General features: G+C 43.7%; 4 protein-coding genes across 8 annotated transcripts; 3 read left to right on the plus strand and 1 right to left on the minus strand.

Annotated features, from left to right (window-relative positions):
* The first annotated feature begins 4782 nt into the window (after positions 1–4782).
* Positions 4783–15426, plus strand: CBX2 (chromobox 2). The gene is made up of 5 exons (XM_069952449.1): positions 4783–5002; positions 5085–5128; positions 6624–6689; positions 6785–6854; positions 9545–15426. Exons 1-5 carry the CDS (start codon positions 4931–4933, stop codon positions 10754–10756), a joined length of 1464 nt encoding a protein of 487 aa, XP_069808550.1. The 5' UTR covers positions 4783–4930; the 3' UTR covers positions 10757–15426.
* A 17448-nt stretch (positions 15427–32874) lies between these two features.
* LOC138772518 (interleukin-27 subunit beta-like) lies at positions 32875–49915 on the plus strand. The gene is made up of 7 exons (XM_069952965.1): positions 32875–32949; positions 33059–33132; positions 38599–38844; positions 41522–41639; positions 43155–43327; positions 45533–45696; positions 48998–49915. The coding sequence occupies exons 2-7, from the start codon at positions 33066–33068 to the stop codon at positions 49184–49186; spliced, it is 957 nt and encodes a 318-aa protein (XP_069809066.1). The 5' UTR covers positions 32875–32949; positions 33059–33065; the 3' UTR covers positions 49187–49915.
* Positions 49916–53233: 3318 nt separating this feature from the next.
* On the minus strand, positions 53234–74024 carry DGKE (diacylglycerol kinase epsilon). Its single transcript, XM_069952002.1, has 11 exons — positions 73349–74024; positions 72362–72521; positions 70070–70189; positions 69258–69401; positions 67629–67786; positions 65718–65766; positions 65478–65591; positions 60741–60812; positions 60262–60389; positions 58842–58953; positions 53234–56843 (listed from the first exon to the last, which is right to left on the minus strand). Exons 1-11 carry the CDS (start codon positions 73759–73761, stop codon positions 56640–56642), a joined length of 1674 nt encoding a protein of 557 aa, XP_069808103.1. The 5' UTR covers positions 73762–74024; the 3' UTR covers positions 53234–56639.
* A 45-nt stretch (positions 74025–74069) lies between these two features.
* On the plus strand, positions 74070–99094 carry C14H17orf67 (chromosome 14 C17orf67 homolog). Of its 5 annotated transcripts, none has more exons than XM_069952003.1 (5): positions 74070–74370; positions 90122–90190; positions 93463–93563; positions 95169–95313; positions 98656–99094. In XM_069952003.1, the coding sequence occupies exons 2-4, from the start codon at positions 90136–90138 to the stop codon at positions 95283–95285; spliced, it is 273 nt and encodes a 90-aa protein (XP_069808104.1). In that variant the 5' UTR covers positions 74070–74370; positions 90122–90135; the 3' UTR covers positions 95286–95313; positions 98656–99094. The 5 variants fall into 5 exon arrangements, with proteins under 5 accessions (XP_069808104.1, XP_069808106.1, XP_069808108.1 ...); XM_069952005.1 differs by having other exon boundaries at positions 74070–74208; XM_069952006.1 differs by having other exon boundaries at positions 74257–74326.
* The last annotated feature ends 45085 nt before the right edge of the window (positions 99095–144179 follow it).

Below are 144179 nucleotides of genomic sequence, written 5' to 3' on the forward strand. Positions count from 1 at the left end.
TGAAGTGGATGCAGTGATTGGCTGTTGAGTGTCCCCTCCCTACAGTACAGTGTGATACTAAATGTCCTGTGCTTCTCTTTACCTGGCCCAGGGTGAGTTGCACTTTTGGGCCCCAGGTGAGGGCGGCTTTATTTTATTTTTCTGGAACCCTGCGTGACCTTTATGGGACCTGAAAACGCTCCAGTTCTCTACATAGAAAGTAATTCAGAGTCTCTTGTAGCTCTATCTGACTGTTCTGGGTAAGGACCTGCTGTAACCATATTAGTTATCTGCTTATTTTCCTTTAAATTTTCCTTTTTTCTCATTTTGGTGGATTTAGAGAGTTTTGGTCTCAACATACAAAGGTCGTCCTGGAACCAATTAACATTGTATGTTGAGGGACCACTGTATTACCACATGTGAAATGAAGCCCCCTAATAAATAGTGGCCTATATGTTTCTTATTAAAACACTTTCCTTCAGAACCTTATTTAGTTCTTTAAGGGCTATGTTCACACGTTTTTTCAGCTCTGTTTAAAATTACGTCCATTATTTTGAGCCTAAAATAACGGACGTCATTTAGCAGTCTGGCCTCCCCTTAGTGCAATGACGGCTGTTGGCAGGGGCGTAGTTAATGTCTCTTGGGCCCTGGTGCAAGAGGTCAACTTGGGCCCCCCTTACCACATACTGACTAATAACACCACATACTGACTAATAACACCACATACTGACTAACACCACCGCTGCTACTGACTAATAACACCACATACTGACTAATAACACCACATACTGACTAACACCACCGCTGCTACTGAATATAATCCTCTGTACATAGCCCAATATCACTTCATACGGTCATATAGAGGTGGACGCACTCTACACAGGCTCTATACACCATATACATTACAGTGCAGTTATATCAGGTGTCTCACAGGGGACATCTTCTCTGATCAGAGTTCTTCCCTTTCATCTTCTCCATCTGCCCTGGGCCATTATGAGAACTTCTCCGAACCACGAATCCACAGAACCTGCCAGACATATTAGGCTCCTCGCTCCTCACCATCCTCATCTCTATACACACTGCACATCTGTACTGTCCCGTTTACACTCTCATTTAGTAGGTAGCCCTGACACTATGTGATCACCCTTATAGTACATATCCCCCTATTGTATACACCCCCCGTGTAGTCCACCTTATAGATGGCCCCCCCCAATGTTTCCCCCTTATAGATGGCCCCCTGTGTTGTCCCTATTATAGATGGCCCCCATGTTATCAACCATATAGATGGCCCCCCATTTAATCCCCCTTATAGTTGCCCCCCCATGTTGTCCCCTCCTACTGCCCCTCCATCATCATACTACTACCCCTTTCATCCTCCTGCCCCTCCATCATCATACTACAACCACCTCCATCATAATACTACTACCCCTTCATCCTCCTGCCCTTTCATCATCATACCACTACACCCCTCATCATTCTCTTGTTCCTTCATCATCATAACACTACACCCCACATCATACTCTTGTTCCTTCATCATCATACCACTATACCCCTCATCATCCTCTTGTTCCTTCATAATCCTCTTGTTCCATCATCATAGCACTACACCCCCATCATCCTCTTGTTCCATCATTATACCACTACATCCTCATCATCCTCTTGTTCCTTCATCATACCACTACACCCCCATCATCCTCTTGTTCCATCATCATACCACTACATCCCCATCATCCTCTTGTTCCTTCATCATCATACCACTACACCCCCATCATCCTCTTGTTCCATCATCATACCACTACACCCCTCATCATCCTATTGTTCCATCATCATACCACTACATCCCCATCATCCTCTTGTTCCATCATCATACCACTACATCCCCATCATCCTCTTGTTCCTTCATCATCATACCACTACACCCCCATCATCCTCTTGTCCCATCATCATAAAACTACACCCCCATCATCCTCTTGTTCCATCATCATACTACTACATCCCCATCATCCTCTTGTCCCATCATCATCATCATACCACTACATCCCCATCATCCTCTTGTTCCATCATCATCATACCACTACACCCCTATCATCCTCTTGTTCCATCATCATCATCATACCACTACATCCCCATCATCCTCTTGTTCCATCATCATCATACCACTACACCCCTCATGATCCTCTTGTTCCATCATTATACCACTACATCCTCATCATCCTCTTGTTCCATCATCATACCACTACATCCCCATCATCCTCTTGTTCCATCATCATACCACTACACCCCCATCATCCTCTTGTCCCATCATCATACCACTACACCCCCATCATCTTCTTGTTCCATCATCATACCACTACATCCCCATCATCCTCTTGTCCCATCATCATACCACTACACCCCCCATCATCCTCTTGTTCCATCACCATCATACCACTACACCCCCATCACCCTCTTGTCCCATCATCATACCACTACATCCCCATCATCCTCTTGTTCCATCATCATACCACTACATCCCCATCATCCTCTTGTTCCATCATCATACCACTACACCCCCATCATCCTCTTGTTCCATCATCATCATCATCATACCACTACATCCCCATCATCCTCTTGTTTCATCATCATCATACCACTACATCCCCATCATCCTCTTGTTCCATCATCATACCACTACATCCCCATCATCCTCTTGTTTCATCATCATACCACTATATCCCCATCATCCTCTTGTTCCATCATCATACCACTACACCCCTATCATCCTCTTGTTCCATCATCATCATCATACCACTACATCCCCATCATCCTCTTGTTTCATCATCATCATCATACCACTACATCCCCATCATCCTCTTGTTCCATCATCATACCACTACATCCCCATCATCCTCTTGTTCCATCATCATACCACTATATCCCCATCATCCTCTTGTTCCATCATCATACCACTACACCCCTATCATCCTCTTGTTCCATCATCATCATCATACCACTACATCCCCATCATCCTCTTGTTCCATCATCATCATACCACTACACCCCTATCATCCTCTTGTTCCATCATCATACCACTACATCCCCATCATCCTCTTGTTCCATCATCATACCACTAAATCCCCATCATCCTCTTGTTCCATCATCATCATACCACTACATCCCCATCATCCTCTTGTTTCATCATCATCATACCACTACATCCCCATCATCCTCTTGTTCCATCATCATACCACTACACCCCCCATCATCCTCTTGTTCCATCATCATACCACTACATCCTCATCATCCTCTTGTTCCATCATCATCATACCACTACATCCCCATCATCCTCTTGTTCCATCATCATACCACTACATCCTCATCATCCTCTTGTTCCATCATCATACCACTACACCCCCCATCATCCCCTTTAAAACAAAAAAAATCTATACTCACCCGAATGATTTCTCTTGTCCCCTTGTCACACGCGCTGGCGGGCTTCCCGCGGAGGGGGCGGGGCTTCATGCGGAGGGGCGGAGCTATGCTGGACCAGTTTTTTTTCAATACCGGCGCACACAGAGCTCCCTAGGAAGCCGCAAGGCAGCCGGGGCCCGTCCCAGCCTGCCTCTTGTGATCGCAAGCAAAACATTGCTTGCGGTCACGAGAGGGAGTGGGAGGCAGTGGGAGGGCAGTGCAGTGGCAAGGGGGGGCCTCGCGGGCCCCCCCTTGGTAGCGGCCCGGTCGCGGCGGCGACCGCGGTCGCTACGCCACTGGCTGTTGGTACATTATTCTAGTTTGGGGTTACTAATTGGCCTTTGGATGCGGCTTAATTGAAAAGTCCATTTAATTTAAAGTGACTGTCCCACCAGGCCCAGGCTGAAGCACTGGAGGCGGGCCGACCCTTAGTTGGAAGAAACTCCAGCCCCTCCATGACGTGACTCCATTAGAATCAATGGAACCCTATCATAGAGTGTGAACAACTAATAAAAAACATCCGCTCTTTGCAAAAGACATTAGAAAATAATGATCACGTTAATTATTTTGACGTCAACGGTAAAAACGCCTGTTATTCAATACATTGTATGCATTGGACGTCAGTCTTCCATTGACTTCAATGCATTGACACTGCAGTTAAATCGTGGCAAAAACGGATGTGCAATCGACCGTCTTTTCTCTTTTTTTGACGTGTTAAAATAGCCTGAGATAAGTAAACTGCACTGCGTCTCCCGCAACACTGGCAGCAGTAATTTGTACTTTATGCCAGACGACTCCTTCACAGCAGTATTGTCTGGTACCAATGCATATGAACATTGTGGGGGAGATTTATGAAAGGGTGTAAGTATACACCTGGTGTAAACTGCCAACAGCTACCAATCACAGCTCAGCTTTCAGCTCTGGTAGAATATAAGGTGAGCTGTGATTGGTTGCTGTGGGCAGTTTACACCAGGTGTATATTTACACTCTTTCATAAATCTCGCCCTTTGTGTTCATGTGTGGGCTTGTGCTCCTGATCTTTTCAGACCCAAGTAACCCCCCCTGTCAGACCACCTTCTGACTGAACTGTATGTTGTGGTACTTGGGGCCCCACTTTTAGTGGGACACTGTCAGCTGTGGGATGCCTACTCTTCACCAGAGAACCTTCCAGGTTTCCGCACCAATATAATAACACCCTCGGAGAGTGCCTGCCGCTTTTCTCTCCTCCCACAGTCACTCTAGCTGGCGCCTCACTTGTTGCCATCGTCTCAGAAGCCACGCCCACACCCTGGAATGTGGACGGTGTTATGTAAATGAGGGCCGCCACCCACGGCCGCCCCGGATGCCCTGCTCTGTCGCACGCTCCTATTGGACGTCGCGGAAGAAGAGGCGCGCACCTCCGCTCGCTCCCGCGCTGGCTTTGTGTGTTGATCGTGGTGACTCGTGCGGACGGAGATAGAACAGCTGAACCGAGAGTCCGCCGTGCCCGGCCGCGGGAGCCATGGAGGAGCTGAGCGCTGTCGGGGAGCAGGTGTTCGCGGCCGAGTGCATCCTGAGCAAGAGGCTGCGGAAGGTAAGGAGCCGTGTGCTGCCCGTTACCCGCGCCCCGCCCCCCGCACTCTATCAACTAGTGACCCGCGTCTGTTTCTCCGCAGGGAACCGCAGAATACCTGGTGAAGTGGAGGGGCTGGTCCTCCAAGTGAGTAGGCGCTGTGCGACCCCCGGAGCCCGCTGCTGTGTGCGAGTATTGTGCGGCCACGCCCCTCGGCCTATATGTATCCACTGTAATTCTATGTACACCCTGCTATACACTGCTCATTGTGTCACTGTACTATTAGGAATGGCAGGGTGAGGGGCTGCCTGGCTGCTCCTCATAAGTCAGGGCTGATGCTACCAATAATATAAAGATGGAGGTAAACAAGGAGGAGGATTAACCCTTCATGCTGCAGCCCCTTCCCACAGCTGATGGGTTGGGAGTGGGACCCCCACCGTTCCAGTATCAATGACTGTAAAATCCTTTGCGTACAACCAAATAACAATCACTGCACATGAAAACTGTAAAAGAAAAAAAGTTTAACTAATTTCCCCCATTGTGTGACATCTAGGTGGATTTAAAGGACAAGTCCCATGAAGTGAAGGGAAAAAAAAAAACAGGGGGAACATAATAAACTAAGTATACTTACCTGTCCTCGTGCCCTGTAGCTGCCGGCCTCCTGCAGTTAATTTAGCGGCAATGTCAACTACCCAGATAATCAATTGCGCGTTCAGCCAATCAGTGACTGGAGCGTGGCACCGTCTCAGTCACTGACTGGCTGAGAAGGCAATCAATCAGCCAGGCTGTGTGGTTGCAGCTGGAGGATTCCAGGTGAAAATGACGGCTGTCGGCAAGACCCGGGAGCAGCACTACGGAGGCATTAGGACTGATAAGTATACTGTAGTTTCCAGCGTATTAGACAACCCCCAACTTTTCCAGAGTTTGGGATATACTCGCCATATAACACTACCCCTCTTCCAACACACACACTTCCAGCAGCGAGATCTGAGAGGCAGAGAAGAAGGTACAGTAATAGGGTACAAGAGAGCTCAAAAGCGGACGCATCCCTGTATCTCTGTATGAGACAACTGTATGAAGGGTGGAGCAAGCTGCAGGCGTCCAGGGTATGGGGGGTAAAAAAAGATACATGTACACCTGCACCGCTTCACTGCCATCCTCAGCAGTGAGATCTGAGAGGCAGAGAAGTAGGTACAGTAATACAGGTAGGATACAAGGGTGGGCCTGACTGGTGAAAGAGGTGTGTTTTTCTGGGCACAGCGCCGCTGTATCATACCCCCGATGCCTACAGCTTGCTCTGCCCTCTATACGCCAGGGATACAGCTGTTGAGCCCCCTCCACCGTATGCGGCGACTGCAGATTCTTCAGTCCGGTTCCAAAGTTTTTCAGCACCCACCCTATAAGATGACCCCTGACTTTTAGAATATTTTCTGGGTTAAAAAGTAGTCTTATATGCAGGAAAACACAGTACTTTGTTTATTAAGTTCTCGCACCCCTGTCTACCTTTTTTTTTTTTTTTTTTTTTTTTTTTATTTCATGGGACTTATTGCTTAGGCTTAGTAGTATCATTGAGGTTTACCCCCTCAATTCCATTTATGTACCATGTAATTATCACAGCTTTATGTTCATTTATTTTGCACAGACACAATAGTTGGGAGCCAGAGGAGAACATTCTAGATCCTCGACTACTTATGGCATTCCAGAAAAGGTAAGAGACCTGTGCACGTTGGCCCATTCCCCTTTTTGGCTCATTCTTGTATGTATTTTTTGTCACAATCTCGTGTCAATATTTTTGCTTATTAGAGAACAAGAGAAAGAGTTGCGAAACAGGAGAAGAGGAAAAAGACCTCGGGGAAGACCACGTAAAAATGTGGTGAGTATCTGAATAGATTTTTACCTGCTGTAGGACTGGAAATCTAAGATGATGGAAGGTTAGTGTTGTTTGAAAAACTTTTGACGTAAAGCACATGATCACATGCTTCATCTGACTATGACGCTAATGATCAGAGTGGGTCTTGGTTCTGCAGGATGTGTCAGAAGTTGACACTTTACTGTTATTTGTAATAACTTTTGACAGGTCCAAAGTTATTGCTCCCGAGATACATCTGGGGAGAGAGTGTGTTGGTCTGCTCCAATTCTGAAGATCTAACTCTTTTGCTATATATACTGTCCCTATCTGTATCTCCAGATAACAGCAGGTATTAGTGAGAACCCAATGTGATAAATTACTTTTGACATGCCATAAGTTATTACAAATGGCAGTACCAGGTTAACACTTTGAGCTCATTTCACATTATTGGTGAACAAATGTGTAAGAATGACTTTTGCCTCATGTAATTGGCTAGGAATTATAGCTCATTCACTATCTGATCAGGTACATTGAGCAGGCCTAGTTTTTTAGTAGCGCACCCCCCTATTTTAACAGAATATGCTGCAGACAATAGAAGTAATCTAGCAGTTGTTAGTTGACTCCTAATCATTGGGCTGTCTAAATGGTCCTTTAAACAAGTACTGATTTTATATAGTATAATAATCTGAAGGGGTCTAAAGCTTGCCATATACATTAAAATCAGCTGACTACATAATGACCCAGATTTATCAATTGGCCCTCTCATGTTAGTGTCTTTTTACACAACGTAACATGGAGCTGTGCAAGGACGCGCCCATCAGCGAGATTGTCACTCGTTTGCAGTCCCTTTACACTGGACGAATTGCCGGGCTGCACAAATGATCCTTGTATCACTTGTGCAGCCATGGAAACTGACTGCACAGATATGCACATATACATGTTCTCAGTTTCCGGATAATCAGCAGTGCAGACATACCTAGTGCGCTGTTTCCCCGATCCTCAGCTGTCACTTTTACACAGGCCGACTATCGGCCAAAGGAGTATTTCTGGCAACACTCCTGGCCAGTAATCGGGCTGTGTAATAGGCCCCTCAGACAGACTGATATATCTGTACCAATGTATATGTCTTGATCTAATGTGTCTGATATGACCTGATCTGTCTAAAACAGCTTAGCAAACCCAACTATGTATGAGGCTCTGACAGACCGTCACTGCACATCTACTGTTGAACTTTCATCAGCAGAAATCAGGGCTGCTGACTGGCACAAGGTTGCCTTCTCAGCCGAGTTGCGTCTTTAATCGGATGGATGTTCGCATGTCAGATGAGTAATGTCAGAACTAACGCCTTACAGCCATTTCTGGAAGAATACAAGCTAATGGTGGTAGTGTTTTGGTCTGGGGGGTGGTTTTGTGGCAGTCTCTAGTCAATTTGAGCCTCAGTCCATCCATGCAGATCATGTACATCCATACATGCTGATTATCCTCCCAGGGGTTGATAGGATCTTCCAGCAAGACATTGCAGCATATCTCATGGCTAGAAATGTCTAGCATTGGTTGGAAGATTATGACCATGAAGTATAATCTGCCCCTAACTCGCCAGGCTTGAACCCAATTTAGTATCTGTGTATGCTACAGCAGCTTCGGGGTGCATTACAGTCATCATGGCTCCTGATACCTGTGACAGCCTATCAGGCCCTTACTAAGTCACTCCCAGCCTGTCTAGCTGCTGTCCGTGCTGTACTTGGCGTTGCTCTGGATATTAGCCAGTAGTGGTCATGATAATGTGACTTGCCGCCGCTCCAGCTTCCTGGTCTGAGCTGGGACCTGGGTCGTTATGTGTGAGGTCTGCCCACCCAGTCAGCAGAGGCGGACCCCACTACGGTCCCTGACTGGCTGAGTGTACCTCACATGTACAAATCTGGTTTCCGATCAGACAAGGAAGCAGATGGAGACCTGGGACCGGCAGGATGTGGCAACCAAAAATGGAGCGGGGAGGTAAGAGCACTTTATTTTTTTTTTATCCTCCCCCCTCCCCAGCACTTGCTAAAAAGAAAAAAAAAGGGGTCTGGCTGGACTCCTTTAAATACATATTTCAACCTGTCTCTCCATATCGGCTCTCGGCTTATCTTTAGGTATGGTCATTCACAATGTGAGGGTCAGGGTTAGGCTGTTGGCAAAGATTTTCTTTGTTACGCTGGATGATCATGTTAGGACTAATAATACCATTGGTGTTCAGCTCTAAAGGGGTCATGGAGCCAGTTGCTTCACTTACTGTTAATGCCTGTTAATTCCATTTCAGTACATCACAGTGCTTACAGTGCAACTTTTTAGCAACCATTTTTTCATGGCTGTAGACATATGTTAAACAGCTGCAGTACCCCAGAGGACTAACTATTCACTTTATTAATGTCTATAAAAACTGTATATGTGTTGTATAATGGTCCCTTTGACTGATAAAACCAAATGTAATGGGAGCCCCACAGGTGTAATACAGATGTCTATGGATCAGTAATATGGCACCCGATATCTGTGAAGCCTTACTGTGCCTCTGTGTATGTGATGTGATGTACCTCTTCACACGGCTTTGTAAATTATACAAGGAGAAGCTGCACCCAATAGTTGTGTTAATAACGTGTTTGTCTCTTTCAGAAATCTTTTGATTTTTTTTTTTTATGTCATTTAGACTTAATTTTTTTTTTCTGTGTTTATAATAGGAGTCAGAAGTGCCACCAAAACCCAAATCGAGCAGTTCTTCTTCCTCATCCTCCTCTTCCAATTCATCCTCCTCATCATCATCGTCTTCATCATCTTCCTCCTCATCAGATGATAGCGATGCAGAAACTCTGCCCTGTCCCAGACCACGGGATTCCCACCCAGTCCCCCAAAAGAAAGCACAGGCTGTGGTGGTAAGGCCAGAGTTGAAAGAGCAACTGCGCAAGAAGAGGGGAAGAAAGCCAATGCTTCCTGACCAGAAGATTCCTAGAAGGACCAAGGGAGGAAAACCTGGACCTAAAAGTGCAGCAGAAAAATTACAGTCTGCTCATAACGCTCAAGCATTCGCCACGCTGAAATCCCACTCCAAAGATCTGCCTGTTCCTGGGAATAACAGACAAGGCAATTTGTCTGCAGAATTACTCTCCAACATTGCGAAAAACTCCCCTAGCCATCCAAATGGTAATTCTACCCGAAACCTAAGCTGGCAGAGCTCAATTGTGCATTATATGAACCGAATAGCCCAAAACAACCCTCAGGCAGGCAGGAGGATGGTAAATTCTGCATTGCATTCCAAGCGAAGTTGTCAGACTCCAGAATCCAAACTGCAGATGGATCATGGCCCATCTGCTCTGAAAACTGTAAAACTTAATGATGCGGAAGAGCACGCCAGTCCACAGATAAACCAGCCAACACCAAGGGCTGGCATTTCTAACCGAGAGACCACCCAAACTCTTAATCTTCAGAACAAAACTCAAAGTGGGCAGAGTACAGGAACACTAAGTGTCACATCTTCTGTACACGCTCCTCTGAAAAATAACAATGCCCCTCAGAAAAATAGCAATCCTCCTCCACACGGGATGCTTGCAAATTGTAAGACTGATAAAGTGGGTAGAAAAAGTGGTGGGATAAGCCAAGTTAGGACTGGGTTTTCAGGATCTACAAGAGAAGTCTCAACTGCCGAAAGAGGACAGCAGGCAGATCCTCGCAAAGATCTAGCAGAGTTGAGCACTGGAGATGATAGTAGTTTGGACTCGGACCATGATTCATCATTGTCCAGCCAGGACATGTCTGTCCAAGCTAGCCAAGACTGGAAGCCTGCTCGCAGTCTGCTTGAGCATGTTTTTGTGACAGATGTCACTGCCAATCTTATTACAGTCACTGTAAAGGAGTCTCCCACCAGTGTTGGCTTCTTTAACATGCGGCCTTACTAAGAGGAGAAAATACAGGCAGTATGCAACCAAAGTGTATGAGCTCTGCCTAGAAAACTTCACATGTGAAAGGTTTTGCAGTTTCTTGGTGAGGTTTGATATCTAGTTTGTCAATTATAGTATTTCTATGACCTAAGCTGTGTACTAAATACTAGACATCCCCTCTATAATGGCGCATGTTTATATTGAGTCAGGGTTGTTAGACGTGGACAACATCTTTGGGGATTAAAGTAACTGAAAGAGTTGAATTAGAAAGAGTAGAAGGTTTTAACTTTGAGGGATTGTATACTCAACTATTAGTACTTTCCTTAGGAATAGATTTCTTTTTAGATTGCTAGAAGAGTTGTGCAAACTTGCTGTATAAAGAACCCTAAAGGTTAAGCTCAAGTAATAAGAGCTCCGTAGGTGCTTTATCTACTTTATCCCAGCTGTTCTTTCCAGTCTTGCCTTATTCATTTAGCACTTTTGTGTTTAAAATGCAAACCAGAGCAATAGACGAAAGTAGTAATTAATACAGGTTGAGCCTGAATACTATATATAATAGAAAAATAGGTTTTCTTTTATATTTGAACATTCTAAAGCAAACGGAATTTGCCAAAAATATAGGTAATCATGAGTTTGTGAATAGGTTACACTAGCATATCTGTCCTTCTAGCATTTAGTTGTCTTGGTGTTGAAGGTGCATGCCGAGTACTAGAGATACATTCACAAACGCACAAGTGATCCACAGACTACTACAAGGAATCTGTCACAATCACTTCTGCATTGGCCTTAGCAGTAGATTGCCTTGTTTTTCTGAAGGAGTACTTGGTTCTCTTTTCCCCCTCCCCTAAAGGGATACAGAACCTGTACTATACAAATTGCTACGCATATGAAAACCAGTAGCTGATTTAGTAGAATGCAGTTATATATGAAGTTCATATTTAAGGGGATATTTTTTGTTAAAAATCTGCTCAGGTAGGTGGTAAATTAAAAAATGATCTTCCTTGCTCCACCACTGCCGCTTGTATTGTGGAGGTCTGGTCCTGCTGCACAGTGCCCCAGAGTTTTGGGTTGACATGTTAAATTGCCTGCTTACCCCAGAAGGGCTGCACAGTGGGACAAGAACTCCCCTGGATACATGATTTCTAGATTACTCCCCTGGATATATGGTACCTTTTTTCTAGATACTTTTGTGTCTGTTTGTGCCTATTGTCTAAGGTGCTGTAAATCTTCAATAGCTTTTGGTCAAGTACTTGTTGGGTCAGCGGTCTCAATACACATGGAAGCTTGGCTCAGCTGACCATGTATGTTTTTAATAGGGGGAGTTAAATAAGCCGCTGTCGGACTCCTCCAGGAAGAAGAAAAGGATTGGGTGTTCATTCTCTCCCCTGACCTAACCTTTTAAAAGAGTTGGGCAGCCTCTATATAAATGCTCAGTCGCACCATCTGTTCTGTGTGTGTATGTGGTGGGGGGGCTTTAGATCTGAAGTGATCTTATGTTTACATGAAAAACCACTGGCCTTAACAGTGTATGATTTCTGCAGCATCAGTTGATCGTAGAAAGTCAACATAGATATGGTGTAATTTATAGGATATTGTAGCACATAAATTTCCAAATCTCAAATGTGCCTTTCTGTTTCGGTCTGAACCCAGGTGTCCGGCTCCTTATGAGAATATATTGAGGGTTTTGTGCTTGGTGGAAGGCAGGGTTATTTTTAAAGCACATTTGATGGATTACAGTGTTTGTGCGGAATCAAGTGAAATTAGCTTATGTGTGTGCAGACTAAAAGGAGGTATCAGGAGTTGTTTTTTATAGCACTTGTTTGGTTTTTGTTTTTTATATTCTTTTTTGGGCGCTTATTTAAAAGGTATCTACCACTTCATGTGCAAGGCAAAATCACTGTTCAAAACTCCCATGGCTCTGCACTTCCACCTAAAGCAGGTGTAGTACGGACCTGTGGAAAGCTCCATAGGCTGACTTGTAAGTGTATTACTGTGAAGCCTATGGAGCTTCAGCACGGCCATAGTACACTCTTTAGGATGGAATGCAGAGCCATGGGAGTTTGAAACCGGGATCCTGCCGTGCACACAGTGGTAGGTAACTTTTAAACATGTCAAGTTGCATCTGTTTAATAGTGACATATTTGTTTTCAGATGTATGTTCACAGCTAGTGAAGCCATGAGCCCTAGATATTCTAGCCAGGCATTATGCCATCTTGCCTGAGCTGCTTTAAATGGTGTTTAAAGATGTGCTTCATTGCAAGCCCCAGGGACATGTTAAAGGGGTTATCCAGTGCTACAAAAACATGGCCACTTTTTCCCCTCTCTTGTCTCCAGATTGGGTGGGGTTTGGAACTCTGTTCTATTGAAGTAAATAGAGCTTAATTGCAAACTACACCTGAACTGGAGACGAGAGGGGGCCTGTTATGTTATCTACAAAAAAATGTAATAAAAAAAACTTTATTTGAACGGTAGGCCGTTTACTGACACATTCCCGTTGATTTGGTGTTATATTTCTAATCTCTGATCAGAAAAAAACAGACTTCTGTATCAAACAATATATATCTACCTCTATGGAAGAAGTTAGAACTAAGAATTTGTGTTAGATATGCAAAAACTTACCAGCTGGTCATTAGAGATGAGAGGACCATCGCACTTTTGGTCCGACGGCATCAGCGCTTTCTCATCCTGCCTTTGATCCCGGCTGCATACTTGCGCTCCCGCGAATATGCGGCCAGGATATTGCAGGGAATTCAACAGTGATTCCCTGGAATATCCTGGCCGCATGATGAGAGAGCGAATTGCTTTCAGACCAAAAGTCCGAGCAGTTCGCTCATCTCTACTGGGCATATGTTGGCAGCCATACTTTGTTCTAATAACTAAAAAGGCTGGAACTTATAGAACCGTCTGGTCTGTTGACCGAACAACTGTTATGCCTCTGGGGGGGGGGTGTATCTTTTAATACAGCTGGAGGCCTGAATGCCTAAAAAATTGTGCTCTTTCTGCATCTTCCTGTGGCGGTTCTTACGCCTCTCCACTTGTGAATAGTATTGAGTGAACCTGTCAAAATGTTCTGGTTCGGCAACGTTCCTCAAATGGTCTGAATTTGACTCTCTGTGGCTACAGCTTTGATGTCGCACTAGGGAGTCCTTTGACACAGTCACAGACTGTATCCATGTTTCCATGTTTTCCAGGACTCCCTAGGGTGGCATTCAACTTGTGCAGCTGCATAGAATCAAACGCAGAGCGTCCAGGTTTGGCTAATGTTGAACCCGAGCATTTTGACCGTTTCGATCGACACTAGTAAATTAATTGGTTGGGGAGCTGATGCACCTAATGTAGAGAGAGGGTGGCCAGTGTAATCACAGCATCCTGTGACACCAGGACCACCACATCCGAAAAATAGTTTCGTATATCATGTGTTTGTGGTCAGTTTAGTATTTGAATAGGAACAGTTATTGGCATCCTGCTTGGTTAGTGCGTTGTCTGTGGAGTAAAGTGCCTTCCTAGACCAGATCTGTGAGTGGTTTGTAGGTTTGCTGTGAACTCCATTTTGATTGAGGTGTGTGTGTGTCAAGGGTAGCTACAAAATGGACATTTTATTCATTAGAGAAAGCATTAACCAAAAATGTTTTTTAAAGTGCTTACAATCATAACTACTTCCTGTCCGTGTTGTGGGATCTCGTATATGGGTCTGTCTTCATTTATAAGTTGGGACCAACATCGCACTTTTGGTGTTTCAGCAGAATGCAAGCTGACACCTCTGACAACCTGTATTCTGTAATTTTAGCAGCAGTCTGCTAATAGCTTACAGGGAAAGAAGCAGGTGATGGGATTTCCCTGCAGCTTCCTTGCTCATCAGGTTGCTTTTATAATGACAGCAGTTGTGATAATAGAAGTGCATTAGGATGATGATGTGTATGCAATTCCTTTACATAAAATTGTGAATTCCCCATTGGCAAACATCTCCTTTTAAGAAGGCAACAATCACGTGCCAATAGGATTTTTTATTATTATTCCTTATATTTCTGCCTGCATGTTCAGGTACTCTGAAATGCAAGTCAATACTGTATGCTAATACAGTTTTTTTATTTATTTTTTTCTAACAGGGTTAAACAAGTATAGCTTTAATCTCACTTCAGACTTTAACTTGCAGCCTATGTTAAAAAAACATACCATTGTAAAGCTATTGCATGGCAATCTGTTACCGTACACTCTAAGTGGATAATGGTAATAAACCATCATCATATTAAGGAGGTTTTGTGTCTAGTCATAAGAGTCCCCCTTAAATTGCCTCTTTTTTTCATAGGCTATCTGGTATTGCCAGACAGTTGTTGCATATGGATGGTGCTATATATTCTGAGGGTGGGGGGGATGCAGGCCCTTCTAGTCCCATACTATACATTTTATCAGTTTTTACCTCCTTACCACTGTAACACATACTAAGCACACATTTTCCATGAATATTTAGGAAAATGTGCCTTTTTTAAATACAATATCATTTCTTTTTACTGTCCAATACTTTTTGGCACTATACTGTGCAAAATATCTAACTAGGATGGTCTTCTTTCCTCATCCTATGCCTAATAGCCACCTGCAAGTAATATTTTTGAAGATCTATACTTTACCTAATTTGTAAGTGTTAGGGATAGATTTATCTCGGTTACATAGAAGGAATCTCTATTTTTTTTTTAAACTACTTTTGTAAATGAATGCTTCTGTGCTGATCAAATAAACAATACCATTTCTATGATGTTAATAATTTTTTTTTATTTTCTCTGTTTGTGTTCATTCTTCCCTTTTTTTTGCTTTGTAGCTATTTAGGTGCCTGTTAATTTATTTGCTGAAAACACTAGAACAGTGGTATTTAACCAATTTTTCTACACAGGTTTGCATTTTTGTAACGTGTTGCATATCAATAAAGTATTTTTGTAACCTTTTAATGCCTATTTTGTAATTCATCCTGACTATATTATTGCATTAGATATATTCTATGTTTTTAAATTCATTATTTTCACAGCGTCCTCATGACAGCACCACAATGGAGGACGTCACCCTTGACCCTATCAGGAACAGGAAATCAGAGGTTAAAAGGGCACTTCCCACCACTCCCCCTCAGTGTTTTTCCTGTTCCTGACAGGATTAAGGAACACGGAGGTTACCTGTGATCCTGTGCGGTCATGGGTCCTGGGGCGAGGCATGGAACGGCCCGTTGGTCCTTCTGGAATACATCTGCCTGTCGGTCGCAATCCTTTTTGAGGTGCCTCCGGTCCCCCTGCTCCCCTGCGGCGCTCCCAGAGTTAATGCAGGGGAGCTTAAAAGTCGCCGCGGCCCTCGGGATCCATGGCGGGTCTCCTGCGGCATTTCCTCAGAGTAAGGAGCGTCTGCGCATGCGCGCGCTCCTCGCATAACGTACGCGCTGACGTAGGCGCGTGCGTGCGTGGCGTGCGTTGCTGCGTCATGTACGCAGTGACGTCATGCGCTCATGGGGGAGTCCACATGACCGGAAGAGCGGCGCGGCGCGGAAATGGCGCCAAATTTGATTTCCTGCGGCCTCTCAACTATATAAACTGGTGAGTAACCACTACATGTCTCTTGAGTCCTGTATGTGTATACCATGGATTTGCCTGAGACCGAATGTGGGGAGGCTGCAGAAAGATCGCCTACTGCTGGCTTTGTGAGTTAACCTAAAGGTTTTTTCTTACCTTCTGTGATAGCTACTCCTTTTTAAGTGATTCCCTATCATATTTTATTGGTGTCTCTCTATCCTTAGGTAGAGAAAGAGAAACCAAAAAGGAGTATGGATAAGAAGTGTGTAGGATGTAATGCCAGTCTGCCGGATATTTACAACAGGATGCTGTGTACAAATTGCCTAGAAAAACTTAATCCTCCGACTCGGGTGTCTGTTTCTGAGGAATTACGTACCCTTATACGTCAGGAAATTCAAGCATCTATATCTGGGATAATTCCCGTGGCTCCTACACAAAGTACTACCATGTTGGTTCCTACACCCACTCCAGGGTCCTCCAGTTCTATTGTGCATTCTCCCCCTTCGAAAAAGCGTAAAGCTTGGGTGATATCTGACTCTGAATCAGAACATGACCAAGGGGATAATGCTGAACCTGAAGATAAGTTGGAGGATGGCACAATAGAAACTCCTATAATTGCTACCAATAAAGAACCAACTAAATTTTGTTTTTCCTCAGAAAATTCAGAGACTCTAATTAGAGCTGTTCGAGCAGTAATGGAGTTAGATGACACTGAGGAAACATTGTCGGCACAAGATGCCATGTTTGCAGGTCTTAAACAAAAAAAGAAAAAGGTCTTTCCTATTCATGAAAATATCAGAGATTTGATACTTTCAGAATGGAGGGAACCTGAAAAAAGACTGCAAATTCCTAAAGAATTTAAATCTAGATTTGTGTTTGATGAGACAGAATCTGAATGTTGGTCTACAACCCCTAAAGTAGATATTTCAGTTACTAGAATAATCAAAAAAACATCATTGCCTTTTGAAGATGCCTCACAATTAAAAGACTCCATGGATAGGAAAATGGAGGGACTCCTAAGAAAATCTTGGGAAGCGTCCACTGCGATCTTAAATCCCAACATAGCAGCCACAAGTGTAGCAAGATCCCTACATATTTGGCTAGAACAATTGGAGGCTCACATTGGTGGTAAAACATCTAGAGAGGACTTACTTTCCACCATACCAATGCTTAAAATGGCAGCTGGGTTTTTGGCTGACGCCTCAGCGGAATCCATTCGTATGGCCGCTAAATCCGCAGCGTTATCTAATGCTACTAGAAGAGCTCTCTGGGTTAAGCATTGGCAAGGGGATGTATCTTCAAAGAATAAAGTCTGTCAATTACCTTTCCAGGGCAAGCTCCTGTTCGGTCAAGACTTGGAGGAATTCCTGGAGAAAGCTGCAGACAGGAAAAAGGGGTTTCCCGAGTCAAAACAGCAGAAAGGTAAAAAACCTTTTCGTCCCTATACTCAAAAAAGACAGGACTTCAAAGGTAAAGGCAAGACGGGCCGTTGGTCCTATCCCAAAGGTGGTAAGGGAAGAGGATTTCTCCTCAACCCTTCCTCCGAAGGGAAAGATAAATGACTCTATCAAGGTGGGGGGAAGACTTTCTTATTTCATAACACAGTGGGAGAAAGTCACACAAAACAAATTTATTCTAAACATCCTGAGAGAAGGGTACCTCTTGGATTTCTCCTCTCTCCCCCCCCCCCCAAATTTCAGGTTACCCAATATCAGTCAGACAAAATGAGAGACCAACTGATGGACGGTGTGAAAGAGCTGCTAAATCTTGGAGCAGTAGTTCCAGTTCCCCTAGAGGAAAAAAGATTAGGACATTACTCCAGTCTATTTCTGGTTCCCAAACCCAACGGGACATTCAGAACTATAATAAACTTGAAATTTCTGAACAAATACTTGAAGTACAAAAAATTCAAGATGGAAACCATAAAAACCATCATTCCTCTAATTTACCAAGATGCAGCCCTAGCTACGATCGATCTAAAAGATGCATATTTTCACATTCCCATACACCCGTCACATCAAAAATATCTCCGGTTTGCAATTCAGACATCACAAACAATCCTTCACTTCCAATTTACAGCACTCCCATTCGGGATATCCTCAGCCCCTTGGCTATTCACAAAAGTGATGCTGGAACCAGTAGCAGACCTGAGACTGAAGGACATTACATTAGTCCCCTACCTAGACGACCTTCTACTTATTGCTCCATCCCCATCCATCCTTTTAAGCCACATACAGCTGGTCCTGGATTACCTTCAGAACTTAGGATGGATAATAAACTACTCCAAGTCAGATCTTGTCCCCTCTCACAGGAAAAAGTTTCTTGGCATGATACTGGATTCCAGAATCCAGATGACATCCCTCCCGGAAGAGAAGGTCTCGGCGATAATATCGAAGGTAGAGGACTTCAGAAGGAGGTCAGTAATATCAATAAGAAAAGCTATGTCCCTCCTAGGTCTGATGACCTCGTGCATTCCGGCAGTGCCATGGTGTCAGCATCACTCCCGGACTCTTCAGGCCAGTATCCTTCGAGTATGGGACAGATCTCATTTGTCCATAGACAAAAAGATAATTATTCCTTTAAGGGTCAAGTCCTCCCTAGTATGGTGGAAGACGAGGCAGAACTTGACCAAAGGAATTCAGTGGAATCCGGAATCACCAATACAAATTACCACGGATGCCAGTCTTTGGGGATGGGGTGCGCATGTTCAGGGTCTTCACCTTCAGGGTCAATGGCAGGAAGTTTACAGAAAACAATCCTCAAACTACAGAGAGTTGAGGGCAGTATGGGAAGCCCTGAAGGCAGCCGAATTCCTTCTGACCCACAAGGATATCAAAATACTCTCGGACAATTCAACAGTGGTGGCGTATCTCAGACACCAGGGAGGCACAAGATCCTCTCAACTTCAAAATCTGTCAGCAAGAATATTCTGCTGGGCAGAACAAAGAGTGTCGTCTGTTTCCGCAATCCACCTAAAGGGTACGGACAACATACTTGCAGACTACTTAAGTCGCCACCATGTCTATCCGGGAGAGTGGGAGTTAAATACCCAGATATTCTACAGCTTAGCAGAAAAATGGGGTCATCCAGAGATCGACCTATTTGCCTCAAGGTCCAACAGGAAGGCGCAGAAGTTCTTCTCCCTGAATCCCCGGGACCACCCAGAGGCGCTAGATGCCCTTCAACAAAATTGGGATTTCAAACTGGCCTATGCGTTTCCCCCCTTTCCATTGATCGCGAGAGCTCTCCAGAAAATTTGTCGGAATCAAACCTTGGTGATATTCATAGCTCCGGTGTGGCCCAAGAGGGCATGGTTCAGTCTCCTCAAATCCCTAGTCATCCAGGGCCCAGTGGTGCTTCCTCTGCAGGAGGACCTGTTGGTCCAAGGTCCTCTACGCCATCCAAATCTAGCCAGTTTACACTTAGCGGCATGGCTTTTGAAAAGTCCCTCCTTTCAGCTAGAGGGTTATCTGACAAGGTAATAGAGACTTTGCTAAAAAACAAAGAAGTCACCTCTTCTATCTATTTGAAACAATGGAAGAAGTTCTATTCCTGGTGTGGTGACTCTCCACCGGATATGCTGTATCCCAACATCCCCAGAATCCTGGACTTCTTGCAAGATGGTCTGGATAAAGGATTATCCATTAGCACTCTCAAAGTGCAAGTATCAGCCTTGGGTTGTATATACGATACACAGATAGCAGATCATAGGTGGATAAGACGTTTCTTCAAGGCAGTAGCCAGGATGAAGCCTAAGATCAAAAACCTGGCTCCTCCATGGGATTTAAATTTAGTTTTGGCTGGTCTCTCCAAGGGGCCTTTTGAACCAATAAAAGAAATTTCCCTAAAACTCCTCACGGTTAAAACCGCTTTTTTAATAGCCATTACTACGGCCCGAAGAGTTGGAGAACTTCAGGCATTGTCTATTATGGATCCTTTCTGTACTATTTTAGACGATAGGATAATATTCAAACTTAATCCCTCATTTCTTCCTAAAGTCGTCACAGACTTCCATAGATCTCAAGACATTGTGGTCCCATCCTTCTATAATAACCCGAAGAATGAAGAAGAAAGACTTTTTCATAACCTGGATGTAAGAAGAGCTATTATCCAGTACCTGGAAACTACTAAAGATCATAGGAAGGACGAAAACCTACTACAATTTCAAGGCCCCAACAAGGGCAAAAAAGCGACAAAAAGCTCCATCGCAAGATGGATCAAGACTGCTATTTGCGAAGCCTATACTGCCATGGGGAAGGATCCCCCTTCAGGCTTAAAAGCGCACTCTACTAGAGCCACAGCAGCTTCATGGGCAGCTAGATCAGCCTCCCTCGAACAGATTTGCAAGACAGCCACATGGTCTTCACCCCACACGTTCTTCAGGCACTATCGTATGCATATTGGCACTTCTCAAGATTTGGCTTTTGGTAGAAAAGTGCTCCAAGCGGTGGTCCCTCCCTGAAAGTCTAAGTTGGTATGTCTCCATTGTGGTGCTGTCATGAGGACGCTGTGAAAAGCAAGAATTATTACTCACCGATAATTCACTTTTCATAAGTTCCTCATGACAGCACCCTTAGATTCCCGCCCTAGTTAGTGTATGATCCTGTATGGTTTCGTTATAATTACACTGAGGGGGAGTGGTGGGAAGTGCCCTTTTAACCTCTGTGATTTCCTGTTCCTGATAGGGTCAAGGGTGACGTCCTCCATTGTGGTGCTGTCATGAGGGACTTATGAAAAGTGAATTATCGGTGAGTAATAATTCTTGCTTTACAGCTCATCCACCCTGACAGTCCATGTTAGAGAGAACCCCTCTTAGACCTAATATAAACAGGAACACATCCCTCCCTGTGTAGTGTCCCCATGATTGTGGGGGTTGTTCTCTGGTGATGTGCTGTACTATCCAGGAGGGAGGAAGACGAGGGTTTATGGCTTTTGGATGCCATGCCTGTACGGATACCCGTATGAGAGCAGGCGGTGGGGTGGAAGTGATGTCACCAGGGCACAAAAGTAAAAATAAAGGTCCTAGAACACTATTTAAAGTAGAAGATTCCGTCTATTTCTCCCCCTTATGTGTTAATGACTTAAAGGGGTATTCCAGGGAAAATCAATAATTTAGCAAAGGAAAGGGTTAACCAAAGTTAACCCTTTCCTAATATACTTACCTGTTGTTTATTGGCCCCCCAAGGAGATCTCCGGTCCGGTCACGTGATCTTCCAGCTTGTGGCTCGGATCCTCTTCTCCTTCCGGTTTGGTGACGTCACCCGGCCGGCGTCGCTCTCCGTCTCATTAGCAGCAGAGCACTGAACCCTGACTGGCTTGGTAGCGTGTAGCCAATCAGGGCTCAGTGCTCTGCATCCCCACCACGCTTCAGAGTGGGGGTCCCCGAGGCTGCAGTAAATTATCAGGGGTCGTCGGGCTCAGTGCCGGTCACCAGTTACATGGGCTGGCACTGCACTACAGCAAGTGAATGCGGGGTCTGGCGTCAATCATCACTCCGCAGAACCCCCCCCCCCCCCCCACCTTGTCAGCGATGCCGACCGAGTCCCGGGAGGGGATGCGGCGGGCGGCATTACTTCATTCATAGCTACCAGACACCCGTCTGCCCGCCGCATCCCTTCCCCCCAGGGACTCAGGGTCGGCATCGGTGGGGAAGTAATGTTTATCGGCTGCTGATCACCCCCCCGGCCCCCCCTTACTGTGTCCCTGTCAGAGATCACTCACCCCCCGGAGCGTGCTGCTGGCCCCGATCTTTGCACTGGTCTCAAGCACCTGTACTCAGCTGACAGGCTCTGTGTACGGGGCAAGACAGAAATCTCTCCTGCCTCACTCACACAGAGCCTGTCAGCTGAGTACAGGTGCCTGAGACCAGTGCAGAGATCGGGGCCAGCAGCACGCTCCGGGGGTGGGGGTGAGTGATCTCTGACAGGGACACAGGGAGGGGGGGAAAGTCCTACAAAGTAATGTGTATCGGCTGCTGATCCCCCCCCCCCCCCGGGCCCTCCCTCACTGTGTCCCTGTCAGAGATCGCTCACCCCCCCCCCCCCCCCCCCGGAGCGTGCTGCTGGCCCCGATCTCGGCACTGGTCTCAGGCACCTGTACTCAGCTGACAGGCTCAGTGTGAGTGAGGCAGGAGAGATTTCTATCTTGCTCCGTACACAGCGCCTGTCAGCTGAGTACAGGTGCTTCAGACCAGTGCCGAGATCGGGGCCAGCAGCACGCTCCGGGGGTGGGGGTGAGCGATCTCTGACAGGGACACAGTGAGGGGGGGCTGGGGGGATCAGCAGCCGATACACATTACTTCCCCACCGATGCCGACCCTGAGTCCCTGGGGGGAGGAGATGCGGCGGGCAGCCGGGTGTCTGGTAGCTATGAATGAAGTAATGCCGCCCGCTGCATCCTTTCCGGGAACTCGGTCGGCATTGCTGACACAGGGGACCGGGGGCGGGGGTTCTGCGGAGTGATGATGGATGCTAGACCCCGCATTCACCTGCTGTTGTGCAGTGTCGGCCCATGTAACTGGTGACCGGCACTGAGCCCGACGACCCCTGATAATTTACTGCAGCCTCAGGGGACCCCCACTCTGAAGCGTGGTGGGGGATGTAGAGCACTGAGCCCTGATTGGCTACACGCTACCAAGCCAGTCAGGGTTCAGTGCTCTGCTGCTAATGAGACGGAGAGCGACGCCGGCCGGGTGACGTCACTGAACCGGAAGGAGAAGAGGATCTGAGCCACAAGCTGGAAGATCATGTGACCGGACCGGAGATCTCCTTGGGGGGCCAATAAGCAACAGGTAAGTATATTAGGTAAGGGTTAACCCTTTCCTTTGCTAAATTATTGATTTTCCCTGGAATACCCCTTTAAGCCATGGATTCCTGTAAGGGTGACTGTGGAGCAGCCTGTTACTCAGCTTTTGTAAGTGCATTAACAACTGGGCGTTTTTTTCTACTACTTTTACTGGCATCCTTCTGCAATTGACTAGATGGTTTATTTCCCTCCCCCCCCCACTTGAAAAAATAGGGAACACTCAAATACCACATCATAGATCAGTATGAATGAAATATTCTCATTGAATATTTTGTTCTGTACAAGGTTGAATGTGCTGACAACAAAATCACACAAAAATCAATGGAAATCACATTTATTAATCAAAGAAGGCATGGATTTGGAGTCACACACAAAATTGAAGTGGAAAAACACTACAGGCTGATCCAACTTTCATGTAATGTCCTTAAAACAAGTCAAAATGAGTCTCAGTATTGTGTGTGTGTGGCCTCCAGGTGCCTGTATGACCTCCCTACAATGCCTGGGCATGCTCCTGATGAGGTTGCAGATGGTCTCCTGAGGGATCTCCTCCCAGACCTGGACTGAAGCATCCGCCAACCCCTGGACTCCATAGCTTCAATGCCTTCATCTTGCAGGAACTGCTGACACACTCCAACCACATGAGGTCTAGCATTGTCCTGCATTAGGAGGAACCCTGGGTTAACCACACCAGCATATGGTCATCTTGGTATCTAATGGCAGTCAGCCAACACATGGAGGGCTGTGCGGTCTTCCAAAGAAATGCCACCCACACCGTTACTGACCCACTGCCAAACCAATCATGCTAAAGGTTGTTGCAGGCAGCAGATCGCCCTCCACAGCGTCTCCAGATTCTGTCACATGTCCTCAGTGTTAACCTGCTCTCAACTGTGAAGAGCGCAGGGTGCTGTGAATTTGCCAATCCTGGTGTTCTCTTGCAAATGCCAGTGTCCTGCATGGTGTTGGGCTGTGAGCACAACCCCCATTTGTGGATGTCAGGCCCTCATACCATTCTCATGGAGTCGGTTTTTAACCACTTGTGCAGTCACATGCACATTTGTGGCCTGCTGGAGGTCGTTTGCAGGGCTCTGGCAGTGCTCCTCCTGTTCCGCAATAATAATAATATTAAGAAAGAAGCATATGCCCCTTAGTAAAGTTGGTGGGACCTGCATCTGTTGTGGGGTTGCACAGAAATGTACACAAATCCTTTCCATTGCATACACCAGGGATGTGTTTTAATACATGTGCCTATAAGGGTCCATTTACACAGAAAGATTATGTGACAGCTTATCTGCCAAAGATTTGAAGCCAAAGCCAGGAATGGATTTGTAGAGAGCAGAAATCTCAGGCTTTCCTTTATGACCTGATCCCTGTTTATTGTCTGTTCTTGGCTTTGGCTTCAAATCTTTGGCAGATAATATGTCAGATAATCTTTCTGTGTAAATGGACCCTAAGTGGCAGTCAATAAAGGGGTTATCCAGCGCTACAAAAACATGGCCACTTTTCCCCTCTCTTGTCTCCAGTTCAGGTGTGGTTTGCAATTAAGCTCCATTTACTTCAATGGAACTGAGTTTGGAACGCCACCCAATCTGGAGACAAGAGAGGGGGAAAAGTGCCCATGTTTTTAGGACCAAATAGGCTCTTAAACCAAAAAATATTAACCACATTAACATGTACCCTCTAGGACAGGAATGGGGAACCTTCGGCTCTCCAGCTGTTTCAAAATTACAATTCCCATCATGCCCACACAGCCAATGCTAAACTTTGGCTGTCCGGGTATGATGGGAATTGTAGTTTTGCAACAGCTGGAGGGCCGAAGGTTCCCTATTTCTGCTGTTGGACAGTGAAAGTAAGGGGACAAGGTATGGGGTACATTAACCAGTATTGGCGTCATCTATTTATGTGTGTGCCTAGCAACATGAGGGTTGTTCAGGCACGTAGGCCAAATAGCATCTTATTTATCCAGAATATCTAAATGTATATGTGTATGGGAAAAACAATATGGAATTTAGATGATGTCAAATGGCAAAGCAGAGGTGCACAGACGAAGCAAGGCAGACCCAATGAAGCATGCTAGAAAACAGAGCCCGGCACTCAGCAAGCCTAGCTGGAAACTTTATTGCAGACATCAAGGGCAGAAGCAGGGAAGGGGGGTGGATGGTGAGATTTGGCTCCTGGGATGTGCTCCCTGCTTCTGCCCTTGATATCTGCAATAATGTGACTGGTTTTCTGCAAGACTTACTGAGTGCCAGACTCTGTTCCCTACCTTGCTTTATCTAAATATATATGTTTATAAATGCATGAGCAAAATGGCTTCATAATAATCCAGGATACCTCGGTGTAAGGCCCTGTTCCCACTGAGCAAAACTAGCTGAATTCTGCGGCGGAATTGTCCATGTTCATGTTCATTCTTCAGCGCGGACAGAGCAGGAGCGCACGCCTCTCATAGACTCCCATTATGAGCGGGAGGCTAACGGCATTCCGCGGCGGACAATTCCGCCGTGGAATTCCGCTAGTTTTTCTGTGGTACCCAAACACCTCTACTTTTCCAGTAATACCAGTCACAGTTTGATTGTGGAAGATCTAGGAAAGAAGAAATTTCAAGAACTAACTTGTAGCAGCTGTGGCACGCACTTGTAATACTACGCTGAACTTCACTGACCTCTTTAGAATGACTCATTTACAAGTGTTCTGCATTAGTATTTTATTTTGTGTGGCAGTGAGACTGAGTGAAACACTGGAGAACCCTACAACATGCCCTCCAGTAGGCTCCTTTGTGAATGTTTTTGAGCATATTGTCGAAAAACAAAGGTCCTTGAAGGTGACATGAGGGCCGACATCTTTTATTGGAACTTTTGTCCACAGCCCAGCATTGTGCAGCCCAAATGGCATTCAAAGACCAGACTTGGCTATTGGTATAGTGTATAGGCAGTTCCTAAAGACATTGATGCCATTAATGGTGCTTTTACATAGAGCGATAATCGAACGATTAACGATTTCGTAGTAACAATGTCTTTTTATAACGATCATCGTTTACACGGAACGATATATCGTTTGAAAAATAGTTATTGCGATCATTTTAAGATCGCTTAAGCCCATCTAACACATAGGGCCCTATTCCACTGGATGATTATCGTTCAGATTATCGTTAAATCGTTCGAATCTAAACGATAATCGCTCGGTTGAAATGCAGTTAACAATTAAGGACAGAACGAGAAATCGTTGATCGCTTTATAAGACCTGGACCTATTTTTATCGTTGCTCGTTCGCAAAACGTTCGCAAATCGTTCGCATTGAATAAGACGTTCGGTCGTTCGCAGTAGATACGAACGCAATAGCGAAGAAATAGCGAAGAAAAAACGATCGCAAATACTATCATAAGTAACGAATATTGTTCCATGGAAATAAGTGAACGTTTTCAGGTCTTTCGCAATAGCGGTCGTTTGAGATCGTTAATCGTTAACGATTATGCGAACGATAATCGTCCGGTGGAATAGGGCCCATAGGGTAAATCGGTGAAAGACTGTTTAGTCTCTGTATTTTCAGTAAACGACCAACGTTGATTTGATTTGAGAAAATGTTGAAAGACCAAAATGAACGATTTCTTGCTCGTCGCTTGATTGTTCACTATGTTTACACGAGCCAATTATTGCTCAAATGCCAATGTTATCACGAAAATTCGAATGATAATGGCTCAGTGTAATAGGATCATAACTGGCCCTAATGTTCACCAAATCAAAAGCAAATTGAGAAGCTCTTGCTCTTAATGTCTCAGTGCCCTCTCTTGCCGGCGACCAGTCCAGGAGCTCACTGATGCCCTAACCCCCAGGATACCATCTGCTGTTAGATCAGGAACATGCCCAGACAATGTGAGAATATTTTGCAGAAACCTTGGGGCCAGGGGCGTAGCTAATGTCTCCTGGGCCCTGGTGCGAGAGGTCAACTTGGGCCCCCCCCCCCCTTTTCACGACCAAGACCGATATTACCAATAACACCAGCCTATAGGAAGAGAACATTTTATCACCATACATATTACTGCCATACTGTTATTGACCAAATCCTGTACACTGAGACCAATATTACCAGTATATAGGAAGGAAATATTACCGCTACACCACACCCACTACCATCACCACCATATTGTTACTGACCAAATCCATACTGAGACCAATAAAACACAGCACCAGATAAAAGTAACAAATATTACCACCACATACTGACTAATACCACTGCATATTGACTAATACCACTGCAAACTGAATAACACCACCACATACTGACTAATACCACCGCTGCTACTGAATAATCCACTGTACACAGATCACTATCACCTCATCCAGTCATATAGAGGCTGACCCAGCCCTACACAGGCTCTGTACACCATATACATTATAGTGCAGTTATGTCAGGTGACTCACAAGGGGCGTCTTCTCTGATCAGAGTCGTTTTAATTTTCTCCTCCATCCGTCCTGGGCCGTTATGAGAACTTCTCCGAGCCACGAATCCACAGAATCTGCCAGACAAACATATTAGGCTCCTCACTCCATTAGGCACCATCCTTATCTCTCTACTAACTGCACATCTGTATTGGTCCCTATATGCCCTCATTTAGTGGGTAGGCTGACACTATGTGATCCCCCTTATAGTATATGCCCCCCTCTGTGTAGCCTCCTTATAGGCCCTCTCCCCCTTACTTATACCCCCTTATAGATGGCTCCCCTCTCCCCCCTCCTTATAGATGGCTCCCTTTCCCCCTGCTTACAGATGGCCCCCCACTCCCCCATAGATGGCTTCCCTCTCCCCCCTCCCTTATAGATGACTTCCCTCTCCCTCCCCCTTCCTTATAGATGGCTTCCCTCTCCCCTCTTCTTAGATGGCTTCCCTCTCCCCCCATTATAGATGGCTTCCCTCTCCCCCATTATAGATGGCTTCCCTCTCCCTCCCCCCATTATAGATGGCTTCCCTCTCCCCTCTCCCCCATTATAGATGGCTTCCCTCTCCCCTCTCCCCCATTATAGATGGCTTCCCTCTCCCCCTCCCCCATTATAGATGGCTTCCCTCTCCCCCATTATAGATGGCTTCCCTCTCCCTCCCCCCATTATAGATGGCTTCCCTCTCCCCATTATAGATGGCTTCCCTCTCCCCCCTCCCCCATTATAGATGGCTTCCCTCTCCCCCATTATAGATGGCTTCCCTCTCCCTCCCCCCCCATTATAGATGGCTTCCCTCTCCCCCTTCTTATAGATGGCTTCCCTCTCCCCCCCCATTATAGATGGCTTCCCTCCCCCATTATAGATGGCTTCCCTCTCCCCCTTCTTATAGAGGGCTTCCCTCTCCCTCCCCCCATTATAGATGGCTTCCCTCTCCCCTCTCCCCCTTCTTATAGAGGGCTTCCCTCTTCCCCCTCCCCCATTATAGATGGCTTCCCTCTCCCTCCCCCCATTATAGATGGCTTCCCTCTCCCCTCTCCCCCTTCTTATAGATGGCTTCCCTCTCCCCCCTCCCCCATTATAGATGGCCTCCCTCTCCCCCCCTCCCCCATTATAGATGGCTTCCCTCTCCTCCCCCATTATAGATGGCTTCCCTCTCCCTCCCCCCATTATAGATGGCTTCCCTCTCCCCTCTCCCCCTTCTTATAGATGGCTTCCCTCTCCCCCCCTCCCCCATTATAGATGGCCTCCCTCTCCCCCCTCCCCCATTATAGATGGCTTCCCTCCCCCCCCCCCATTATAGATGGCTTCCCTCTCCCTCCCCCCATTATAGATGGCTTCCCTCTCCCTCCCCCCATTATAGATGGCTTCCCTCTCCCCCATTATAGATGGCTTCCCTCTCCCTCCCCCATTATAGATGGCCTCCCTCTCCCCCCCCCCCCATTATAGATGGCTTTCCTCTCCCCCATTATAGATGGCTTCCCTCTCCCCCTTCTTATAGATGGCTTCCCTCTCCCCCCCATTATAGATGGCTTCCCCCCCCCCCATTATAGATGGCTTCCCTCTCCCTCCCCCATTATAGATGGCTTCCCTCTCCCTTTTCTTATAGATGGCTTCCCTCTCCCCCTTCTTATAGGGGGCTTCCCTCTCCCTCCCCCCATTATAGATGGCTTCCCTCTCCCCTCTCCCCCTTCTTATAGAGGGCTTCCCTCTTCCCCCTCCCCCATTATAGATGGCTTCCCTCTCCCTCCCCCCATTATAGATGGCTTCCCTCTCCCCTCTCCCCCTTCTTATAGATGGCTTCCCTCTCCCCCCTCCCCCATTATAGATGGCTTCCCTCTCCCCCCCTCCCCCATTATAGATGGCTTCCCTCTCCCCCCCTCCCCCATTATAGATGGCTTCCCTCTCCCCCCCCATTATAGATGGCTTCCCTCTCCCTCCCCCCATTATAGATGGCTTCCCTCTCCCTCCCCCCCATTATAGATGGCTTCCCTCTCCCCCATTATAGATGGCTTCCCTCTCCCTCCCCCCATTATAGATGGCCTCCCTCTCCCCCCCCCCCATTATAGATGGCTTCCCTCTCCCCCATTATAGATGGCTTCCCTCCCCCATTATAGATGGCTTCCCTCCCCCTCCCCTCATTATAGATGGCTTCCCTCTCCCCCATTATAGATGGCTTCCCTCTCCCTCCCCCATTATAGATGGCTTCCCTCCCCCTCCCCTCATTATAGATGGCTTCCCTCTCCCTCCCCCATTATAGATGGCTTCCCTCTCCCTCCCCCATTATAGATGGCTTCCCTCTCCCTCCCCCCATTATAGATGGCTTCCCTCTCCCCCCCCATTATAGATGGCTTCCCTCTCCCCCATAGATGGCTTCCCTCTCCCTCCCCCCATTATAGATGGCCTCCCTCTCCCCCCTCCCCCATTATAGATGGCTTCCCTCCCCTCCCCCATTATAGATGGCTTCCCTCTCCCCCCTCCCCCATTATAGATGGCTTCCCTCCCCCTCCCCCATTATAGATGGCTTCCCTCTCTCTCCCCCCATTATAGATGGCTTCCCTCTCTCTCCCCCCATTATAGATGGCTTCCCTCCCCCTCCCCCATTATAGATGGCTTCCCTCTCCCTCCCCCCATTATAGATGGCTTCCCTCTCCCTCCCCCCATTATAGATGGCTTCCCTCTCCCTCCCCCCATTATAGATGGCTTCCCTCTCCTCCCTTCTTATAGATTACCCCCCTCCTCTCCTCCCCCTGTGCACAGCAGATAACAAAAAAAAAAAAAAACCCTCACCTGCCATCCGTTCCCACGTCGAACCTCTCGCCTCCTGGTCCGGTCCCCGACTGATGTGCGGCTGCCGGGGGTGTCCCGTCCTATCCCCGGCAGCGCCACGCATCAGTGAACTCCCTGACGTGCGCTTCCTGTGCCAGAAGTCAGGGCCCCAGCCGGCATAGGGAGCTTACTGATTCGCCGCGCTGCCGGGGATAGGACGAGACACCCCCGGCAGCCGCGCATCAGTCGGGGAACATAGAACTCTTGTGACCGCAAGCAAAATTATGCTTGCGGTCACAAGAGAGTGCAGTGGCGAGGGGGGGCCTCGCGGGCCCCCCCTCATGGCGGGCCGGGTCGCAGCGGCGACCGCTGCGACCCTGGTAGCTACGCCACTGCTTGGGGCTATACACACTACTGAGTCACGTTAAGATTTGCCATTATGAAATTCATGAAAATTGGATCTGTTTACGATGTTTTACTTTTTGTTGTGATGAGATCCAGCCCTTAAATGGTTGATAATTTTGGTTTTCAACTAAACAATACTATATCTTTTTTTTTTTCTCAATAAATTTAGACAATTTATGTCAGTAAAGATTTTCAGTCAGAATTGTTTCTCTCTATCCTATGTGTAATTTAGGTCTTTCCTTTGTTTTATGAGCAGTCTATTGATCTTTCTATTTATCTGAGAGATCAATGGCATGTGAATGGTCAGCCACAGGATATTTTGTTCTTTTATTGTGTAGTTGAGTGTGTTGCCAAGATGTTTATTTATTGAGTTTACACAGTTTTGAGCTACATGTTATAGTTTCCCCAATAATGTGGTTTCCCTGTATGACTGTGTATTACATAACCACTGAACCACCAGACTGGAAAGTTACGAAAAATAACCTTTAGGCCATTGCATATCTTACGTTCTAGGTTAATGTCAGTTTTGTGGGAAAGTCTATACAGTAGGTTAGAAAAATAAAAATGATCTGCGTGGCTGTCTATCTGTAATACCATTTCATTAACCAATAACTATATCTTAATATTAAGTTAAATAGCCACCATATGTTTAACAAACATTGCATAAATCAACGGTACAAATAGATATAACAGACATTGTAACGGATTTACAGTAAAATGCCTCTTTCTTTACTTATGAGTAATCTTAAGAGACAATATGGATTATCAAAGACTCAATTAAATGGTGACCAGAGACGTCTAAGGAGAATAAAGGGGTAGAAGAAGTGAGCTGCTGGAGAGAGACAGCCAGCAATACTACTTCTCTCATATTTTCTTATATAACAGCTTATTCTAAAAAGTCACTTGAATGTCCTGGTATGCTTTAAGTATCTTTATAAATACATTGGGGGGGGGGGGGGTGGGTTACTAAAAACTAACAGCAAATCTATCTGGCTGAACGCTGCTTTCAAATACTTTTGAGTGCAGTTATTGGCTGCTGTAGGAAAACTGGTCAGTCTTGTTGTTAGACAGTTTTCATTGCCACCAATGTATTTATATAGATACTTAAAGAGGTACTCCGGGCTGGGGTCATTTTTATTGTACAGCGCTGGGTCCCGGATCGCGCCGCCCCATTTTCCCGTCTGGCTGCCGCTTCCTGGTCTGAGCTGCGGCTTAAAACGTGACGTCTCAAGCCAGCTCAGCCATTTAGCGGCCTAGGCAGGACTCTGCCACAACCATTAAATGGCTGAGCTGCCTTGAGACGTCACGTCTCAAGCCGCAGCTCAGACCAGGAAGTGGCAGCTGGACGGGAGAACAAGGCGGTGCGATCCGGGACCTGGTGTTGGAACCGGGGAGGTAAGTGACCGTCTGCTTCTATATCCACCCCCTCCCCGGCTGTACACTGAAAATGACCCCAGCCTGGAGTACCCCTTTAAAAATACTCTCAGTAGTTTTATACTGTCCTATCAAAGGGAAGCAGGGAAGCATAACCTAGTGACAGAGAAGCTGAACAGAATGATGTATCAATGACATCTTTCTGTGCAGCTAAGTTATATCTTTATAAATAACAGAATCTGAGCACAAAAACGCTTACACTAGTCCTATTATGTGCTTGTGCTTAGTAGACCTCGATATTAATAAGCACCAGTTCCATCTGCCCTCTGATTGTCAGTTGTCTATCTATGCTGTGTATATACCGTGTATAGGCAGACAGCTGTCGATCAGCAGCTGGAGGGTGGAAGGAGTGGTGTGTCATGAAGGCAAAACAATAGCATACCAGAATGATGTACGTAATACATTGTTCTGTCACTAGTTTATGCTGTCCTTATTTTGGGGAACATTAACCTAGTGACAGATTTCCTTTAAAACATACCTATTTTAAAATTTTCCTACTTTGACATAAAAAATAAAGCCAAATGTATGTCAGAAAAAAAGACACAAAAAGTATTTAAACATCCAAACGAGAGAAAAAAAACCTTGAATGTGTGAAACTGGCCCAGTCTTAAACTGGTCAAGGATGAGTATAAAGTGGGCTTTCCAATGAATTGGGAATTTACTACAATAGATGGCTGTAATTGGAAATTTGAGGTTCTTTCACTTTTGATTATGCAATGCTCAAGTCTGTTCCCCATGCGATCTTTCTTTTAGTTTCCAAATAGTTTTCCCAACCAATAGGAGAATCTTATATAACAAACAACCAGAAAAACAATATTGTCAGCAGGTAAGACATTTCAGTCCCAGAAAAGTAGCCGGATCTTTTATACTGGTTTCACGTTTCGCTTATTCTCATTGAGCTTACATTGTAGAGACTGTTCCTGTTTTCTTTAAAGTTCAAGAATGTTTTGGACAATAACAATCGCAGCAGTGCTTCTGCTTCCGTCTTATGAATTCTTTGAAAACAAAGGTAAGGAAAAGAAGCTTTTTTTTGTTTTAAATGTGTCTAGGATGTGTATGTATATCGAACCAGACAAAAACGAAAACATAAAAACATAGCATATGCACGCCTTTATTGGATTAATGCACATGTACAGTACATGAAGTTTTACATTTGCCTAGGAAACCCTTTTAAAGGTGGAATTCTGGGGGTGATAGGAATAAGCAGTTTGATAAATTGTAGTTGCAAACCCCTATTGTATTATATTTTCTTCCACTGTGTTGTTCATCCATTAGTGCAACATTTGTTAAAGGAGTTATCCAGTTAGGTAAAATATATGTGGAATCCTGGAGACAATTCATTCCATACATGTCATTACCTTATCAGTCTCCTTATCCAGTTCTGAGGCTGCTGCTTTGTGCTGAAGACACAGAAAACTGTGTGTAAGCTGTTCACTCCATCTCCCCCTCCTTCCCCTCCTTTCCGAGACTGCTCATGTAAACAGCTGATTCTGCACTGAATTTAAAGCTGATTCTGCACTGCAATGATGGGAGGATTAATCTGAGGTTGCTGATGACCTCAATGTGATTAACCCTCCCTGGGTCACAGACAGCTGATACAGACAGCCAGGGACGCTACTTACATGTGTTTACATGAGCCGTCTTGGATGGGAGGGCAGAGGAGGGGGAGACAGAATGAACAGCTCACATGCAGTTTTCTGTGTCTTCATCAGAAAACAGCAGGCTCAGAACTGAGGGAAAGCAACTGATAAGGTAATAACAAGTATGGAACAAATGTCTCCAGGAGGGGGGATGATTCCACATGTATTTTACCTAACTGGATAACCCCTTTAAAGTGTACCTGCCGAGCAGCGAAAGCTGTGAATGCTGTACAGGAGTAAGGGCCTTTTTACACGGGACGATTATCGTGTGGAAAAACCTTATATTGTTCGAATTTAGACTATAATCATTCTGTATAATTGCAGGGAATGATCGAAAAATCGTTCTAATAGTAACTAACGACTATCGTTCTGTGTAATATGGTGAAAGATTTCAGGTTAATGATAAACAATCTTGTTTGCAATCGTTTATCGTTAAAAATTGCTTTGTCTAATAGGACCCTAAGGCCTCGTTTACACAGAGCAAGAGCGGCGGAATTGCGCGAGCCTCCCATAAAGTGTCATTATGACACAGAGGCTGGCGGCATTCCGCCACTCTTGCTCTGTGTGCACAGGGCCTAAAATGTCACAATTACCTTAAAGTTGTTTGTCTTTCTCCAGATACAACAACCCCCACCCTCCTCCTCCCCTCCACCCTTCCCCTCCCCTCCACCCTTCCCCTCCGCATTGACTATAGGCAGTTGTAACATGACACTTCAGAGGGATGAGATTTCCGAAATTTTATTTTTAGCAGAGTAAGGGACTTATTACGCCAACAGATTATCTGACCAATCTAATAATCTGTTGGTGTAATAGGGCCCTAAGGGTCCTATTAGACAAAGTCATTTTTAACAATTAAACAATTACATTGTTAATGAGACTGTTTATCGTTAACCCGAAATCGTTCACCATATTACAAAAAATGATAGTTTTTAATTACGATCCTTACTACAATTGTTTACTTCATCTTATCCCAGCAAATGAAAGAACGATGGAGAATTACACTGGACGATTAGTGAACGAATGCGGAATTACAGTGAACGATTAACAATGATTTTGGTGTCAGCACCAAAGGACTTCTCGTTGGTCATTTGATCGTTTCCTGCATTTACACAAAAACGATTATCGTTTAAATTAGAACGATATAATAAGAATTTGTACAATGAGTTAAGGAAGACGGGGAACAGGAAGGTATATAAAAATATAAAATATGTAAATATAGAGGAATCAATAATAAGATATATTACAGTCTCTTACATTTACTTGTTGTACTTCTCCCTCACAAATAGCGCCACACAGGCTGATAGAACTTGAAAAAAAAAAGACAACCTTCCTTTTTTCTGGTTTTGCAATCTTTTTTTGAACAGAATGTATTCCTGAAAATTAACGGTCTGCTACATTTCTGGTGTATTGTGAAAGTTGTAGCAGCATGTCAGAAGTTCTCATTGGGGGGATAAGTGTCTGAAAGGAGAACCTGCAACGATCACTAAAATTAGGAGACAAAAGTGCTGGGCTGAGCATTGTGCCTGTTTGTGTCTACAGTGTGAGTGGTTTATTAATTTGTAGAAAGTGCATAAGACTTTTCAAGGAGAGACAATCAGAAATAAATGAAGACGGGGCTCAGCTTTGCACTTCTGCCACATGTCCATCATTGAATTCTGTTTGACAGTTTATATACAGAAAGGTGCAGAACAGGCTAAAGGTGTTTACTATTGACCAACGAAGGATAGCTAAAGGTTCAGGGGCAGCGGTGCAGAAGCTAGGCTTGGCCCCCTCTTAATCTACCCGGAAAGACTAAAAGAGGTTGTGTCACAAAGCTGGTAAAGATGGTAAAATCAGAACAAAAGAGAACAAATGTGCTGTTTTTAGTAAATTACTTTACATCCCTGTCCCCAGTATGGAGGACATAACTATACATCAGTTTAGACCTAGTTTTCTGAATGACACAAGCTCTTAAAGGGTACTTTCACACGTACCGGATCCGCAGCAGATTTCATCTAAATAACTGAAGACAGCATCAAATCTGCAGCAGATCTGCTGCGGATCCTGTACATGTGAACACACCCTAAGGATCTAAATCTGTATAGACTGGAGGAAATAAGGGGGCAAGATTGATTTAAATATTAAAGACCTAAATAAGGCTCAGGAGTAAGAAACTGAACACAAGAACGAAGGGGCACAGTCTGAGGTTAGTTGGGAAAAAGATCAGAAGCAACAAGAAAATATTATTTTACTGAAAGAGTAGTAGATGCTTGGAACAAACTTCCAGCAGAGGTGGTTGGCAAATCCACAGTAAGTGAATGTAAACCTGCCTGGGATATACATAAATCTATCCTAACATAATAAGAAAGGAATAAATATTAGAGCAGATTAGTTGAAGCAAACAGACTTATTCTGAGGACAATCTTCTGTGTTTCTAAGTATATGGGGCCCATCTGTCAACTGTATCTGTACACTAAGGGGTTTGTATTGTAGGTACACACTAGGAAATTCCCCTCATGCATACCTCTGATAGACCCTGTAGGATGCAGTGTGAAAACAGCCTTACACACCGAAATGTAATTGAAGTATTTTCTCTGTCAGGTTGTTTTGCTACATATACTTTATTATTTTATTACCGCTGTTTGGCAGGGTTCCCAGAAATAGCAAGTTCAACAGGTCCAGCTTTCTCCATACTGAGGCAATATCCTCCCATGTCAGATTTACAGCTATTTTTAGGGCACATGGTTTCCCAGATCTGCTTTGGTGTTGCCCTAACATGAATTATGCACAAAAATGTGCTATTGGAAGCAGCTAACAGATATCTGTATAACTACAAAAACCACCATTTAATCTTAGACATGGATTTTTTTTAAATGTGAAATTAAAGCTGCATAACCGAAGGTAATTGGTGCCCGGATGTCCAGGTCAAATTTAAGCAATGTCTCGTCTGCTAAGGGACATAACGCTTTTGTTTTCCACCTACAGGGTTGGTTGGGTGTCATTTTTTGCGGCATGATCTCTAGTTTTTATTAGTATCATATTGGTGTAGGAGAAACATTTGCCGTGCACCGTGTGGGAACAATAATGTTGTTTTGTTTTTGTTTTTTTGCTTTTCATTTACACTTTTCACCATGCAGGAACAATATTGTTAAAGTTTAATAGATTGGACAATTCTGCATGCTAAGATATGTAATATGTTTATTTGTATAATGGGAAAGGGGGATCTGTATTATTGGCGATCTGTGCATAGAGTCTGCCTGACAGCAGACTCTATGCACAGATCGCTGATCCGACAGGACAAAGGTAAGTGGCTTACCACCGCCTTTTGGTACAAGTACCTGCAAGGGTCCCGATCAGTCAGTGACAGGTACTTATTGACAGGCAGCTGTGAGACCGTGGCTGTCTGAGATTAGCTCAAGCACCAGCCACACTGATGTGTACAGGACCACTCACATTGAAGCGGTCCCGCACACATTTAAAGCCCCTTTAGTTCAGGACTGTATATACACGTTCCTGCTGCACGGAGCATGTGCAATAAGAACGTATATATACATATTATGGACCTAAAGGGGTTAATATGGAATATGCAGTTCTGCTTTTTGTTGATGTTCTAAGCATACAAAGCAAATATATAAACATACAGCTACATGGGCTTTAGTATGTACTTTATTTCTTGAAGAACAGCTAGGTAGATAGAGGTTATATGTATAAGTTAAGATACGGTCCCCTTTAACTGTGTCAGCCAGTTGCGCAGTTGTAGAGGCAGCAGTTGCACTGAAGACTTGGTGCTTGAGGGGGCCCAATGGCCCCTTTGCTACATAAGTAGAGACCAATAATATACAATAAGTGGCAGATAGCAGGTGGGTTACAGATTCTGCTTTGGGCCCAGGAGCTGCAAGGTACAAGATAGGCCAGGTTCTGCCACTCAGGACAGAAAAGTCAAAGTGTTAGTTTTCCCTTCAACCCATTTTATGAGACTTGAGCCAGTTTCTTAGCTTTTTGTAAGTTAACAATGCAGTTTTTCAGTAAAGAAAAATCAGTTTTTACTACTTAGTAACAAAGGATGTAGGACTAACCAGCCCCCCCACACACACACACTGTACAGGACATGGTGCTCCACTAATTCAGCACCATGTGAGCAGCATCTCCCCCTTGATGTCCCTTGCAAGTCTCTTCCTCCTTATTGCTTCAGTTTAAAAAAATAAATATATTTTTGGATCTGCTTCTAGATGATTAAGTTCACATATAATTCCAAAGTGTGGTGCAAAAAGTGGTCTTTAATTGGACTAAGGGGGTTGTCTTCTTATTGAGAGGCAGCATCCTTGGACTATAATGGGAAAAAAGTGGTGACAGAAAAAAGTGACCACTGCAGTACATTGCAATGCATATAGATAAGTAGCAAGATACTATTTTATCCTTATTTTATGTTATAAGGCAATATGTACAAACAAACAGTGTCGGACTGGCCCACCAGAGGACCAGAGGATCCTCCGGTGGGCCCCCAGCTTTAGAACCTACACAAATACTGACTGAAATATTTTTTTTCCACTGGTCATTCATTGGTGGGCCCTCAGGATCATTTCCTCTGGTGGGCCCCAGATACCCCTGTCCGACACTGCAAACAACTATGATAAAACTAATTTAAATTTTTATTTTATTAGTTTAATTTTCCTTTGTTTTGTTTTTGTAATTACCTATTGTTATCCTGTCGGGCTAACTATCTATTGTATATTTATGTGCATGAATTTATTGTTTATGCATTTGTCTTTTCTTTTCTGAAGCATTGTATTGGTATACTGTATATAGTACTGGTGCTAATGAAGAAAATGATGGGCGTTTAACTCTCCTATTTGCAGTGACCATTCCAGTTACTCATCGGCTTGGTCAGCTAGGAGAAGAGATAATACTGGACTGTAATACGTCTTTTCCTTATGTTCAGTGGAAGTTTAATGGAAGGAAAATTGTGAACAGTGATGATATATATTCAAATTTTAGCCGTCACCTCATTCTAGCCGATGCAAAAAAACACCAGAGTGGTAACTACACTTGTCATCACCCGCACACCAATGAGATCTTATCCCTAACAGAACTACAACTTGGACGTAAGTTTAATCCTTCTATTTCCTGTTATCTGGGATTATAACTTTAAGGCTACGTTCACACTACTACAGTGTGGAGCACTGCCTTATCTGCTATGGGAACCCGGCCGGAGCGTATGCACATAGTATACACTCCGGCCGGGATCCCATACGGCGCTGCAAAGAACTGATATGTCAGTTTTCTGTGGCCGCAATTCAGTGAATTGAGACCTGTCAGTTCACACAATGAAGCAAGCGGCTCCGGCCACAAGCTTCATAGTGTGCTGTGAGGAGTTCTGATGCGGGCGCGCGCTGATACTGGCCGGGATGATCTTTGCAGAGACCGGCCGTTCCGTGACCCAGCCGGGTCACGGAACGGCTGGTCTCTAACGTAGTGTGAACATAGGCTAAGGGGGTATTCTCATGTCAAATAATAGTTATACTATTTTACTTAAATACTTGTAAGGCTTACCAAGTTAAATATTTTTTAAAATACATTCATTTAGTAAACTTGTGTCCTCCTCCTCACATACTATTGTTTCCATTGCATTGTTGACAGATCATTGTCTAGGTTACAGACCACCAGTCTGCTCTAAGACAGTGGGCGGGCTGGTGTATATATAGCTATAATGTAGATGTGTAGAGATATAGGGAGGCATTTATTAAGTCCGGCGTTTTTTACGCCGGACTTAAAAATGCCCCCGCAGCTCCGGCGGTACGGGGATTTATGCAGAGGCGGACTGCCTGTACATAAATCCTGTGCGCGCCGGTGCGCACCGCCGAAAACCTACGCCAGCTGAGGACTGGAGTAGGTTTTCGGCGTACATTTGGGCGGAACGGATGATAAATCGCGCGGACTCTGAGTCCGCGCCCTCCGTTCCGCCCACTTCCCGCCTACTTTCCGCCCCCTGGCGTACTCGGCGGAAAGTGCCGATTTGCGATTATTTTATTCGCAAATCGGCCATTTGCGTATAAAATAATACGCAAATCGGCACTTTCCGCCAAAAATCATCCGTCCGCCGGATGATACATGTGGCCCATAGTGTATGTATAATATGTACTGTATAGTACTGTATATATATATATATATATATATATATATATATATATATATATATATGCTTTTAGCGCAGAGTGGTGGTCTGTAAACTTGAGAATGAGCTGTCAACAATTCAATGTTCAAGAGCAGCAAATCAAGAGAAGGAATCAAGTTTGCTAAAGGAATGTATTTGCAAAAATATAAAACTTGACAAGCCCATGAGATTAACTATATTAGCTGAGATGGGAATACCGTATTTTCTGGGGTATAAGGTGACTGGGCGTATAAGACGACCCCTGACTTTCAAGAAGATTGTTAGGGGTTCGCCTTATATGCCGGAAAATGTTAACCCCTGCCTGACCACAGCCCTGCTGCGGTCAGGCAGGGGTTAACTACAGCTAAATAAAAAACCAAACAAACAGTTTACTCACCTGGGGCCCGTTCCCGGCCTCTGCGCGCTTCCTGTCCCGTTCTTGGCGCAGGCAGTGTGACGTACTCTAACTGCGCCTGGGATCCCCAAAGCTCTCCCGAGAGCCTCTGTCATTCTTCCGAAGCTCTCCCGGCAGCCGAGCGTCTGAGAGCTTCTCCGATGAGACACTCGGCTGCTCGGGAGAGCTTTGGGGTTCTCCGGCACAGTCAATGTATGTCACACTGCCTGCACCGGGAACAGGCCCAAGGTGAGTTAATTGTTTTTTGTTTTGTTTTTTAGTGGTCGCCCCATACAGAGGGGATGGGGCCATTTTTGAACTCCTCCACTGTATGGGGCGACCATACCCGGCGTATAAGACGACCCCCGATATCTAAGAAGATTGTTTGGGGTTAAAAAGTCGTCTTATACGCCGGAAAATACGGTACCCCTTTAATGGCCTATCTACAGGATAGGCCATCAATGTCTGAGGAGTGGGGTGCTGACTTATGGCACCCCTGCCATGAAAGCTGAGTCTGACTGCCTTCTTCCTCCTCTGCAGTGCAGGTGCTGATAAGTGACATCATCTGAGCTTGAACGGTGTCAGGGTAGCGGTCAATGTTTGCTCTCAGTATAGGCTGCAGGTCCGACATTGCCTGCAGTCTATATTGACAGTTTTCATGCACATGTGCCCATACAGCTAAAAGTGGTGGTCCCTGGCAAGTGTCCTGGATTCCCTGGTTATCGAGCATCAAAGCAGATGATAAAGTGGGTGGTTTGGATGGACATGGGCCAAAGTGGGAGCCATCCACATTCGGTAACGGACCATTCAGTCCTTGACCAGGCCCTATAGTAGCTGCATACCATGCCTCTATGGCAGGTATGCCAATGCATACTATGCTATTGTCTACCTGCTGTATAAAGATTGTAGAGAGGAGTTTACAGTAGGTACTGCAAAACAAACAACATATTGTAAACATCTACTATATGATCGCTTGGTTCCATAACACTCTTCACCTTTTTCAGTAAAGAAAAGCTCCAAAATACAAGTACTTTCACTACTTTTGGGGACCTTTAGGGATTTGAAAGTTAATGGAGGTGGGTCCCCCTCTAACAGCCTTATCTGTAAAGAAGAGTGGATAATAAGAGCGCCTCTGTCCCAGTACATCCATCCACCACACAATACCCAGTATAGTCCTGTTATATGGAATATAGATGCTCTTTATAATTTTGTCATGAATAATGGTCTTACTTAGTTCCTCCAGATCGGCTCCATATCCAATGTTGGTCTTCAAGTTATCCAGAAAAAGTAAAATGTTACTGGGACCTGCATCCTGATCCCAATATACACACCTCTTTCCTCACAACATACAGGTAATATCTCTTTATAAAATAAGGGATATAGAATAACTGTAATTTGTAATGTATTTATTATTACCTACACTGAACAAAACTATTTCTATTTGTTGCATTAACACCTTCATGGCCAGACAGTAGATTTATTTACTTTTATATGTTTTTATGTTTTTTTGTGTAATTTTAATATTTTATACAACCACACAATGGCCTTTTTATATAAATTTACTAATAAATAATTAATATATTCATATTTTCATTATTTTGTACAATTCATATAAGCAAAATACATGTAAAATGTATTTTTAAAAGTATTTTTATAATTGCTTGTTTGGTTTGGTACTTTGGTTTGGTTTGGTATACTGTTGATGTTTCACACTAAAACTTTTAATTTCTTCCTGAAAAATGTACATGTGGAGGCTCGTGAGCTGTGCTTGCTCCATTTACGGCGAGTGACGGCTGTATGTTACCTGCCGGTTGTATACTTACCTGCTGACTTCAGTCTGATCCTGGCAGTTAATAGCAACTGCAGAATCTAGATAGTGATTTGGCAGATGCTGTGCCTGTTCTCATTGGCATCCCCAAAATGCAATTCTGAAGAGCTAGTAGAGCATAGATTTCAAAGTTCATAGTTATGTTACAATTTGGCAGTTAGGTATATTACCAATGAAATGACTGCTTATGCAAGGTCCCTTGGGGTACTAAAAAGTGTAAAATAAAATAGTACTACTTTTTAACCCAGGAAAATCTTCTGAAAAGTCAGGGGTCGTTTTATACGCTGGCTGTCGTTTTACAGGGCAGGTGCTAGAAAAATTAGAAACCGGACTGGAGAATCTGCAGTCGCCACATACAGTGGGGGAGCTCAATAACAACCGCATCTCTTACCTATGCAGTGACCATATAAAGGGCAGAGCAAGCTGCAGGTGTCCGGGGTATGGAAAAAAGAGATACAGTAGAGTGGCACAGTAAAACACACCTCTTTCATCCATCTTGCCTGCCCTTGTATCCTATCGGTATTACTGTACCTCCTTCTCTGCCGCACGCTCCATTGTGTGAACTGACAAGTTCTCTGTGGCCGCTATTCAGTGAAAACTGAAGAAAACTGACATGTAGGTTTTTTGCAGCACCGTTAGCGATCCCGGCCAGAGTGTATATTATGTGTATACAGCCGTGATTCTATAGACGGCATCACTATGTAAGTTTCGTGTTAATCATGGCCATTGTTGCAAATCAGCAATAACACCCGTGATTAATATAAAACTTACGTAGTGTGAACATAGCCTAGTAATAAAGAGTTCTAGGAGTAGAGTAGTCAGAGTTATATTCATAGTGGAGGGTGAGGAGCATCGAAGGGAAAGGGAGGGATTACAAACGATGGTCTAGTCCAATAAGAAAAAAGGGTTGGACAACTCCTTTAAGTTTCGCTAAGTGAACAACTATAAAGGAATGATTTTATATGCATTTATACTGTCTGTAGTTTGATCATTGCATCCAATCAAAGACACAATCCACCCTTAATGTATTTATTACTAGGTCAGGCCTAATGGGGCCACCACAAGAATGTATACAGCACGAGATGAATCCACACAGCTGCCTGATAAGTAACTTTCAGATGTTTGAAGAGTTTCCTTATCTTCTTAATGTAACAGCTATCAACCCGCTGGGATCAGTAACACAGCTGCACGATTTCTTTGTGGAGAACATCAGTGAGTTTACAGAAAAAATGGGAAGTTCCGCATTAACGGTATAGTCACAAAGGGCTTTAATGAAGTGTCTAAAAAACACTGCATTATTATACTATAAAAATAAATGTCCAAAACCTTTACTGTTTATATTTTATATTTGTAGCCCTTGCTTATGAACACAAAGAACAATTCATATAAAATATTAACATTCCCGCAATGGTAAGACACACTTTTTTTTTTTTTAGCAAGAAAACATCTTGCTAAAAAGTGCACGCTTTCATGATGCCATGTAATATGCAGACCGTTATGTGTGAAACTGGCCTTAGTTTAGATATTACTTTGCTTGACGTGCACCAGCCAGACTTCTGAGACAGTTCTTGATGTGCAGTTTTTGGCACACAGCAGCACGATTTAGCCCCACCCCATTTTTCATACCCGGCTCTAGAGATGAGCGAATCTACAGTAGGAACAAAGTGCTTTTTTCCTATCAGGACTCTGCTCATCAGGCTGAAGGCTTTAAAGTCTGCTCCTATCACTGCCGCTTCTCCATAGGTGCTGGAAAAAGATGGATCCAGTTCTGGGAAAGTTCCAGTTTCCCAGGACTGAATCCATCTTTCTCCAGCACCTGGGGAGAAGCGGCAGGAAGTGGAGCAAACTTTAAAGCCCGCAGCAGAATCCCGATAGGAAAAAAAACCATTTTGTTCCTACTGTAGATTCACTCATCTATAGCCAGCGCAAAAGTGTTTCTAAAATGTCTAAAACCTATAATAAATATTGAAAATAAGTCTTGTGCGACACTTTTTGGACAGAATTCTAGCACAGACCCTGCAACGAGCCTGAACTCTGCCTGGGCAAAAATGTTAGGACCTTGGCTATCAGCTCGAGATCAACTTCCCTGATGCTCTGGAGAGTAGCAAACAATTTTTAAAAAAACTTTTACGATGCGGCGACGTCTTTAGCACGCCGCGCATGCGCAGTTTGGCAGGGGTAGACGCTGACGTACTGCGGCATGCTAAAGACGCCACTGCAGCGCTGGAGTGGAACGCCGGCCCCGGGTGACATCAGCAGAGTGCAGGCCTTTCAATCACGCCTCTCTGGGCGTGATTACATTGCTCGCAACCGCCCAAGACCATGACTACATACGCCCACCGTGACTACTTACATCTATTTACCATACAGCGCGGGACTTCAGAAATGTAAGATTACGATGTAAACAAGGAGGGCACGGAGGGTACAGGGGTATGTTTAGGAAGCGTGCTGGGTGATGTACCAGCACGTTTCCTTATCATTAGGGGCATATTCGGTGTGATTGGTTCCCTTTAAATGATGTGACTGGAGAACACGTTAACCCCTTCTCGTCAGTAACATGTACATATATATACACGTTCCTACTGCACATACCCAATGCAGTAGGAATGTATATATACGTTCCTGACTACAGGGGCTTCCTGATGTGAGCGTGAGCGCTGCAGAGAGGGCGATCCTGCTCACATTAATGTCCGGGGCCTGGAGGTAATGAGAGTCAGCTGCAATCCCGCAGCCTACTCTCATTAACCCCTTAAACGTGCTCAGTGACAGATCAAGCATCTGTCGCTGAGTGATTGGGAAGCCCGTAGCCGTTCTGCGGGGGTCCCAATCGCATGTGCTGACAGGCGGGGGTAAGCTCCTTACCTCCATCCTGTCGGTTCGGCGATCTATGTACAGAGTCTCATCTATACATAGATCGCTGATAACACTGATCTATGCTATGATGCACTGATGATTGCATATTTTACAGTGATAAAAGAGTAAAAAAAAAAGTAATAAAAAAAGTTTTATTAGAGTATTAAAACAACCCTTATAATCCCCCTCCCAATAAAAGTTTCAAAGACCCCCTTGCCCATTATAAAAATAAATAATAAATTACATATTGTAGCGTTCAGAATTGTCCGATCTATTAAAATATAACATTATTGTTCCTGCACAGTGAACGGCGTAAAGGGAATTAAAAACAAACCCCACCAGGATTGCTGATTTTATTAAATTATAAATCACAAAAAAAATCTCTCTTAGAAGAATGGCTCTTAGAAGGCGAGGGGAACATTGCATTAATCTGACCCAGACTTTTGTGCATCAAAGTGCTCTGTCTTGAAGGGGTTAAAGATTTGCACAATTGTCAATATGTGAAAGCCATAATAGCCATTACCTATAGTAGTTCATAATATTTTATTCTGTATTGTTTAATAGTACGTCCTGATCCTCCAGTGAATGTCACTGTATCTTCCATGTGTCGTGAAAGCAAGAAGTTACATATACAATGGAAGCCTCCACATTCTTGGCCATACCCAGAGATTTTTCCATTGAAGTACAAGGTCCGTTACAGAAGGGAGGGTTCCAAATCCTACATCACGGTAAGAAATAGAATGGTATTAGGCCCCCTTCACACGTCCGGAAAATCTGTCCGGATTTCCGGACTCATAGGCTAACATTAGACATGGACACCCTTCTGGATTTTTCCGTAAGGGTGTCCGTTCCGGAAAATAGGACCGTTTTTTTTAGATCCCTTCCTATTTTCGTCCAGAAATCGGTCACGGACGCCCCCATAGAAGTCTATGGGAGCGCTGGAATCACAGCATTTTCCTGATGTACATCAGGAAAGTGCCCGCGATTCCGGATTGGTAGAGAGCCAGCCCCGCTGAGGCACCCGGACCTCAGCACAGGACTGCCTGTCGCCCGATATCCCCCCCCCCACCCGCCCTGCACTCTGGCCGGAGTCCGGACCTCACCACGGGACTGGCCGCTGCCTGATCAACCAAATCCCCCCCCCTGCCCAACCGCTGCACCGCACTCTGCCTGGCACTACAGGGCCAGCCGGCCGCACACTCTCCATCATCCGACCCCCCCCCCCCCCCGGGAACTCACCACTGTGCCGCCCGCTCTCCATCATCCATCATCTGACCCTACACCCCCCCCCCCCCCTCCGGAACTCACCACCGGGCCGCCTGCCACATGCTCCGCACCTCCGACCGCCCCGGACCACTGCACTCTGCCCGCAACCCAGACCTCACCACAGGGCTGCCCCGGACCTCAACCTCGCTGCCCTGACAGAGCAGGATCCAGGACAGGTGAGTTTACCCCTTAGGACTACTACTCCCACCATGCTCTGCTGACAGGTCATGACGGGAGTTGTACTTCTGCAGCCTGTGGCCATTCAGGTTGTAGAACTACAACTCCCACCAGGTCATGATGGAAGTTGTACTTCTGCAGCCTGTGGCCATCCAGGATGCAGAACTACAACTTCCACCATGCTCTGCTGACAGGTCATGATGGAAGTTGTACTTCTGCAGCCTGTGGCCATCCAGGTTGTAGAACTACAACTCCCACCATGCTCTGCTGACAGGTCATGATGGGAGTTGTACTTCTGCAGCCTGTGGCCATCCAGGTTGCAGAACTACAACTCCCACCATGCTCTGCTGACAGGTCATGATAGGAGTTGTACTTCTGCAGCCTGTGGCCATCCAGGTTGCAGAACTACAACTCCCACCATGCTCTGTTGACAGGCCATGATTGGAGTTGTACTTCTGCAGCCTGTGGCCATCCAGGTTGCAGAACTACAACTCCCACCATGATCTGCTGACAGGTCATGATGGGAGTTGTACTTCTGCAGCGTGTGGCCATCCAGGTTCCAGAACTACAACTCCCACCATGTCTTGATGACAGGTCATGATAGGAGTTGTACTTCTGCAGCCTGTGGCCATCCAGGTACACTAGGGGCTGTGTGGGTACCTGTGATGTATGTTGGCATTCTACACCATTCTAACACCTTTTTTTTCTCATCAGGAAATCCTGAAGATTTTTCCTGATGGTTTCCTGATGGTTTTCTGAAAGTAAAAACGGATTACTGTAAGGAAATCCTGATACTTTCCTGATGACATTTGAGGTCTCCTGATCAGGATTTCCTGACAGTAAAAACTGACACAGACGTGTGAATGGGGCCTCAATGTTTCTTTTTATGTTTCATGCTAATGTTTATAGTAAACATTATATAGTGTTATTCTTCTTTAGCTGTATTATTGATGCAAAAGAACAACAAAACAATCCTTCTCCCGGTTCTCAGCTGCTGCTTTCTGCTGAAGAAACACAAATCTGTGTGAGCTTTTCTCCCCCTCCTCCCCCTCCTCCCCCCTCCCTTCTGAGACAAATGATTTAAACTGGTCCCGACTTGCTTCATCTGCAACTTTGTAGCTTCTTTTTAATGCTGGGGGTTGTTAATCTGAGGTGAAGTTGCTAATAATCCTCCCAGCATTACAAAGAAGCTACAATGTTGCAGATACAGCCTGCCAGGGACTTGTTTACATCAGAAGTGAGGGGGGAGGAGGGGGAGACAGAGAGAAAGGCTCACAAACAGAATTTTGTGTTTTCAGCAAAAAAAAGCAGCAGCTGAGAACTGGGGGAAGGATATTGAATAGATAATTGTTATGGAATGAATTATTAGTCTCAAAGCAACATACCAAAAGTTATGTATGAATGGAATACCCCTTTAAATGTTTCCAGTAAGTGTTGATTATTTTATATATTTTTTTACATTATTATGGACAGCCATATTGCCTGAGCTTTCTCAGTGTGCTGACCAGCTGCCATATAGCAGTCTCCTGAAGGCCTTCATGCCTGCTATGGTGCATTTGCTATTATAGCTTATAGCTTATAGACAGGCTGTACTACCACTTTTCTCCAAAAATAGGACCTACCCCGAAAATTAGACCTAGCTTTATTTTACAGGTCTTTTGCAGTAGGCTTGAAATATAAGCCGCACTCAAAAGACAAGGCCTAATTGAAATCAAGTGACCAGATCCCTGACACTGGGCGGCTAAGCATCAGCCAAGCAGTACCAGACTTTTTATGCCCTGGCCAACACAGGCTGCAGGGGAGGCAGGAGTGGTAAAAAGATGCACAGTCAGGGACAGTAAATATGGGGGGACAGGGGGTACGTGGACCAATTACAAAGGGGGAGGGAGATATAAAGTATGAGAACTACACTATCCGCAGAGGGGGATGCATACAGTATGCTGGAACAAATACAGGGGGGGGGAGGGGAGGGAGGCATACAGTATGGGGAGCTTACTGCACAGAGGGGATATATACATTATGGGGGAAGAACCACAGAGGAGGGTGGTATACAATATGGAGGCTGAACTGCAGGGGAACTTATAGTATAGGAGCCTAAGTATGGACATACAGTATGGCGTCTAACTACTGTATGAGGCTACAGTGTAGGGGATGCACCATGTTTCTCTGAAAATAAGCTTTAGTCCTTTTTCCACATTTCTCTGTCTTATTTTCAGAGAAATGTGATAGTAGATTGACAGTAGAAAAAAAGAAAGCTCAAGTAAAAAAAAAAAAAAAAAGTTTGTATACGTAGCTCTCACTTAATCCTGCAGACCAGGGTTGCAGCTCTAGCCATGTATCAGATATGTTTTTAACTACTCAAGTGTCTTATTGCTAGGACAAAGGAGATACATTTTGGCATTAGAAGAGTTAACCTTTAATCTTTTTTTTGTATAGCAGCATTTTATATTCCACAGCTGTTCCTTCTACTGTGTAGTTTCTTTCAGAGCCAAAATGGTTAACACTGTAAAAGTTAATTTTTTGACTTAAAAAAAAACTGGATTATAGTCGGCTTGTATTTTCAATTATTTTGTTTATACCCTGCAGGTTGGACCCTATGAGAAGACCTCTTTGATTCTTGGGGGAATTCGACCAGGGTCCACTGTACATGTCCAGGTGGCGGCCAAAGATATTTCTGACTTGGGACATGACAGTCATTGGAGTGAAGTTGTGACTGGTCGTCCATGGAACCCATATGATTTTATATGTTTTCCAGGACAAGTAAACAAAAAATAAGCAAATACATAAAGCCATGAAAATGAAAATAACAATGAAAATAACTATATTCTGTAATGTATAATATAATGGGAAAATAGCAGAACAAAGCTCTGTTTATAACTAAGTTCTGCAATATAATCTGATTCTTTCTATGCTTTTTAATATGGAGATTGTGACCTAAATGTGGAGCTCTTTAAGGGTGCATTCACACCTACAGGATCCACAGCGGATTTTCATGCTGCGAGTTTGCAGCGAAATCAGCTGCGGATCCTGTACTGTTAAGCTCAATGGGTCCAATACACGCAGTGGATCCGCTGCCTGCATGGGACCCGGCCCCTTTAACCCCTGTGACGCCGCTGGCCGCCCGCAGCTTACAGCCCCGGCCCCCTTAAACCCCCGCACGCCCGATCACGGCCCCGGCCCCCCCGTTTCTGTCACTGTCCTCCTGCGCAGCTCTGTGATTGGTCCATGCTGAGCACACCACTTTCCCCATTGCTGTCATGTGACCACACAGACCTCTGACAGCAGCCCTGCTTCTCTATTCTAGCCTGTTGTACTACACTACTGCATTATGGGGGTCTGCAGCTTAATTCCTGTATCTAAAAGCTGCTACTGTTTTTCAGGTTTATGCACTTACTATACATAATACACCACATGCTGATTGCTATACTGTACAATAACTTATTGTATGACATATTCAGCTGTTTCAAAATGTAATGTTTTACCTGTTATTCAGAATAAAAAATCATTATTTTTGGGGCATGGAACCAATTGTCTGCATTTCATTGATTTCTTATGGGAAAATTTGCTTTGGTTTAAGAGTGATTTGGATTACAAGCACAGTCCCGAAACGAATTATGTTCGTAATCCAAGGCACCACTGTACTGAGTAAAAATACTGTGTGAGAACATGGCCTCATTCTGTATAACTGTCACAATTGGACCCTCTTAGCTTTCTAAATAATGTGCAAAAGAATCAAAGCCATGTCTTTTCACAGTACAATGATTATTCTTTATTTACATAAGACAATTAGATGAGCGAAACTACAGTAACCACAGAGGAAACTGAATGTAATGGATTAGTCATTGGTTCACTTTGGCCAACTTAAAGTAAACCTGTTGCCTAGAAGCCATAGATACAGTTCTAGAAGACCTCATGACTGCCATCCTGGACTTTTCTGTGCAAGCAATAGTAAATTAATCAGACTAAATTGATGACTGATGCATTTGATTTGTTTTTACGGGTGCCTTCACACACACCCGATCCGCTGCGAATTTGCAGCGAAATCCGCCGCGGATCCAGTGCCCGTTCATCACTAGAGAAAATTCTGATTTGCACAAACCTGAATGATCAGCATTTGAATCCCGCTGTCTGTAGACGGAGGATGCAGTCCGAGGTCCACGTAAAACATGGATGAAGCCATAGACATTCGGCAGGTTTTGCTCATCTCTTCATCACCCCATCCCACATAATTAAGGCGCAGACCCTGGCCGGTTTCAGATGCGGGGTTCGCTCCTCCGCGACCACGTCCCCCCCACTAGACACCAGGGAATGGGAAAAGCTGCTTTTTAAATGCAGCTGTCAACTTTGACAGCTGCATTTAAAAAGCTAATTAGCTGGCATGGCGATTGGAATAGCCGTGGTCCCGGGCTGCATAAAGCACCCAAGATCGTGTCGGTTCAGAGCAGGTTCGCCACGCGGCCCCCCTCTGAACTCACTTAACGACCTCAGGGCGTAAATATACAACTGTGGTAGTTAAGGGGTTAAAAAGGTTAAGGAAAACAATGATAGGCGGAGGTAGAATAATGAAAAGCCCGGGCACGCTTCATGGAGGATAGTGGAAGAACTGGAGCGATGCTGTAATGACGATGGACGGCTTTTGGAGAACCAAAGCTGGCAGTCCCTTGTTTCCAAGGACTAAACAGGAAGTGTGGTGGATGAGTGGGCAGTACTGTGACTGGGCTGCAAATGGAGGAACGTTGCAAAAAAAAAAAAAAAAAAAAGGGGTAAGCATTAAGAATTGCTGAAATTCAACCAGGCAGACCACATAAGGTTTAGCGCTCTCTCATGCACTTCCTCCTGGACCAGGTGTTGGAAATAAGAATGTTTGCGGTTTCATCCACTAGTTTGTGCCGTGAACATAATATTAATTCTTTTATTTGTATAGTGCTAACTAATTCTGCAGCGCTTTACAGGTGTATATTAGGGCTCTCACAGACCCATTAGTCCTTCTACTCTGCACTCATTACCTGTATTAACTGCATTTGCTTGAACTTGTTACCTGTATAAAAAACACCTGTCCACATAATCAATCATACATAATCAGTCACCTCTCCACCATGGCCAAGACCAAGAGCTGTCTAAGGACACCTGGGACACAATTTTAAACCTGCACAAGGCTAGGATGGGGTTGCAGGACAATAGGCATGCAGCTTGGGGAGAAGGCAGAGAGCTGGGACTACAGACTAAAAGGTTACCCTTAGTAACACACTATGCCATCATGGATTAAAATACTGCAGGGCACACAAAGTCCCCGGCTCATACCGGCACATGTCCAGGCCTGTTTGAAGTTCACTGAAGACCATCTGGATGATCCAGAGGAGGGATGGGAGGTCATGTGGTCAGACAAGATCAAAAGAGAACCTTTTGGTATCACCACCACTCACCATGTTTGGAGGAAGAAGAGCGAGTACAACCCAAGGACAGTCTGGAATATAAGGCATGGGGGTAGAAACATCATACTTCAGGATTAATTTTCTGTACAACTATTTAAGGGAGGATAGATGAGGCCATGTATGACAAGATTTTGGCCAACAACCTCATTCGCTCAGTAAGCATTGAAGATGGGTCGTGGCTAGGTCTTCCAACATGACAAGGTCCTAGAATAGCCTAGCCAGTCTTCAGGCCTGAACCCAATAGAAAATGTTTGGAGGAACCTGAAACTTAAAGTTGCCCAGCCACAGCCCTGAAACCAGAAAGATCTGGAGATCTTTATAAAGCAGTGGGGCAAACTTTGTCAAGAACTACAGGAAACATCTAATCCTCTCATTGCAAACAAAGATTTCTGTACCAAATATTAAGCTCTGTTTTCTGTTGTATCAAATACTTTTTTCATGCAATAAAATGCAAATTAATTTTAATATCATACAAAGTTAATTTCTGGATTTTTTTTAAAAAAAGATTGTCTCTCTGTGGTGAAGTGTACCTACGATAAAAAACCACACATTTCTCCATTCTTTGTGGGTGGGAAAAGTTGCAAAATCAGCAGTGAATCAAATATTTATTTTCCCTACTGTATATATTGAACAAGTATTTTTTATACATTCTATCAAGAAGATCAACACATCACGTTTTGTTTGATTAAAGGGGTAGTGCGGTGCTAAACAATTATTCACAAAATAACACACATTACAAAGTTATACAACTTTGTAATGTATTTTATGTTAGTGAATTGCCCCCTTCCCCGTGTTTCCCCCCACCCACGCCAGACCCGGAAGTGTGATGCACTATACTCACCTGATTCGTGTCAACCCCCGTCCGCCATCTTGGGACAATGATGTCATCTTCGGGCGGGCGGCTGAACCGCTCCATCCGTCCCTCGTGCCAGCCCCTCTCTGCTGCGTCATAACTGTGCTCAGCCGTGATTGGCTGAGCATGGTTATGCTCAGCCAATCGCGGCTGAGCAGTTGATGACGCGGCAGAGGGGGGCCGGCACGAGGGACGGAATGAGCGGTTCGGCCGGCCGCCCGAAGATGACATCATTGTCCCAAGATGGCGGACAGGGGTTCACAAGAATCAGGTGAGTATAGTGCATCACACTTCCGGTTCTGGTGTGGGTGGGGGGGGAACACGGGTAAGGGGGCCATTCACATACATAACATACATTACAAAGTTGTATAACTCTGTAATGTGTGTTATTTTGTGAATAATTGTTTAGCGCCGCACTACCCCTTTAAATAAGTAAAGCAGAACAACTAGTATAAAAAAAAAGTAACCTGTGTGTGTGTATCCATCTATCCACACTTTATACTTAAACAAATAATCACAAAATATGTTGTATTTCCTTTTTTATTTGCAGCACATTTGAATGTTTTTAAATAAAACTTTTCCATCATTTGGTTAATAAACAATTATAGAAACATTAGTCCTAAAACAGAAGTTCAGAGGTTTTGTTTAAATCTTTGTTGACAACATGATGATCTATATACCAGGGGTGTTAAACTGCAGTCCAGGCATGATGGGAATAGTAGTTTTGCAACAGAGGGCCGCGAGCGTGGACACCCCTGATCTATAAATTCCTTAAACACTTTGAAGGGAATCTGTCATAATAAAAATAAAGTCCAATATATAGATGAAAGTAAGCGGAGCAAATTTATTTACATATTGGTGGAAAATATTGGTCGGGAGTGCCTACAGATTCACTTTAAATAAATGACTGATATTCTCAGCTACTCCTGCCCTAACATGCTGCCTGCAGATTAGACTGCACTTTTAATGGACAAGTCCCCTTTAAGTACAGTGGATATTTACACACCCCCATCCCAAATCAAACTAACAAACAATTCATACACATAAGCACTTTAAAGCATTCATTTTCACATTGCCCGCAAATTACTTCACTTAACAGATGAACTGCTTGTGCTAAAAAGCTGTTCTTCCTTGTGAAATTGGGCACAGGAAGTCATAGCAATTTTGTAAGCAATGGGGATGATCTTATGTTACCCTGTCACAGAAGCTCTATGCAGACTTCTCTTTTCCTTTCCATTCTCCTCCTCAATCTTGTGTATGTTACTCCCATAGTAACATTTCAGTGCATTCTATGCTTAATATTTTCTAATGCAAGGGGTAGTCCTACCCTGAGTGCCTGGGGAAAATCAGATATAAAATATACACACGGAATGTGTGTGTGTGTGTGTGTATGTATATATCTATAATTTTCATATATATCTATATATTGCTCAGCATAAATGATACCATACTAGAAAATACTCCCACAAATGTGGGATTGCAAATAAGATTTGATAATCTTGAAAAAGTAAAACAAAACAGACGCTCCGGCTGCTTGCTTCATTGTGTGCTGTGAGGAGTTCTGATGCGAGCGCGCTGATGCACCCGCACCACAACACTGTGGCCGGAAAGATCATCCAGCCTGTACTTAAGTCCCGGTCGGGATGATCTTTGCAGAGACCGCCCGTTCCGTGACGCGGCCGGGTCAAGGAAAGGCCGTCTCTTACGTAGTGGGAACATCACTTTAACCTTACTTTCATGGGGTGAGTTATTGGTTTAGCAAATGCTCCATAAAACAAAAATCTTGTCTACATTTTGGAAATTGTTCTTGTGTCCAGTGTGATAAGATATTGATTACAATCTTACTTTTTGAAGGGGTTGTACTCATTTTATGCTATGCCTTATATATAATTATGATTTTCTGGGTTTTAAACTATTCCTTTCAAATCCACAATTAATAGTTTTAACCCTTTAAGGACAAAGCAAATTTTCATTTTTGCACTTTAGCTTTTTCCTCGCCATGTATAAAAGGCCCAAACGCTTGCATTTATTCAACTAGAGACACGAATGGAGACTTATTTTGTGCAACACCAATTGTCCTTTGCAATGTCGCACTTTTTTCCATTTTTTCATAGAAGATGCTACAAAACAAAAGAAATTTATTTGCACAGCTTTTAGATTAGAGATGATCAAACAAAGTGAATTGCTTTGTTAGTTCGGCAATCTGCTTATCAGCCGGCTTCTTTTGAAGTCCATGCTACTCCGTGCTGTTCCACCCCATGTGCCTGGAAAAGCTGGATCCAGTCCTGGAAAACTTCTCCCAGGTCTGGATCCAGCTTTTTAGGGACAAAAGCAGCCAGCTGATAAACCGATTGCCGAGCTAACAAAGCAATTCGGTTTGTACTGTAAATTTGCTCATCTCTAATTTTGACTTTAATCCGTGGTAAAAACCTGACATGTTATCCATGTTCTTCAAGTTGGTATGATTACAACAATAGCCAATTTATATAACTTTTACTGCTTTTAAAAACTTAAAACTTATTTAAAAAAGGTTTTAAAATTGCTGTACTGTAATGCTTATAATGCTTTTATTTTTTGGTCTATACTTTTTGTCGGAACATCACTTGTGTATATATGACTTTGTCACCTTTTATTTTAAAAAAAAATGGGAAAAGGAGGTGATTTGATATGCGATAGGATTTTTTAAATACTAAATAAAATAATTAAAAAAAAAAGTTATATTTGTTGTCCCCCAGGGGTCTTTTATGAGCAATTCCATGATTGCTCAGAGATCAATGCAGTACATAGATACTGCATTGATCTTATTTACACTCTATTGCTATAGAGTATACATGGCTTTGTGATGAGGACATTATCAAGCTAAAAACTATGGACAGGAAGTTGTAAATGTTAATTTCTTCCCTGCCCTGTATAAATGTTACTGGACTAAAAGGTGCCCTTACACCTTCACACACTTCTGTGTCGGCTATTGCTCCTAACCGCCCCATACACATGCACACTAAGTGGCTTATCGCTGAAGAATAAAAGTAGCGCTATTTACAACTAACTAACCAACCTTGCACTTAAAGGAGAAGTCCGGCAAAATTTTTTATTAAAGTGTTGTAATGCCCCCCCCCCACACAAAAAAAAGTTATGCAAATCACCAATATAAACTTTCCAGGAAAAGCCTATAAAGTGCTTTTTTCCCTACACTTACTACTGCATCAAGTCTTCACGCCCTGGATAAAATGGTGATGTCATGAAGCGACTCCCAGAGCTGTGCGGGCTGTGGCTGCTGGAGAGAATGATGGAAAATTTTGGAGTGCAATACAATACTTTATTCAAAATTTCTGCTGGACTTCTCCTTTAACACATTAGAGTTAATACTTATTATTTGGACCTTGTGATGCATAAAGAGATATTTAATCTATTAGCAGAAATAATTCTGATAGTGCCTTACCAAACATGGCTTTACTCTTGGAATTGACAAATTTTATCAATGTCTGTAAACATATGAAAAATATGGAATTTTTACATAATTTTGATGTAAACAATAAAAAGATAGGTAAACAAAGCCTGATATATTCTGATAAAATCCTGCTGAAAAATATGCTTATTTAGCCATAAAGTATAAAACCAGTGATTTGCTACACAGATTACAATAGTGTATCATCTGCCTTTTTCAATTCAGTGTTGCCTTACACCAGGAATAACTCCAGCTGAAATGGCGCTGAACACTGGTCTTCACACGGCAGAAGATTTCTAAGACTATGACAACACAACAGTTAAACAGTAAGTGCAAACATAAGTGACATTCAGTTGTGACACAGGTAAACTAGGTAATACTAGCTCACATACCGTAAACTCAAGATATTGCAGATAAAAAAAATAAATAAAAGTAAATAAATAAAAAGGATGTTGCTCTATGGAGGGATGTTGTATCTGGTAAAGGAGTAGTCAATGCCTACATTTCCACATCATGAGTCACAGGATCTTGTGGTTCTTGCTCTGAGTCACTGGAAGGTTCCTCGTCATCATCATCAGTTTGTTCGCCTACGTGATACAACATAAGTGCATGTGTCTTGTGGGTAATAGTGACTGTACATGGCCCTTGGGCCCATGGCTCACCATCCACTTGCATTGGCATCCTTGAACTCTTCAAAATTAGCTGCCAAAAAAAATAGCATAGTACTTTAGAATCAGCCAGCATGATTATGTGTATTATAAGTATAGGTGAAGCAGTAATGGAGTAACGCTGAAGTTCCCTGTATACTAGAAAGGCCACAGCACCGATGTTCAGAGATTTGCCAAAGAGGACTCCATCAATTTTAATTATGCACAATGGAATTTCCTTACAAATTAAAATATGGAAACTTTAAAATCCTTCAACCAGCTGGATATTACTGAAACTTGGTTACAACCATCTGACCCTGCTTCCTCTGCTGCTCTACTTTATGGTGGGCTTAATTTTCACCATAACCCCAGACCTATGAATTTTCTATCTGGATTTTTCACTTTTTATCGTCTAAGGATCTGACAATCAAAGGTGATTTCAACATCCCCCTGACCAATTTACATTGTGAGCCCTAATGGGGACAGGGACCAAAATTGACAAACTATGTGAAGTGCTGTGGAATCAGTAGGTGTTATACAAAGAAATATCACCTTAATTTCACCCAAAGAGACTCCACATTATCATCACATATATCCTCCCGCAGAATGGGCTTAAAGGGGTAGTGCGGCGGTAAACAATTATTCACAGAATAACACACATTACAAAGTTATACAACTTTGTAATGTATGTTATGTCTGTGAATCGCCCCCTTCCCGTGTCCCCGGAAGTGTGGTGCATTATACATACCTGATCTGTGTCACGCCCGTCCGCCATCTTGTGCCAAGACGTCATCTTTGGGATGCCCCCCTCTGCCGCGTCATAACTGTGCTCAGCCGTGATTGGCTGAGCACAGTTATGCTCAGCCAATCGCGCCTGAGCAGCTGATGACGCTGCAGAAGGCGGCCGGCACTATGGACGGTCAGAGCAGTTCGGCCGTCCGTCCGAAGATGACGTCTTGGCACAAGATGGCGGACATGCGCGACACGTATCAGGTATGTATAATGCACTACACTTCCAGGTACACGTGCGGGGGTGGTGGGACATGGGAAGGGGGCGATTCACAGACATAACATACATTACAAAGTTGTACAGTATAACTTTGTAATGTGTGTTATTCTGTGAATAATTTCTTAGCGCCGAACTACCCCTTTAAGGCAGGATTTAACATATAGGCAGATCCCTCCCCTTTTGTTATTTTTACAGTCATATCTGATCAGGCTATAACCCTGCAGATTAACCACCCAGTCATAGCTATCTTCCCACCATGTCTCGCTTATTCCCCCTTTATTATATTCCTCTTTAATCATTATCAGTTGTAAGTCCTCAGCTTTATTACTGAGGCTTCTAGCATTCATATACATACACTTAATATACCCATATTTCCTTTCCTCTTATGACTAGTAACTGTTGTAATGCCTCCCGACGCTGCACCCCCAGTTCCATAACTTAGCCTCAGCTCTCATTCTACTCTGTCTTCACCTTCTTTATTGTATTTGCCCTACCAGACCCTTGTGTAAATGCTCCTCCAACCTCTTAGACATCTTCTCCCCCAGCACAGCTGCACCCTTCCCATTCAGGTGCAGGCCATCCATACCGTAGAGCCTGTAACCGACAGAAGTCGGTCTACTTCTCCATGAACCCAAACCCCTCTATTACACACTAGCTCTTGAGCCACTTGTTTACCTCCCTAACCTCCTGCTGCCTCTCTGGTGTGGCTCATGGTACAGGTAATATTTTGGAAAATGTCACCTTGGAGGTCCTAGTCTTAAGTTTCCTGCCTAAGTCTCTACCTACCATGACCACTGGGTCATCGCCAGCCCCTCCCAGTAATATGTCAACCTGATCTGCTGATGAACTCGATGAACTCGAATGTTAGGGAATCATCAAACTATTCGACGATCTTGGTCTTCGTGACAGATTGTCCTGTCTGTCCCCCACTACCAGTACCTATTCAGCTTTACCTGTACTCTATATTTCCCCCTACTCTATTACCTCATTTTTTTTAAACTAGATTAAAAAAAAGCATAATAATAAAAGCAAATATGTTCTTACCCGCACAGTGTGAGCTTGGCCAAGACGGACAGGATTTGCCAACTTAACCTGAATTTGAGCACAATGGAAAGATCCAAAAACTCCTACTACTTCCAATAACCCATCATCATGCCTTTAGGGAAAGATATTAAAAATGTTAATGTTCAACACTAATAACAGCAATAAAAAGCTAGCAGTGTCAGTAACATTCACTATCATTCTTTTATAGTAAGACAACAAAAACAGCCAGACTTGTGTACAAAATTGTAGCATTTTTGCCCTTTGGTAATGATGTTTATTTGGCTGTAAAGGCTTGAATATATTCAGACCACTCTGGCGTCAGTAATAAAGGGTAATTTTTCAAGTTTTAGATACAGCTTTTGTTTACATATCTTTAGGTAAAACATTCAAACAATTATGTTTTTTTTTCTCCTAATTTTTAATTTATATATATTACACACACACATCTATCTATCTACCTATCTATCTACCTATCTATATCCACACACACATACACATATAAATAGATATTTTTATTTATTTCTTTTTATAACTGAATGGCTGGAAATACCCCTCAGTACATCACTGGTTTGGTTGGGGCACTACTGTGGCTCAGCAGGCAGGCATTCCTATGAGCTATGGCCAGGAAGAAGAGAACAGCAAGGACACAGGCAGCGTTAGGGAATCAGTGAGTAATACTTCTTTTTCCTTTTTTTTTAACCCAGTTAAAAAGGTTTATACCACCACATTGGTTAAAAAAGTGATGTATTGTCTGATAAACAGATGGTACAGGCTGCAGATATCAAAATTATCCATCACAAAATATTATTACCATATTTTCCGGCGTATAAGACGACTGGGCATATAAGACGACCCTCAACTTTTCCAGTTAAAATGCAGAGTTTGGGATATATTAGCCGTATAAGACTACCCCTCTTCCAACTCACACCAAATAAAAATTAATACAAAACATCAGACAACAGCGAGATCTGAGAGGCAGAGAAGCAGGTACAGTAATACCGGTAGGATACAAGGGTGACCAGGCATGTGGTAGAGATGTGTTTTTCTGGCCACAGTGCCACTCTACCGTATCTTTTTTTTTTTTCCATACCCTGGACGACTTTCTCTGCCCTTCATACGGTCGCTACATACAGTGGGGATGCAGCTGTTTTTAGCGTTCCCCACCATATGCGGTGACCGCAGATTCTAGAGTCGAATTCAGTTTTTCAGCTCCTGCCCTATAAGACGACACCCGGCGTATAAGACGACCCATGACTTTTGAGAAGATTTTCCTGGGTTAAAAAGTAGTCTTATACGCAGGAAAATACTGTATGTACATTTACTGACAGTAGAGAACTTGTTAAAGAAAGATTAAAATTAGCGACTCCTGATTATTTAATAGACACTATTACACAGTAACAGTTGTGGTGCTCACACATACCTAGATAAAGGATACGGCTCATCCCCCATTCCTTCCCACAGACGGCAGCCACCACCCCAGTAACCAATGTTCAAGACCACAATTCCTTCAAGATTTGGCAAGGATATCTTCTCCCCATCCAATTCAAGCTGTAGTTATCAAAATGATAAAAAATAAATATATAAATCTAAAAACTTTTGTGTTTTCTACAAATTATGCATACAATTGTTGAATCTTTAGTTAAACAAAAACATTTTCGAATTTGACAAATAATGTAAAATTCTGCTGATCAAATGCAGCATCCATGCAGTGACATCAGGAAAGGACAGGGTAACTCTTTTTTCCCATTTCACGCCAGTAATACGCAATTTTTAGATGTGGAAAATCTCCTTTACGTTAAAAGGTCACTCCTAGTGGCATTTGTAATTTCTCTTTCAACATGCCCCAGCACTAAGGGGTAGGAGAGGTTTTCCATGCTAGACCATTTATTTTAATCTTACCTCAACTTTCTTGTCAAGATCTTTGCATTCTTGGACTAAGCAATCCTTGGTCCCATAAAATAAATACACAGCCTGAAACACAATTAAACATTGAATACAATTTTACTCTAAAATGCAAGCTACACAAATTTATCTGAGAGTATGAAAAACTCGTTTGAAGTTACTACTCTCATAAATACTCTATTAACATATGACCCCAGTTCTACTTTTCAAGGCAAGTGAGCTGGGCTTTAAAACTTAAGGTGTATGTTCACACTGAGGAAAAGGCGATGAATTAAAGAAGATAAGTTTTCTGCTTGAAATTCCTCGCCTATTCCGCACTCTGGTGCAAAAGGTGCGGAATTCAAGCCCCTTGACTTCTAAAAGATTTCTCTGGCAGAATCCGCCCAATTGCGGATGAACTGGATGAAAATTCCGCTGTGTGAACAACAGAGTGGAAATCCCATTGAACACAATGAAACATTGCTCCGTACATATTTTACAGGCAGGATTTCAATCAGAATCCACAAGAAATTAAGCGTGGATTCTGCTTCAAATTCCTCACTGATCCCTCAGTTTGAACAGTTTGAACATAAAACTATTAAAAGTACATTAAAAGTTACATAGATGTGTCTATATAATGTATTACTGTATCTGTACAGTTCTGCCACACTGATAGAAATCCAGGAAGTGAAAAAAATGGCCCCTGTGCCAATTCACATTGTCTCCTGCTCTTTCTGCTCTCCTACCTTAGGAGACAAATCTAATGCTGCGTTTACACGGAACGATAATTCGCCCGATCGTACGATTAACGATTTCGAAGTAACGATTTTTTTTTATAATGATCAGCGTTCAGACGGAACGATATAACGTACGAAAAAAACGTTTCGCAATCGCTTAAGCCTATCTTGCACATAAGTAAAATCGATGAACGACTGTTTACACAGAACGATCTGCAAATTTTTTGCCAACGACGAACGACGATTTTAGAACATTTTGTAAGATCAAAATGAACGATTTCTCGCTCATCGCTTGATCGTTCGCTGCGTTTACATGTACGATTATCGTTCAAATTCAATAGTTATCGTGCAAATTCGCACAATAATCGTTCCATGTAAACGCAGCATTACATGCTTCTGTCTTACATTGTGTGTTTGCTGATGATGCAAATGGGGCAGGGGCGTGATCTCACAGGAGGCTTGGCTGGATAACCAATCCCCTGACTGATTCACCATCTGTAACCGAACAGAAGCAGCTGCTGCACTAATTTTACTGTTTGTAATGGGTGGGGGCTGTGATGATCACATGAGGGAAAGCATTGCATTCTGGGAAATGCCAAACCAGGAAAAACAGAAACACAAAACAGAGCAACACCCCCCAAACAAATGGATTTTTGGTAGTTTAAAAACTGGGATAGACAGGTAAGTAATGCGTTATGCTTCTGCAGAAGTTTAATTTTTTCAACCTCTACCTGGAGTTAAGGGCCTTCACACGTACAGGATCCACAGCAGATTTCACGCTGCCAGTTTCCTGTGGATCCTGGTTTATCTAAAGGGTCACGTTCCTGCAGTGGAAAATTCATTCCACTGCAGATATGGGGCCCCTTTAACCCCTGACTGCCCCAGCCCGAAGCATACATTACATTACATGCTTAGCGCCACGGCTTTTTTTTACAGTATTCTCTACTACATATAATACACTTACAAGCCATGTCCCCTTGATTTCAATAGGATACAAAAAGTCTACACATCCTTATTAAAAAGCAAGTTTCTTGTCATAAAAAAAAAAATAAAAAAAAGCGAAGAAACATTTTACAACTTTTCCATCTATAATGTCATCTATGATCTTTACAATTCAATCACTTGTCGATAATAGACACAGCACAGCATGCATGTCAATCAGCTGCTTTTAAAGGTCACTATACACTTTAGACTCTAGTCGGCCGTACCCACTGCTCATGGTGGGTTCAGATGCTAATCTAAGGTATATGGGACTTTCAAGATTTGCTGTGAATCATGCTGTCAATTTGCTTCATTAGGTGTTTGTGTACTGGAGAGGAGGATCACAGCAGGCATTTAGAGCAGAGCAGGGAGAGAAAAAGAGAGAGATAGGGACAGAGAGGAGAGTAGAGGAGGTGGTGGTGGGTGGTTGTCTGTATAAGCTGTGAAGTCAGTGTACATTATACCAAGTCACTGGGTGCTGTAAAGACAGTGTCCATTCTTTCAAGTCACTGGGTGAAAACAGCCTATTAGTCACTGGGTGTTCTAAAGCTAGTGTCCATTATCACTCAGTGGGTGACAAAAATATTACAAAATATTACAAAAAAATCAATCCCCTTCAAAACTATGTACAATTAAGTATTCAACCCCTTCCATTCCCAGTGGACTCCCCATTACATCCGTGGCCTGTCCCATCTATTGAGGAACCTGTAAATGCACAATGCCAGGTATAAATAACTTATTTGGCTTCCTCTTCATTTAGCTCCCTCAACCATTCACGTGTGAATCCACACTAAATCACGCAAGGTAACCTGCCTGTCAGAAACAAATTGCTGCTGGTAGTAGCTTTAGAAGGTTGCTATATCACAGTTAGAGGACATCATACTCAGTGATAAATACCCCATTTCTATAGCCTTATATCACTCAAGAAACCATGAGAGCAGTTACAAACTCACACAAGAAGTACCCATTCGTCAACCATTGTGCGACATCTATCATGGTATATATACATATTGTAAAAACTCCAAGAACCTTTAGCAGCCAGTCACCAGGCATGTCTGTAAAAATGGAACATGAATGCTACTATTCCTTATCACAAGTGCCAGTGAATAAAAAATTGTGCTTGAATATTACTGTTTTTGGGGTATCAGTTGCATGGTGCATATTGTGGAGGCACTGAGCTGCTGTGGATAATATACGCCTGTGTTGAAAATGGTTTCATTGGTTTACCCCAGTGTTTTTTTAACTCCAGTCCTCAAGACCCACAAACACGTCATATTTTGAGGAGATCTCATACAAAGAACACCTGATAATTCCTGATGCATAATTATATCACCTGTGAAATACTAAGGATGTCTTGGTGGGTCTTGAGGGCTTGAGAGTTGAGAAACACTGGTCTACCCCATGGACAGTAAATCTGAAGATGGGGTTCTTCAGAATGCAAAGAATGCAAATTGACTGGGTGTATTTTCCAGAGGATTATCGTATTATTGGGGGTGTAAAGGGAGAACATTACTTGATATTTTTTTTAATTTAAATACTTATGGTGGGAAAATATTTTTATGGGGACTTTTCTTGAAAAGACACAGGCAAATGCCCAGTAGCTAATTACTGGCTGATGTTTCAGTCCTTAACATCAGGCATAGGGTTGGTGAAATCCTATTTGAATTCGATAAAAGTCAGCCTCTTCACACTGGGGCAAGACAGTCTTGCCCTCCTGGGTTTTCTAATGGCCCCTGCCGCTCTGAATAACCTTCTTAGATGCCACACAACTGGCTGGCTGGCTAGGACAGCTGGGTCAGAGCGAACTCTGTCATAGGCTGCCAAAATATATCTGTCAAAAATATTTAGGGGCAAGGGCAACTCCAAGTATGAGTAGATCTGTAATTTCAGCTTCTGCTGGGGGGGGGGGGGAAATTCTATGTGTGGCTGATTGTTTTTTTTTCTTTAATTTTTGTTTCTTCTGACCCAGTCTTTTGTACCACAACTATCCTTGTCATCCAGCTCCCACATCCTTTGTTTATCATGACCATACTTTTCTGTGGATTCTGATCTGGTACCTCTGCTAGCTGTTTTGTGTGTCCTTGACCAGAGATGATCACGCAGTGTTTGGAACCCTCTGCTCATATAACTCCTCCTCCACCCCCATTTTGAACCCAAACCCCACCCCCTTTATGGTGACAGATGCTACAGATAGCATCAAGGTCTTTGCCGCCACTGATGCAAAAAACTGACACACTACTGAACGCAGCGTGAAGTTCTTTGTAGCAGACGCACTGCTAAACTGTTGTTGAGGTCCAGAATATATGACATTTTCCAATTTTTGACACTGTCCAATGATCACTAAAAACCTAAAAGGGGTACTTCAGTGAAAGAAAAAAAATTCAAATCAACTGGTGTCAGAAAGTAATACAAATATGTAAATGATCATAAATATTATTCTTTTAAAAAATGTAATGTCTTCCAGTACTTATCAGCTGCTGCATGTCCTAAAGGAAAGAAATTTAGCCAGAGTACCCCTTGAAAAATATTTTAGATTTTTATAGAGCACTTTGGGGAGTTAGTAAGCTGGGCCCAGCAATTTGTATAGTGATATTATCTTTTAGGCCCAAGTTATGGCATATAGCTATTTAAAACTAATATACATAAGGTACATTTTTTACCTTAATGGATCTGTGTAGGGATGCAGGTGGTTGACTCCTTTTTTTGAACCACTGCCCGGGTCACATGCGTTGTGCTGGTCTTTCCTGTAGCACTGGGGCAGACCCCTCGGCCCCCAGTGTGACAATCAACCATCCCCTCTGTAACGCAGCTCCATTAGAATGATTGGAGCTACGTCACAGAGGGGAAGGGTTTTTGTGCTGCGGGGCAGGTCTGTGCTTCTGAAAAGGACCTCGCCACTGGCATCACTGCACCGGTGGCGATCCGTTAAGGTAAAAACACAAAGTGATGCACCTGATACATTTGCTTTAACACAATCAGATAACCTTCAGCATTTTCATTTTACATGCTGTACATAGCACGCCTGGAAACTACTTACTTTATTAACTAGCCTGCTAGAAAATAGTGAAGGTGTCTTCTCTCGATGGGTGTGGAAGTTCAATGCCATTAAAGCATCAGGGCCTATTGAAAAGTAATTATTCATTGACAAAACCTAAAAAAGGGAAACACACATATTGTTATATCAACCTTCTAACAGCAACTAGAAAACATAAGGCTAATGCTCAGTTTATGACTATATTACCCACAAACTAATTCTCAGTGAAGGAATTTTTTTTACCTTCGGTTTCCTCAGACTGTAACCCTTGTTAGTAACCTGCACTTTCCACCTGGAAAAAAGAAATGATGCCTTCGTAAGAGATAGAGATGTCTATTTACATTGACAAGTAAAAGGGTAACAATGTTTGACTCTCGGTCTCCATATAACACAATTCACTACAGCTTTGAACAGGAGACAAGCAAAAACACAGAGAAATGCAACAACTTACCACAATGGTAAGATGCAGACCCCATACAGATATGAAAATCACTAGAAACAGCCCCCTCAACTGCTAAAAAAAATCTCCATAAGAATAATGACACTCTTGGTTACCATTTACAAATAGTGTAAACCGTCCTACCAATGTTAATGTTCCAAACAGGAGACAAGAAGCATTTAATAGACAATAATCTTTGCTATCTCATGCATAAATCTGACATATGCAGATTCTTGTCATGTAACTGCATTGTAACTAGTTTTCTCTAGGTGGTGGGACAACTTCGATACCATCAAAAGAAACTTCTGCTCAAGTTTGCAAAAAAAGTATGAAAATTGAAAAGTGCACCATCATGGGGAAAGTGTAGAAGAGACCTGGGATCAGATTTTGGTCAGGCAGTATTGAAAACAAAAGGTGGATTTACAAAATACTAACAAAATAATAAAAAACAATTGAGATAGACAAAATGATTATCTATGAAATGACTGTAGTCTTACATTCAAAGCTGCAGTAAATGGTGAGATATGAAGCCTGAAAGTCAAATGTTCAAAACATTGTTACCCTTTTGCTTTTCAGTGTATTTGGTAAAAATTTTAGAGAAAATAACATTTGAACTCTTGTGACTTGTGTCCAAAAATTTCTAGTTATGCTATATTGGTCTATGTTCATTTCTTTTGCACCTGGCATTGACATGTGTTAACTTCATTTTGGTGGGCTTGACAGACTCTATATCAATTTATCATGAAACAGACTCTCCAGATGTTGCTATTGTGTTTGTCTTAATAGCCTTAATTGCCCTATAGATTAAGGGGAACGTGTACCCTTGGAGATGCGCCCCCCCCCCCACACACACACACACACACACGCACACACAGGTACCATTTTGATGACTGCATTAAGACATGTCCAGTCTGCTGGGGCGGGTATTTGGTCTAAAGCCAGGCAGCACAGAGCAAGGTGGGTGTCAATGAGGCAGGGTCTAGAGCATCCATTCTGTGGATGGATGCCTAGCCTTGGTAACCCTTGTCTTATGTCGTTATACTCGCCATAGAGTTAGACTTTGACTTACAGGGGCCACCCTGGTGTTTCCCTATTTAGGTCCCAAAGCTCGCAACAGAGTGAGGACCTGAGGGACTACGTATCAGGGTGGTTTGGTGCTCTCCCCACTAGGAGGCACCCCTTGGCAATGGGCTTCCTTCTCTGGAGAGAGGGATATCTGGCTATTCCCGTGTTTTGAGACTCGTAACTGAGGCTCCACGGACCCCTTTTTTGCATATTCAAATTTTGTATGTGACAATCAATGGAAACTCGTAAATGAGTACTCCATTGGAATTTTTCAGTGTTCTCCCTAAGTTCAGTGATTGTTGTGTTTTGTTGGCCTAGAGCATCCATACCCTAGGCCTGTAGCGCCTCTTTCCCCACCTTTTTTCTTTTTTGGCATGCCCATGGGCTGGACCTTTAGCACGCCAAAGATGAAGAGCCAGCCCATGGGTCTGCTGGAAGAGAAGAAAGGCGAGGAGAGAGGTGATGCAGGCCTTGATGAGCAGAGCTCAAATAAATTGACCCGAATTGCTTTGTTTACATTAGCGATTCGCTCACTTCTATATGTAGTTATCAAAAAAACTAACGAAAAAAAAAAAAAAACACTTTACATCCCCTTATGCAGTCTCAGACAGACTAGATCAAACTAACCAATGTAATGTTCCCCTTCTCACCTGTCAAGCTTAACGCTGTCAGCATCCATTACATTTCGAAGTATTTGTTCCACAGGAACATCACCTGCGTACCCTGCACCCCATCCTAGTGTATTAGCTAGATCATTGCCTGTTCCAAGTGGTAGCACTGCTACTTGCGGGATATAATTTTCTTGTCCCTATGGAAGCATAATTAAAAGTTAGTTTTAATAGGAACATTTCAAACCTATGTGCATCAGTTATAGGACTTTGGTACCTAATACTATGTCATTTTCACTGGCTCTGATTGTTAAGTGTGAGGCAAATTTCATGTGTTCACTGTAGATAAAAAGATTAGGGCAGGTAATAAAAACTAATTCTTAAATACTTAGTGTGAATGGGGTTGACCACTTTACAGTAATATTGTTTAGTGTACAGTATTAGTAATTGTACTTAGCAGCTCCCCGTGTACCTCATACATTCCCTACACAAATAGGGAGCAGGATTGGAAGACAATCTGAAACAAGTGTTTTGTATAGTGTTCACAAGATTAACAGCAAGTTGACAGTAACGTTCGCATAAGGCATGGGATGCTGAGGAAGAAGGCAATCTTACAGTACTGTTTTCCTGCAATCCTCCATTTTATTAATATTTTAATTAGGTGCAATGGGGGTGGGGTTACAGCATTTTTATGCATTGATCTACCCATTGAGCTCTCTGCATTGATGAGCGGCCAGACACATTACTGCAGAGCACCACCTGAATATTCATAAAGAGGACCGAGTAGATCTGTGTACCAAGGGCTGTAGTACCGCCCCCTGTGCACTAAATCAACTAAATAACATATTTAAAAAACACAGAATTACAGGAAAACATAAAGGTGGTTAGATTTTTGTAACCTGCTCTAAGTTTCCTTTTAACCAAGGATCAACAAATAGTTACCAATCACACTACATATTAGCAGGGAGGGGGTGATGGTAAGTGGCAGGAAAGTAAAATGTGAACAGCATGGACACCTACATCACTATCAGGCTGCAGACACATGAAAAAAATACATTGATAGATCAATTAAAAGCGAATGTCCTGTGCACGGTGCCGGTTTAATACCAAGCAACAGCCGGCCTTTAATAAGACAAAACCCCCTCCCCTCCCCCTGGAATCAATGGAGCTGCGTCACAGAGGGGAGATTGTTACACTGGCTTCATGCCCCGCCGATGCTTGCTAATAGACCGGTCTGATGTAAGAAGTGGTATATTCGCTTTAAAATTTTAATTTATTTGAAATTTGCAGAAATCCAAACTTTGATACGGATGCCAAATCCAGGGCTGGACAAATGATTAATACTAGGGATGGTCGGAACCGAGTTCGGTTTGGGTTCGAACTAACCCGAACCCTTGGTAATGATTGCCGCTGTCTGCCCGCTCCGTGCAGCGGGCGAATCCAGCGGGAGGACCGCCTGGAAAAATGGGATACAGCCATAGCCATAGGCTGTATCGCATTTTTCCAGGCGGTCCTCCCGCTGTATCCGCCCGCTGCATGGAGCGGGCAGACAGCGGGAATCCGATGCCGAGCGTTCGGGTTCATCCGTACCCGAACCTCGGCGGGTTCGGATCATCCCTAATTAATACCATTGCCAATTCTGAGATGCATTTAAAATAAAAATAGTTTTACCTTTATCTTCATTTCATCCACAGCATCAAGGACCCATCCCACAGTGCCATCCCCTCCACACACAAGCACTTTGGCAGAGTTAGCTGGTAGGAGTGTGCACAGTTGAAGTGCTTTGAATGGAGACGTCTTGCTCAAGTCAAACACCTACAAAAAAATGTTTAAGAGACTATTGTGCCTTACTCAACAAGGGGCATGGCTTAGCTGAAAGTTGGTGGGACTTCAGTAAATGGGTCTCATTTTTCAAGCACAAAAAATACCACTTTTTGGCATAAAACTAAGCCAACTAACAAATAATGAAAACTCAGACTTGACAGTTTAAAGATTTTAGAAACATCATAACTTATTATTAAAACCTGGCGCATTCTTAGACCATCTAGTTTATACTGTCTAAAAACTTAATTTTTTTCGTTATTCTCCCCTCAATTTCTTTTGATATCTTTTATGTGCTTTTATAAGCCTTGGTATTTTTTTTACTTACTCATAGACTATTATAATAAATAACATGCCTTTTTGTAATTTCCATGGTTTTCAGTGGGAGAGAAGCTGTGCATCTGCTATATGAAGCAAAGAAGATGGAATGTGAGCCATATGAAACTGTATCCTCTATTCTACCTCAACAAAAAAGGAGAGTGACCGAGCAAGATCACAAGGTATCTCAGTTTTCTAATGTGTACACAGTCCCGAAAGAAGGAGCAAAGGCTCTAATATTTAGCAGTTTTATATTGCATTAGGCCATTTGCCATTTTGCCAAATTCTGCTTCATAAACTTGATGCAGCTTTCTACTCAGATACCCCAACACTAATATACCCACCTGTAAAGGATTCAGAAGACCTTTAAATTCACTCACTAGAACCTCACCCATATTATTTCCACTGCGTGTGTTGGCCAGAACAATTAGAGGGGTCCAGCTGCTTCCCATGGAAGATATAACCTAGAAAACAGCAATATATGGTTAAACAATAGCATAAACTATCAAAGAAACAGCATTCTTGATTTTAAAATTATTATTATTTATTTACACAAAACCCATATGTGGTTTCACACGCTGTTGAGATTTCAAAAGATGTAGGTTTGTCCCTTCTCCTCAGGTTTAAAAAGCAGACCATTACAAAGCAGACACAAAGCTGTACCTAGCCTGTTTTGTTGAAGGGGAACATGTGGAGCTCTCCATGTTACCTTTGTGCCTGGAAAAAGCAGCTGTACTGACCAAATTGTGCCTCAAATGCAATTAATCCAAGAGAGAACTAACAGAGAATTAAATATACAGCAAATGCCTTAAAGCGACTCTGTACCCACAATCTGCCCACCCCCCTAAAAAAAACAACTTTTAAACTTTCAGCCCTGTGTCATATTGGCATGACCTAGAGTGTGTGTGCCCTAGGATTGCACCGCCCCTCCATCCCTCCTCATCACTAGGAATGCCCCATGGCAGGATTTTTCCTATTCATCACTTGTCTGAACTCTGCACAGGTGCCTTAATGATCCAGCTTATGTGCAGTGTTCACACAGGTGATGAATAGGAGAAATTTTTCTAGGGGTATTCCTAGGGCATTCTAGGGCATGGTGAAGAAAGCGGGGAGGAGGGACGGAGCGGTGTCACAATCCTAGGACATGGGTTATCTAGGCCACAACAATTTCACACAGGGCTGCAAGTTTAAAAGTTGTTTTTTAGGACAATAACTGCATCAGCTGCCAAGCAGACCCCAGGACAGGTCTTAGATTAAAAGCAGCTATCTGCTACAAGTGGTTTGGGGGAGGTCAGATTGTGGGTACAGAGTTGCTTTAAAGGGCTTTTACATGGGCCGATTATCTCCAATGAGTTTTGTTAGAAACACTTCTGCAGCCAGTAATTGGTAAAAGTGACACCGATCAGACGGGGAAGACAACTGATCCTCGGCTGATTGGGTCTTTAGAGCAGGCTTTTAAATTTATAGTTGTCTGTCCACATCGTCATATGTAAACAGGGGATGTGAGCCCAATAATGATAAAATAAAACTAACAGCACAGATAGGTGTGTGTATGTAATATACAGTGTACAGGTGTGTGAGTGTGGTATACAGTGTATACAGTGTACTGTGTATTTATTAAAGGTTTTCAGATACAATAATAAAGGCATCCAAACAAACATACAGTCTGACAAGACATTGACAAAACCTCATGATGAACAGAACATAGCAAAGATGAAAGCCTAAGGGAAACCCAGGAAAAGAGAAAAAAAAAAAACCACCAAGACAGGAAACAAAAAGGAAACGGTCTGAAAAGGGAGGGGGATTAGTCATCCCATGTAGACCAGAAATTTTCCAACTGTTACATTTAGTTATTTAAGAGTGCTGTGAGACGGTCCATGTTATGGACATCTAAAATCCATCTACAAAGCTCATCATATGTCAGAGGGAAAGATCTCTTCCAACATTTTGCAATGAGACAGCGAGCTGCTGTAAGGATGTGAAGTAGTAGCTTGAGTACCTGACGCCCAAGCCTCACAGAAAAGGCATTGAAGAGGAAAAACACTGGGTCCAGAGGAATGCTTAGAGCTACAACATCTTTTATAAGGGACTACACTATTATCCACAAAGGGATCACCGGGGGAAGGTCCAGTATATATGAGCAAGAGTTCCCACGCCAACGTGGCACCTCCAGCATATGTTAGGGATGAAAGGGTTGATAGCATGGAGTATCTCGGGAGTGTAGGACCATGACATCATAACCTTGTACTGATTTTCCTTGTAGGTAGCAGAAATAGATGCCTTGGCCGTCCTATCCCATATAATACGACATAAGTTGTGTATATGTAATATAAAGGGCATAGTTTTGTGTATGAAACATACCATGTACAGGTATGTAGTATACAGTGTACAGGTGTGTGTGAAGCAGACAAGGGTGTGTATGTAGTGTACTTTGTAAAGGGGTGTTTATGTAGTTACAGATACCCAAATTACTACATACTCACAACTGTACAAGTCAGGAGAAGAAGGTAGGGAGTGGGGTGGCATAATCTCTTATTATCTTTTGTAATACACTGACAAATGTGCATTATTATACCAGTTAATGTGGCATTTAACAATGGAGATGGTACATGAGAAATGTGTAAAATTCTTTTCACCTTCATATACTCAACACTTTTGCTCCGCTTCAGCTGTTTAACAGTCCACAAATAACTGGAAGGAATGATGAGATTTCTAAATTCTCCAAGATCACAGACCTCAGTCTTTAGATGAGCCTCTATGCAGTCATCATGAATGGTCCGTTGACACCAGATGCATCTATTTAATAAGACAATTCATAAAAAAAAAAAATAGAATTTCATGACAATTTAGTCAGGCTGCATGTTTTCTGTGCTGAATTTTACATAAATTCTGCTACATTATCTTTATTTAGGACCCGAGGCATAGTCTACACGGCACAGATTTCTCCTTTCTAGGAGAAAAAAAATTGACATTGCTCTATAATTCTGCTGTGGATTATGCAGAGAATTTTTCCAACTGAAAGCATTATTGCTTCCCTCAGCTGCACCTCACCTGTCAGCTAACGTCTGGCCACATGCACCAATTTTTGGCATTTTTTGTAGCATTTTTTTAACCTAGTCCATCCTTATATAAATGGTGTGATGGAAAATTCTGCCTATATATATGTATCAAAAAAAGTAACCACAGCACTCCTATCAGCTGTGATCAAACGGTGATTTTTATTCCTCCCACAAAATACATAAGCAATAGAGATGAGCGAACCTCTAGCATGTTCGAGTCGATCCGAACCCGAACTTTCGGCATTTGATTAGCGGTGGCTGCTGAAGTTGGATAAAGGCCTAAGGCTATGTGGAAAACATGGATATAGTCATTGGCTGTATCCATGTTTTCCATACAACCTTAGAGCTTTATCCAAGTTTAGCAGCCACCGCTAATCAAATGCCGAACGTTCAGGTTCGGATGGACTCGAACTCTAACCTGGTTCGCTCATCTCTAATAAGCAACGTTTCAGCTCAATCCATATGAGCCTTTCTCAAGCTGTGCTAGTCCTACACAGGTGTCACTGTCCTATTTATTGCCTTCTCACCCCTTCTTCTCCTCTATGTACATGAGGCCATACTCACCTGTAGTCACACAGCTTGGGCTGGCTCCCGCACTGCTGTCCGCACGCCATACACTGGCTGCACAGGGGCACATTGCCGCGGACCCAGTGATGGCTCTGGCCGATCCCCCCTTGCCCCTCCCTTCGTCCCATCACTTCTTTGCACGGAAAGCACTTGCTGGCTTTCCACACGCACGGCTCGTCCGCACACAAGCCGCAGCATAGGCAATAGGCCCCCCGCAGGATGTGGAGCTCGCACACCGAGCAGTACGTTGGTCTCCCGAACAGATCTGTGTCCTGCCAGCAGTGTTTCCCGTCCCTAGCGAGGCCCCTCCGCCGAGAGCGGCGCACGCTGCACCACAGGGTGATGAGCACGGGGATGGTGACTGCACACACGGTCCACAGTGCAAGGCTAAAGCCGCGCTCCTCTTCCATGTCTGCAATCACAACATCTGTAAACAGCGGAAACTCAGAGCGACCACAGGATGTGTAACCAAGGTGACGCTGAGCTGAAGCATGAGGTCACACCTCCGTAACCGGACCTCGTAGTGTGAGCATGGTGTGAAGCTGTGGTTCGAGCCGAGAAGCCCTTTGCCTTGCGGAGACAGTTTTTCCCACAGAGCGACACAGCTCAGGAGGAAAAGACAGCAGCTGATAAGAGGAGGAGGAGGAGGAGGAGGGGCAGACAGGTCCTGGACGAGTGTGCAGAGAGGAGACTGAGGCTGGTAAATGCGAGGAAGGAGATGTAAAGGACCTTTGATGACGCCATATCCATGTGACCAGTCTCATGTGCGGGGGGAGCTATCTTCCTCTGCTAGGCTTTCTATGAGACAACTGACTGAGGCTCGGAAGGCCGGAGAGCAACCCCCTGGATGTGGACTAGTATGCTCATAGTAAAGTGCACCTCCCCCTACAGAGAAACATAGCTCAGGGGAACTGAAGAAAATGTTGCTGGAGTCTGTGGAAAGAGGAGAGAAGCTGAGCTGGGAAGCAGTGTCGGGTAACAGCTGTAGCCGTGGGAAAAGTGTGAAGCTCTGAGAGTGGGTGAGAGCAGCCCTGAGAGCAGAGGTTAAAACAGCTTCAATCCTCCACCAGCTGGTGTGCAGAGGAGAAGGAGCCGAGCAGGATTTACAGTGTTAGGGGTCTGGTGAGAGCAGTCCCCTTACAGTCAAGTTCCCAGAGGACGATGGTGTGAGAAGTGGAAGGAGGACTAACAAGGACAGAGCATAAGGGAGGGTAACAGGGGAGTGAGGTGGAGGGGGGCAGAGTGTTCTGTCTGACTGCTCTGATAAATGAGTGCGGTATAAAAGGCAAGAAAAGGACGAGCTGCAATTATTTGTGCCTGAACAGTGTATTGGAGGCAGAGGAAGGACAGCTCATGTGGACATTCTGAAGGAGTAACGGTACTAATCCTGTATAACCCCTGCACAGCTGAGGTATAGTGTGCCGGCTTCACTTAAAGGACAATACGGCCCCAGCATTGCAGAGGACTGTACTAACCCTGGATGAACTTTACTAATATTGAAGAGACTTACCTGGGGGAAAGTGGGGAACTTAATAATCTGGGGGTTCAGAGTGGAGAACTGTTGGTGTTTATGAATCTCTATGGTTAATAAAACTTGGAAGTACTACTATATCTGGGAGGGAATTGGGAGAACACTGTGAAAGTGATTGGAAAGTTAAGTTTCCGAAGGTTTATCCTCTGTTATTGGTTGCAGCTATCTAGTAAATAGGAGAAAGAGAGTTTGGAGTGACATCAGTTGTAGCAGAGAAGATACAGTGATAAGGGTTCGCTGCACCTCACTAATGTATATGGAAAAACACCTACTTCGAGTGCACTACTGTCTCAGCGCTAGGAGAAGAGTAGTAAATAGAAGAAAATAGAAAAGTAGTAGGCGCTCTAGAAGAGGGTGAGATAATCTATATGAGATAATAATCTATGTAAGATAGTATGTAATGTATGATCATATACTTGGAAAAATCAAATATAAGATGTATACTTGAATAAATCTGCGCCCAGCGCAGTCAATCCACATAAACAAGTGATCCCGAATCCTTGTGCCGTATGCTAGTATTTGTCGGCAAGATAGCGTTGTCGTAATCTCCACTGTGCAATGATAGAAACAGTCTATCTTGCAAGTTCTATGTATTTTATAGGTTGTTGCAATAAAAATAGCTCAGATAAGGCTCCGTAATGATATGATGTTGTGATACGGGCGTATCACAACATCATATCATTACGGAGCCTTATCTGAGCTATTTTTATTGCAACAACCTATAAAATACATTGCACAGTGGAGATTACGACAACGCTATCTTGCCGACAAATACTAGCATACGGCACAAGGATTCGGGATCACTTGTTTATGTGGATTGACTGCGCTGGGCCCGGCGCAGCCGAATTCCACTGGGCTCATATTGACATTTTATATATTTTATATTTTTATCTTTTAATTAACATTTCTCATCTATTGGTATTGAATTATTTTTTCTTTATAAATTTATGTCTTTTATAGAAGTGCATTTGTAGACATTGATTCACCAGTCCATGAATTTTTTGTGACATATTAAATATTTAGTATTACTCGTATATATGGTCCATACTATTACAATTTAGATTTATTCAAGTATACATCTTATATTTGATTTTTCCAAGTATATGATCGTACATTACATACTATCTTACATAGATTATTATCTCATATAGATTATCTCACCCTCTTCTAGAGCGCCTACTACTTTTCTATTTTCTTGAAGCAGAGAAGACACTGAGTGGGGGAGTGGTGATGGGTGCAATAATGCCTATAAAGGTCAATAAATCAAACAGTCCTGTAATAGAGTACAAAAAAGACAAAATGTTTGGGTGCCCAAATCTAGGTGGTAAAGGTAAGGGAGGGAGTAAATCCGGAGGAATTCCCCCCCCCCCCCCACACCCACCAGGCAGCTATCCTAGAACAATAGTGCTGAAATAGTTAAATTCTAGGGACAGAGAAGTTATTCTCAGGAGGGCCCGGATGTTAGGGGAGTTGAAATTGAACAACAATAAAATTATGTTATTCCCAGATTATGCTGCAGATACTTAGAAACAAAAGAATGACATTTGTACAAGTTAAAAAAAGACTGCAGGAGAAAAATTTTAATATGGTCTAATTAGGGCTGGGCGATTAATCGAATTAATTCGATTAATCGTCCAGAACGTTGAAATCGATTTGATTTTTTGTGAAAATCGTAAATTCGATTTTCACAAAAAATCATTTCGGGCTGCTGTGCGGGAGAGGAGCTGAGAGGAAGGTGGGTTGCGGTGCGGGCCGGCGGGAGAGCCATAGAGGGGCGGTGTGGGTGAGCGGGGAGAAGATGCTGGGTGGCCAGGCTGGAGAGGGGCGGTGCGGTGCGGGCCGGCGGGAGAGCCGTAGAGGGGCGGTGTGGGTGAGTGGGGAGAAGATGCTGGGTGGCCAGGCTTTAGAGGGACGGTGCCGGCGGCCTCCAGCCACTGACAGCGCCACCGCTGACCTGCCCCCACCCCCTCCACTGAGCGTCCCGCTCTCCTCCCGGTCAGACATGGAGGTCCCGGGTCTGTGGAGGAGGAGGCCGCAGGGCTTACAGTAGGTGGTGATCGCAGCGCTGCAGGTCCTGGAGCTATACAGCGGGATGGGGGGGGGCTCAGTGCAGATCCCCGTTCCCGCTGTATAGCTCCGTGACCCGCAGCGCCGCGATCACCACCTACTGTAAGCCCTGCGGCCTCCTCCTCCACAGACCGGGGACCTCCATGTCTGGCCGGGAGGAGAGCATGTGTGCGGAGGTGAGAGGAGGAGGAGAAGGAGATGTATGTGCCCTCCTGCTCCAATCACCCCCAGCTGCACCAGTCACCCCTCAGTGTCCCTCCCCAGTCCCTTCAGTGTCCCCCCAATCACCTCAGTGTCCCCCAGTCCCCAAATGCCCTCAGTGTCCCCCCCAGTCCCCAAATCCCCTCAGTGTCCCCCCCAGTCCCGTCAGTGTCCCCCCCAATCCCCTCAGTGTCCCCCCAGTTCCCCAATCCCCTCAGTGTCCCCCCAGTCCCCTTCAGTGTCCCCCCAGTCCCCTTCAGTGTCCCCCAAGTCCCCTTCAGTGTCCCCCCAGTCCCCTTCAGTGTCCCCCCAGTCCCCTTCAGTGTCCCCTCAGTGTCCCCCCCCAGTCCCCTTCAGTGTCCCCCCAGTCCCCTTCAGTGTCCCCCCAGTCCCCTTCAGTGTCCCCCCAGTCCCCTTCAGTGTCCCCTCAGTGTCCCCCCCCATCCCCTCAGTGTCCCCCCCATCCCCTCAGTGTCCCCCCATCCCCTCAGTGTCCCCCCAGTCCCCTTCAGTGTCCCCCCAGTCCCCCCATCCCCTCAGTGTCCCCCCATCCCCTCAGTGTCCCCCCCAATCCCCTTAGTGTCCCCCCGTCCCCTCAGTGTCCCCCCCGTCCCCTCAGTGTCCCCCCAGTCCCCTTCAGTGTCTCCTCAGTGTCCCCCCCGTCCCCTCAGTGTCCCCCCAGTCCCCTTCAGTGTCCCCTCAGTGTCCCCCCCCGTCCCCTCAGTGTCCCCCCCCAGTCCCCTTCAGTGTCCCCCCCCAGTCCCCTTCAGTGTCCCCCCCAGTCCCCTTCAGTGTCCCCCCCAGTCCCCTTCAGTGTCCCCCCCAGTCCCCTTCAGTGTCACCCCAGTCCCCTTCAGTGTCCCCCCCCCAGTCGCCTTCAGTGTCCCCCAGTGTCACCCCATTCCCCCTCAGTCTCCCCAGTCACCCCTCATCTATACCTCCACTACTACACCCCTTATCCACTAGACCTCCACTACTACACCCTACGTAGATGAAGGCACAAACATGATTTCCTATACTATATGGGGGCTCTGTTACACTGGAAAGCAATATAGTTGTTGTCTGAAATATCATTAAAATAGTATCTGATGCTGCAGGGAGAAAATGTTCTGTTTATTTAGCAAAAAAAGAAAAAAAATCGAGATTTAAATCGAGAATCGTCCAAATTTTTTTAAAAAATCGAGATTTTATTTTTTGCCCATATCGCCCAGCCCTAGGTCTAATGTTCCCTGCCAGACTAGAGTTGAATTTGAAGATAAAGTGCAGTTCTTTGAGTCTCCAGAAGAAGTGGTCGGACCAAAAGGGTCTCTAAGAATATGTACATTTAGAGGTCCGGTGCGTGTTGTTTAGGTTAAGGGGTTCCCGGGTATATTTACCTGTGAGCCAAATGGGGTGGGGGAGGGAGGGGCGGGTGGGTGCTGCCGAATGTTGGAGCAGTGCAGGGAGGAGGAGGGAAGGTGGGAAGAGTCACCAATGAGGAGATACCTAAAGATGTTAGTAGATGGATGAAAAGCAGGGTTTTGAGGGTTGTTTTTTTTTGTGTGTGTGTGTTTTCTCCCCCTCTAACATTTATTCTCAATTTTTTTCCTCGCTGGCAGTGCCCATTATGCCCCTAAGCGATGACAATTAAGATCATCACCTGGAATGTTCGAGGTTTAAATAAAAGATGCAAAAAGTTTGGGTTAATGAACTATATAAAAAATGACTTACCCGGTATTATTTGTTTTTTGGAAACACATTTAATCCCCGAAAGTGTTAGTAAACTGTATAAGCAATGGTGGTCTCAGCAATATCATTATTATTACACTAATTTCTCACAGGGTGTTTCGGTGTTCGGTTCATAAAAATATTAATTTTCAGGTTTTAGAGGATAGGGTAGATAAGGAGGGTCGATACTTGTTTTTTTATTGTAAGCTAGAAGGCCTGACATATACTGTATCATTGCATTTGTCTATATACCTCCCCCATATAGGTCTACTGTGTTGGGAGTCCCTGTTTGGGTTTATTAAGACCAAACAGGAATGTCCAGTATTGGTTGTTGGGGACTTCAACTCTGTTATGAATGAAGAAGGGGACAAATTTAGGATTAGAGACCCAATTAGGATAGTTAATAATTCGCCCTTTTCCCTTCTGGTAGCCGAGTTGGGATTAAGAGACTTACGGAGGGAAAAGAATCCCAATGCACAGGAGTTTTCATGTTGAAACCGAACTAGTCTATCAAGAATAAATTTAGCACTGGTAAATACACACATGGCACAATGGGTGAAAATATTCAATCCTTAAAGCGTAGTTTGTCGGATCATTCACTTATTTTAGTGGAATTATATACTAGTAAGATACAAAGGGCATGGACATTAAAACTAAATCACAAATGAGGATATAACACTACAAATAAAGACATTATGGGAGATAAATCGGGGTACAGCTTCTCCATAGATTGTTTGGGATGCACTTAAAGCGGCCATAAGGGGGACATATTTTGGGGTTGTTAGATAGATGAAAAAACTGTTTGTAGCGGAAGAGAAAAAGTGGAGAGAGAAGGTGATGGAATTAGAAAGAGAGTTTATTAGAACAAGATCACTGGAGACACAAGAGAAAGTAAAAGGAGGGCAAGATGAGCTAGACCATTACTTAATATTAAAGGTGAAAAATCAACTGGCCTTTATAGGGGAAAAAAATATCTGACCTCCAGCTTACCAAACAAGGGGCTAATAACATTAGTGAAAAATCAAAGGGATGGAAATATGATAGAAGCCATTCAATTAAAAAACAGGCAAATAACAAATCCACAGATGAAAAGAGAAGAGGAATTTAAGAGCTATTTCAGTGAGCTATATACATCTCAAACAGTTTACTCTAGAGAAGAATTATTTAGAAGTTCTTTTAGGGGCTTAATATGCCAAGGATAACTCAGGCTCAGAGGGAAATGCTTGACGCACCTAATGCTCTTGAAGATCTATCTTGGGCAGTGGACAATTTGAGGGAGCAGTCTACCCCTGGAGGGGATGGGATCCCTTCGGGGGTATATAAGTCTAATAGAGAGATATTACTTCCTGCGTTGATGGAGACTCTAGAGAGCTTGATAGTATCTGCCAAGAGACCTATTTCTATGTATGAATCGGTTATTACTTTGATTCATAAGAAAGATAAAGATAAATTATAGGTACAATGTCCAAACAAAAAGGAGATACCTTGCAGACCGCGTAAACTAATAGCAACTGTTTATTTTTGTAAAATAATAAAGTACATATCCACAGACAATGCGTTTCTGGAGCGCTGGGCTCCCTTTCTCAACCCTCAAGGACACAAGGTACAAGAACACTCAGCACATGCTGATATATATATATATATATACACCAGTACATTAACCCGGAAGTCCAATACACATCAATGGCGATTATTTAACAATTTCCACATCATCAAAGTATAAATCATAAAACCAATCATTGGCTATTACAAAGAAATCTCCAAATAAACTCTTGCAAGATATAAAACAATGTATAAACATATTAGCATGTGTAACACATGTCAGCGTGTCTCCGTTCTAATCATCAGGGTAGGACCTTTGCACATGCTCTCTCTGGCCGAAGCCATAGCAACCAGAGTGTGCTGCAGGTCCTGTCAGGTAAAAACAAAGGGCATGATAACTCTGCAGCTACTGCTTAACATACATCATACTAACTCAGATCAAAATAAATAAATCATTATATATACAATACAGATTGATATGGTGGTACGGACCTCCTGCCTCTAAAAATACTTCCAGTTTCCATTACTATAAACACTATATTACACATATAAACGAGGGGTCTGGATAAAACAGAGCGATCTACAAACCGACCACCAGATTTTGCTATAGCTCCCACCTGTATAATACACCATTGATTTAACATAATAAATAAATACACAGATATATAAATAAATAAGTAGGTATAAGAATGGTATAAAACTCCATAACTAACCTAAATATATGGTAAATAAATATATAAATAGAATAAAAATACAGATGCAGATAAATCCTACCATTTAAACAACAAAAAATTCATATAGTTTGCGGACGCTTATATCTACCCCTCAGGCATCTAGATGTTACTTTCAATAGTTTCATTCAGCCCCCCTGGGACGAGGGAGCAGATTACATCTCCCTTCTCCTGAGAGTGGCAAAACGGTTACTCTGGTGTATAGTGACATGTTCTATTGGCACAATGGTAAACCCATCAAAGGATCCTTTTTGGCACAATAGCGTGTCTTGATACACTATGTTTGTCTTAATGGTTGGTGACATTCGATCAATGTTTATTTAAGCAAGTGCGCAAGCTCATCTGTGTCCTGCCCACGTAATGGAGGCCACATGGGCACTCCAGTAGGTACAGGACATATGAGGTGGCACAAGTCATAAAATGTATAATCTCAAATGTCTTACCAGACATGTTTCTTTTAAATGGTGGCAATTATGTTTAATATTCTGACAACATTTACATCTAGTGCCATTGCATCTAAAACTACCACATAATTTAGACCCCAATTCGGCCTTGGTAAAATTATTAATAGTCCTCAACTTACTCGGGGCGATGTGATTCCTAAGAGTACGGGCTCTCCTATAGGTAATGCCTGTTTTTTTGGGGGAGAATGTCCTTCAAATAGGGGATCGTTTAATAAAATGTACCAATATTTGAATAAAATACCCCTGACATTGTTGGCAGAATGATTAAAAGTGGTAATAAAATTATGTCTATAGTGAGCCTCTTTTTTGGGGGTAGTTTGGTTTCTTCCCATTAAACATTCATCCTGTGTAAGGTCCAAGGCCCCAAGCAAAGATTTCTGGATAACTTTTTTGGGGTAGTGCTTGTCTTTAAAACGTGTCATCATAACCGTACTTTGTTCTTTATAATCACGCACCCTAAACCCACCCTAATAGTACATTTCTTAGACAAAGACAAAACTGATGACAGGGACAACACTGCACCAGACGATAAGTCATTTAGCCTTAGGCCACATTCACACACCCGTAGTGCAGTCCGCAGCTGCGGACCGCACTACCTAATGTGCATCCGAAGTGCTCCGTGTACACACATCATTACCCCAGTTTTTTTTGCGGCACGGATCACGGCCCCATATACACGTACGGACGTGTGAACAGGGCCATTGGATAACTTTGGTTTTGTTAGAATTCGATCATTGTGTGTGAATTCGGCTGGAAGGATCAGCCGACGCCCTATGTCTCTGATCTGATTCACACACTTCTTCTGTGCTTCCAGGGAGCCGACACCCAGCTTCATGTTTCTCCTGATTCCTTTCTGGTGCTTGTGGAGTTAAGCCTTCAGGTGTTGCCTTGCTCCTGGGGCTTGCCCCATTCAGAGCACAGGGAGGGCTCCCTGGCTGCTATTGGTCTGCATCACAGCTGTCAGACTCCTTGCTCCTATCAAGGGCTGGGGCGGGAGTTCTGGCAGCATTTAGTCTGGCCAGTTCTATCTGAAGTTGCCAGTGTATGTTTGGTCTCCACTACACCAGCGTTTACTGTGTTTCCTGTATTCTGTTTTGAACTTGAACTTGGACTCGGACTTACACTTTGCCTCTGCCTTATCCTTTTCTACTGCGATACCTCCTGTGCTCGACCTTGGACCGGACTCTGTTAACCCTTTGCTTGCCGATTTGGATTTTGACGTTACCTCCTGTTGCCGACTTGGACTGCCTGACCTGTTTTGTATATACCTGTCTGTGTGTACTGTCTACCTCCCCGTATCCCTAGTTAGGCTAGGGACTGTCGCCCAGTTGCTGCCCTAGGGGTTAGCCTAGGGGGGCAAGCAGGTAGGGACAGGGGTTGCGAGTCTAGACAAGGGACTGCCATCTTCCCGGACCCCAGGACTCCCTGACAGGTTTTATGTTCTGTCCGCAATTGCGACCATGGGTGCGAACGTGGCTCCCCGTATGCTAGTGTATGCATGGCCTGGTTTACTTAATTATGTATATAACAATGCCGATTTTTGCAATTATGCTAAGACATGGAGAAGGTTTATAGATGTATGTATATATATTCTGTGTGGGATTGCCCCAGGGAAGCACTCAATGCCCTTCTTTCTTTTCTCAACAATGTCTGACCAGAGCTACAATTCACCATGACATGCAGTCTAGACTCAGTAGACTACTTGGAACCAGGGTCACAAAGGATGGGAATAGCGGCCTGACTATTGACTTGTACCATAAGCCTACTGACAGGAATAGCCTCTTACACTATGACAGTGCCCACCCACTTAGCATTAAGAAGGCTATACCTAAGTCACAATTCCAGAGGGTCAAGCGCATCGTGTCAGACCCCATGACGAGGGAAATGAGACTTGATCAAATGGAACACAAATTCCTACAACGAGGTTATCCCCGACATATCCTCTCAGAGGCTAGCCATAATGTCAATGTCAGTACTAACACACTGGACAAACCGAGACGTATTCCATTTGTACGCCAGTACCATCCTCTGACACCACGTATTGATAACATCATATGGAAGCACTGGTGTATCCTACAGAGATCATACCCTGAAATAGAGGAATTTAAGGCGCCTCCGCTTATGTGCAACAAAAAACTCCCAATCTATACAACAACTTGGTACGAGCAGATTGTAGTCCCTCTCCCAACCCACACGGACAGAGGACATTCTTGTCCACCAGACAAGGCACATTTCCATGCCTTCATTGTGCCCAGTGTAATAACGTCCAAAAGGGCAATGACTTTCACGACTCCCACACTGGCAAAAAAATTTCCATCAAGGGGCACTACACATGTAATAGCAGAAATGTAATGTACTGCATTAAATGCCCGTGTGGACTCTCAGACTGAGACTACACAAGGATCGTATCAGTAGACACAAGTTGACCACTAGGTGTGAGAACCTGTTATTACCACTACCGCACCATTTCAAACAAAAGAGCCACACGGTCACACAACTTAAATTCCAAGTTCTGGAACAGGTCATACTGCCCAAGAGAGGGGTGGTGACCTGAAAATATTGTTACACAAAAGGGAGGCCTTCTGGATCCATACACTCCACACCCTAACCCTCAAGGGACTTAACAGGGACTATGATCTCTCATCCATCCTGACATAACTGAACAGTCTTTTCTTACAGACCTCTCAAGCTCTCTGACTTTCCTTTCTGACGTGAGACAGGCCAGCTCTAGTTGAGATATGACCCCTCATTTGGGGACCATCCCGCCATCTACTTACATACTGCCCTCCCTCCCTTTTCTCTTGGCTTCCTATCTTAGTCATGTTTACTAAGCCCCTTCCGTTTGGCTGCTGTATATCTGTATATCATGTATATATTTCATACACATGGTGTGCCTGTATATTTGTACATTTTGTATATATGTTTTTTTGTAAAAGTGCCATATATACAGCCCATTTCCCTTACTACTCCCCCCCATTTGATGTCATGACTGTGTCCCCATTTGTGAGCACGCTCCATCTCCCTGACCGTCCATGAACGCTATGTTAGAGCTCTGACAGTATCATTACAAAGGACTTATTTCTCATGATGGACTTTATACTTATGGTCATTTGGTCTCCTCTCCCCCCGTTCTCTGCGTGTGGCTGCCTTATTATTTCTCATGATGGACATTATACTTATGGTCATTTGTTCTGCTCTCCCCTGTACCTTGCATGTGGGTGCCTTGATGTTGCCACCCTTTCACTCACTTCTTCATCGCTTCATCGCAGCCGCTCCATCCGGACACTCTCCTGTGATTGGGACTCCAATGCGCATGCTCCGAGCGCACTGACACCGCTTAATTACCCTTACCACTGCCACTGTCTGTAACATTGCTTGCTGCACTTGAATAAATAAGCAAATTCACTGGTGAGTGCCGGGTTCTTCTATTTATCTGTTGCTGGATTTACCCACCTCGTGCACCACCCCACTATTGGAGTGCCGTCCTCTCTACCTACTCTACAGAGTGTATACTCACACTGTATACATTCCGGCCAGGATTCCATGCAGCCGCACATAAAACGCACATGTCTATTTTGTGCAGCCGCTATTCATTTAACGGTGGCAAAAGGGTATGGAGAGCAACTCTGCGTGCCTATATTCCCTTGGGGACTAAAACTTAACTTTTATTCAATCAATTAATATATACAATAGTGCTCAAAAGAAATAAACCCCACCAGTGAAGGTGTGTATTAAAAATGTGCCTGAGAACATAGAATGACCATTATTTGGGGTATTAAATCCCCTACACAAAAATAGCATAGGGATCGGGATATACCCAGACACAATGACTTATTTGGGGTATTAAATCCCCTATACAATAATAGCATAGGGATCGGGATATACCCAGATACAATGACTGAGTTAAAAATACACAGAGAGCCGACTCACACAGGAGTCAGTTTGAAGGCTAAGATAGTCTGGTAGTGTTTTGGCCGCAAGTACTCAACTAGTGAACTACAATGTTCTATCGACTTGACAAAACGTGATGGGCTAGTGATAAGCACAAAACACACTGCCCAGCCTGGTAGCCGACACAGCTCTCTCTGAATTGCCTATGCTCTGTAATGCTACAGTCTTTAGGACTCTGCCTAAGATGCGATTTTATATATGCATCATTCCATCCCCATGCTAGCTAGATAACTCAGGACTAGGGATGAGCGAACTTTTAAAAAGTTCGGTTCGGTTCGATCCCCCGCGGGAAGGGTGCGGCCACCAGGTGAGCCAGGGGGGGGGGGTTGGGTTGCCGCGGGTGAAATGCGGGGGGCGGGGCTAGTGAGGACCGCGGCCGGCCGCGGGAGTGGTGCGGGCACCAGGAGAGACGGGGGGGGGGGGTCTAGTGCGGACGGCCGCGGGAGAGGTGACATGCGGGGGGGCCGCAAGTCGTGCGGCTTACGGGTGAGCTACGGGGGGATACAGGGTGCGTGGAGGGTGAGCTCCTGGCAAGGGGGTGCACACACTGGGGGGGCTGCTGTCAGAGAGGGAGACAGTGAACGGTAGCAGCAGCTGTCAGTGTCTCAGTGTCCTCCCTCTCTTCAGTGTGCCGGGTTAGAATCGCTAACCCGGCCCATTGAAGAGACTGAGAACACGTGATGCCGTCTCGGAGGGCCGGGGCCAGGAGCAGGGAGCGTGTCGGGTTGGACTGAGAGCTGATGATTCTATGCATTCGGTGGGGGTGAGTGCACCTAGATAACAACAAAACTGTGCAGAATCCATAATAACTTTATATTGGAAAGATGGAAAGCTACGGGTGGGCAACGTATTAATGCAAAAATAATTTTGGGGGGAATACCCCTTTAATGTGACCCTCTCTATAAACTTTTGAATGCACATGTCCAACTGTTCAATATCTCAGTATTTTTTGCACAACTTGCTGTTCTCTAACAAGAAGTTTTTTAGCTGGTGCGTGGTGTTACAGTGTGGGCAAGTGTCAATACAGAGCTGCCTTACACTTTGTGAGTGGTACAGTGACAAGCCCATGCTATTTAAATAATGTCATTAATGCCGTCATTATGCCTTTGCATGCACAACACAGGCCTTATTTTATCTTCATGGATGACAACGCTTCAGCTCATCGAGGTGGCATCATTAAGGAACGGCTGCTGGAGACTGGGGTACCTCAAATGGAGTGATCTGCACTTTCTTCAGAGATTAGATGAGTCGCTGTGTAGAGGCTCGTAACTATGTAGCCAGGAACCTTAATGACCTAATGGTGGCCCCTTAAAAAGAGTGGGATGCCATGCCTCTGTAGACATTAATGGGGTTTTCCAGCAGGCAGGTTATTTTAATATATTGCTGCTGGTGCATATAAAATAATAAACATGTTATTATGTTATTTGTTATGTCCTGCTCTGGTGTTGCTGGTGTCCACCGCTGAATGCAGAGCCTCCAACTTGTCTTGGAAGTGAAAACCCGCTCAGCCAATCGCTGACTGAGATGGCATAGCCCTGCGGCCAATGATTAGCTGAGAGGCTTTCACTTCTGAGACGAGTTTTTCTTGGAAGTAGAGGCTCTGCAGTCAGTGGCGACACTAGAGGAGAACACCGAGGCAGCATGGACAGGTAAGGATAACATTAATTGTTTGTGTATACGCTCCGGACGTGATTCCATTCATTGCAATACAATGTCTGTTGTGTATAAATCATGGCCGTTGTTGCAAATTGCAACAACGGTTGTGATTTATATGCAACATATGTTGTGTGAACATGGCCTTAATACGTCTGTAATAAATTTCAGTGGGAAAAACCATATAAGTTTGTATATAATTTTTTTGTTATCCAGGAAGACGTGGTGAGCAGGGCCTTTCTTTACCACAAAAAAATGCATGCAAAAACAAAACGTTGTTCAAAGTGCCATACTTTTCACTAGGTTTGCTCTATTAACGTTAATTGAGAACACTGTGGGATACATTTTAATGAGTTTTAAACGTACCCTAACATTAAAGGTAAACCTTTTAGTGTGGGCAGATCAGCATGACATTGAATCCAACAATGTTTCCCTGTTGTTAAATTTGAGGTACATGCCCCCCATCTCTATCATTCTTTGTATCTGACACCTAATTCATAGCTCGTTACTTATCAACTTCAATGTGTATCAAAACTGCTACTAAGCTTGCAGCAAACCTAGGGTTTCTACACTCAGTTAGTTGGATGCAGATCGTCCAACCTATGGAGATTAAGGAGTTAATCTCCTTGGGCCATACAGTAACCACCAAGTGGAACACAAAACGCAGACAAGACAAACAAGTAGAGATAGTCAGTTAGCAAAGGGTCCGAACCAGTTGGGCAGTGAAGTACAAAGTCAGAACCAGAGATAAATAAGATACAGAGGAAACACGAGAACGCTTAACAGAGACTAATAGCAAGCAATGATGTCTGGGCTAGAAAAGTGTTTATAACATGCCAAGAACCCACCTCAGAAAAGACTGCACCTGACATCCCAGCCATGTCAGGAGTGCCCAGGATAGTTGCAGGCAGCGTCTGTAACACACGCTGCCTGTTCCGAACGAAAGAACAGGGCAGGGAAGCGATAGGTGACCTGCAGGGACCAGGGAGCATGTAGTAAGTGAGTTTTGTTTTTTTCTTTTCTATTTATGTACAGTGGGGGTCATCTACTAAATTAGGACTATATTGGGGGCATATACTGATGGGGGATCTACACTGGGGGCCATATACTAATAGGGGGGGCTACACTGGGGGCCATATGCTGACTGGGGGCTATCTACTAAAGAGAAGCTATATAAAGGATCCATTTTTCCTTTGCTAATTGTCCGGACAGCCCATAGAAGATATTGCACGGAGCGACGGAAGCAGATCGTTGCTTTCTAAGTCGTTTGTCTTTCAACATGTTGAAAGACAACGACAGACATTAGCGATGTCGGCTGATCGTTGTCTTCTATCACACAAGACGATTATCGGCCGTATACGGCCTGTAATAGGGACTTTTAATAGAATTTTCGTTTTTTTTCATCAAATGTTTGAAAATGGATAGAGACACACTTAGCCAAGAATCATTAAAGGGGTTGGTCACTTTATAGTAAAATAATATTAGTAAATGTACTTATTGCACTTACTGACAGCAGCTACCTGTGTACCTCATAGAGCTAAAATTACACTCCCCTCTGCACACAGGACGGGGCTGGTACTCCCGATCAGGTAACAGCCCAGTCCTGTGTGCAGCGGAATGACCGGTCCTCTGTCGCGGTTCCCGCAGCCTCTTTCCCGACAAACATGATGATCACTGCAGGGAGAGAGGCAGCCGAGACACGGTGCACACAGGATTAGCCAAAACGTACTGGTGATGCAGTCGGGGCGGCCAGGGAGGAGGAGTTTGGGGGTCTTTGAGGGGGAGGGGGTGTTGGATATTGTTTTCACTGGGGGCTGGGGAGGGTTGGCATTTAGCATCCGGAACATTGGACAGGGCTGCTGTGTTACCTGGGAGGGGGGGGGGAGGGGGGGGGAGTTTAGGGGTCTTGTGGGGGGGGGGGGATTTTTGCACTACAGGGCTCCTGTCAGGGCGGGTGGAGGTTGGGGGCACAGACACAGTAGCTACATTTTTTGAGTACAGCATAGGAATGGCCAGTTATTTTTACCATGTAATTTCTACATATACTGCGCCCCCTGCTGGACACTTCATGTTAATACACCCAAGTTGTTAGGGCACCTTTTTTTTTAGAGAAATTAAAGCCTGCCTGAACTGCTAAATTTAGAGTAATAGAGCTTTATGTGCATTTCCCATAATTAGTGTATATTAGGAATTTGTCTAACTTTGCTTATGTAATAACATATTTTAAAATACATTTTGCCCGGAGTTCTCCTTTAAGTAATAGAGTTAAACAACTATTCAAAGTAATCCGCATTGAAGTCATTTATTTTTCAGTACCTCACTGCATAGAGTTTAAAAAGAAGTATAAGGTACAGACAACATTAACAATATAGAGTTACAGAAGCCCTTTCTTTTCTAGCGGAGCACACATTTACGAGACTGAAGCATAGTTTGTTTTATTGCAGGGTCCTGGTGGGTCCTTCTGGTGCCATAGGAAAGCTTTCCCATCTGAGTTTGCTTTCATAAGGCGACTAGGATTTCTATATATATAATTCTCTAAAGTCCAAACCACTTTCACCAATATAACATGTCAATCATATGTTGCAGCATTAATCACGACAGGAGCAGTAAAAAGACAATACTTTTTATAAAATTTTAAACCTTTCTATTTATAGGAAGCAATTGGATACATTTAGATAGATAAAGTGTGAACAATATCCTAAACCCACAAAATATTAAAGTGACAAGTATTATTTGCTTCTGGGACTAAAAGGGAAGGTTACACGTACTGGGCAAATTCCTGGAATCTTTGCACATATTCCCAAACTCCTGCAGACCAGAAAAAAAGCTCCAGCCAGGAAGGGGGGGTGTATTCTAGCTGAGGTTGAGTCTTTAAGAAGTCTAATTTTTCATAAGTTCTGTTCATTTCTAAAACGGTGTCTAGACTGAAGAGCCAAAATGAAAGTTTTTGTCGCATTCATTGCCTTTGTGGTAATTCTGGCAGTTTTCACAGGTAAGCAGATTGTAATGGAAAAGACTTTTAAACATAATGATGATGGCAAGGTTGGTTTTATGTATGCATGTGTTTTATATATAAGTAATGATACTTTTATGTTTGCCTTAGATAACAATAGCTATATACGTATATGTATAGTATTTCTTTTCAACATTTTTATTTATAATCTGCATTATTATGTATTATCGTGTATGAGAAATTTTCTATGGCTTTGTTCACCCATTGTTTTATTTCAGCAAAGTACGGTCGCTGATTGCAATGGAATCAGCGTCCGTTCTTTACTGCAGGGGTGCCGGCTGTGTTTACATATCGTTATTCTAATTAAAATAATGTACCTGTCTATTATTTCCGGACGCTGTTCAGTGAACATTGTCCAAAAATATTAGCTGTTCACACAATGTAATGTGCGGAGGTTGCCTCTCTTTACATTGAAGTGAATAAGTGAATAAGTGACGGTGCCTGCAAATCAATAGTTGCAGCCGATACAGAGGTGTGCAAGAATGTCCTATATGCAGCCCAGCGGCCGCCTGTTTAACAGCGCCTGTTGCTATGCAACGGACGCTTTTAAACGCTGTGTGAACATAGCCTATATCTGGCATGTAAACAAGAGTGCTCAGAAAAACACCTGCATATAGAGCATTAAAAGATTTGTCTCATTACAGACATTGGTGGCATTTTTCTAGGATATACCACCAAAGTTCGATTAATTAGGGGAGGGGGATGTCAAAGTGGTTACTGGGATGCAGTGAAGCACTAGAAATGTCATCATGCCCCTTTATCTCCTTACAGCTCCTCAGCATTCTCTGGACCACACTGCCACTTTGTGCTAGCATTTGGTAGAGATCAAAGTGGTCAGATGCCCAATCAGCCATTTATATATATATATATGAAATGAACTTGTGTTGCTTTAGGTAAGAAATTCAGAGTCTTCGGCCATAGAACACTAGCTTGCCGTCATGCTTTAAAGCAGGGAAGGGGAACCTGCTGCCCCTAAGCTGTTGCAGAACTACAAATCCCATCTTTGGCTGTTCAGGCATGATAGCAATTGGTTTAGCAACAACTGAAGGTCTGCAGGTTACCCATGAATGATTTAAAGAGTTTACATTTAGAATAATGTTCTCCCTGTTAAGCACACCTGGTAAAGTCAGCACAATGAAGGACAACATGCGGCGTTCTGTAGTAAACTAGTCCATCTTGTCCACTAAACAGATTGAAAATTCTGTTCATGTCATGTGGAATCTGATTTCTCAGGAGTAAAGAACTCTTCTGAAAGGAGACTTTTGTCCATTCATAGACTAGTTAGCATACTGGAAAAACAAACCTTGCCCTGTCACATCCTCCTTTAGGGTTTGTTAAAATGCAAAATGAAGCAAGTAGATGTAAAATTTTGGTAGATTTTCAACTGAAATAAAATATTATTGATGTCTTAACAAAATGGTAGTGTACAAAGCATACATCATTTCACTATTTTATTGTATATTATACATTGGTTGAATATAAAATCTAGTGAAAGGTATAATTTGCGGTTCTTTTCTAGGATAGAACTGTATAAGCAATGGTGGCGCAATAGCTCAAAATAACTTTGTGCTGTCCATTTGATTGTTCCCATAGGGCTAGGGCTGCTGAAAATGAAGGTAATTTTCTTAACTTTATCCTCTGCACCTTTTTTGGAAAATCTTCTCATTAATCCATATGTTAATGAGGTGGTTTGGTGCACTGAGGGTGGGACTACCATCCCTTAATATCCCTTTTGAATATGCATGAAAGCAATGAGTGTGGGAGTGATGTAGCTGCAAAGCTCCACCTCCATATGAATGAGGAATGACAGGGAGGCTTTAGTCCCGCCCCCAATGCACCAGACCACCTCATTTACATATTAAAGTGAAGATTTACCAAAACCTGCTCTGAGGATGAAGGTAAGAAAACTACCTTCATTCTCAGCATCCCAGACCCTGTGGAAAATAACAGCAGGTTAGAGTCTTCTAAACCGCTGTTAGTTTCCTTTTAAAAGGATTTTCCAGTTTATTTTTTTATGCATTTTTATTAAACTTGCCCTGTCTAGCCCTTCTAAACTCTAATTGGCTCCTACTTCCAATTCTAGTTTTAGGGGTCCCTGGGTGGGTCACATAATGCACTGACATCACCAAACTGGTAGTCTGGTAACAGCCGGCCGGATGCACTCCACTTAGTGAGTTCGATCGGGGGAAAGGGGGCGGTGCCCAATTTAAGACCAGCGTATAAATACGCTGGTCTTGATAAATCCCCCCCCTTTAAGTTTTTTTTTTTTTTTTTTTTGCTACAAAGGGATCTTTTTTTATTATTTTTTTAAATTAGAACAAATAGTTCTTTAAATTTATAGCAAGTTCACATAAATAAATTCTTTCAGGACCAAATGAAAGAAGATAACTGTGCTCTCTGTGATATAACAGTCTGCCTCTAAGTGTTTGTGAGTAGCAGCACCCTGCTAAAATGGGCTGAAATTCCACTCCGTGCCCTGTGCAATCTGATTTCCCATGAGGAAGATATATCTCTGAAAGAAGACTTTGTGCATTCATTTTGTAACGTTGTCACTATGTAAACAAGCTGTCCTGTACTGACATATTGGACAGCTTCTCAGCTGTCCAATATTAGCAAATTCATTTTCAATTTACAAAAAATGCAGTTTTTTTGTTTAGGATTACAAATTGTTTTATTAATCTTTGACATGTCAGAATGACATTTTAGGAAATTTCATATACCTGCTGATTAGAACCAATCACAGCTAAAAGGTGACAGCTGAGTGCTACTGCTCTTTGTTTCATTTATCGTTATGGGTCCTAGCACCAAGGAAGTTTTACTATTTTTCTTCTCCCAGACAGTTTATTTATTGGATTTTGAACATTAAATATAATATAACATGACAGGGTTATACTTCTTTTTATGAACATTTTTATAAAATGACTGTTAATAGTTCTTAAGCAGACACATTTTTTAAATAATTTGATATTTACTGCTCTGAACTGGAGACAGACATGTAAAGGGGACTTTGTAAGGGGGATATTAGTTAGTTCCAAAAAAAGGGGGGGGAGACATTAATGGATGTATTTTTAGCACCAATTAAAATAAATGGAATTATATATTGTTGACTGAATATATTGTTACCTGAATCAGAAATTGAACAGAATTTGCTTTGTTTAACATTTTTTTTGTGAACATTTTACCTTTTGTCTAGATGAATTGGTATTACTGAGCATGGGAGTTTTTTTTTATACACAAGTTTTTTTTTGTAGATGCAACACCGATTCTCACAGAAAAACAGGCCAAGCAAATGTTACGGACTAAACGTTCTGATAGATCATGGAAGCCAGGACACGCTGATGAACCAATGAGGGTATTTATTTTTAAAATTATGAAAACTGCTAAGAACAGAATCCATGGCAAAAATGTAGTAGAGGATGTCCCTGCTGCTTCTCTGCATATATTTTACAGAAGACCTTCCTTCTCTTCAGTCACCATCATAGCAGAACCTCAGTTGACATATGCAGTTGGGCTCTCTATTCCCTTCAAAGTGCTGATCTGTCTTTAAACATCAGCAGACATGAAGGGGTGTATGCTTTAAAGTGTCAGTCACTCAGGAGTTAAGTTCATTTCATAGACTGCGGGTGTCAGCTGTTATTTACAGTCAACACCTGCTGCTAATGACCGACATTAGCAATCAGGCTGGGTTTATAAATATATTAGTTAAGAGGGCTATTACCATCCTAATATAGGTATACTTATATATTTTTCTTTTGGTTTCTGTATTGTATTGGCAGTTCTGTGTTACCGAAGACCTTAGAAGAGAAAGGTTTTAAAGGGGTATTCTGGACAAAATTTATTTTTCCCCTATCAGGATAGGGTAAAAGTAGGAGATCGCGGTGGGGTCCAACCCCTGAACCCCCCAGTGATCTCTGTATCAGACGCCTGCTGGCTCTGTTATTAATAGAGCCCCGGGTAGACACGTGACCCGCAGCTTTATTCATTCCTATGGAGCAATGGACAGAGCCGAGTACATCGCTCTTCCGGTGTACTGTACACATTTTTATCACTTTCTCATGATTAGAATTTTTTTCTAGAGTACCCCTTTAACAAGCGCTGCAGGAGTCGTTGACAAGCAAAGAGGCTTCTACGTCTGTAAACTGCCAAGGCATAGAAGCCTCTCTGTCTGTTAATCACCCCCGCGGACTTACAGGCAGAGGGCTGTTAGTAGTTATGGCCTGGTCTCTGCTCCAATGTCTAGATAGTGGGGATTTCCATACCTTAATAAAAGTCCTTTTTCCTGTATCTAATATTACCGAATAGTAGGAAGAAGACATGGTAGGAAAGTTTACTACCTAATCTATTGGGCACTTAGTGACTTTACAAGCAAAATCCCAGTCAATAGTTCCCTATAAGTTTAGTACATCACAGCATAAAGGGAATGCATGTCAAGTGTGGCACCAACAACTGCTCTGTGACATAAGATTGTACATAATCCGCTGCACGGAAAATTACGAAAAAGGCACCATGCTCACTGGGGGCTGCCAGCTACAGCATACTGTCAGCACCTTAGGTAGTGCCCGGGAGCTGACAGATTCCCTTTAACTTCGCTCAGTATCTTACCAGCATTATACCTTGTTTGGGTGGGAACAACAACAAGACATACTTACCTCCCCCCGTCACTCCTCCTGTGATCCCTGCTGTTTATTCTTCTGGTCCGGGCTGTGTCTCTATTCTGTTGAATTTCGCTCACTTCTGACTCAGCTCAGTGATTGGCTGGGCAGGGAGCAGGATGTCAGCGAAAGCTGGCAGAACAGGAAAACAGCCAATAGCAGCAAGGGGGGTATGTCTTGTTTGTTATTTTATGCCATTGGGACGCAGTAGGGAGAGTATAAGATTTCATCAGACAACCTCTTTAGGTATGTAACTTTACTACTCTGTGCTTAAGAACTTATTCCTCCTGTTTTTTTTCCCTTAGGAATACATGCTGTACCTGCAGCGTCTAGAACAGAGGTCAGAAGAACAGTTCTATGAGCACTGGTGGAATCCTCACTGTCAGCCTCACTGCAATCGCAACATTGTAAACCCAGTTTAAAATCAACAATGTGTCTGTACCCATGAAGGTATACATTTTATAGCAATATATTAGTTATCAGTGTGAAGCAGAGTCATAGCTAGGGGTTCAGCACAGAGGGAGGTTATCAACCATCTGTACATTTTACATACAGTCTGCAATAAACAGAGAACAGTATCTCAAGAACGCTGCCCTGAAATCCAAGTGGCAGGCCACGCATGCGTTCTACTGTTCTATTCATTCTATACTGAACCACCAAAGATAGCCGAAAGCTGCATTCATCTATTTTATATCTAGTGGTTTGATAGAGATTGGATTTTGGGTCCCCGTATTAGAGATCATAGGGAACCCCTGCCATCAGACCCCCATAATTTCTAATTTATAGCCTATCCTGTTTGAATAACCCTTCAAAGGGCAGCAACAGGTAAATACTGCCATAAGTGCTCCTGCCACAAATTCCCTCATATGTTATATACATGATACAAGAATCAATTGGTCCACATACTGTACAATAGCTATGTAAATAGATAATTGTTTTATTTTTAATTTATTTAAGTGTCACTGTTACCAAAACATTTGACAAAAGCCATTTGACATTAGTAGTATAAATTATCCACAGGATAGGGCATAACTATGATCGGGAACCCAAAATCCCTGTTGAATAGATCTATGTGTTGTGATTTTTCAATCCTAAAAGTTTTGACAATCCTAGGTGTACATATAGTTAGTGGGAATGCATACACTGTACATACATGTATATACTGTTACAATTAATAGGCCGGTTGGGAGGGGGGCACAATACTTTGCCTTGCTCCAGGTGCTGCCCACCCGCACAACATCACTGTGTGGTCCCACTTTTCTTCTCTGCCGCAGTATGATTTAAGGCAGTTTAAAATGGGAGGAGGCCCACTTAAATATAGTGAGGAAAATAAGTATTTGATACAATAATGATTTTGAAAGTGTTTTTCCACAATCAATCACTTTGTATGATTTTTAAATAATCTTTTTGCATTTTATTGCATTAAATAAGTATTTTAAACAGAGGGGTGTAACTAGAACTGGCTGGGCCCCATAGCAAACTTTTGATTGGGTCCCCCCCCCCACACGCACACAACTGACCACTAAGCTGTGAAGATATATATTTAGTATTAGGAAAAGCATTATAGCACCATGACCACTGCCATTACCACTATACTGTTACCAACCAAATCCAGTATGTTAAGATGAATAATACAAACAGAGCCAGTTTGCATGGGTCAAATATTACCACCTCTTACTGACTAAAAACCCCACAATCTGAATAATGCCACCACTGTTACAGAATAAAATCCACAATCCACAGTCCAATATCACCACTGGCCATATAGTGGCATGTATAAGCTCCACACAGGCTCTACACACCATACGTGACTACAGTGCAGTTAAAGCCAATAACTCACAGGGATCGTCTTCTTTGAGGGCATCAGAGGAGGCATCTTTTCCAATCGGAGTTGCTCACTTTTTCTCTACTTCTCCATCCAGCCTGGGCCACCATGAGGACTTCTCTCAGTAGGATTTGCCAGACAAACAGTTTAGGCTCCTCACTCATGCCCCATCATCCTACACATCTAAGTTAGACCCTTCTGTGCCCCCCATATAGTAGTTAGGCCTGTCCGTGCCCCTATATAGTAGTCATACCCCCGCTGTCCATCTGTATAGTAGTTAGGTCTCCCTGTGCAGGTAGCCCCCCCCTGTAGGTAGTATCCCCCATGTAGCTATTTCTCCTATAGGTAGTGTTCCTGGTAGGTAGGCAATGGCATCCCCTGTGATTCACCTCCCTAGTGTAAGGCTGGGAGTTATGGTTCCCCTTGTGCCACCACTAGCGATGACGTAAGCTGCACCAGGGAGCGGAGTCTAAGGGGCCGCTGGTCCTTTACCAGACCCCGTGCAAGGCAGGATGGATTTGCTGCAGCAGGCGACCCCTAGGTGGCTACCCCTGGCTTGGCTTGCTAGTGGTGGTGGTGAGGTGCAGCAGGAGACAAGTAGGCAGACAGACTGGAACTCAGCAGGAGTCTTGGCTGGAACAGAGACAGCAGTCAGATGGCAGGATCCAGGAATGGCTGGAACCGTTTGGCAGGATACACGAGCAGGAGATACAGGCAGGAGTATACAGACAGGATACACACTAGGGAAAGAATGCAGAGGCTCGAACACCTGTGGTGGGACAGGGCTGCAATTTATAGCAGAGCTTCAGAGCAGCAGCAAATTAAAGGGACACTGACCCTTTAAATTACAGCAGAGCCAGCGGGCGTGCTCCCTAGGAGACAGGGACATGCTCGTCGAGCTGACAGGGAGCTGGAGGAGAAGGAGCCCCGGCACTGAGCAGGAGATGGGGCAGCAGGGGCGCGGCGAGAGGTGTGTGCCGCTGATGTGACACCTGGAAGTTAAGCTCCCCCTATGTTGTCATTTCCTTGGGTAATTACCCCCCTTCTGTAGGCATCTCCCCTTTTACTTAGTCTCCTCCCTCCATATAGATATCTTTCCTGGTAGCCAGCCCCTTTCCCCGTATAGTTATCCTCCATCCTTCCTATGTAGGCATCTCCCTTGGTAAACCCCTTCCTTAATACAGGCTTCCGCCTGCAAGTTACCCCTCCCCCATGTAGGGAATCCTGTTAGTTAACCCCCAGTGTAGGCAATCCCATGTAAATTTCCACCCCCCTATGTAGGCAATCCCATGTAGGCAATCCTGTTATTTAACCCCCAGTGTAGGCAATCCTGTAAATTAACCCCCAGTGTAGGCAATCCTGTAAATTAACCCCCAGTGTAGGCAATCCTGTAAATTAACCCCCAGTGTAGGTAATCCCATGCGAATTAACTCCCTCTCCCCCATGTAGGCAATCCTATTAGTTATTCCCCAGTGTAAGCATGTAATTTGCCCCCCCCCCCCCGCATATGTAGGTAATCAGTTGTAATTAACCCCCTCCCCAGTGGAGTAATGATGGCGGGGACTTACACAGGCCCCTAGGCCCAAGGGATACCTCCCATCCCTCGATCGATCACTATCACTGACCAGATCAGACCTCCCCCCTTCTATCTATACTTGTATAATTTTTTTTTTTTTTAAATATCTGTAGTACACAGAATATTGTTTTTAGTAATACTATAATAAAGGTTATGTTTTATCTTGTTTTTATCTGGATACTAATGCTATACACACATTTAACTTAAACCCAGTTCAGATTGTTCAGAGAAATAACAGCAGATAAACAAAATGCTGAGAAATCCCAGAACTGATATTTTATTGGGAATACAGATCAGGATTGCCCACACGTCTTCTTTAAAACAATAAAAAATGATTCCACGTGACAAACATACAGATGAAGCAATAATATTTTTGTCATCTTTCTTGCAGATCTGAACCTGATCAGAGGAGATTGCTTTTAACTGCAAACAAGTAATATTTGCTTTATGCTAGTTTTCCCATATATTCCTATAGGTATACAAGCACTGCTATCTCTCGGATGCCTGAACCACAACAGTCACTTTGGGATACATGTTACATAATGTAGTGGAAGAATCCCATTAGCCTTCATTGAATCAGTCTGAGAATTTTGTGTTTGAATGCCATGATTTCAATATAGTTAAAAGGGTGGAAAATGAGTAAAGGGACAATACTCAGTTAATATCTTGTGAACATCAATGAACATTGTCTTAGTTGTTTATTTATGCTAATGCTATATATAAGTAGTACAAAGCATTGTATTCTGTTGTGTTTATGCATGAATACTGTATACCCATGTAAAGTCTTAGTGTATCTCTTCCAATAAAATCATTGCAAGTGCAAACTACAACTGGGATGTTACATCTTCTTAAATGCATTATGAGTAAATTAAAAAAAAAAAAAAATAATAATATATATATATATATATATATATATATATACACACAGTATTTAATAATACAAATAGCTGCCTTAAATAGCTTATTTTTATATGAGAAAATCTACTCACGTGTTCCTCAATAGAGAAGTTACAGAAAAAGATACAAAAGAGCTGGTACTACAAAGTTGATTTGTATTTATAATAAAATAATTTATTCTAAAAAGCACACAGTTTACGCGTTTCAGGAGCATAACAGAGCTCACTTCCTCAGAACAAGTACATATACATTAATAAGAGACAGTGTAAGTACTACAGTTGGGTCAAGGAACCTGTAGTCAGTTAGGGAGTGAACTATCCCCAAAGTCCTAAGTATCAAAACGAAAGAACCAAGTAGAGGGACTGTGGTTGAATTGCTATAATATGTCTTATATCATAAGCTTATTAACACGCTAGTAATACACACAAAACATATAACACTAAACACAGTCAAGTGTACATAGGAAGTTTGTTGGACAAGGGTTTAAATAATGCATATGTGTCCCCTGTCTAGCCCTACCTACTACTAGGAGGGAACCCCCTGGTTTAGGCATCCCCAAACGCCAGGAGCGACTCACCCTACACTAAGGTGTAGGTTTCATCTAGTCAAAAGATAGTCAGTCTTTAGTCAGATAGAGAGACAAATTGGAATAAAAAAATGCGGCAGGTAATTGTGATAACTGTTATGGTATCCCTTCTTCCGTTTGCCATACCTCTGTGAGTATGTCAATCCCAACCCCTTAACCTGCCACTGCCCGAAGCATTTACCTTTACCATTTAACTTTACCTGGTCCGCGCTCCGGCTGCATCTGAGGCTCCCAGCTCCCATAGGTCCTGCACAGTCAATGAGTGACTGCAGCGGGGCCATGCACTGATTGGCTGAACGGGACCTATGGGGATCAGGAGCCTCAGATGCAGCCGCAGCGTGGACCAGGTAAAGGGGGAGGTGGCAGGCAAAGGTGGCTGGCATTTACATACTCATATTGGGATGACAATATTAACCTCATTGAAAATGACAGTTCGGGATCCACTGCGGATTCGTCCTGCGTGAATCTAGCCTAAAGGGGTATTCCTATCTGGGGTAGTTATGCCTTATTCACAGTATGCACAGGATAGGGCATAACTAAGAGATCTTGAGAGTGAGGACCTGGAATCCCTGGACTTGTGTGAGGGAGGATGAGGAAGGAGCAGAGGAAGCAGGATAAGGAGTGCATTATACAAAGGACAATTTTTTTTACTTCCTGGATGTCAGTCACCTACCAGTCCATATATATATATATATATATATATATATATATATATATATATATATATATATATTATATATATGAGACATCCATATAACTCTCAATGTATATTTCAATATAAAATAATTTTCCCGACCTGGAATACCCCTTTAAACTCCATACAGAATATGTAGTTTAACAGCATCCTCTGGTGATAAAAAGGGAGAGGTTAATTATGAAACAGTGACCTCTAGTGGTGTAACAGAATGGGAGCAACTATAATAAATTATCAAAGTCTATGCAGAATGTGTAGTGTAACAGCACCCTCTGGTGGTAAAAGGAATTTAGCTTAAATGGGTAATGTGCTGTATACTGTAGTGAGAACACATTCTTCATGTGGTGTAAAGGACGTTACATTTATTCTGGGGGTTAGTGGGATTGTAACTATATCAAATTTATGTTTTTTTATATATTTTGTTTCTATTAAAAAATATACACCCCTTTTTTCAATGCTTTGTATCACCATATTCTGATATAAAGAGCTCTGTCAGGGCTTGTTGTTTTGTTAGGTGAACTGTACTAGTTATTCTTATGATTTTGGAGAACATACAACTTTTTGACCAATTATCAGTTTTTTTGCAGTATATTGTGCTGTAACTACACTTTTAATGATGTAATAAGATAGGAGACCGGAAAGCCTTTTCTGGAGTTAGGGGGGCAAATTGGTGACAAACCTGCGGCCCTCGAGCCTTTGCAATTCCTGGCCATCCATAGCCAAAGGTTTGTCTGTCCACGCATGATGGCATTTGTAGTTTTGCAGCAGCTTGACGTCCGCAGGTGTAACACATGTAGAAAGGCTTAGATGCTGTTGTTGCTATTGAAATCTTTTCTGTGAAGAATAGTGAAAGAAGCATAATTTCTTTGGCCGCTTTGCTGCCCCAGGGCCTGGAGAAGCCATCCTGTCCATATAGGTCATTACTCCTTCAAAATGTTTTCAAGTGGAATCTATGTCATTATGAATTGCTGCAGCTGTGAAGGCTAAAGGAAGTTAAAGGGGCATGCCACTCAAACATAACTTTTAATATGTTGCTGCCCATGGTGAGACTAACAATTCCTTCCATACTTGTTATTATCTATTCAGTCCCCTTCTTCCAGTTCTGAGCTGCTGCTTTCTGCCAAAGACACAAAAATTTGTGTGTCAGCTTTTCTCTCTGTCTCCCCCTCCCCCTCCCTTCTGAGACAGCTTATATAAAGAAGTCTGTGACTGGCTTTATCTGCAACATTGTAGCTTATTTGTAATGCTAGGAGGATTAATGACAATTAGTTCATCAGCAACTTGACCGTAGAATAACCCCAGTGGCGGTCTTTGGCACCAAGCACCCCAAGCGATCGTCCAACATCCAGGGGGGCCCACACGCCCTGCTCTTGTGCTCAAGACCGCTGGACAGGGCCACTGCCCCGCTCGCTGCTGCCATCTGAACTGTAACTATGAGCACTCATAATGAGCGCTCATAGTTACATGCAGCAGCACTGACAGGGCGGGAGACATTGGCTCCCTTCCTGTCAGTCACTCTTGTGGCCGCAGGAAGGGTTTTCCCTGCAGTCACAAGTGGCAGCTTTGTCCTTGTGGTGCCGCGCTCCAGTGACATCACTGGAGCATCGGCGCCAGGACAAGGGGAGTGCGGCCTCTTGTGATCGCAGGAAAAACCCTTCCTGCGGCCACAAGAGTGAAGAGAAGAGGAGACGCCCAGACCCAGGTAAGTATAAGTGTTTGTTTTATTGTGTTATATACTATATGGGAGGGGGAGCACACAGGGGTCTGTTTAACTGGGGGAGCGCACATTGGGGGTCTATATAAATGGGGGGAGCACACAGGGGGCTATAGACTACTGGGGCTTCACAGAGGGGTCTATATACTACTGGGGGCAGCACACAGGGGGTCTATATACTACTTGGGGCAGCAGAATGGGGTCTATATACAACTTGGAGAGCACACAGGAGGTCTATATCCAAGTGGGGGAGAACGCAGGGGGGCTATATACTACTGGGGGAGCACACAGGGGTCTGTATACTACTTGTGAGGCACACAGGTGGTCTATATATAACTGGGGAGCACACAGGGGTCTGTATACTACTGGGGCAGCACACAAGGGGTCTATATAATACTGGTGGGGCACACAGGGGGTCTATATACTACTGGGGGAACCACACAGGGGGTTTATATACTACTGGAGGAGCACACAGGGGTCTATATCCAAGTGGGGGAGCACACAGGAGGTCTATATCCAAGTGGGGGAGCACACAGGGGGGCTAAATACCCCTGAGGGAGCACACAGGGGGCCTATATACTAGTGGGGGAGCACACAAGGGGTCTATACACAACTGGGGCAGCACACAGGAGGTCTATATACTTCTGGGGGAGCACACGGGGGGGCTATATATAACTGGGGAACAAAGGGGTCTATATACTACTGGGGGAAGCACACAGCAGTCTATTGTTTTGGAACCCGTGTCGAGGGGGGCCCCAGACATAACTTCGCTTGGGGCCCCAGAAATGCCAAGACCGCCCCTGAATAACCCTCCCAGCATTACAAAGAAGCTACAATGTTGCAGATACAGACAATAAAGGGCTTGTTTACATACAGAAAGGGCGAAAAGGAGGAGACAGAGAGAAAAGCTCACATAAAGATTTTTGTGTTTTCAGCATTGCACATATAGATTTATATATATGTGGAATTATAAGGGTATAGACTGCAATATAGCATTTCCCTTTGTATGTCACGATCATGCTAGAACTATAGGCTTAATTTTAATGACATTTCTGAAAGAATAATAAACAAGTGGGGAAAAAGATGGAAAAGTAATAAAGAAAGAAATGAAAGATGCAATAAACAATATTATTTAACCAAAACTTTTACTAAACAAAGTTTATTTGTTAAATCAAATGGTAATATCGAAAACCACGGAAACATTTAATCAATGATTGTTTACAAATTGTATTTCCTTTTCAACATAACACTGAAAGATAGCTTGCCAAAGAATGATTTCTGTAGTGTGTTCTTTGCTGTTAAAGGAAGTAAGACATTATCTTCTAATGCTGCAAGATGTGGAAACTTTTTCTGTTTACTTGATGATTTTTCTCTTTACAGGCAGTAAATTCTGTATACAGTGGTACCTTAGTTTAAGAGTAACTTGGATTAAGAGCGTTTGGAAGAAGAGCTCTCAGTTTTTCAAAATTGTAACTTAGTTTAGGAGCATTGCTTTGGTGTAAGAGCTCCCTGTACTGGGTGGGAGCAGGGGTGAAGGAGGGGCATGGCCTGCATAGCAGGGTCTACAGCACTGTACTTCAACCCAGGAAGTCTCCCTCACCTTCCAAATTATGGCAGATCTGTCAGCCCTTGTGTTTCACATCCTCTTCATTCCTGCTATAATGTGCCTGCACTCACACTCAGCTATGCACACTGCTGCTATAATGTGCCTGCACTCACACTCAGCTATACACACTGCTGCTATAATGTGTCTGCACTTACACTCAGCCATTCACACGGCTGTATATAAATTTTTTCAGGTTTATGCACTTACTATACATTTTACTCCACATGCTGATTTCTATACTGTACAGTAACTTATAATATATATTTTGCTGTTCCTTGTTGTTTTTTTCATCGGTTCTACATATTATTCAGAATAAAAATGTAGTATTTTTGGGGTGTGGAACCAATTGTCTGCATATCAGTGATTTCTTATGGGAAAATCTGCTTTGGTTTAAGAGTGATTTGGATTACAAGCACGGTCCTGGAAGGAATTATGCTCGTAATCCAAGGCCCCACTGTATACTGTATTCTGAACAATTTGGGAAATTAGGTTAACTCCTATTGTAACTACTGTAGGTGTGTGTTATTATTTATGTTACTTAGGGCCCTATTACATGGAGTGATAACTGGCCTAATCAGGCCGTTTCGGACGATTATCGCTCTGTGTAATAGAAACAACGATCAGCCGATAACAACGATCATCAGCTGATCGTGTCTTTTGCTTCTTACCTAAAATCATCAACTGCTGACCGCGTGTAATAGCGATGCATGGCTGATGACTGTGTAAAAGAAAATAATAAACTGTATACATTATCTCTCCATGCTCACTGGTATTTCCTCTGCTCACTTCCCAGAGCTGCCGCTGTAGCTCCCCATAGATGTGCAAGCTCAGGGAAAAGGGGAATAAGCTGCTGACACTCATCTCGTTTTGTGGCTTATCTCCCTTGAGAATAAAAGGAGTGGTTGGTGAAATTAAACATGCCTTAAGGGGGCGCTACAAGGCATAGTGGACAGGTGAGTTAACTTATTTGTTATTTTCATACCCGACCCTGCCTGCCTGCAGATTTCAAAGTTGGTGGAACTTCTCATTTAAGGTCCCCATACACCTTAGACTCATGCTGTCTGAACCCACCACTCATGGTATAAGACAGACCCCTTTGTTCAGGGAGAGATAAGCCGCAGCAAGAGTGCTCTCGCTGCAGCTTATCTTCCCTAAAGAGAAAAACCACTGATAAACAGATGCCAAACCACTAAAAATTACACATAAATATACAAATGTTATTGATTAAAACATGATTAAAGGAGAAGTCCAGCGGAAATTTTTATTAAAGTATTGCCCCCCAAAAGTTATACAAACCACCAATATACACTTATTATGGCAAATGCACATACAGTTCTTTTTTCCCTGCACTTACTACTGCATCAAGGCTTCACTTCCTGGATAAAATGATGATGTCACGACCCGACTCCTAGAACTGTGCGGGCTGTGGCTGCTGGAGAGGATGGAAGGGGATGCTCAATGTCCCTCCACTGCCCTGTGTCCCTCAGTGTCCCCCTGTGATCATCCTCTCCAGCAGCCACAGCCACACAGCTCTGGGAGTCGGGTCGTGACATCACGATTTTATCCAGGAAGTGAAGCCTTTGATGCAGTTGTAAGTGTAGGGAAAAAAGCACTTTATTAGCATTTCCTGTAATAACTGTATATTGGTAATTTGTACAACTTTTGGGGGGGCAATACAATACTTTAATAAAAATTTTCTGTGGACTTCTCCTTTAAATAGTAAATACCCCAATGGTCCGCGACTGATACATAAAACAACAGAAGGGGGCCAGTGACTGAGAACTACTATGGTGCAGGTACCATGTCACATAAGGTGCAAATTAATGGCATCATAGTATACAGGTAAATACATAGAGGCATGATTACAGGAAGACAATCTCATAAAAAACATGTGCAAAGCATACATTACAAAGTGCAGGAAGTATACCTGTAAACAAGTAATAAGTATTAAGGTCCAAACATGGCCCCGCCCCAACACATGTTTCATCAAACAGCCTTTATTGAGGGGTAATGGTCAAGAATGGGGTCAGGGTATTTATATAATCCTATCTCACTCAGGGTCCTATAACAGTCGGATTTCTCAGATGTTAACAATTGTATAATATAGTGAGAGTACCTGTACCTGAAGAATCTCCAGTGCATGGAGCCTTTCAGCCACTGCTGGGACTTTAGGACCAGACGTCACATGTCCAGTCAGGTGTGAACGAGCGCTCATGTGAGCGATGCCTTTCCCGAGGCCAATAGTGTGTTACAAACATTGTGATTTACCACCATCTACTATGGAATACAGATTATATGCTAAACCATTATTTTAAACACATGGAACACTAAAGAGAATGCAGGAATGATCGGTCGTGGCAAACATTCCTGAGTATGGGGAGGACAGGCGGGAGACATAACTGACGGCCGGACGATCATTTGAGTGTTGGTTATTAGAAGGTGTATGGGAGCCTTAACACTAAATTCACACGTTCCTTTTTTTTTGCAGCCAATATATTATGTGTGCAATTTTAAAACCATGATCTTAAAAAATGCATCTATATTGCGTCTGTATCATTCATATTTCTTGTGGCTCCATAAAAATTGGGAAAGTGTCACTAACTAGAATTACAGATCCGTATTTTGCAAAATGTCAACTGTGCATATAATACACATTAGGTGGCCAGCCAGTTCTGCCAATGTACCATATATATATATATATATATATATATATATATATATATATATATACCTCATTTAAAAATGATTAATTAAATAACACAAATAACAGTTATACAACTTTGTAATGTGTGTTATGTAAGTGAATGGCCCCCTTCCCTGTGTCCCCCCACCCCCGGAAGTGTGGTGCAGTATACTCACCAGATTACTGTCGACCCTGGCTGCCATCTCGGGTCGAATGACGCCATCTTTGGGAGGCCGGACGGACCGCTCCAGCCGTCCCTCATGCCTGCCCCCCTCTGCCGTGTCATCAGCTGCTCAGCCGCGATTGGCTGAGCACAGTTATACCCAGTTATATAACTTTGTAATGTGTGTTATTTAGTCATTTTTAAACGCCGCACTACCCCTTTAAAGGTACACACCCACAAAGTTTTTTTAGTCATTACGCAACTAGACAGCCAGTATATATATATATATATATATATATATATATATATATATATATACATATATATATATTTCAGCCAGGAGAGAATGGAACGGCTGCACATCCCATCTATGGCTGATACTAATGCCGCTAGGCCTATATTAAAAATCAACACCAGAGTGTCTGTATATGAATTGATCAAGCCATATTGCCCCGTGTACCACCGCGCAGGTCCTCTGGTCCACACGGGTCCCTACACTAACTCCACATCGTGTCGGTCAGCGACCGCCAACCCCGCAAAGCGTGCACGTGCAGGGAAGGGAGGCCATGGAATGGCCCTGCAACCCCAATGTCACAGGACCAGACCCAAAAAGCCCCACCAAAACCCGGCCAGCACCACCGGCGGGGAAGGCTGCCCCCAAACGACACAAGTATGGATATGGTATTACACTTACCATTGCTGCTCTCACAGAATGGGGAGGACATAGGGTCCAGACATGTGAGCACAGGCATATCCTGCTAATTTTGGTCATGTGGGTCTTATAAAGGAGTGCCAGCTGTTCAGAGAGGGAGAACTGTAAAACACGAACTGGAGAGAATGGAACGGCTGCACATCCCATCTATGGGCCCTTGCACACTGAGCAATTCTCGAGGAATTGTAGCTGAAAGACTTCTGCTTGAAATTCCTCGCCTATTCTGCTCTGGCAGAATTTGAGCGGAATTCGGGCGGAATTTGAGCGGAATCCGCGCGGAAATCAAGCGGAATGCAAGCGGAATTACCAGCAGAATTCAAACCCCATTGACTTCTATAGGACTCCTCTAGCGGAATCCGCCCAAAGAATTGACATGTACATTCTTTGGGCGGAATGCGGATTCTGCGCGGAATTCCGGACGGAAATTTACTCTGTGTGCACGGGCAGGCGGAAATCCCATTGTTCTCTTTGGAAGGAGCAATGTTGCATTTATACGGGCGGAATTCCAAGCGGATTCCGCCCGCTTTTTATGGCGGAATTCGGGCGGAATTCCGCGAGAATTGCTCAGTGTGCACATACCCCATGGCTGATACTAATGCCGCTAGGCCTATATTAAAAATCAACACCAGAGTGTCTGTATATGAATTGATCAAGCCATTCATATACAGACACTCTGGTGTTTATTTTTAATATAGGCCTAGCGGCATTAGTATCAGCCATAGATGGGATGTGCAGCCGTTCCATTTTCTCCAGTTCGTGTTTTACAGTTCTCCCTCTCTGAACAGCTAGCACTCCTTTATAAGACCCACATGACCAAAATAAGCAGGATATGCCTGTGCTCACATGTCTGGACCCTATGTCTTCCCCATTCTGTGAGAGCAGCAATGGTAAGTGTAATACCATATCCATACTTGTGTCGTTTGGGGGCAGCCTTCCCCGCCGGTGGTGCTGGCCGGGTTTTGGTGGGGCTTTTTGGGTCTGGTCCGGTGACATTGGGGTTGCAGGGCCATTCCATGGCCTCCCTTCCCTGCACGTGCACGCTTTGCGGGGTTGGCGGTCGCTGGCCGACACGGTGTGGAGTTAGCGTAGGGACCTGTGTGGACCAGAGGACCTGCGCGGTGGTACTTGGGGCAATATGGCTTGATCAATTCATATACAGACACTCTGGTGTTTATTTTTAATATAGGCCTAGCGGCATTAGTATCAGCCATAGATGGGATGTGCAGCCGTTCCATTCTCTCCAGTTCGCATATTTCAGCCAGTATTACCTCATTTAGTTGTTCCTTTCTTTCTGAAAATTCCTGGAATTCTTTCCTTCAGTTGGGTCATGTGATCTCGCTGTGATCCCTCCCCTGGAAAATACTCTCAGTGTGGTAACCATCTGTGTCAGAACTTCCTATAAGATTAAGGATTGTTCCACACAAGCTTTTTTTCCTTTTTTTTCTATTCCAAACATTTTTATTTTTAGCTTAAAACCAAATAAACAATTATCACTAATTAAAATATCGACTCTTTACATCGCATATCCGTTACATGAAGCGCATCCCCTCCATTCTTTACCCCATTTTCTGTAACATGACTTGTTAGTAAACCTTGTACCTTTACCTCATAATTTTTGGGGAGGCAACTGGACAGAGCTAAACACGGACCACTCAGCAAACCTACCACAGATCACTAAGGGCCCTATTTCACGGGACGATTATGATTCAAATTATTGTTACATCATTTGGATCTAAACAATAATTGTTCAGTTGAATAGCAGTTAATGATTAAATGACGAATGAGAAATCATCTATCGTTTAATAAGACCTGGACCTATATTTATCGTTGCTCGTTTGCAAATCGTTCGCATGGAATAAGACGTCATTCGGTCGTTTGCAGTAGCAACGAACGCAATATCAATGACAAGACCACCGCAAGAAGTAATGCTTATCGTCGTTTGAAATTGTTTATCGTTAACTATTATGCGAACGATAATTGTCCCGTGGAATAGGGCCCTTAGTCCATCATCCCGTGGACAGCACAGCCAGTTCCACAGACCATATCCCTTTATCGTATAAAATAATTCTACATTATCCGCCTCCTATTTTTAATATGATGTTATATATAACCTGCAACACCATTTTCCATTATCACACTCATCCAGGGCCCCCTCCAGGAGATGCAACCCCGCCAGGTTCCCACCTCCCACTTCGAGGGTCCCCATTTTTCTCTCTGACGGCTCAGACTGCATATATTATGTATGCCACCCTCTACCGTCTTACTGGGACCCCTTCACCGGGCCTAAGCTCCCCGGTTAGGGGGAATCCAACCCAAATAGAAGGCCCAGTTACTTTCAATGCAGGCTTTTCTATTCGCTTTTCTTTTTATTCCACCCATCTCTGCCTTTACCAATTAAACTCCTATTACAGTTAGTTACAGTGGGGGGCTGACGACCATCCAAACAGCCCACATCTGACCTTACTGCAGCTGCACATCCCTGTTCTCTCTTTCAGCACAGTCAGAGTGCGTTACAGACGTTCTTTCGGCACAGGCAGAGTGTGTTACAGACATTCTTTCGGCACAGGCAGAGTGTGTTACAGACATTCTTTCGGCACAGGCAGAGTGTGTTACAGACGTTCTTTCGGCACAGGCAGAGTGTGTTACAGACGTTCTTTCGGCACAGGCAGAGTGTTGTAAAGACGTTACCTGCAGCAGAAGTCCTGATAGCCTTTTAGGTCCTGACAGGCTCTATATTAAACAAGATGTTAGTAAAACCTCACGTGTCTTACATATAGCCAAATTCGTAACTGAAAAAAATAAACCATGTGTGAATTTCCCTTAATACTTTCAGCTGCAAACTCATCTCCCACACCATTCCGGTGCTGCTCTTCCCTGTTCTCTTTTTCAGCACAGTCAGAGTGCGTTACAGACGTTCTTTCGGCACAGGCAGAGTTTGTTACAGACATTCTTTCGGCACAGGCAGAGTTTGTTACAGACATTCTTTCAGCACAGTCAGAGTGCTTAACAGACGTTCTTTCGGCACAGGCAGAGTGTGTTACAGACATTCTTTCATCACAGGCAGAGTGTGTTACAGACATTCTTTCAGCACAGGCAGAGTGCGTTACAGACATTCATTCAGCACAGGCAGAGTGTGTTACAGACGTTCTTTCGGCACAGGCAGAGTGTGTTACAGACGTTCTTTCGGCACAGGCAGAGTGTGTTACAGACATTCTTTCAGCACAGGCAGAGTGTGTTACAGACATTCTTTCAGCACAGGCAGAGTATGTTACAGACTTTCTTTCGACACAGGTAGAGTTTGTTACAGACATTCTTTCAGCACAGGCAGAGTGTGTTACAGACATACTTTCAGCACAGGCAGAGTATGTTACAGACTTTCTTTCGACACAGGTAGAGTTTGTTACAGACATTCTTTCGGCACAGGCAGAGTGTGTTACAGACATTCTTTCAGCACAGGCAGAGTGTGTTACAGACATTCTTTCGGCACAGGCAGAGTGTGTAACAGTTGTTTATTCGTTACAGGCAGAGTGTGTTACAGACGTTCTTTCGGCACAGGCAGAGTGTGTAACAGTTGTTTATTCGTTACAGGCAGAGTGTGTTACAGACATTCTTTCGGCACAGGCAGAGTGTGTTACAGACGTTCTTTCGGCACAGGCAGAGTGTGTTACAGATGTTCTTTCGGCACAGGCAGAGTGTGTTACAGATGTTCATTCAGCACAGGCAGAGTGTGTTACAGACTTTCTTTCGGCACAGGCAGAGTGTGTTACAGATGTTCATTCGGCACAGGCAGAGTGTGTTACAGACTTTCTTTCGGCACAGGCAGAGTGTGTTACAGACGTTCTTTCGGCACAGGCAGAGTGTTGTAAAGACGTTACCTGCAGCAGAATTCGTGATAGCCTTTTAGGTCCTGACAGGCTCTATAATAAACAAAATGTTAGTAAAACCTCACTTGTCTTACATATAGCCAAATTCGTAACTGAAAAAAATAAACCATGTGTGAATTTCCCTTAATACTTTCAGCTTTGCACTTACCAACTCCTAGACATATACGTCAGCATGAGTCGAGACAAACTGAAGTTTTCTGAAGGCAGAAACTTCATTGAAAGGAACTGTCTGTTGTTTTCCATTTCTCTTGAGAGACCATTTCACTTCTTTCAACTGGGACAATGTGCAGACAGGTGAATAATGCTTCTCGTTTGCATATGAAAAATACATTGGTATTATCGCTGTAATTCTCTTTGCCAAAGAGCAGTGAAATACAATTCTGCATTATATTGCACACGAAGATAACCCTAAAGTAAGTATTATGTACTTTGTGTAAAAGGTTCTCTTGTGCATGGTATGGCTATGAAGTTCTCCTTAGTAATATACAATAAGCACTTCTTCTGTAGTCAGGAGATGAACATAGTCTATTGTTTATCAACTAGTAGATACAATCGTTCTATTTCTATGCTGCAGACAATAAACAAGTTTGGAGACATTCTGTCTGCCAAGGCTGATTTCGTTTAACCCAAAAATAACCTGGCACAGTTTAGGGGGGGGGGGGGGGGGACTATTTGTACAACTTTTTGTAACTGCATGTGACAGACCAAGAAGGGGGTTGTAGTCCAGGTTTCCACTATTAGGGATCAGTAATATGGGAACGCCATAGGAAGGCATCCTAAGAACCTGAGATTGTATCAGCAGATTTTATTTAGTGAGTGAAACCCAGGGTATATCTGTACCAGAAGCCACATGTAAAACGTGCAGATTTTGTCATGGATTTTGCTGTTCGAACTACTTGAATTTAAAGGGGTATTCCCAGCAAGGGTTGTTTTTTATGATATGGCCAGGCATGGGCTGTTTTAACATAATAAAATAAACTTACCTCCCTGGCAAACCTGCGGCTGTTCGGCCACTTCTGGGTACGTCACGACACGTTGCAGGCCTGCTCAGCCAATCAGTGGCTGTAGTGGAGTCCCACCGCAGTTGCTGATTGTTTGGAAAGGCCTGCAACATCACAGCCTCAGCACCTGGAAGTGGCCGAACAGGGGACGGAGTGGCAGGATTGCAGTGGTGATAGTGGCGGCGGTAGTGTAACTAGGGAGGTAAGTTTACTTTACTATGTTAAAGCAACTCTGTACCCACAATCTGACCCCCTCAAACAGCTAATACCATCAGATAGCTGCTTTAAGTCCAAGATCTGTCCTGGGGTCCATTTGGCAGTTGATGCAGTTATTGTCCTAAAAAGCAACTTTTAAACTTGCAGCCCTGTGTCAAATTGGTGTGGCCTAGAGTATCCATGTCATAAGATTCCAACACCCCTCCGCCTCTCATCCCTGCCTTCTTCATCATTAGGAATGCTCCTAGAACAATTTCTCCTATTCATCACCTGTCTGAACACTGCACATGAGCTGGATTGTTAAGGCCTTTCTGCAGTGTTCCGACAGGTTATGAATAGGAAAAATCCTTCCTGGGGCATTCCTAATGATGAGAAGGGCGGAGAGGAAGGGCAGAGGGGCTTCGCAATCCTAGGGCACACACACTGTAGGCCATGCCAATTTTACACAGGGCTGCAAGTTTAAAAGTTGTTTTTCAGGACAATAACTGCGTCACCTGCCTAACGGACCCCAGGACAGATCTTGGATTAAAAGCAGCTATCTGACAATACAAGTGGTTTGGGGGGGGGGGGCAGATTGTGGGTACAGAGTTGCTTTGGTCCAAGCCCATCCATATAATAAAAAACACCCTTTGACCGGAATACCTCTTTAAAATACATAAGGGTCACATATTTCTTGTAAAAAGGAAAAACTAAGAATTAAAAGGATTTTTTCAACATAGTTGCTACCAGAGAATTACCAAAACAGAGCAGCACTGACTTCATAGCATGTGGAAAAGAATGAGGGATTCTATTACAGAACAAATTCACCCAAAAAAAGAAAACAAGCACTTGGAAATGCTCAGTTATAGATTCTTAACAAAATAGCTCTCATTTCTCACATATATCACTGATTTATAATCAACAAACGTTCTTATCTATTACAGCTTAATGGATGGTAATGACAGGGACAATGTTCTCTAACGTCATTTGTGATATTCAGAAACCCGATGAATAATCAGAAGTAATAAGAGCATTTCCGAATGTCTGACCTCTGGAGAACACAGCCAGATTTCTATATGACAATTTCCATACTGGCTCTACACAATGATTTGTTGACGCCCTACAAATGATGAAAACCTAGATATCGCTTCAAACATTGCAAATATTTCACACATGCCTAAACGCAAAGATACGTGAATTTCTCATTGTACCATTTGAAAACAATTGAAGGGATTATCCAGGGTTAGAAAAATAAAATCCTTGTTATTCTGCCCCCCCCCCCCCCCAAAAAAAAAACATTAACAGTTTTGTTCCTGGGCTGTGTTTAGTACTGTAGCTTAGAAGCAGTACCTAAAATACTGTTTCTGGCATTAGAAAAAAACATTTGGCATGTCATAACAGAGATATGTCAAAAGTTTTGATCAGTCGAGGTCTGAGTTCTCAGACCTGTACCAATCGGGAGATAGAGCGGGGAGAGGACCGCAACTGCAGTGCATCCTCTCCTCGCTCTAAGTTAAACTAAAGAGTCGGGTTCCATAGGAGCCCATTATACAGTAAGTCCGACTCTTTTTTTTAATTCAAAGCGGATAGTGTAGTGGAGAGTGAACAATCAGATCCGGACCGATCAAAGTTTTTCACATGTCTCTATGATTGGCTTCAGTGTCCTGTGCCAAGTGTATGGGACACCATCAGGGCACTCGGCCAGTCCAGAGCAATGATGAAAATTTTACTTTAAAATCCCTTGAAAAGGTCATTAAATAAATATGATAACCCATTAATTAGATTTTCCTAACGTTTCAAGTAATCTATCCAAAAGACTAGGAGATAACTATCTGATTACAGGTTGGCCAACTGCTGTGGGCCCCATAGGGTTTTAAGAACGGGAACCTGAGCCTCTGCAGCACATGCACTCTCCCTGTTATCCTCCTGCCTGATTCTCGCTCACTGGAGGCGCCGCTAAAGCTTCTATACCTGTCTTTGAAGTGACAGGATGCTCAGCCAATCACTAACCGAGACAGGACAGTGTGGTGGCCAGTGATTGGTTGAGCTGCCTATCACTTCAGAGAAGAGTGTAGAGCATCTGAGGCAGTTCTGGTCAGCAGAAAATAGGCAGGAGAACACCTGGGAGCATGGACAGGTAAGTAAAACTTTATTATTATCGTTAATGAAGTTCAAATAACTGTATAATCGGCGTTCACCTATCTGGTGCTAATCAATGAGTTGAGAAGAAAACCCTTTTAAAATTTCACTTTTATTTCATAAATTAAAATAAAAAACCTTAGACACACGTGACTCACCACCTACTCTGTATCGGCCACCATCCTATTTCTATGTGTTCTGACCTTTATACATAATTATCGCAACATGTAAACAGTATTTGTAAATATTGCACCAGTCCTTATACTTTATTGCACTTGTAATTGCACTATTCCACTGGTTCCTTTAGCTTAGTCCTATAGTGCAGGTATGCTTTTGTAAACAGGAGACTTCTTAGTGCAATATAACAGATATGGTAATATAGTTTTTACTTTCCTTTTAGTAGATATAGTCTTTCTCTTGAGGACCCAACGCCGTTTCCATCGCCACTTTTCATCAGGGGTCTTTGTTTAGCATAATTTTTAAGGCACTTGCTGTACATGTGCGTACGGCTCTGATGGCGGCCGCACTCTGAGCTGTGAGCTCACGCTATTTATGTGTTAGCTCCTCCTCTTTCCGTCACATGACTTGTGGTCCGCCCGCCCTATTGATTTCCCGGCTGGCAGACTGACGTGTTGGAGGGAGGATCTCGGTGATGCCAATTTGTGAGGTCATTGGAGCGCATTCGCTACCAAGCCTCGTTTTCGTTCCTAGTCCGTATTGTGGATAGTATCTCAGAGAGATACTGTCGCGGTACTGGCAAATACTTAAAATGGACCAGATGATTTCAGACATTATCCCCAACAACCCTCTAATTACTGTAACGCCCGGAGTAGTGGATCCACTGGACCGGCACCAGCGATGGCACAAACCTCACCAGGGAGCGGAGTCTAAGGGGCCGCTGGTTTTCACCAGAGCCCGCCGCAAGGCGGGATGGACTTGCTGCGGCAGGCGACCCCCAGGTCGCTACCCCTGGCTTGGTAGCTGGTGACGGCAGGCGAGGCGTGGCAGGAGCAGTAGGCAGGAGATGGCACTGGCAAAGGTCTGCAGGTGAGAGCGCACGTGACAGGCTGAACGCAGGAACAGATGGAGTGACAGGGAAACAGGAACCAGGAACAGGGACTAGGGACCGGGTAACGGATAGGACTCAGGAACAGGGGGCTGGGCCAAACGCTATGGGAAGCATGTAGAGGCTCCAACACTAAGGACAGGGCATGCTGGGATTTATAGGGGAGTGATTGGGTGCAACTACCAATTAGGAGCGCACTGCCCCTTTAAATCTGAGACAGCCGGCGCGCGCGCGCCCTAGGAGGCGGGAACGCGCGCGCCGGCCGGCACAGCGGGAGACAGGAGCGTGGAGAGGTGAGGCGCCCCCCGGGGCCGAGGTGACAGCAGCGCCGGGTCCCCGACTATGGACACCGGCTGCTGCATAGGGCAGGTAGCGGTCGCGGCGGCGGCCCGGAACGCGGGACGCCGCCGCGGCCGTAACAGTACCCCCCCCCTTTGGCCTCCCCCTCTTTCTTGCCTGCAAATGGCACAGGAAGCCACAAAGTCTTTGACATCTTGGGATAGGCTGGGCCACCAGTAGTGGCGAGAGATCCGTTGGCCGGTCTTACGGACTCCCGGGTGCCCGGCCTCCAACGAGGAATGTCCCCAGTTCAAAATACCTCTTCGAAGCGCAGGGTGAACATGAGTCTTTCCGGGGGGTACTCTCTGAAGAGTGGAGGTGACGACTGGTACTAGGCGATCAGGCGGTATAACGTGGCAAGGGACCTTCTGTAAGTTCTTCCGGTGGTGAGAGGATACGACCTTAGTCTTGGGTACGGGGAGAGGGTACACCTCGACAGAGAAGGCATCCGCCGAGTCTTGGTCTTCTGCCGGTAGGCCGGATAGAGGCTTGGCCGGGACAGGAAATGACATAATACACTTGGTCTGAGGTGACTTGAGACACTGGTGGGAACAGTCCTGACCCCAACTGAGAATCTCCCCGGTTCTCCAGTCCAGCTGAGGGGCATGTTTTTGTAGCCACGGGAGTCCCAGGAGGACCGCGGGGGAAGAATGGGGCAGGACGTAGAAGGATATCTCTTCTTGATGTGAAGGACCCACCTGGAGGACTAAAGATGCGGTCTGGTAGTACACACGGTCGGTAAGAATTTCGCCTGTGACCGAGGAGATAGTCAGGGGCCTGGCTAGTCGGGTCACGGGTAGCCGCCATCTTTGGACCAATGTTGCCGCAATAAAACTGCCTGCTGACCCAGAATCGAGGAAGGCAGTAGTCTGATGATTTTGTCCTGAGGGAGTCCGGATGGAAACTGGCATAGACAGACTTGGAATGGTGGCATTCACACCTAGGGACACCTGTCCCACCGGACCTAGGTGCGAGCATTTTCCGGATGTTTGGGGACGTAGGGGACATCCCAGCCGGAAGTGATCGGAACCACCGCAATAGAGACAGAGATTCTGCTCCAGGCGCCGGATTCTTTCATCAGGCGTCAGGTGAGCCCGTTCCACCTGCATAGGAATCTCAGGAGAGGGTTGGGACATCGAAAGGTCAGGATTCTGGAAAACTGGCGCCAGCTGGGGATGGCGACGGGAACGGGTTAGTAAATGTTCATGCCGAACCTCCTCCTCCCTCTCCGAAAAACGAGTATCAACTCGGGTGGCCAGTAGAATGAGTTCGTTCAGGGAGGTAGGCAGGTCTCGGGCAGCGAGCACGTCTCTCACACGACTAGACAGGCCCTTCTTGAAGGTGGCCAATAGGGCGGCCTCGTTCCAGTCCAATTCGGCTGCCAGGGTGCGGAACTGGATGGCGTAGTCACCAACAGAGGAGCTGCCTTGAGAGAGATTGAGGAGAGCAGTCTCGGCTGAAGAAGCACGGGCAGGTTCCTCAAAGACGGAGCGAAACTCAAATAGGAAGGCCCGGAGATTGGCAGCAACTGGATCATCACGGTCCCACAGTGGCGTGGCCCAGGCCAGGGCTCTACCCTCTAATAGGCTGATGATGAAAGCCACTTTAGAGCGCTCGGTGGAAAACTGACTACTCAAAAGTTCAATGTGCATGGTGCACTGAGTCAGGAATCCTCTGCACAACTTAGAGTCCCCAGAGTACTTGCTTGGGAGGGCCAGTCGGAGTGAAGAAGCAGCGTCAGGAGATGGTGTGCGCTGGGCAGTAGTCTGCTGCTGTAAGGCGGCAGTGAGTTGCTGGATCTGCTGTGACTGTTTCTGGATTTGTTGAGCCTGTTGCGCGACCACTCTGGCGACGTCACGGAGATCTGGCACCTCGCCGGGATCCATGGTTGGAGCCTACTGTAACGCCCGGAGTAGTGGATCCACTGGACCGGCACCAGCGATGGCACAAACCTCACCAGGGAGCGGAGTCTAAGGGGCCGCTGGTTTTCACCAGAGCCCGCCGCAAGGCGGGATGGACTTGCTGCGGCAGGCGACCCCCAGGTCGCTACCCCTGGCTTGGTAGCTGGTGACGGCAGGCGAGGCGTGGCAGGAGCAGTAGGCAGGAGATGGCACTGGCAAAGGTCTGCAGGTGAGAGCGCACGTGACAGGCTGAACGCAGGAACAGATGGAGTGACAGGGAAACAGGAACCAGGAACAGGGACTAGGGACCGGGTAACGGATAGGACTCAGGAACAGGGGGCTGGGCCAAACGCTATGGGAAGCATGTAGAGGCTCCAACACTAAGGACAGGGCATGCTGGGATTTATAGGGGAGTGATTGGGTGCAACTACCAATTAGGAGCGCACTGCCCCTTTAAATCTGAGACAGCCGGCGCGCGCGCGCCCTAGGAGGCGGGAACGCGCGCGCCGGCCGGCACAGCGGGAGACAGGAGCGTGGAGAGGTGAGGCGCCCCCCGGGGCCGAGGTGACAGCAGCGCCGGGTCCCCGACTATGGACACCGGCTGCTGCATAGGGCAGGTAGCGGTCGCGGCGGCGGCCCGGAACGCGGGACGCCGCCGCGGCCGTAACAATTACGTACAGAAGGGGGAAGAATCTAAAGGACAGACTAACACATAGCTATACGCCACCAGGGATATCCGACCAGAATTGGATGCGAACTACTGGATCGTCTCGATGTGGCCATTGCTCTATGTGTCCATATATGCTACCAGGCAAGGAAATCCAAAGCAGCAGTACAAAAGAGAGGTACATCATCAGAGACCTGGGGAACTGCTCAACAAAAGGAGTCGTATATATGTTGACCTGTCCATGTCCAAAGAACTATGTGGGGAAAACTTTTAGAAGCATGAAAGAAAGATTAAGGGAACACATTGGAGACATTAAGAACAGACGTGAAACACCAGTGGCTGTCCATTTTAGAGAAGTACATGAAAGTAACCCAAGAGGTCTAACATGTCATATAATTGAAGTAATTAAACAGACTAGAAGAAGAGGAGATTGGGACAAAAAACTTTTGCAAAAAGAAGCGGAATGGACATTCAGACTACATACAGTCAAGCCCTGGGGACTTAATGACTTTATCTCTTATAATTGCTTCATAGAATAAAATAATACTGCACGAAGCGGAAGAAAAGTATAACAAACAAGAAAATCTAAATAATAACTAAATAATAAAAACAATAAACAGAAATTCATGTACAGAGGGGATGAAGCGGCAATATTGTAGAAAAAAACGTACATTGAGCAGAGAAAAAATGCAACAAACAACAAAATCCAAATAATAATTGAAGAATAACAATAAATAAAAATCCAAGTACATAGGAAAGGAAGCCGCAATACTGGGAACATATATGCAGAAAAACGCATATGTCCACAAAAAACCGCATGAGAATAATTCACAACATGCGGTTATATATGGGATCAAAGAATGTAGATCTAGATGAATGACCGCACTCAGGAATGAGTTAGATGGTGAATATTCAAGCCGCGGCAAGGATATAAAGAAACAAAAAGATGTTACTATCTGTTGTTACCATCTGATGTTATCCACAATACGGACTAGGAACGAAAACGAGGCTTGGTAGCGAATGCGCTCCAATGACCTCACAAATTGGCATCACCGAGATCCTCCCTCCAACACGTCAGTCTGCCAGCCGGGAAATCAATAGGGCGGGCGGACCACAAGTCATGTGACGGAAAGAGGAGGAGCTAACACATAAATAGCGTGAGCTCACAGCTCAGAGTGCGGCCGCCATCAGAGCCGTACGCACATGTACAGCAAGTGCCTTAAAAATTATGCTAAACAAAGACCCCTGATGAAAAGTGGCGATGGAAACGGCGTTGGGTCCTCAAGAGAAAGACTATATCTACTAAAAGGAAAGTAAAAACTATATTACCATATCTGTTATATTGCACTAAGAAGTCTCCTGTTTACAAAAGCATACCTGCACTATAGGACTAAGCTAAAGGAACCAGTGGAATAGTGCAATTACAAGTGCAATAAAGTATAAGGACTGGTGCAATATTTACAAATACTGTTTACATGTTGCGATAATTATGTATAAAGGTCAGAACACATAGAAATAGGATGGTGGCCGATACAGAGTAGGTGGTGAGTCACGTGTGTCTAAGGTTTTTTATTTTAATTTATGAAATAAAAGTGAAATTTTAAAAGGGTTTTCTTCTCAACTCAGTGATTAACTACATTACAAAACCCATAAATAATTATACATTTCACCTATCTGGTGCATCAGGCCATCTAATACAGCTGTTAGTCAGCAAACAAGGCTTTTAAAGGTTTATCTTGTTTTGGAAGACATGATGGGTGTGTGTATGTGTGTTTGTGTTGGGAGGGGGGGGGGGGGGGGGGGGGGGGGTATGAACCAGAAAGGTTGCCACTGTGATTAGTGCCAAGTAGATATCCTTCCTTTTCACCAATGTTAAAGTCACATTAGTTCATCAGACTACTTTACATTGCTTGGAATGATATGTTTAGGGATCTTGCACTAAGTTCTTCAGCGCTGTCGCAGGAGACAATCCAAACAACTAAAGGGAAAAGAAACGTCAATGATGCCACCTGCCGCCTATCCTTCTGTAATTCATGACAGACTGCACCAAGTGATTAAGATGGAACTGCTCTATAATTTGCCTTTGGCTCAGTTTTACAAAACAGCTAATAAAATACTAGCAATAGCAAATAGCATTTACTTTAAACTGTCTTCCAAGAAAAGGGTGAAAGTTGTGAACTAATGCCAGGATTACTTTCATATGCAAAAATGTCAATTATAAAAACAAAGCACATGTGCAAATAATTAGGCTGAAATTAAGAACTCACCGGAAGAAAAACAAGAAGATAATAGGCATCTCTCCTCAATTTAGCGCTATTTCATAACTATTTCATGTTTATTTTTGTAATTTCTCATGTGATGAATGTTAGTAGACATAAAGTTATACTGCAACATGGCCGATTTGGGCGATTATCCCTCCGTGGAATAGGCCCCTAGATCAAAACACATACCAAAGGTGAAAATCCAGAAGACAAGCCGGGCTCAACATGGGACATTGTGCAATACCAAGTCACAATCTAGAAGCAGAATTTAGAATGACCATGTCAGAGTTACCAGAAGATCAGTAAGTGGAAGAATGCGAGTGAAGGGCGAGACACAGAGTCACAGGCACCTGTAAGAGGCAGAGGGCCATCTAAATCTCCACTTTACACCTCTAGTTCCTAGTGCAGACTGGTGTGATATTTTTACATAGTTAATACAGTTGAAAAAAGACATATGAATAAATGAAGAGCTTAGATTTATGAAACTGGACTGTAACCAAAAACTGAATTTTGTTAAAATTATTTTTTTTTTGCTATGACTATAGAATTTTAAATGTAAATCTTGCAGTCTGTATATTTGCCACTAGATGGCAGAAATGTTCTTTTTTTATAAGTATTTGATTATTTTTTCCCAGCAGCTGTGAAGAGTTTTTACAGCAGCTGTGAAGGTATGTCATGCTAGTGCTGTGGTGGATTCAGACACAGCAGAATTTGTTGCAGAAATTTCTTTGACTGAAAATTGGTTCCGTTTATCTGAATGGGGTTGCTAAGGCGGCAAGCACATTTGTTTCTGTGAGTTCCCATTAGTCCTCAAAAAAGCATCTTAGGAACTGAAATGGCCATAGGCCGGACAAGATCTTTGTATTTTAATGTCTGTATTAAGCATCAATAAAGATTTTATATGTTGGTACCTTTTCCAAATTAGTCTTTCTGATTCTAAGACTTGTTGGCAGTGACAATTAGAGGACAGTATTTTTTTACATATTTGGCAGAATTGCCATTGCATTTATTCAGAAAATTGAATGTAGCCTCACAAAAATGTGTTCCTTCTCTGTTAGGCCCCCTTTACACTTCAGGAAAATCTCAAAATCTGATTTCCTGACCCATAGGGTTGTATTAGATTTTACCTGTGGGGTTTCCATTCAGGAAAATAGGTCAGGAAATTATAGAACCTGTCCGATTTTCCACTGGATTTCCTATATAGAAGTCTATGGGAGCATCAGGAAATACTGACTAATGCGCATCAGGAAAGTGTCCAGAAGTACTGACACTACCATACATTTTTTTTCTGATCAGATACTCCTGAAAGTCTCCTGACCGTAAATACTGATAACTGTCAGGAAATACTGATGGTTTCCTAAAACCTCCTGAAACTGACATGGATATGTGAAGGGGGCACGACGAGCACATCGTCTATTGAATAATCTGTGCCTCTATTGTGGGAAAGCAGGACACCGTGTTCGGCAATGTCCTTCCAAGCCGGGACCAACGCCGGAAAAACTTCAGCACCTGAGAGACTATCGGGGGGGTCTCTCAGGCGCACAGGTAACCATCAAAAATAAGTTGTTGTTGCCTATTTTTCTGGTCTTGGGGAATAAAAGTGTTTCTGGGTACGCTTAGGTCGATTCTGGGTCATCAGCAAATTTTATTAAAGGGCTTATCCAGCACTACAAAAACATGGCCACTTTTCCCCCTACCGTTGTCTCCAGTTCAGGTGCGGTTTGCAATTAAGCTCTATTTACTTCAATGGAACTGAGCTTCAAAACCCCACCCAATCTGGAGACAACAGTAGGGGGAAAGTGGCCATGTTTTTGTAGCGCTGGATAACCCCTTTAACCCTATGTTTTTTTTCTGGTTTAGAGGTATGTCCCCTGTGGCTCAGGTGCCCGGTAAATGTTACTGGAGCCGACTCTGCTCCCTTTGCCCAAGGGGACGTACGGTATATAACCCCTCACCTGGAAGTCAAGGTTCGGTCTGTTTATGTTTAAAACCTTGATTTTCTCCTTATGTATAACTTGTCATCTGATGTGATTTTGGGATTGTCCTGGTTGGAGGCACAGTTCCAACAGGGAACTGGTGAGATGGGGGCCTAAGTGTATTCCCCACTGCATTGCGGTATCTCTTGCGGAATGTTCCTTTAAGGATGAGGAGATTCCTGGAATTTTTGTTGGACTATTCTGATGTGTTTAACGAAAGAGCTGGGGACGGGTTGCCACCCCACAGACCATGAGTAGAAACAAAGAACAAAAAGAAAGGCAGAGCGCCTCATAGAGTAGTACCTCTGGATTGAAATAATGATCTAACACATGTACAAAATCACTGCTCACCTTTTGGGGTTGTGGAAACAGAGCCACAACACCCAACAGCACATGTAATGATGTGTCCAACACACCTCCCAGGGATTGGGGTAGCAGCAGTCTTCACAACAGGTCTAAACCGGGCTCCTTGGGCAAGGACCCGTGGAGTCAGGTAAAACCAAAAGGTGCCAAAAATCACAAAAATAATGACCTGAAGATTGCCCTCACCACCAAACAACGTAGTAGAAACCGATGGTCACATAAAACACGATTTATTCGATTTATTCAGTCCAACAAATGGACTGAATAAATCGTGTTTTGTGTGAACATGGGTTTCTACTACGTTGTTTGGTGGTGAGCGCAATCTCCAGGTCATTATTTTTGTCATTTTTGGCACCTTTTGGTTTTACCTGACCCCACAGACCATATGACTGTGCAATAGATTTAGGAGCCAAATATCCCCGGGGTCGTATATTTAACCCTTAGAGGACCCGGCCAATTTAAATTTTTGCATTTTCGTTTTTTCCTCCTTATATTTAAAAGGCCATAGCACTTGCATTTTTTCACATTTGTACTTTGCAATGACAGGCTGAATTTTTGCATAAAGTACACTGCGAAACCAGAAAAAAATTTAAAGTGTGGTGAAATTGAAAATTTATATATGTTCTTCAAGTCGTTACGATTAAAACGATATATAACATGTATAACTTTTATTGTATCTGATGGCCTGTAAAAAATTCAAACCATTGTAAACAAATATATGTCACTTAATATCGCTTTATCCCCAGGCTTATAACGCTTTTATCCTTTAGTCTATGGGGCTGTATGAGGTGTAATTTTTTGCGCCACGATGTTTACTTTCTATCGATACCTTGATTGCGCATATGCGACTTTTTGATCGCTTTTTATTACAATTTTCCTGGATTTGATGCGACCAAAAATGTGCAATTTTGCACTTTGGGATTTTTTTACGCTTACGCCATTCACCGTGCGAGATCAGGAATGTGATAAATTAATATTTCGGGCAATTACGGACGCGGCGATAGCAAACATGTTTATTTATTTATTTTTATTTATAACATGGGAAAAGGGGGGTGATTCAGACTTTTATTAGGGGAGGGGGCTTTTTACTTATAACATCACTTTTATTTTTACTTTTACACATATACTAGAAGCCCCCCTGGGGGACTTGTATATGCACTCAGATCTCTCATTGAGATCTTTGCTGTATAGTAATACAGCAAAGATCAATGAGATCGGCACTCATTTGCTCTCGGCTGCTGCAGCCGAAAACAAACGAGTGCTGAGTTGTGAATGGCGCCATCTTGGAGCGGTCCCCGGCCGGCATCAGGTACAGAGATCGCTCCTCCGGGACAACGTCCCGGAGGAGCGATCTCCCCACTATACCACCACCGATCATCTGCAGCCTGTAATCGGAGGCAGCTGTCATCTTAGACAGCTGCCTCCGATTACCTGATTAGCGGGCATGGTGATCACACTGTGCGGCACCCGGCACCCGGGATCGCGGCGATTCAGAGCGCAGCCGCCGCGTGGCCCCGCTCTGGACGCGGGGAGGCGGCCCTGGACGTACGGGCACGTCCAGGGTCGCCTAAGGTTTAACTTGTCCTGTCCTGAGAAGGAAGCCATGTGAGAGTACATAACAGACAGTCTCCGTAAGGGTCATATTCGTCCGTCCTCCTCTCCCATGGGGGCGGGGTTCTTTTTTGTAGGCAAAAAAGACGGTGGGCTTTGGCCTTGTATTGTCTACCGGGAACTGAATAAAATTACGGTTAAAAATCAGCACCCATTACCCTTGATCCCAGACTTGTTTAACCAGATAGTGGGAGCTAAATGGTTCTCGAAAGTAGATCTACGGGGGGCGTATAATCTTATTTGAATCAGGGAAGGTAATGAGTGGAAGACCGCTTTTAATACCCCAGAGGGCCATTTTGAATACCTGGTCGTGCCCTTTGGGTTGTGTAATGCCCCGGCGGTCTTTCAACATTTCATAAATTACATTTTTTGAGAATATTTAGATCGATTTCTTGTTGTTTATTTGGATGACATTTAGATTTTTTCCCCGGACTGGGCTTCTCACATTTTACATGTCCGAACAGTAATGGAGCTTCTGAGACAAAATAGTCTGTGTGCCAAGTTGTCAAAATGCCAGTTCGGTGTCCAGGAGGTCTCATTTCTGGGCTGCAATAAAACCCCCAATTAATTTGGTATGAATCCCCTTGGCTTCGCCAATTACTATAGGAAATGTATTAAAGACTTTTCACTTGTGGCCAAACCCCTTACGGATTTGACTAAGACTAAGATCTAGTGAACTGGACCCCCAAGGCAATCAAGGCATTCGATAGACTTCGGCAGTGTTTCTCAGAGGCTCCAGTGCTGACACAACCGGATTTTGAACGTCCCTTCATTGTGGAAGTGGACGCGTCTGAGGTAGGAGTGGGAGCAGTGTTGTCCCAGGGGTCCAACACTCTCACCAACCTCCGTCCGGTCGCTTATTTTTCTAGGAAGTTCACTCAAGCCGAATGTAATTATGACATCGGCAACAGGAAATTACAGGGAAATGGCGTTTTATGAATAGAGGCACTTCCTTGAAGGTGCCAAACATAAGGTGATGGCAAAACGTCTCACCCCACGTCAGGCTAGATGGGCCTTATTTTTCTCTAGATTTAATTTTGAGATCATGTATCGGCCTGGTTCCAAGAATGTCAGAGCTGACGCCTTGTCTCGCAGTTTCGACATTGAGAGTTCGCCTAGGAACCAGCCCGATACGATTTTAAAACCTGGTGTTGTCGTGTCAGTATTACAACCAGACCTGGTGACTCAGATCGCTGAGTCTCAGGCTTTGGCACCCCAGAATGTTCCAGACTCTCTCTTGTTTGTGCCTCCAAACCTTTGTCTCCGGGTTCTGGAGGAGATTTATAGTTCTGTTTTGGCCGGCCACCCCGGGGTGGCAGGAACAAAGTATTTACTTTCAGGCCATTATTGGTGGCCAGCTTGGGTGCGGGGCGTCAAGTCTTTTGTGGAAGCTTGTGAGACTTGTGCTCGGTCCAAGGTTCCCCGTAGGCCACCGAAGGGTCTCTTACGTCCTCTGCTGGTGCCTACGAGACCTTGGACGCACATTGCCATGAATTTTACTACTGACCTACCACTGTCTAAGGGTAAGACTGTCATTTGGGTGGTCGTGGATAGGTTTTCCAAGATGTGCCACCTCAATCCTTTGTGTAAACTACCTAATGCCAGAACTTTAGCCACACTGTTCATCAATCACATTCTGCGCATACATGGCATCCCTAAAAACATTGTCTCTGACAGAGGTGTTCAGTTTGTGGCTAAGTTCTGGAGGGAGTTCTGTGGTAAGCTGGGGATCTCTTTGTCCTTCTCATTTGCCTTTCATCCTCAAACGAATGGGCAGATTGAGAGAATCAACCAATCTCTAGAGCAATCTCTGAGGTGCTTTGTGGCAGATGCTCAGGACAGATGGAGAGATTTCATTTCACTCGCAAAATTTGCTGTTATCATGAACAACGTGCTATTCATATGTCGCCTTTCTATTGTGATTACGAGTTTAACCCCAGGTATCATCCACACACTCCGCTGAATCTGTGAATCCCTTAGCTGAGGCTCTATATTCTAAACTGTGCACAGTTTGGGCCCAAGCTCATCAGAACTTGGTTAAAGCCCAAGAGTCATACAAAAAGCATGCTAATAAAAGACGCATATCTGGCCATCAGTATGCACTGGGTGATAAGGTCTGGCTCTCGACCAGAAATCTGAAATTAAGAGTGCAATCAGGTAAACTGGCACCCAAATATATTGGACCATATCCTATTGTAGAGGTCATTAACCCCGTCACGTTCAGATTGAAACTCCCTGTATCTCTTCGTATCCACAGTGTATTTCACAAGTCTCTATTAAAGAAGTATGTTCCTCCAGTGACTCCGTCGCCTCCACCTGCTCCGCTCATCATTCAGGGTGAGTTAGATTAAGAGGTGAAAAAAATTTTAAACTCTCGATGGGTACAGGGTTCCATACAATACTTGGTCCACTGGAAAGGTTTTGGCCCAGAATAACGTACTTGGGTTTCTGGGAAAGACATACATGTCCCACATCTGGTACGGCAATACCATGTATGCAATCCCTCAAGACCTGGTCCATTGGTTAAGGGTCCTGAGGCCCCTCGTAAGAGGGGGGGGGGGGGTACTGTCAGGAATTTGCACTGAGCCTGGTGTGAACTGGACCTGTTTTTGCCTTTTGTTTGACACACCTGCATTCCTTTCAGTCTCTGGCAGTGCAAGGGTTACACTGCTCACTACTGGCCTTGATTGTTGCAGCTGAGTGGTGTTCCTTGACTGACAGTTTCCTCTGCCTCTTTGGAGCCTGGGTGATCAGAGCACCAGTCCAATCAGGATCTGGACCGGGCTCTTGGTCAGTCCCAGCGCTGGCTAATTAGGTTAACTCCTGTTCCCAGCTTCCCTGTGTCTTTCCTGCTATTTCTGTCCTAACTCACGCTGTTTGCTCGACTGTGTTACCTGACCCCCTGGCTTTGGCTTTTGACTTCCCGATTGTATTGCTGACTTTGTGCTGCGTTGCCCGTGTGGTTTTGATTTGGCTTGTTTACCATTCTCCATTGTGTTTGTCTGTCCTGTTTTGTGTGCCACATATACAGCATAGGGAACGTCTTCGTGGTTGTCTGCGACCGCCTAGGGTCGACTGAGGCAAGTAGGTAGGGACAGTGGGTGGGTTCAGGGCCCACTGTCTGGTTGTGTCCGTACCTCCCCATTCTGACAATTACAAAATCTTGTATTAGGTCTGGTATTACAAATCGAGCGAATGTAACTGAGCTACATTACCAGGCACACCTAGGGGTTATCCAGCAAAAATATTTTTCTTTCAAATCAACTGGTTTCAGAAAGTTATATAGATTTGTAATTTACTTCTATGTAATAATCTCCAGTACTTCTATGTAATCTTACAGTACTTATCAGCTGCTGTATGTCCTGCATGAAGTGGTGTAATCTTTCCAGTCTGACATAGTGCTTTATGCTGACATCTCTGTCCGAGACAGGAACTGTCTAGAGCAGCAGCAAATCCCTATAGAAAACCTCTCCTGCTCTGGACAGTTCCTGTCTCGGACAGAGGTGGCAGCATAGAGCATTGTGACTGAAAAGGAAACGCCACTTCCTGCAGGACATACAGCAGCTGATAAGTACTGAAATATTTGAGATTTTTAAATAGAAATACATTACAAATCTATATAACTTCCTGAAGCCAGTTGATTTGAAAGATTTTCACCAGTTGACTCCCTTAAGACATGGCCAGGCATAGATTATAAATGGAGGACATGTAAACAAAAGGCGAAGACTTTTTATTTTATTTAATTTGTTGTACATTGTTGTGGGGGCTGCCATCTTGCCTTAAAGGGACTGTACCATCAGGCCTGGGCTGAAGCACTGGAGGCGGGCTGACCCACCCCCAGTGGAAGGAAACTCTCGCCACTCTTATACAGCTCCATTGATTCTAAGGCACTGGGGGTGGGTCAGCCCGCTTCCAGTGCTTCAGCCCAGGCCTGATGGTACAGTTCCTTTAACTGTTTTTAACTGCATTTAGTGACAAGCTTTATGGCAAGCTTCATAGGCATAGATGACACTAGACAGGACCTGTCCCCTTGGGATAAATGTTAAACATTACTGAGCATACTCTGACCTGTGAAAAGGTCATTCCACAGGGAGCTGCTATTGTCTTATACTGGTGCTATCTATTTATTGGTGTCATTTATTGCTATAATTCTGTACTGCAGCCTCCTCTTATCACCACAGGCAGTACAGAAAGACTCCGCTTAGTTTTAGACCTAGTGATGAAAATGAACACTGCAAGATTTCAGGATTATTTTATAATATAGACAATAAAGTGGAAAATTAGGTGGAAAAACACCAAAAACACTTCCTATAGCTGGAGCTGACATATAATTCTTTGGTCAGTATTTGGTCAATATTTTTAGTCAAAACCAGGAGTAGAATGGACGCATAGGGATTTTTAATTTTTTTTACTTGGATTTTATTATCCAAGCCTACAGAGGTAACATTTCAAGTTAACATTTCTATTCTAAACTCACGTCTTTTCAATGAGACAAACCAAATGAGTATACTTTTTTCACAAATAGTTTAGACATGAGTTAAACTTCGCTCCAAATCTCAAGGTTTTGTTATTTGCCTATGCATCCCTATGATGGCAGCAAATAGGTTTTTCCTTACAAAAGATGCTCCTGGGAATAGAAAAATGTGAGTAGTAGATAGCCAGCTTCAGCATGTCTGGTGGCAACTTTCCAAGACCCTGGTTCAAGAGATACTATAAGAGATAAATTGTATATACAACATTTTGTGAACAGTAACATTTATTACTGTTAAGGAACATATATCACTCAGTATACTATAAAATACAAAAAAATTAGACGTTGTTTACAAAATGTCATTTATTGCATTAGCTCTTTAAAAAAAAGAGATAAAAAAAGAACCAGCCAGGGTAGGATAATTAAAACGAGTGTTCCAGTCTATGGTACTCACCACCTGCACTGGATAGGTAAAGAAGACTAGATGGTGAGGGGTCTAAACACTGGGAGCTTGCACAATATTCCAGTGCTCCATTCAATGTTTGAGGTACTAATCTCAGATGTCAGGCTATGTAGTGTAAAAGAATGGGCCACATCCAGCCTTCCCTAATCTGGTCAAAACTTTTATATTAACCCTTTGCCAGGAGCCAGTTTATAGACTAAATCCCTTGTTTTAAACATGAGGAGAATCCTTCTAATTCCAAGAGTTCTGGTAACTTTGGGTTGTTCCAGAAAATCGTAACCGACTCTTGTGTTTGTTCTTTACATTACATCTAATGATCATCAGTAAGGTGACAGTAGATACATGGTATTTCCTCCTGTTCCAAAAAAGGAGGATCGAATCCCATCATCTGGGGCACCAACCTCTAAGTCACTCCAGCTCCATCCTTACCATCCCCCCAACCCTTCACCTGTTCATTTTTTGATGCCAGAAAATATATCACTGGTGCAGGTACCTCACACACAACCCACCTATTACACTTCTTCCCTCTTCTCTCTCTAGTATGTGTCACACCAATATAAGATTAGACTCGGTCACCCATATATAAACGAGTTGGTTCCTGGTGGGATGTTTTTTTCTTAATCTTCTTTAGTGGATGGTGGAGAGAGCAAGACTCAGACAGAGCCACAGTTTCCTTCTATGAGAGACTTGCAAGTAAAGATGCACTGCTAAACCCTAAGGTGGAGTAACTGACACCTGGGTCATCCTTGCCTATGTCTGGGATCCTTCTTATCCAGTCAGGACAGTCTACAGAGTCAAGGGACTGATCCTCAGTGGGACAAAGAACCTAAGCTGAAGTATCCCACTGAGATCTGCTCGGCCTACTCGGGAAGTCTTGAGAGGTTAGCTTTGCCCAGTTGTTCAAGCCTGGGGCTCGCTGGGCTGGTTTGGCAAAAGGCGGTCTTCTATAGTTCTTCTAACCGTCAGTACGAGGATTTCTACAGAAATACTAAGTTATGTTCTACACAATCCCAACAGAGTACCGTTTTAATTAGGCAAGGTCCCAAGACAGCTCCAATACTTCTCTAAAGTCAAGTACACTTCTTAGACCTTTCCTTCTACTATTCACTAGTTTAAGCATCACCTCTACATGTACCTGAACCTAGCAAGCTGTTCTTAACTTGTATTGCACTGAAGATCTTAAGTAAAACTGTTCCTTGTTTAAGTGCTGGACTCTGTGCTCATTTCTCTCTGCTGCACCTGCATCCACACCTTTTGCTATACTTTACAAAGTCCAGTGCCAGTGTCTCCGAAAATGAGGATTGCACATTTTCTGATACATGGACAGATAATCTAGAGCAGGGGTGGGGAACCTCCGGCCCGCGGGCCGCATCCGGCCCCTGAGACCTCCCGATGCGGCCCGCGGCCCGCAGCTCCCCTGTGATGCTCGCCGCTCTGCTGGGGAAGAAGCCGGCATACACCGCATCCTCCGGTGTCTGTGACAGCTGGCGGACACCGGAGGATGCTGTCTGTGCCGGCTTCTTCCCCAGCAGAGCGGCGCGTGTCTTTAGTCTCTTGCGGGCCGCGCGCGATGACGTCATTTCATCGCGCGCCGCCTGCAGGAGAAAGACCGGCACAGAGGACCTGGGAGAGAAGAGGACCTGGACTGCGTGGGAGCGGAGGTAAGGTGAGTGGGATGTTTATTTTTTTATTTGGGGGGTTAACTAGGATCCCAGGGAGATGACTGATGGGGGGGACAACTAGGATCCCAGGGACATGACTGATGGGGGGGGACAACTAGGCTACCAGGGACATGACTGATGGGGGGGGACAACTAGGCTACCAGGGACATGACTGATGGGGGGGACACAACTAGGCTACCAGGGACATGACTGATGGGGGGGACAACTAGGCTACCAGGGACATGACTGATGGGGGGGGGACAACTAGGCTACCAGGGACATGACTGATGGGGGGGGGACAACTAGGCTACCAGGGACATGACTGATGGGGGGGACAACTAGGCTACCAGGGACATGACTGATGGGGGGGACAACTAGGCTACCAGGGACATGACTGATGGGGGGGACAACTAGGCTACCAGGGACATGCCTGATGGGGGGGGGGATAACTAGGTTACCAGAGACATGACTGATGGGGGGGGGGGGGAATAACTAGGCTACCAGGGACATGCCTGATGGGGGGGGGAATAACTAGGCTACCAGAGACATGACTGATGGGGGGGGGGGGGGGAATAACTAGGCTACCAGGGACATAACTGATGGGGGGGGGGGACAACTAGGCTACCAGGGACATGCCTGATGGGGGTTAACTAGGCTACCAGGGACATGCCTGATGGGGGGGGGGGAATAACTAGGCTACCAGGGACATGCCTGATGGGGGGGGGGACAACTAGGCCACCAGGGACATGACTGATGGGGGGGACAACTAGGCTACCAGGGACATGACTGATGGGGGGGACAACTAGGCTACCAGAGACATGACTGATGGGGGGGGGGACAACTAGGCTACCAGGGACATGACTGATGGGGGGGACAACTAGGCTACCAGGGACATGCCTGATGGGGGTTAACTAGGCTACCAGGGACATGCCTGATGGGGGGGGAATAACTAGGCTACCAGGGACATGCCTGATGGGGGGGGGGGGACAACTAGGCCACCAGGGACATGACTGATGGGGGGGACAACTAGGCTACCAGGGACATGACTGATGGGGGGGACAACTAGGCTACCAGAGACATGACTGATGGGGGGGGGGACAACTAGGCTACCAGGGACATGACTGATGGGGGGGGACAACTAGGCTACCAGGGACATGACTGATGGGGGGATAACTAGGCCACCAGGGACATGACTGATGGGGGGGGGACAACTAGGCTACCAGGGACATGACTGATGGGGGGAATAACTAGGCTACCAGGGACATGACTGATGGGGGGGGAATAACTAGGCTACCAGGGACATGCCTGATGGGGGTTAACTAGGCTACCAGGGACATGACTTGGGGGTTAACTAGACTACAAGGGGCATCACTGGGGGTTAACTACAATAGCAGGGGCACTAGGGGAATAATACTATGCCTTGTCCTGGGTGCTGCAAACCCCCGCTACTAACTGCCGCGCACGGTATGCGGCCCTCGAATGATTTTATTAATGCCCGACCGGCCCTCGACATGGAAAAGGTTCCCCACCCCTGATCTAGAGGTACCATGTTAGGTGGCTGTCACCTATATAACACTGTCAGCAACTCGGGGCAGGTCCGAATGCTGACAGATTCCCTTTAAGAAAGCACACCAAGGTTACTAGGAAAATTTCTTAGAACTGAAACCACATGCACTAAAGTATGGTTTTGTCGAATGTTTTTGATGTGGGTTTTACTCAATAGTTGTGGCTTTGAGCTGCATAATTTTATAGGTGTGAACATAATTTTACTTATGAAGTTTTATGTACAAATGTGTAAGTGGGGGGGGGGTAACCTACAGCTCATCAAACATTCTTTTTTCTCTGGGGAATATGTGGTCCCTTGCTGAGTTAGGGCCCGACCCTTAAAATCATTTAGACACTATTTACCGTGTATTAGAATGGCTAGTATTATGATGTCAGGGGTAGTGTTCTACTAAAAGAGTCTCCATATGAATAAGCGCAGACCTCTCTAGCTGTCATAGAGATTATACTATTCTCAGCTGTTGTAGCTGTTTACACATACCAGCCTCCGATGTGACTGCCTCTTTGTAACTGGCTGTTTACACAAATTTATTTTGGGAAATTCCACTAGACCGGACCAAACTTTTCTTCTAAATCTATTTACTGCTTGTATCATAATAATATTAGTGAAGCCATTCATTTTACTGTGATATTATTATTAAAAGTAATTTCTTACACTTAAAAACTGGTTCCTAGTTGAGACTAAAAATTGTGAGGGCTTTTACCCCCCCCCCCCCAATAAATAAATGAAAATACATTTAAAATATGGCACCTAGAATGGGTACAAGAATCTAAGCTCCTCTCTGCGAATGCCAGGGAGGATAGTCTTAGTGTAATCGCCTTGCGCCTTACAAAACTCTTATTGACTGTTCCTAGAAGATACCTAAGATTATAAATTCCCAAGTTAGCAAAAAACGATTTTTTAGAAAATGAACAAAGAGGACACTCCATAGTATAGATGAATATCCGTGACCTTATCCAGAAATAGCAAACAGACACTCCACCTCTCCAGCTGAATTATTCCTTTGCACTAGGTCAGAAGTGACACAAGGTAAAATCACTTCTAACTTTATTGGGCCTATTGTTTATGGTGCTCTTGTGTTGTGTAATGTGTGGGGCAATGTAGCAGAAATGGAGTGATATTATGGATTGTATTATAAGGGGCAAACATATACGTGCAGAGGCAGATGTCCACTGTAATGGTCTAATTGTAGTCAGTTAGGGACTAACTCCGCCCGATCATGGGATCATATGGGTATTACATCAGCAAAGGTCCTTAGAGGGGTTATCCACGATTATGGACAATTTCAAAGAACTTCTGAATGCAGCCTAATCCTCACGAAAATGCACCTAATAGTTTATCCTATGTAAAACATCCCGCAGTTGCAAATTGCTGTGTACACTGCATAGGATGTTTTACATGTGATGAACTGCTGCACCTCCCACTCAAAATCTTCCAGTCTCACGAATTCAAGCTCCTGGTTAAACCTACAGAAAGAGCATTGCCCACAGCAAAAATTACCCTGAGGGACACTACTGTCTAGACATGTATTAGCTGTACCACTCTGACACTGATGAGCTAGAAGTTCACCCACGTTCCTATTACTTCTAGAAAAGAAGAGGAGCTTACGTTCTTTTAAATCAGGATCACTTTCTATTAAATAGAAATGCCGCCAGATAGCTGTTTGTACTACTGAGTCCAGCGGTGAGGTTCTAAAGGAAACTGCAACCCTCCTATCTTTAGACTGTCTACCTCTTCTGTATAAAATGCAACAATAAACTAGTTGCCTTTTTTAAACCAGAAGTACGGATATTACTATCCACAATCTCCACCCTTATGTCAAGAAAGTCCAACCGATTTCTTCTAAAAACCACCTTAAATTTGTTCCCTAGATCAGATGTCTCATTTGAACATTATTAACCTAACATTTAACACTCTGCAGACTGCCTCTCACTGTTATCAAAGAGTGAACAGCTTATGGTTGTATCCATGTTTTCCAGGCAGCCTTAGGGCTGCATCCAACATCATCGGCCTCTGTCAATCCAATGGCGAGAGTTTAAGTTCGGACAAACCCTGAACGTGTTTGAAGTGTGCTCAGAGTCATCTCCAATCAAAAACAACATGAGAAAATATTACTTTGCCAAAGGACATATATATGGTTAAAATATATGAAGGTGCTGAGGATGAAGGTAAGAAAACTACCTTCTTCCATGTCTTCAGCCCTATGCGAGCATAAAAGCAGGTAACCTGCTATTAGTTTTCCTTTAACCATGGCTTTTCCACTTTCTGTTTGCAATTAAGAAGAGCCCCATTCAGTCTATGAATGGATTGACAAGTTCAAAATGGTCACACAAGTGTTACGCATGGATAAGCCAAACGCACATAATGACATTGGATGGAGAAGCCAGGCACACATATTGGCATTATTTTGGTACTACATTACAGTGCCCATCCAAATAATGCTGCCCATTCTGTTAAAACTTTCTGGAAACTCAGTTTTGAGGTAGTGACTTAACTTCCTTAAAGTCTCATGTCTGCAGACTTATGCTGCGTTTACACGTAACGATTATTGGCCCGATCGTACGATTAGCGATGTCGGATTTACGATTTTTTTTTATAACGATCAGCGTTTAGACGGTACGATATATCGTACGAAAATTCGCACTGCGATCGTTTTGCGATCGTTTAAGCCTATCTCACACATTAGTTAAATCGGCGAATGACTGTTCACACGGAACGATTTGCGATTTTTTTGCGTACGATGAACGACGATTTGCTGACCTGATGAAAGATCACGATGTACGATTTATCGTGCGTCGTTCGATCGTTCGCTGCGTTTACACGTACGATTATCGTTCCAATTCGACCGTTATCGCGCAAATTCGCACGATAATCGTTACGTGTAAACGCAGCATTAGTTGGTCCACTCAATGAGACACTAAAGTCAATCTGTCAGCTTCAATTTATGTTCTAAACTATTGACACTGTTAGATGGCTGAGATCAGGGAGGCACACGGTACTTCTCATATATGTGTCTGTGATTCCAGAATGTAGAATAAGGCTTTGTTATATAGTAAGAAAAGTCAAAGAGTCAAGCTCCTGAAGTAGAAAAAGCTGTAACACCTCCTCACTCCCCCCTCCTATACCTGACAGTGCATGGGACTCAGCTTCCAGGAGTCAATCAAGCAGGGAGGGGGGAGGGAGGAATTCAGGAGCTTGGAAAAGCCTCTTTCACTACTTGTACACAAAAAATAAAAGCATTCATTTTCTGAAATTACAGCTGATTCCTTTTAAGGAGTTGTCGATTCACTTCAGACTAAGAATTGAAGTGAATCAACGCAAGCATCACTCCCTGCTCAGCCAAGTAGAAAGAAAAGGTCCGTTAAAAAGCAAGGTGGCTAGGTTCACAAATGATTTGATATGTTTTATAATAATAATAATAATAATAATAATATTTATTTGTATAGCACCAACAGATTCCACAGTGCTTTTTTAAATTATTATTTTTTTTAAATGTTTTCCATTGAAAAAATTATTGAAAAAAATAAGATAGCTGTAATGTGAATGACACTCGTCCTCATATATTAGCTTTAGTTTCTTCATCAGAGATTTTGTTCTTTAGATTTAGGTATCTTAACACCAGCTTTTTGAAAACTTGTTTTTAAATTTTCTAATGGAATCCAGAATATGTTAAAGGTCAGTTGAGGTGTCAATGGCACAATTCTCTCCAGTTAAATCTCCACCAGAGGGCATTAAGACTCCAGCATTGAGAGTAACACAGCCGAAAGAAAAGGAATTTGGTTTTTGGTATAAATGTGTCTAATCTTAGAGGGAGGTTTAATGACTCAGTGAATGAAAAGAACATTGCAATTTAATGTGAAAAATGTGTGTGGAGATGTTGATTCCCTTTTGAGAAAGCTAACAAAGGAAACTTAATGGCAAAGACCAGAAACCAGCAAGTAGAGGCTTTTCTTTTCACGTTACAAGCTGCAGCAATTGTTGTTAATGAGATTGCTTAACATTATTTTACACACTGACCAGACTAAAGGCAAAAATGTCCTCTTTAAATAAGCAATCAGGAAGTCATGAGGAAGAAGGGGGGGAAGAAAAATCAATCGTTTTTATAGAGCGATAGCATTTTTGTTCACAAGGAACATCATTTTTGTTTTCTGGCGGCCTATTCAGCAACCAATCTATTCAGTGGCAAATTCCCTCTTACATTATGTGATGATGGGAAAAATCTTGGATGAATAGTTCGTCAAGACTCCTCTGCTGACACAAAGCGGGAATGAAACCTACTTTTTCACTTGAAAAGATTTCTAATTAGGAAACAATTTTTTCTTTCTTTCTTGTAATAAAGTTTACGTTAAAATGGCACCACTGGTACTGGATTTTGAAAAAAAGAAAAACTATCAAATTAAAACCTTTTTAAAAAATTATCTTAAAAACACATTTACTGAGAGCAGAACAAGTTAAACTAACAATAATTTTCTTTTCCATATTTTTTTTTAAGTGTACCTCCGATGCTGGTCATGTTTGTGAAAAATTGCTAGATTATAGAGTGAGTCTGGTGTTATGTAATATAGCAAGGCTAAGAACAGAAAATATGTGCACCATAGGGTAATATGGTAACACCTTGTAGCGCATATCAAACACTCAAGCAGCCCTGCTCCGTAGTTTGCCGGGATCTGTTGTCACAAAATGCTGGGTGGAGAAGTATATAAATCGGTGCTGTAGATTTCTGGTGTATTTCAGAGATCCAAGGAGGAGTGCTGGTGGCGTTATGGTGTAACCATCAACAGTCAGGTAGGGTAGACGCACTTCCTTTATTATGGTCTCAGTTGACAACATGTTTAGGGACTCTAGGTCTTCTTTTTCAAGTGTAAGAGACATGGTTCATTGTAAGTTCAGTGCCATGGACTTGCATTACTCTGGGCTGAAGGCGGGAGCCATGGAGACTTATCAGGAAGCCCTTTTTAATGAAAATCAGACAGGATACCAAACAGGGGAAAAGGAGAAGGCTTTCTAAACACTAACCATGTGCCCTTTCTCCAATCCTACTATGTATGTAACAACTATAAAATCCAAATAAACTAATTAAAGGGAAACTAACAGTAGGTTTGAAGAGTTAGTCTAATCTTTTATGTTCCCCTAGGACAGGAGATTCTGAGGAGTAGAATAATTTTCTTACCTTTATCATTAGAGCCGGTTTACTGTAATCCACCTTTTATTAATTTGTTAATAGGGTGGTTCTTTGCATTGGGGGCGGGGCTACAGCACTGCCCCACCTTCTCACCTGCCGATCTTTATGAATGTTCATCCAGCACCCTACAACTGCAATGACTAGAGTGAAGTCACTGCAGAGCATTAGCCCAATATTCATGATGAGGCAGTGGGTGGATCAGTGCACCAAGGGCTTTAGTACCACGCCCCATGCTCAAAACTGCCTAATTTACATATTATTAAATAGAGGATTGCAGAAAAATGAAAAAAAAATCTGCATTATTATGTAATTTTTGTCCTTCACATTTTTCTTTATTTTACAGAGTAATTTCACTGAATATTAGGATCTTTTGTAATACCGATCAAATAGAAAAATTCTTTTCAACCTCTTTGCAACACAGTGTCAATGAGGAAGTATGGCGTGAGCATGAGAAACTGAGCGCACCCCATATGTGGCAAGTGCCGAAGATTTATGAGAAAAAAAAAACTGTGACATGTAAAAAATGTGTGGGGCCTGATGTGTCATGAAAATAATAACACAAAAATAACCCCCAAAATTCCCATGTGTCACTACAGAGCATTTGGTCATTTAGATTGAAACCCTATGATTAGGCTAGGCTATACTCACCTTCTTAGGTCCCGCATAGCTGCCAAGCTGCCTTTCCCGGGTGCCCACTTGTTCTTTATGTTTCATGTCACATGCCAACAGGGCAGTTCTTGTGGGGTTAATAGGTAAAAGGAACCATGAAAAAGTGGGGACCAGTGAGGGACCATGAACATCAGTGTGGCAGCTGCGGGAGTAGGAGAGTATAGCTTTTTATTATTTTTACTACACACCTGGACATGTAGACAACCCCATTAAATCTATTACATCATAACAGATAGCAATTAGTAGAATAGGGTAACAAGAATAGGTGTAAAATCCATTTTATAGTCAGCAAAATTATGTCACAATTATGTCACAAGACACGCAAGCTTAACAGAACACTGATTCTTGTAGAAAAAAAAACATTGCATCACTATAAAAACAAAGAAATTGTATCACTAAAACAATATTTATTACAATATTTGTTATTATTTTCATCAAAAATAAAATATTAAATATCTTTTTATACCATTAGCATTCTGTTGATGGGAAACCAAATTATATATTGTTTTAGGCTGAAGTTCAATTGGAAAAACAGAGAATTTGTCTTTTTACGAATGCCAAAAAAAGCTTTAATAAAATACAAACATGGACATGATAAGAAATAAACTCCTCTATGGAAAAAATGTAAATATCGCCAAACCATGACAACATATTGTCGGACGTAAATTAATTCTACATCAATTTAAAAGCCTAACTTTATTGTGTTATGTATCCCCACTGGTAGTTCCATAGAGCACATACGATAGAGATAGTCATAATAATCTGTATAGTGATGCCTCTCAGTCAGCATTCTGTTCCTGTGTTTTGGCAGTGCAGCATACCAGCACTGTATGGTGCTGATTTGAGCCCACTATGTGGCCATGTATTTACTGTATAATGTTATTCTGGCTCTGCAGTGATCTGTTTTTGAGAGTTATTATGCTATTATGTAGGATGGTCTTAAAGTATTATGGATGGCATTATTTTTTGGCACCGTATACTAATGTCATATAACCTCTTAACTCTGCAGCTAGTTTTAGTTTTAAGGCTTAAATTTTTTTTCTGCCTCCCCTTTTAAAAGATATAACAATTTTTTCCATCTACAGACCCATATGAGGGCTTGTTTTATTGTGGGACCGATTGCACTTGGTAATGACATCCTTTATTCTATTATAAAATATGTGAAAAAGTGTTGGACACAGACAGTGAACCCAGAACTTGTCCGCGCCCACTGTCCCTGCCTACTTGCCTCGAACAGTCCTAAATGACTGCAGACAACCATGGAGACAGTCCCTCACCTGTGACAATGTGAAACATAAAGAAAAATAAAGCAAACGTAATCAAACCCAATCCGTGCAGTGGATTATACACAGTCCTACTGCAAATGTAATGCCGATCTTCAAAAAGGGCTCTCGAACTTCCCCAGGTAACTATAGACCTGTAAGCTTAACGTCCATTGTGGGGAAACTATTTGAGGGGCTTATAAGGGACTACATCCAGGAATATGTAGTGGCTAATAGTATTATAAGTGATAACCAGCATGGTTTTACTAAGGACAGAAGCTGTCTATGAAGAGGTAAGTAGAAGCCTGGATGGTGGCGCGGCTGTGGATATCGTGTACCTGGATTTTGCAAAAGTGTTTGACACAGTTCCTCATGGACGTCTGATGGGTAAGTTAAAGTCTATCGGTTTGGAAAATTTAATGTGTAACTGGATTGAAAACTGGCTTAATAATCGTACCCAGAGAGTGGTGGTAAATGATTCCTACTCCGAATGGTCCCCGTTAATAAGTGGTGTACCCCAAGGGTCAGTACTGGGCCCCCTTCTGTTTAACTTGTTTTTTAATGATATTGAGAATGGAATTAACATCAATGTTTCTATCTTTGCAGATGACACCAAGCTTTGTAGTACAGTACAGTCTATGGAGGATGTGCAGATCTTACAGGATGACTTAGACACACTAAGTGTTTGGGCATCCACTTGGCAAATGAGGTTCAATGTGGATAAATGTAAAGTTATGCACCTGGGTACTAATAACCCGCATGCATCATATGTCCTAGGGGGAGTTACTCTGAGAGAGTCGCTGATGGAGAAGGATCTGGGTGTACTTGTAGATAATAGACTACAGAACAGCACACAATGTCAGGCAGCTGCTTCTAAGGCCAGCAGGATATTGTAATGCATTAGAACAGGCATGGACTCTCGGGACAGGGATATAATATTACCGCTTTATAAAGCTTTGGTGCGGCCTCATCTGGAGTATGCTGTTCAGTTCTGGAACCCGATTCACAGAAAGAGTGTCCTAGAGCTGGAGAGAGTACAAAGACGGGCAACTAAACTAATAAGGGGAATGGAGCATCTTAGTTATGAGGAGAGATTAAAAGAATTACATTTGTTTAGTCTGGAGAAGAGACGTTTAAGGAGAGATATGATTAATTTATTTAAATATATAAATGGCCCCAACAAGAAATATGGGGAAAAGATGTTCCAGGTAAAACCCCCTCAAAGGACAAGGGAGCATTGCCTCCGACTGGAGAAAAAAAGGTTCAACCTTCGGAGGCGACAAGCCTTCTTTACCATGAGAACTGTGAATCTGTGGAACAGTCTACCACAGGATCTGGTGGCAGCAAAAACAGTAAAGGGCTTCAAAACAGGGCTAGACAAGTTCTTAGATCTTGCATATGTATAGAACCTATCATCATCTGTCCCCTTTCCTGCATCCATCCCCTCTTTGTATACCCCCCTTCCCTGCATCCATCCCCTCCTTGGTTGAACTTAATGGACATGTGTCTTTCTTCAACCATATTAACTATGTAACTATGCAGCTGCCCACCCAAATGACTAGTTGCTGCCCCTCTCCCTGCCTCGTATTCTGCTTACCAAAGCTCATGCTGTAGCCGCTACTGGTACATGCTGCAAGCTGCAAAGTAGCTTTATACAGTGCTGGATGGAACTATATCAGCACAATAGTGATGATTGGTTCCCTTTAAGAAAAAGGATAATGGTCTAAAAATATGTTCCCTCAACATCTGTTTTTGGCCAATTAATGCCAAAATATGACTGCATTATGCAAAATATGCCTCTATTTTGGCTTCAAAATGATGGCCGTCCAAGTAGAGGGCTATAAAACAGGCAAAAAAAGGCATTGTGAAAATGTAGCAGGGAAAGCGGGAAAGACCACACTGCTCCAAAGTGCCTCTCAGTAAGTGCAGCGAATATGAGGCTAACGTGCACCAACCTCACATATATGGGGGGACATTTATGATGGGTCCGCATTAGGCATACGCAGATTCGCCACTTCTCCCTGGCATACGCCTGCCGTATGCCCCTCTTGCCTAATAGGTGGGCGGAGGGTGCGACAAGGCAGGCAGGAGGTGTGGCATCCTCCCGAGCCTCATTTATCATGATTTACACCTGCTCATGATGATGATCCAAATTGAATTGGTTTGAGTGCCCAGCCAGCCGGGGAATAGGGTGCAGGGCCTCATTTAAGACCCCCCCCATAATTTTTGTAGGCGTAATCATAATAATTAAGCTACAGGAAACCCCCATCTGCCCATAAGGTAGGCAGGGTATAGATTGTCAAAAAAGCACATATGATTCTGCAGACCAGTAGAGATGTATCCATGTTTTCCATGCATTTTCCAGGCGGTCCATGGGCAGTATCCTCCCTCTGTATGGAACGGGCATCCTGAGGGATATGAGCGCAAATGAGTTTTGCTTCGTACGAACCAAAACAAATCTGATTCACTCATTTCTACAGACCAGCATTAATAATAAATTCCTCTAAAAAATTGAGAGTTATGCTCTAAAATGAATGAGTTTTATTTTTGAAATCCTTCGACTTGCCTTATACTATACATTGAAAGGCTATGTTCACACACAGCATTTTTGCACAATATTTTGGTAAGTATTTTTGCAACCAAAACCGAAGTGAATTGAAAACAAAAACGCTCTGTGAACATGTATGCTGCTGTTTGGGCACAGGCTATGTTCACACACTGTTGAAATTTAGCGGATGGACGTCATTTAATGGTAAATAATTGGTATTATTTTACAACATTGGCTGTTGTTATGAAATAAAGCACATTATTTGCCATAAAATGACATCCACTAAATTTCAACAGTTTTTGTGAACATAGCCTTTCTGTGTTTTCAATCCACTCCTGGTTTTAGTTGCAATATGAGGACCAAAATACTGAGCAAAAATACTGTGTTTGAACCCAGCCAAAAACTGTAACCAAGTGCCATGTGTGAACTTAGACTTACAGAAAACAACTCCTGTGCATGTGATTCTTATTATAATGTAAGAACTAATTTAATTCAGACAATTCTGCAAATTAAATTTAGTAAGCTAATATTAAGGTAAGGTTGACAATGGGTTATTAACACATCGAGGGGGGAATTTCCGTGGGTGCACATGTCAGTTGTTGTATTTCCCATATTTCAATTTCCTTCTTACAATTCCATTTTCTAATGAAGTAGCGTTCTGATAGGGTAGACAGTCTGTATGCATGTTATGGCTAGGGATACATTACAGAAACATAACTATATGTATTGCTGGAGCCAGAGAGTCCTGCAGGAATTCTCCCACCAGGCTAGCTAAACATAAAATTATTAATACCACTCAGATGGCTATTTAGCATAACTCAATACATAAACCCTAGAGCAAATAGTTGAATACTGGTGCTCTCTGCTAATATCAGGCCACTACATAAATATACTGTGTTCTTATAATATATGTGCAGAATCAAGCACAGGGGACTCTCAGGCTAAAGTAATAAATGTTCACAGTGTTAAGATACGTGGCTGTGTATCTGAATGTAATTGGTGACATGAAACATATAAACAGAATTTTTTTTTTACTGTACTTCTAGATTAAAATGCCTTCACAAATATCTGAAAGTGTGTAGAGGCTGGAACTTCTACCTCTGATGCCATGAGTTCTTTTGGAGACGTTCTTCTAGAACACTGGACTCAGAGGGAGGCCTTGGGTACCTCCATTCTGATTTGTTTCATTCTTTTAACGCTAGAAATGTTTCACTCTTCCCCTTGTCCCCCCATGTCCTACTTCTCTCCCTTTTCGTCCTCACTTATTACGATATTATTGGTTAGACTATTTGATTGTTGACACTGCTTTAGGCTATGTTTACACTATATAAGGTTTGTAAAATTGACAGCCGTTGTTGCCTTATATACTCAACTAGAGGGAGACTGCACAACCCACCGGGGTGCTGCCTAGGGCATACTTAAAGCGACTCTGTACCCACAATCTGAACCCCCCCAAACCACTTGTACCTTCGGATAGCTGCTTTTAATCCAAGATCTGTCCTGTGGTCCTTTCGGCAGGTGATGCAGTTATTGTCATAAAAACAACTTTTAATCCGACAGCGCTGTGTCCAACGCCTGGGGCTTACATTTGTATTTGCATTAGGCTGGCACCACCTCTCCGTCCTTCCTCCCCACCC

The sequence above is a fragment of the Dendropsophus ebraccatus genome, chromosome 14 (assembly GCF_027789765.1).
Source record: "Dendropsophus ebraccatus isolate aDenEbr1 chromosome 14, aDenEbr1.pat, whole genome shotgun sequence".
Taxonomy (NCBI): domain Eukaryota; kingdom Metazoa; phylum Chordata; class Amphibia; order Anura; family Hylidae; genus Dendropsophus; species Dendropsophus ebraccatus.

What these genes read in the sequence shown, in the direction of transcription:
- CBX2 (XM_069952449.1), top strand. Translation starts at nt 4,931, where the DNA reads ATGGAGGAGCTGAGCGCTGTCGGGGAGCAGGTGTTCGCGGCCGAGTGC. An exon ending in TGAGCAAGAGGCTGCGGAAG is followed by an intron (nt 5,003 to 5,084) that starts GTAAGGAGCCGT and finishes GTTTCTCCGCAG; the next exon opens with GGAACCGCAGAATACCTGGT. An exon ending in TGGAGGGGCTGGTCCTCCAA is followed by an intron (nt 5,129 to 6,623) that starts GTGAGTAGGCGC and finishes TATTTTGCACAG; the next exon opens with ACACAATAGTTGGGAGCCAG.
- LOC138772518 (XM_069952965.1), top strand. Translation starts at nt 33,066, where the DNA reads ATGTTTTGGACAATAACAATCGCAGCAGTGCTTCTGCTTCCGTCTTAT. An exon ending in TTTCTTTGTGGAGAACATCA is followed by an intron (nt 43,328 to 45,532) that starts GTGAGTTTACAG and finishes ATTGTTTAATAG; the next exon opens with TACGTCCTGATCCTCCAGTG. An exon ending in GTTCCAAATCCTACATCACG is followed by an intron (nt 45,697 to 48,997) that starts GTAAGAAATAGA and finishes TATACCCTGCAG; the next exon opens with GTTGGACCCTATGAGAAGAC.
- DGKE (XM_069952002.1), bottom strand. Translation starts at nt 73,761, where the DNA reads ATGGAAGAGGAGCGCGGCTTTAGCCTTGCACTGTGGACCGTGTGTGCA. An exon ending in AAAGTGTTGAGTATATGAAG is followed by an intron (nt 70,190 to 72,361) that starts GTGAAAAGAATT and finishes GCTGTTTTCTAG; the next exon opens with GTTATATCTTCCATGGGAAG. An exon ending in ATCTTGACAAGAAAGTTGAG is followed by an intron (nt 60,390 to 60,740) that starts GTAAGATTAAAA and finishes TGATAACTACAG; the next exon opens with CTTGAATTGGATGGGGAGAA.
- C14H17orf67 (XM_069952003.1), top strand. Translation starts at nt 90,136, where the DNA reads ATGAAAGTTTTTGTCGCATTCATTGCCTTTGTGGTAATTCTGGCAGTT. An exon ending in AATTCTGGCAGTTTTCACAG is followed by an intron (nt 90,191 to 93,462) that starts GTAAGCAGATTG and finishes TTTTTTTTGTAG; the next exon opens with ATGCAACACCGATTCTCACA. An exon ending in ACGCTGATGAACCAATGAGG is followed by an intron (nt 93,564 to 95,168) that starts GTATTTATTTTT and finishes TTTTTCCCTTAG; the next exon opens with GAATACATGCTGTACCTGCA.